Source organism: Vipera berus, assembly GCF_964194415.1.
Source record: "Vipera berus genome assembly, chromosome: 1".
Taxonomy (NCBI): domain Eukaryota; kingdom Metazoa; phylum Chordata; class Lepidosauria; order Squamata; family Viperidae; genus Vipera; species Vipera berus.
In genome coordinates, this window is record NC_138202.1 from 155179312 (window position 1) to 155323490 (window position 144179).

Consider the following 144179-nt stretch of genomic DNA (forward strand, 5'->3'; position numbering starts at 1 on the left):
CATGGAAGTGAAGTACTACCAACAGTTTCTCCTGGACAAACAAGTCAGGTGGGTCAATTCTGGTTGGAAAATAGGTTCCTAGAGACATCTGGGCTCCAAGGCCTGTAAGCCTTTACTAATCAGAACTTGCACTTTGATTGCATCTAGAAGCCAACACAGGGCCTGTAGCATAGGGACTAATGTGCATTTGGTGACATGTGCCAATCAGCTAGCTGACTACTGCTTTTGAAACTAATTGTAGTTTCGGCATGGTCTTCAAAAGAGACCTTTATAGAATGGATTGCAACAGTCCATATGGGTGGTAAGGAGAACATATTCCTTGGTTGAGTTCTCCTGAGGAGCACAACCATGAGTAGTTTTATTGTAAGATTACATTAACAACATCTTGCAACAGTGGAAGTATTTCCTTCCTCATTTCCTTTTCCTGCCCAGAAAAGTAGGGAGGGTCCCTTTTGAAACCCTTCCCATGCCACCCCTTCTGTGGGATGAGAAATCTTTTACAGGAGAGTTGTCCAGTCTGTGGCTCTTCCCCTTGTGTCCCAAGGTCATTCCCACATGCTATCTGCTCCTTTAAAGCTACAACTTCAATCAGAAGTGTGGAAAAAGACTCACCTCTTCCTGGCCATGGCTTCCACTTAACATTAGTCAACAAGGACCCCAAAGTTGTAGTCCTGCTCCTTCAGAGGAAATGCTTCCCCATCTAGGTGCAAGAGAGGTAGTCCTTGATTTATGGCCATAATTGAGCCCAAAATTTACGCTGCTGGCAGTTGTTAAGTTTTGCCCCATTTTACAACTTTTATTGTCACAGGTGTTAAGTGAATCACTGCAGTTGTTAAGTTAGTAACAGGGTTATTAAATGAATCTGACTTCCCTATTGACTTAGCTCATCAGAAATTTGCAAAATGTGATCACATGACCCTGGGATACTGCAACCGTCACGAGTCAGTTGCCAAGCATTTGAATTTTGATCATGTGATGGTGGCAGTTAGCTTTACTGGAACTTTCAAATCAGTGGTTTTGGTGTCATCCATGCAACACTGACAAGACTATTGTAATTTATCATCACTGCTATGGCAGTGTTATAAATTGCTAGCATATAAACTCTCTTAGTTTGAGCACAATTTTATCACACCGAGGCATCAATGTAGAATCTGTCATTCAACAAAGAAATGAACAAATGGTCATTAATTATTTTATTTTATTTTTTTAGTACTGTGGAGAGCTCAGTTGAAAGATACAATGAAAATAAAATAAAACATGGAAACCAAGAGCACAAATGTAGTTTTATGTACATCAATACTGCTTTTTTTTACATTATTTATATATGCTAATCGCACTGCCAACAGGTTAAACAGCTTGCATTATTCCATATATAGCCTTGGTCTACACCATTTAGTAGCCACTTCAAATTTCAAAAAGCTAAAAAGAAAAGTGATCAATAACTGCAAACTATAATTCAGTGATAGGAAGAACTGTTTTCATTCAGCACTTCCTGTAGAAAAGAAAGATGGTTGATAGAAGGATCACAGCACACTGGTAGCAATGGCAATATTCACAGGCTTCAGCATCTTCCAAATTATCTCTAATGGCACAGGACACAATGATCTGTCAATAGTTTGCAAGCGAGGCCTGCTAGGGCACGTTTGCAGAAATAACGTTGTGTCCAGAACAACTGTAGGCTCAAATATGTACAAACAGGTCTTTACAACTCATACCTGTAGCAGTATTATTTTTTTAAAAAAGAACGTAGGCATATACTATACTGAGAGCAGCTGATTATGCAGTACTTTAAGACAAAATAGAATTCTACTTTTTTTTTCCTCCACTCTTTCCACCATCAGGGCATTTTTGTTCGCTGTTTTTCTCCTCTGAACATTTGACTGCTACCTTGAATTAACGGATAACCTCCGACATTTGCATATTCCTTATTCCTATCTGCTGCAATGTGTTAGGAATTAACCTGTGACCTAACTGATTGTTCAGTGCAAAGATAATCCCATCTTAGGCAAGGGACTGGATTTCGACAAATCCCCAGGACTAAGATACTACTTGTATGTGTTTGTATATGTGCATGTGTGCTTGCACACACGGGCACAAACACAAGTGTGCGCATGTGCACTCATTCCGATTTGGTAACCAGCATAAAAAATAATGCATCTTGGAATTGGTATAAATAGTAGGGATAAGAGGTTGCCTCTTAACAGAAAGTATAAAATTGCTCCAAGCTGAAACAGCAAAACAGTGAAAGCCTGTGCTGGATGATGCCACAAGGGTTCCACGCACAATCCAAGGAGTGCAGCATCTCCTCATACAAATTGCTTCCCTGTCTGAATGTTACAGAGAATTAAGAGACTAGAACACCTGGTCCTGGTTTCCCCCCCTCCCTTCCCTCCCATCACAACAGAAACCCCATTTACAAAAATAGTCACATATAAACACCCTGCGGATTTGATTTTTTTTTAAAAAAGAACAACACGATAAATTCACCTATACTGTGTGTTGGTGTGCACACATGCGAGAATATGGCGAATGTGGCTGCTGAAGAACACACAGTGAGAACACTTCCTGAATTAAGTGTCTTGTAACTTTACTGAACGTGTAATGGCTTTGCCCAATTTACACTGAGCAGCAATGTCACCCCTCTCTCTCTTTTGCGGCAAGAGCAACAGGGGGCGGCCACTTTGTTTTCCAGAGTTAAGGTCTGGTGACGAGGGGGGTCACTGTCTTATTAAGAGGCACTAACCTTGAAAGAGAGCGTACATATCTATATAGTGACATGTCTGCGTGTGTCTATATCTATACCTAGATATACACGTAATATATTTATAAACACTGACAGTTTAGCATAACTCTCCAGTGGAGCTTTGCTGACAAATACATCCCCTTCAAAGGCTGTAAACAAGTTGAAGAACAAATAATGCAAATGATCGGTTTCACTTTTTGCTAATCCTTATATCTTTCCCTTTAAAGCCTCTGTCTGTTTTGCCCTTTTCATATTTCTCTTTGTTTGCCTTAGTAACACTATCGTAGGAAGGGGGGCAGGTGGTGGAGGAGCTCTTGTCTGTTCTCTCTGGACTGGAATTCCCATGAAACCTATCAGAGGTCACGTCTTTGATTGGTAGGACGTTGCCGTCTCTGCATTTTTCTTTATTATACCTAGAAGTTACTTTTTTAACTTTCTGCTTCCGGAGGAAACGCCTGAAAGTCCGCTGAATGACGGTGGCGGACACCTCCTCCTGCTTCCGCTTTAATGTGGTGGTGATTGGTTCGTATGAAACTTTGGATGGATTGGCTGCCATGAAGCGGTCTTCCATTTGCACTCGCAGTAAATCCATTTCTTCGCTTTCTCCCAAGACGCGCTTGGTAAAGGCAAACAAGATGTCGAGGCAGTGAATTCTGTCACCGCTCACCATGGGCAGGTCCATCGCAATAAGCTGAACTTTGTTTGGCTTTGCAATCAGAAGAGGAGGATCCAACGAAGCAGCAAAATCAGAGAGTTTACTATATTCTATGAATTGGGACGCATCCGGATCAAACTTTTCCCAGACCTCGTAGAACATCTCAAAATCATCCTCGCTCAAAGGCTCAGCACTTTCTTCGGTAGCCACACTGAAGTTCTCCAAAATGACAGCAATGTACATGTTCACTACAACTAAAAATGAGATGATAATGTAGCTGACGAAGAAGAAAATCCCAACCGAAGGGTTGCCACAGTCTCCCTTGACTGAGCTACCCGGGTGGTCTATCTCCGGGTCGCAGTCTGGAGGCCCGCTGTTCAGGATGGGCGCTAGCAGGCCATCCCAGCCAGCAGAGGTGGTGATCTGAAAGAGGCAGAGCATGCTGTTGCCAAAAGTTTCAAAGTTGAACAAGTCATCGATGCCAACTTCTCTCTTCACGTAGGCAAAGTTGGACATTCCAAATATGGCGTAGATGAACATGACCAGGAAAAGGAGGAGACCAATGTTGAACAAGGCAGGGAGAGACATCATCAAGGCAAAAAGCAGGGTGCGGATCCCTTTTGCCCCCTTGATTAGACGCAGGATTCGACCTATCCTGGCAAGCCGAATTACTCGGAACAAAGTGGGGGACACAAAGTATTTCTCAATGATCTCCGCGAGGAACATTCCTGCAAAATAAAAATAAAAAATTAAAAGTGACACTGTAACAGCACCCAGTATTTCTCATTACTTTATAAAGCAGAAGCTGGGCATACATGAAAATTAAAACAAAATATTTTTTAATGATTCTTAAATGTAAACTGCTATATTAGTCCAAAGGAAACATATTGATTAGATGCTGGTAGGTTGAAAAAAAATTAACAAGCAACAAACTTAACAGTAAAGAAAAATTAAGACTGTTAATCTTCATTATCTTAGGGAAATTCTAAAACAATCAATTTGCAAACACAAAAAAAATGTGTAAAAATTCTTTGGCTCTGTCAGGGAACTGCGCAGCCATGGAGTCAGACGCTGAAACGACCTTGTAGTTTTATATAACTAAATATATTTTACATTTATATTTACAGTAAACAAATAAATACTGTCCATTAACACACGAAGAGAGAGTCAGTTTGGTGGAATGGTTAAAATAGCGGTTCCCAATCAGCTGGGGGGCAGAGGGGAACCAGGCTATGCGAGTGGCAGGCTGTTATGCATGCACATGTGCAAAGCTCCACTCACGAGACTGGCGAGCCAGCCCGCCGCTTGCATGAGTGGAGCTGGGCATGTGTGCATGCTGGCCTGCCATTTGCACGAGTGGAGCTGCACACCTCTCATGCGGCCCGGTTCTGAATAGGCCATGTTGTGGGCCACAGCCCAGGGGTTGGGGACCCTTGAGTTAAGACATCAAGATACAACCTAGGAGACCATTAGTTCTAGTTCCACCTTAGGCACAAAGCCAAATGGGTGACTTGGGCCAGTTATTTGATTTCAGCCCCAGGAAGTCAGCAAGAGCAAATCACTTCTAACATCTTGCCAAAAAACCCACAGGGACTTGCCCAGGCAGTTGCCAAGAGTCCAAACAGACTCAAAGGCACCCAAAAAACTCAAACAACAATGAAGATCATCATCCCTTATTTTGTCTCTTGCATTCTCTTCATATGCCTTTTAACTCGTTATTATAAAATTTCAGTTGCATGAGCTGACTCAAATAAAATGCCAAACCAGATTTTCCTTTCATCTATCCTCTGATTTACTTACCGCTGTCTTAAGACATGCTGTTTAACTGGGTTACAAGATCAACCTATCAGGTGTACAAGCAGATTAATGTGAGAATTTCAGCCTATGAGAAGGGAAAGGAGAATTCTCAACCTTTATACTTGTTTATTAGACTATTTTAAAAGCTTTGTTGGATCAGGATGATGGCTTATGCAATATATAATATCATATTCCATGATATATAATGTCCAATAAGATGCATGAAGTAACTTCCCATTATTGTTTGCCAGAAGCTGCCAATTTAAGACAAGCTGCCTGTGATTCAGGTGATAGTATGCAGCTGCTAGCAACCCTGTCCTCCATGAATTTGTCTTGATTGCATTTAAATTCAACAAAAGTCTGTATTTGAAGTTGGCATTTTTGTATATGCTTCAATATATCATTTTGATTATGCTTATATTTAATTGTATTTGCCAATTACTATTACTGTAACTCTTGTTGGCATTAAACAATCCTACTACTAAACTGGGAATCTAAAAAAATAGTACATGACTTTCATGAATCAGTTTACAAATCTATTACTGAATTAGAACTCTCATGCAATTTAGTAAATTATTTTAGCCATCGTTTAATTTTGGAAACAAATGGTTCTTACCTACAATGGAGAGAATGACAACGACAAAATCAAAAATATTCCAGCCAATGGTAAAATAATAATGACGAAGTGAAATCAGTTTGAGTATACATTCTCCAGTGAAAAGAATTATGAATACCAGGTTAATCCTGGATAAGATAATTTCCATTTCTTTACTTTGGTCATCTGTTTCAACCATCATGGTGACCATATTAAGGCAAATAAGAATCATGATACTGATATCAAAGGCTTGTTTGGTTACAAAGTCAAAGACTAATCCTTGAAATTTATTCTGTAACAACAAAAAACAAAAAAATGTTAATAATGCAAAAATAATTTTATTATCGGATTATTATTTTTTCTTTATCATTTCTTTTCACTAATGTTCATGCCCTCTTCTTTGGGGAATGGATGACTGTACTAATCAGAAGAAAACAACAACAAAAATCAAATCTTGAACCCAAATCCTAAATTTGATAACACAAGCTACAATTTCAGATATTTCACTGTCCACATGTAATTACAATAAGTGCACTCCATGTTATTTTGAACAAGATGCTAAGAGTTAGAAAGCGTGGTCCAAGAGCAGAAAATATTCGAAACAGAAATCCTTACCCCTGGTCTCGGTATTGGCTTTTGTGGTTTTTTGGAGCCCAGCTTTTTCATTGCATTGTAATATTTTTTCTGTTCCTCTGTCATAAAAATGTCTTGTCCTCCAAACTAAAGAAATAAATCAAAACTAGTTACACAACATGTTGGCATATTGATTTGCGTAATGATGGATGAACACATTTTAATCCATTGATAATAACACCATATAATCACAATTTTGTATAATATCCACTGGCCCGAGTCTATTTCTAGGCCAAATAAAAAGAAATGGGTTTGAAATTTAAGGCCTGGAAGAGACTTAAGAATTTATTTCTATATAATACCATATACACTGAGTATTTCAATTTCAATTTATTATTACAGCCAAAGGCCGACACATAAATTAAAACATCCAAATACAGCAAAACTAAACAGAACCAACACAAGAGGACATAGCAATATATCACGGTTAATGATGTAATCAATGGCCGACCAAGGTCTGCCTAGTTTTACAGACAGTATAACAAAAACTAGCTAGCTTCAGAAAAACTGAATCATACTGACCTGACAATAAAAATACATTGAATATAGTCTAAAACTGGATAAAACAAGTAATAAAAGTAATTATAAAAGATTATTTAAAAAATCTAAAATGTTTAGTCATGTTTCTGGCGAATCCCCAATGCTGCTGCACAGAATCTAGCCACTTGCGCCGTGATCACTGCCTGCTCATCTTTAAGCAGCCACTGGAGATAAATACTTTCCAAACGACCAGGATACCTATCAACTATGGGGAGGATATGTTTTTCCCCGAATAGGTCTATAGAAGGAACATCAAAGGAGTATGTGTCCAATGGTCTCCACCTCTCCTGAGTCACAGGAGCAGAGTCTTTCAGCCAATGGTGTCTTTTTATACTTGTCGTACAGGACGGGCGATGGAAACGCATGGTACTGAGTAACTTTTTCTACCTAATCTTGCCCTTCAAAATATGGAAGGTAGTTACACAAGATAAGATTTCTTTTTCGGCTATGAGATCAAAAGAATATATAACCCTTCTCGCTGGTCTACATTTGGTAGTAGAAGAAGGAAGTACCATTAAAGGTATCTCTTTTCTCTAGTTTCACCACTGGATCATTTTAACAGAATGGCTGTAATGTTTTCATTGTTTTAGTTGCCGAACTGTAGTTTTGTTAGTTGTCCAGGGAATATTTATCAATATAGAATACTATAGAATAAGTAAAAAAGTTAAAGCAGGATTGGTTAAACTCTTCCTGAAAGAGCAGGTTTATAATCTAGGAAAGCCTTTCTCCACATCTGTCTTTGTATCCCCCAGTGCCAAGAAGCACATTTACAGAATTATGCCTGCCGTACCAAGCAACAACCTTTCTGTAAAGCTTAAGCACAGGCACAATTATTTATGTCTTGGTTGGGTTTGGAGTATTGCAATATGCTGTGTGTGAAACAATCTTTGAACAGTGTCCCAAAGCAATTACAGTAATGTAAAATGCAGCAAGTTATTGTTAAACGACTGTTAAAATTCCAGGAACATATTATATTTATGCTAAAAGAACTGCATTAGTTTCAGCTATCTTATAGGCAGAATTGAAGACATAAGAGTTTAATTTTTAATACGCTGGACGGTTTAGGGCAGGGGTAGGCAACCTTGGCTCTTTTATGACTCCTGGACTTCAACTCCCAGAATTCCTGACTCCCAGAATTCCTGAGACAGCTGACTCAGGAATTCTGGGAGTTGAAGTCCAGGAGTCATAAAAGAGCCAAGGTTGCCTACCCCTGGTTTAGGGCCTAATGGTCTGTTAGGAACCTTTCTTGTTATGAATTTGTTTGGATGTTAAGGGCTGCAGGAAATGTCTTATTTAAAAAGGACACACACACCCCTCCTGTTGTGTATATGGAACAGGGTCTTCCCATGCATCCCTTCCTAGTTATCAAATGCCTACTCTTAGGAGTTGCCTTCAGCCCCTCTTCTTCTGCCTTTGGAAAGGGAGTTAGAATTCACTTCCTGAACTGGGCCTTGTAGTGTTTTCTATGATTCAACCATTTATACGTCTAGTAGTTTAACTATGCTTTGACTTGTTGATCCCTTTTTAGTTTCGCTTTTATGCTGTTGCCCATCCTGATCATCTTTTGGAATAATAAATATGTTTTATTAAATAAATATGTCTACTCCTCATATGAAATTAATATTCCAAATACAAACAGGCAATTGTTGTAAAGGTCAAGACCAGATCACATGCTGCACTGAATTGTAAAGTCCTGACACCCCCCCACCAACCGCCCGCCCACTCCCGTCACTCATGAAACTACAACTCTGAACAAACCACACTTTCTCAACTTAGCTTGTTGTGTTGGGATCAGGCTCAGGGCCCGCCAGTGAAAAGATGTACTATAGTAGCCTTGGTGGAGCAGTGGGCTAATGCCTCCGTAAGTAACACCAGCTGCCTGCAATTAGTGCAGGTTCGTATCCCACCAGGCTCAAGGTTGACTCAGCCTTCCATCCTTCCGAGGTAGGTAAAATGAGGACCCAGATTGTTGGGGGCAATTAAGCTGACTTTGTAATAATGCCGTTTGGGGTGTGTGTGAAAGCCCTAATAAGCAGGCATATACATAGAATGAAGGCTACTGCTAAGCTTGTAAGCCACCCTGAGTCTTCGGAGAAGGGCGGGATATAAATGGAAAATAAAATTAAAAAAAATTAGAAGAAATGAGTTTTATATACTCTTACTTCCTTATTTCCCCCCCGCCCCCGTTTTACCAACCAGTACATAAAAACATTTGATTTCTTTACCTTCATATTGGTTCCTGCACTGAAAGTTAAGATGTGTTTGGGGAGGAGGATTACAGATAAAAAAGAAATAAACTAATAATGGTGACATTACTGTAGCTAGCAGAAAACCTACTGGAAACTCAGGATGACAAGATAGTAGTAGTCATATAAATATTTAAATATATATTGTTCTAACATTTTAAGGGGGTTTCTTGTGGTTTTTTTTTAAAATTGTAGATTTTACTTCCAGAGGATACAGCAAACACTTTAAATACTTATCTTCTTTTTTTGCTGATTGAAATTATCTATAATGACACCAATGAAGAGGTTTAAGGTAAAAAATGATCCAAAGATTATGAAGATAACAAAATAAAGATACATATATAAGTTGTCCTCATAATAGGGTTGTTCTTCTACCTACAAGACATAAAATAATACAATCACTTAAGGCAGGCAGTAATCAGATTCTTTTGTAATGCAGCAATTGCAAATTAGGAATCTATTCAGTGGTGGGATTCAGCTGGTTCTCACCACTTCAGGAGAAACAGTAGCTAATTTTTTTGTTGCCCAGGCCCAGAATGGACTTCTGGATCCAAGCTACTAAATGCAAATGTCTTTCAGTTTATCATTCCTGTGAAGCTTGTTATCAATTACAACAACTCAGAAACACTTTTAAGTATTTTTTATTAACAAAATACGACATATACAGTTATGAATCAGAGACATTTCTCTGGGTTTAATAGAATATGAAAGGATACTTACATCCCGTGAATCAACAGCTGCATACATAATATCCATCCAGCCTTTAAAAGTAGCCTAAACAGAATCAGAATGAGTGAAAGTTCAGTGAAAAAGTGAAAGAGATACAGACATGGGAAAAAAATCCTATTTTGAAAAGTCCTGTCGAAATCAGTGGAATGTAACTTAGTCATGACTTAGTATGACTCAAAACGTGAATGTGTCAGCTGTTTTATTCAGGGCTGTGTGAGGGTGTGGGGAACTAGGATAAAGTCAAGGAGACTGGCAGCTAAAGCTGACGAATAGACAACGTTGGTAGAATATGCGGCATGGGAGCACAGGAACAATGGCAGAAATAGCTGCTGGCAGGCACTTCTGTGGAATATATACACTGGGACATTGGCAGTGGCTGAAAGGAAGGTAAAAATACACTAGGAAGACCAGGGACTATCAAGCTAATGGGCACGTTGGAGGCAGCTGACAGGACGGAGTGCAGGAAAGCGCTAGAAAGATGGTGGAAGGGCCAACGAATATGTTGCATGGGGAACTGCTGATGGAAGGAGGGCAGAAATGGGTGAAGCCTTTGTCCTCTTCATTGACCCCAGATTTCATTTTGAAGCCTGGAACAACCAAAACATTCAGGTTTGTGGAACAATTCATCTGGGAGGATTCAACAGAATCTAAAAAACAGGACGATTTGTTTCAGAAATAAAACATTTTTTCTACTTCTGCGCACACCTCACAGTGTGCAAGGATGTCAAATGTAAGCTGCAACAATCCAGATTGGACTTGAGTGGCAGCAAAGAGTTAGGGGGTTTCTAAATTTCTATGCTGCTATCTACTGGTCATATGAATTTCTGCAGCCCACCTGGAATTCTGAAGTCTAAATCCAATAAACAAAGCATTAAATGTAGTGATTCTACTTTTGCCGCATAAATGCAGGGAATATTGATATAAACATTTAATGGAAGAGCTGAGTCAGTACTTTACAATCTAGTTTGCATTCTGGTATGTTACAGAAGAAGATAGAAGCTGATACAATAATATTGGACTAGAACTAATGCAAAGGAAAATTAGAAGATCCCTCAAAAGGTATATTTACTTCCTGAATTTGGCTAACAATAAGAATTGGTACACCTGCATTAGTGAACTTGCTATACTCTACTGATGTTTTTATTATATTTTACCGAATATATTTTTGATGTAGTGATGGGATTACTGGATCTGGACGTGGGAAATTAAGTCCCTCTCAGCCACAGAGCTCACCGTGAATAATTTTGAGTCAACTATTTTCTCTTTGCCCAACCTATCTAAAAAGGTATTGTACGCGTGAGAATAAAATTAATAACACTCTTCACTTCAATACAAAGAGGTATCAAGGCAGCCATAATAATATTCTGCACAACAGAATAGGCTTTGGAGATGAGAAGTGTGGATGGATCACCAAATAAATGGTAATACCAACGAACCAAGCTGTGCACCTGATCTCAGTCTCTTCTTAGAAATAAATTAATCTTGTGCAAGCAAGAACAATGAATGGACATTTCAAATCCTATTGTATTAACTCCACAAAAGGAATGTTGTCGCTACAGCAACATCAGCCCAGAATCACCCTATCAGTAGAGTTTGCTAATAATGGTAGACAAGGTATATGAATCCCACCATCACGATCCACTGGAATTTTCTCACTGTTGCATTTCCTGTGGGAGTCACTAAAGATACTTGCAATATTGATACAGAACTGTATCATTTCAAAAACGGCTTACCATATATCAGTTTACTCCTTTTGATTTGTCCGCCTCTAACTGCCTCTACAAACAAACCTCCCCAGGAAGAGAGTTTCACTAGATTGACAACACCTATAATACTTCTCCTTTCTTATAACAAGCCTTATATCTGATGGAGTGGCATCTAGAGAAGAGCATCATTGGTGTGATCATGCTTAAATCAGGATTTTTTTTTTACTTGTAGAAATTCCAATGTGAACAGTGCCTGCAACGGCTTCATTACTGCTTTTATTTATTTAATTAAATCTACTATATATAGTCACCTATCTTACCAAAGGCAACTCTTTTGATCCTGGATCTTGATCCAAGCAAGTATCACTGGAACTTATGTGGAACTTTAGAGTAAATTCAATGAATTTAGATGATTTCCATAGTGATTTTTATATGCAGTGGGGTAGAAAGAATATTACTTACAACTTGAAGCAGAGCAAGATAACCAGCCCCAACGTTATCAAAGTTAACTTTCACGTTTTTCCATCGGGCTTGCTGATTGTTGTGTATGAGCTCATCACATTCAGTTTTATTGTTGACATCGCTGACGTTGAACATTTCACCCGTTGTGGTATTAACGCAATGGTAGAACTTGCCAGCAAAGAGATTCACACCCATAATACTAAAGATCAGCCAAAATATGAGACAAACCAGAAGCACATTCATAATGGAGGGAATTGCTCCAATAAGGGCATTAACAACCACCTAGGTTACATATTGAAGAGGGGGAAAAAAGGGAGGGGGGAGGGGAAGAAGGCCTAGATTATTATTTTTTTTGCAACTGAAGCTGTTTATATTCACAGATTGTATGGAAAATAATACACTACGTCAAAAGAAGGAAAGGTAAAGTTTACTCTCCCACCCAAAAGACAAAACAGAAACTAAATGCTACAGAAAGTAAAAAAAAAAACGAAAACGAAAACCTGGTAAGATGGAATCATAACATTTGCGTGCACTGAGGAGACAAAAAAAAAAAAGAAAGAAAAAAGGTTACATACCAAGAACAAGTAAAAAGTACATATATGTCTGATAAATAATGGCTGGAACAAGAACATAAATATGCATAATATATATGCATAATATAAATAAAAAAATAATATATGAAGCCATAGATTTCAAGAAATGAATAGAGAGACAAGAAAAGGTAACAACCAATGTACGTAGCTCCAACTAACAATTTGGGGAGAGATGAATGACCTTTTGGTTCAATGCAGCCAATCTGGGGGTCTTTGTGGATTCATAGCTTCTGTTCAACAACGGACAGCAACTGTGATCAGGAAGGTCCTTGCACAGGTCCATCTGGTGCACAGTTGCATCATTTCCAGGATCAGGAGGCCCTCAAAACAGTCACTTATGCAATAGTCACTGTATAGCTTAAATAGTACAATGGGCTCTGGTCTCTTAAAAACCTCTTGGAAGTTTCAACTCCTCCGCTTTGCTTCTGGAGGCGATTGACCTACAAAGGCATACACGGCAGAGGGCCTGGTTATTTGAGGGACCACCTCCCTATTGTGTGTTTGCCTGGCTGATATCAGCTGACTTGCTTTGCATGCTCTGGGCTCCTTTGATCAAATGGTGTTATCTATGCAGACCCAAGAAGTGTACCTTCTGTTGCAGTACCTGCTCTCTGGAATCAGGTTTTCTGAGATCTGGATAGCGTCCACCCAATGGAGTTCCAGAAGGATTTAAAGATCTGGCTGATCCACTAGTGCCTAGGCTAGGGTGGAATCCCTCAATGGATATGTCTTTTACATTTCAATATTTCTTAACGTGGATAATCAAAACTTCAAAATTTTTACTTTTCTGTGTATACAACATAAATAACTTGGGAGTTTTAGAAAATACATCTTTGTGATTCAAAATGCATGTATCGTAGTTATCTATACTGATATTCACATACATGTACGTACATATATCCTTAACTCCTGAAGAATGTCCTAATACCTGAAACACAACATAATGTGTGGAAGCACTAAAGATGGCTTAAACAATTTATGGGGGATATCTCAAAGAAGGTAATAGAAAGGTGTTTACTTATGACCATAGCATGAAATAGTAGTGAAAAAAGCTCAACATTTCTACATTAATATGTCATTGCTTATACTGCTGAAACAGATTTAGTTCATGAAAATGTTAATTTCAGGTTTCTTTCTTAACATCTCACCCTCATTCCTTCAAATCGTGACAGAGCTCTTAAAGGCCTCAATGCTCTTAGTGTTCGAAGTGATTTAATGGCACCTAATTCAGAATAGCCTAGTGCATTGGCTACTAAACTGACCAATGAAACCTGGAAGAAAAAAAAAGTGCATCATTAGCATTTCATTAGGTATCATGGAGAAAGTTCAGATATTCATAGAACGTATTTTGAGTGAGATTCTACAGGCCCCAAAAGGATGGATGGGCCAAGGACACAAAACTGAAACAAAATTCCCATAGACTATGTTCCATCAAGCCAGATTCTTAAGTATTTCTTACTGCTGTATACGTATGTGCCTATAGCTTCTTCTTTTTGTAAACATAAGATGCTTGGCTTCAGAACAGATCTGATGGTACTTAAAGTGTACCTCCAAGCCAAGTTCCACTCTGACCACAGAGATTTGAGAACGATCATTTTGGTTCACATGGATTTCTCTTCAATACTGCCAAATAAAAATAACATGCTTGTTTGCGTGCTTTACTCCTGAACCTTGCCTTCCTCTACTGAAAAAGATAGTCCCATGTATAGTTCTAATCGGTACAGACAATCAGAGGTAGATTAGAATTATTTCCTGATACTTCTATTACAGTTGCTGAAAAACCGATTCCTTTATCTGCAGTAAGGTTATAAGAATCAGTGCAACCACTGCTGAATATTCTGTTCAAGTCATGTTCGGTGACAATTTTTGTTTCCTGGAAAAATTGCTTTAAGAGTCTGAGGATGAGTCTGAAGCACTTCTGTGAGAAAAAATAAAGTAATTAAGGTACTCATTACTTTACATATGCATCTGTTTTTTCTTCTTGTTTACATGGCATGGGTCCGGATTACCTACGGCAGCACCTGCTGCCGCCATCAACTTCCCTCCGTCCAGTGCGCTCCCACAGAGAGGGCCTCCTCAGGGTGCCTCCGATCAAAGAATGTCAATTGGTGGCCCCCAGGGGGAGGGCGTTCTCTGTGGGCGCGCCAGACCTGTGGAACCGCCTTCCGGTTGAGCTCCGGATGGCCCCCGACCTGCGCTCCTTCCGGCGTGATTTAAAAACTTATCTATTTGAACAATCTGGCCTGGTCTGATGGGTTTGGGGTTGGATTTAAATAAGTTCTTAACACATTTTTAGTATTGTATTCTTGGGCATAATTATTTAATTTTTTTAATCTCTTTTTTAACTTTTGTATTTACACTTTTGATATTTATTGCCCTGTACACTGCCCTGAGTCCTTCAGGAGAAGGGCGGTATAAAAATTTAATAAATAAAATAAATAAATAAATTAAAAAGAAATCACAAAAGTAAACATTTGGAGCAGGTTCCTAGCATGGGGTCAGGAAAGGTTTAAATATTTGTTCTTTCTTTTTAGTCTTGATCAGGATCACTTTTCTCCTACTTCTGCAAGCTACACTGCCATTTTTTTTAATTAATTGAAATTGGCTCAATAAAGAATGGTCAAGAGCCATTCCAATGAACTTAGTGCTTACCACCAAATGATTTCTACGTGTTATTGCAATGGCATACATTTCAATTATGTTTATATTGTTCCTTTTGATTTCTTTTCCACGCTGCTAAAGGAAGGTCTCTAACATTAGACGAAGAAAGCCTAACCCAGTCTTCCTTAACTTGTCCCTCCACCCCATCCCATCGTCTCATAACTGGTGTAATCGATGTGGAAGATAACCTTGAAGAAGAGGAAGACCTGCAGCCTAGACATTGTTCAGATAAGAAAAATCTGAGCCCAAACCAGAAATGTATTTTGAGAAAACTTGATTCTTCCAAGTTCTCTGGCGCATAAAGGCAAGGAAAAGGAAAGCTCCTACACAATTCTGTTATTGTAACCTTACAATAAAAGTACTATTAGTATTCATCTTTTTGGTTTCCTGCTCTGGACTACCTCGAAGAATTGACCTATCTAGTTATACCTACATGAACAAGATAGCACTAACACATGTGCTATTGGTATCTTCTTTTGCCTTAAAAAAAAATTTTTTTTTGCCCCCTCACATACTTCAAGGCTAGGATTCTATTATTGCCCTCACTCAGAAACACAGTTTTTGGAGAAGTTAAACTCTTTTCCTCCATTTTTAATTCTTAATGATTCTCTTCTAGTAAGGAAGAAAGATGAAATAGTTGCACAATGTTGTTTTGACCAAAAAATCTAGAACTCCTTGCTAGGGAATGTGGGAACATTTACGAAGAGATGTAAGTTACAAAAGTTGGAGGTCCTGGCATTATCTCCTTCACCCATCTACTTTCATGCATGAGGTACATTTCTCTAATTTACTTCATGCATGAAATTGAATGGGTAAAGGAGATAATGCCAGGAACTCCAACTTTTGTACCTTACATCTCTTCGCAAATGTTCCCACATTCCCTAGCAAGGAGTTCTTGTGCTAGGAGATAGGAAGGAAAACTAATACAGAAAACTAATAAAGTTGGAGGGAACCTTGGAAGTTTTCTAGTCCAACCTCCTGCTCAATCTATGTTGTTAGCTGCGAAGTCGTGTCCGACCCATCGTGACCCCATGGACAATGTTCCTCCAGGCCTTCCTGTCCTCTACCATCCTCTGGAGTCCATTTAAGTTCACGCCTACTGCTTCAGTGACTCCATCCAGCCACCTCATTCTCTGTCATCCCCTTCTTCTCTTGCCCTCAATCTTTCCCAGCATTAGGCTCTTCTCCAGTGAGTCCTTCCTTCTCATTAGGTGGCCAAAGTATTTGAGTTTCAGCTTCAGGATCTGGCCTTCTAAAGAGCAGTCAGGGTTGATCTCCTCTAGGACTGACCGGTTTGATCGCCTTGCAGTCCAAGGGACTCGCAGGAGTCTTCTCCAGCACCAGAGTTCAAAGGCCTCAATTCTTTGGCGCTCAGCCTTTCTTATGGTCCAACTTTCACAGCCATACATTGCAACTAGGAAGACCATAGCCTTGACTGTATGCACTTTTGTTGACAGGGTGATGTCTCTGCTACTCAATTTATACCATACCCCCTATACCATTCCGGGCAAAAGTTGTCTACTCTCTTCCTGACAACCTCCAGTGATGGACCACCCACAATTTGGATTGTGAGGCAAGGTATTCCACTGATTAATTGTTCTCTTGTGAGGAAATTTCTCCTTAATTCTAGACTGAATCTCTCTTTGATAATCTTGTTTAGTTTAGGTTACATTAGCCCTTTCAAACTAGGTAGACTATACTTCACTTTCAACATCAAATATAAAAATTTAATAAAAAGAAATTAGTGTATGTATGGTACATGTGCACACATGTGCATATGAGCATATGAAATTTAACATATGTATATATGTGTTTCTTTGCATGCATACACGTACACCTTTCACCAATTTTTAATCTGGTCAATTCATTCTTAAAATAAATTCCAAAAGGAGGCACAATTAATGTTCTATAGAGCAAGAACTTTAAAATAGAGAGGCAGGAATGACGGATTTCCTCATGTTTCTTTCAAAACTATGGATTTCTTTTTGGATAATATAAAGATTATTTATTACCTTGTGTTCACTTTTCTTTTGTCACAGAATGAGATAGAAAACAAGAAACTAGCATTTGGGGAAATGATACAAAACTGAGAGTAAATATTAAATTTAAATATTATTATTACTAATTTATTATTAGTTAACCAGCATGAGGAGAAGAACATTCCCATGCAAAATGAGAAGGAGGGAGGAAAATAGATGCTATTTATCTTCCAAAGTACTAAGACTACGTCAGGGTGACAACTAAGTTTATCTTTTAAAATTTAGACTCTTCTTTGAAGTCATGACTGTTTTTCAAATCAAGCACATACTTCGGGCAGGTTGAGAAAAGAAAAACTGGGACATCAGCAGAACTCTCAGGATGACACTTCTCAGAATGACAATGGCTTAACATTATGGCTGAATTCAACAGATCCAGTTAATTATTTCTTCAGTCAACCTTACAAACTAAAAGGGATTCCACAAACTGAGACACCTGCTATTTTTTTTTATTCTGAAAGCATTCATGTTATTCCTTACTCTTTTTTGTTAGTCTATTTGATGTTCCTGTGTTTTAAATTTTTCTATGGCTGTCACTGGTTGGAAGCAGTTTGGGTCGTTCTATGACTCTCAAAGAGTTAATATAATTAGCATTGCCTGTCAATTAATTCAGTTTTGTAAACATCCCATCTTGACAGCTTGTGTAAACAAGACTTCAGAGAATATTAACTCAAACAACATACCGTATCACTTTCGTGGTAAGGCAGAATCAAGCACATCTATTATTTCTCACATATTAGCTTTTATGGCATTCTGAAAGCACAGAAAGACCTAGCTATATTCTAGAACAGGATTGCCATCATTGACTCATGCAGGATGGCTTACTAGTTGCTCAACACCTCCATTTTTTTAACTGCACTCTGGCAGGAAATAAAAATAGGAGTTTTCTCAGGGCAACGCACTAAATATAACAGTAAATGGTTCAGCTTTGTGCTACATATTTTTATGTAGCACAAAGCTTGCTCCTCGGGAGGAAAGCCATGGCAAATCTAGACAGCACACTAAAAAGCAGAGACATCACCCTGTCAACAAAAGTGCGTATAGTCAAGGCTATGGTCTTCCCAGCTGCAATGTATGGCAGTGAAAGTTGGACCATAAGAAAGGCCGAGCGCAAAAGAATTGAGGCCTTTGAACTCTGGTGCTGGAGAAGACTCCTGCGAGTCCCTTGGACTGCAAGGCGATCAAACCGGTCAGTCCTAGAGGAGATCAACCCTGACTGCTCTTTAGAAGGCCAGATCCTGAAGCTGAAACACAAATACTTTGGCCACCTAATGAGAAGGAAGGACTCACTGGAGAAGAGCCTAATGCTGGGAAAGATTGAGGGCAATAGAAGAAGGGGACGACAGAGAATGAGGGGGCTGGATGGAGTCACTGAAGCAGTAGGCGTGAGCTTAAATGGACTCCAGAAGATGGTAGAGGACAGGAAAGCCTGGAGGAACGTTGTCCATAGGGTCACGATGGGTCGGACACGACTTCGCAACTAACAACAACAACAACAACAAAATTTTTAACCAGGTGTTTAATGGTTTATGGTGTATTTAATATTAGGGGGGTTTGATTATAAGAAAAAGGGATAATAGAAAAACGTGAGCCTTGGGGGGAATCATAGAGTAAGAGTTAATTCTGTTAATTGTATTCATATTTGCTGCAAAGGAATTCCTTTCCTTTCCTCTTTTTTCTTTATTAGTTATTGATACGTTTTTATGTGGTTCATACAATTTTTAATAAAAACAAATTCCAATCTTACTTTTATGGATATAATTGTGGCTCAGCCTTTAAAATCTTTTTAAATTGTTGCAGTGATTTTTATATACAGGTAGTTCTTGAAGGACTACAATAGAGCCCAAAATTTCTGTTGCTACATGAAACATTTTTTCAGTGAGTTTGCCTCATTTTATGACCTTTCTTGCCACAGTTGTTAAGCGAATCACTGCAGCTGTTAAATTAGTCAGCGATTCTGGCTGCTCCGTTGACTTTGCTTGTCAGAAGGTCACTAAAGGAGATCACGTGATCCCAGGACACAGAAACCATCAGAAATATGAGTTGGTTGCCAAGCATCTTAATTTTGGTAACATGACCATGGGGATGCCACAACGGTCCTAAGTGTCAAAACAGGCCATAAGTGTGCCATTGCAACTTTGAACAGTCACTAAATGAACTGTTGTAAGTCGAGGACTATCTGTATACAGTCAAATTTATATAAGTATAAGAAGGAATTGGCATGTCACAAGTTGCACAGATCTGTCATATGAAATTATACTATAAGCAACAAAAGAATAGAAAGCTGTCTAATGATTCACACTGAAAACCTCTGAGCGGTCAGAATCAAAAAGAAAACACAGAAAGAGTTGCAGTACAAAAGCCGAGGGTTGTAATTGTTCTCTAATAGAGTGTCGGATTCATGTACTAAACTTTTAGCCATAGTTTCTTAAATAAGCAATAGTAGTCTGATTCATACTTAAAGCAAGCCAGAAACATGACTATAAATCAAAGCAAAAAAATTAAACAACCACATTACAGTACGGTGTTCATGTGGATCCAGATAGCTATTTACTGTCCAGATCAGTCTTCCTCAGCATGGTGCTTTCCAACCGCTGAACTAAAGTCGAATATCATTTAGATTAGATTAGATTAGATTAGATTAGATTAGACAGATCTAGACAAGTTAGAATGCTATAAAATTTTGCAATGGACCAAATATAGATGTGCATATTTGAATTAAAAGAGAAAATTACAATCAACTTGTTGCTCCAAAAATCTGCTTTATGCTAATCAGAATGCTAGTAGTATTTCCAGAATAACATTTTATTAAAGGAACACCCATGTTCTATTTCAGTTCTTTCTAACTTATCGGGGTGTTCTAAGCAGAAAGATGCCAGATAATATATCTACAAAGCAAACTGTCATTTTTCAACACTTACATCAACAATTAAAAAATCCAGCCAACACCAGGCGTTTGTGAAATACATCTGGAAGCCATAGGCCACCCACTTCAAAAGCATCTCTAGAATGAAAATGTACGTGAAGACCTTGTCTGCATATTCCAGCACTGTCTTGATAGTCTTACGCTGTTCAATATATATGTCTTCAAAGGCCTGGAAAGAGATGTGTTGCTCTCATCATATTTTAAAATGGAAGAAAAAGGCAATCATTTTCCAGTATCACACAAGGAAAAAATAGCAAGCTGCAAAATGCTTATTTTTCTAATATTTTCTTTTACTTTCTTTTTTTAACATAAAAATCTCAATTATCTTTCCATGGCTTTATTGATTAACTAAAGCTTTCAGAACTGAAAACACAGCCTATGCAACTTCTTGCCAAGTTCTTTCTAAAAGTATTGACACCATTAACATTTTGAGAAGAATATTTAATTTTCTTTTTTTTTCTCACCAGAGCACCACTGCTGAGGAGAATCATAAATACAATGAATGTTTCAAACCAGTTATGTTCAACAATGCTGTAGCAGGTTTTTCTAAAATTCCACCAGATTTTTCCTTTGCCATCTTCTATACTCACTTGACAACATGGGAACTTTTGGATGCAGCCTGTTATAACAATAGTAAAAATGTTACTGACAGATACTTTATTTTTTTTAAAAAAAGGGTATAACTTTTATACATGGTATTTAATCTTGTAATATCCCTCTGAGGTTAGCATAACCTTAATAGGCATATCAACATTTCCTGAAGTATTAAGTAAATGACGGAATTCATTATTGCTTAGAAGGAAGAAAAGCCAGACTTAGCACAGTTCCGTTTAGCTAAGGAAAATAACTGGCACCTGGGCTTTTGTCCTATGGATAAAATGCATCCAACAGGATGTATAAAATTTCTGATCAAGTTATTTCTGTGGTTATATGTTAGCCAGGATTTAAAGAAACCATATCCTTTCAGAAGACTGGAATAACCACCTATGATGGCAGAGACTGAGAAGAGGACAAGGCTATAGGGGTAGTACAGAAGACAGTGGTTCTTCACACATGGAATAATCCGCATCCAAATTATGCTTCGGTACTTGAAATGACAGCATGTGGCAAAGTTTTTTCATTCCAGACTTTTAAAGCCAAAATCTCATCTTCTAAAAATCTGTTATGTAAGGGTTATTTTAATGTTTTGGGATACAGGTAGTCCTCAACTTATCACCACGACTGAGCCCAAAATTTATGTTGGTAAGCGAGGCTTTTATTGTGAGTTTTGCCCCATTTGGCAACCTTTCCTGCCACAGTTGTTAAATGAATTACTGAAGCTGGCGGTTGTTAAGTGAACCTGACTTCCCCATTGGCTTTGCTTGTCAGAAGGTTGCAAAAGGTAATCACGTGACCCTGCCACCATCAAAAATATGAGTTGCCAAACATCCAAATTTTGATCACATGACCATGGGGATGCTGTAACTGTCCTAAGTGGGAAAAATGATTGTAAGTCACTTTTTTCAATGCCACTGTAACTTTCCAACGGCCACTAAATGAACTGTTGTAAGTCAAGGACTACCTGTAGTATATAGCAGGGCTTTTCAACCTTTTCACCCATTGTACCACTTTTAGGATATGGCAACATCCAAGTACCACCAGTCGCCTAGCAAAAGTGATGAAGTACAGGTAATCCTCAACTTACAACAGTTCACTTAGTGACTGTTCGAAGTTACAATGGCATTGAAAAAAGTGCCCCCCAAGCCACAGCCGAGCAAGACACCTGCCTGCCCGCCCAGTGGCGCTCTTCCTGTTGTACGGGTTTTTCATTGTTGTGAGCATTTCTGTTGAGGATTGGCAGTGGGGGTGGGGTGGGGGGGTGTTTGGTTTTTATTCCCCCCCCCGCTGGGTGGTTGCAGCAGCTTTTGTTCACTTCACATGACCCTGGGACACTGTGGCGGTCATAAATATGAATCAGTTGCCAAGCATCTGAATGTAAATCACAAGACCCTGGAGATGCTGCAACATTCCAGCTGATCGATGCTTCTTCTGGGCTCAGAAGCGCCAGGATCAGCGCTGAGCTCCAACTGGAGCCTGGCACTGATCCTGGCGCTTCCACTGAGCCCTGACAGCCCTGCAGTTCCAGCCGTCTCTTGCTCAGGCTTGTGTGGTGCTGCTATTCCCCTCCCCCGCTACCACTTTTCTAGGATGGTCGTGTACAACCTGCCAGGTGCCAATGTACCACAGGTGGTACCCGTACCACTGGTTGAAAAGCCCTGGTATATAGTACTCACGCACTCCTGTCCAATGAACCACTAAATTTAAAAGTTTAAAAAGAGAAGAGATAAATTACTGACACAGGACACATTTGGGGAATGTTTCAAATTAATATTCCACCCTGGGCCTTTGAGGTTCTGGAAACAAAGAGGAAACCTTCCCAGAGCTGCTGCTTCTGATTCTCCAGTGGTTTATTTATGCTGGAGGGCAAACTCTGTGTGTTATGCATCCGTTCATGACCTCAAGTATGATGACGATTGTCAATACTGAAAAACAAAACAAAACTATTCTGTCCATCCAGTCAGCTTCTTGCCGTGGAAGATGGATGGGGTATCATTTTTTTTCTTTCCCTCAGTTAGCAAAGTATTAGACAGGCTCTGGCTTCTGGGTTTTAATTTTTCACAAAGTGATTCCAAAAAATGTTTTTAGAAGCAGACGATGGCATTCCAGGGAGAGGTTGCATTTGAGAAAATACACACAGAAACATTTTTTAAAAAAATACCGCATATGCCATAGTTTTTTTTTTGGGGGGGGGGAATATGACCCACTAATTTATTTTTGTTTTCTTCTTTCAGGAAAGTGTTTGTTCTCCTGAAAAGAGGGTTTGGAAGAATGGGGGAGGGTGGGAGGAAGCAATGTTCGGGGAGGTGCTTCACTTTTTTTTCATGCAATTTCTCCTCCTAAATTCCTCTCGTAAGTTACTTTCAGATTCATGGAAAATAGGTTTTTTTCCCCCTGTGGAGGAAGAAACATCTGAATGGATTTAAAGAAATGAGCAAACTGGCATGAAAAGAGTGAGGCGCCTGACTTTTTTGGTGCTTGATAACAGTTTCCAACGCCCTTTTAGGATGGCGCGCTGCCCACAACTTCAAGCAAGATATATAAAGATGAGCCTTAAATTGGCCTATCCCAGGGGTAGGCAACCTTGGCTCTTTTATGACTCGTGGACTTCAACTCCCAGAAGTCCTGAGCCAGCATAGCTCAGCATGGAAACCTCTTCCTTTTCCCTCAGCAGGGCTGGCTCAGGAATTCTGGGAGTTGAAGTCCACAAGTCATAAAAGAGCCAAGGTTGCCTACCCCTGGCTTATCCTTTCTGAGAACCCAAACCAAGGAACGTAATCTGCAAGTTATTGACAAAGGACCAATGCTGCGTAATGGTGAGAATGAAATCTGACTGTTAGTGCTTAGAAGCCAGCCTAGTTTGTGCAGGTACCTCATCCACAAAATGGCAGTTCCTGGGAAGCCAGGCTCAGAAATACCCTGTTACCTTCTGTGAAACAGGCTTCAGGCTCAAGAGCTTCTTCGGGTTCGATCTCTGCCTGCTCCCCCTCTCCTGGCAGGGCAACATCCACAGTACTGCCTTCAGATGAACTGGTGGCATTTAACTTCTGGAAATAAAACCCCACAGAAAAGTTTGCTTTTTTTTCCCCCTCCCCCTGTACGTTTATCACGCTCAAAGGAGGTCTCTACCCAATTTTACACCGATCGTTTCAAAGCAGTGAATAATTTAACATGAATATTAAATCTGCTCCTGCGTTTATGTTTACTCACCAGAAACAGTGCTGACAAACATCTCTATCTGGCAATTCATATTTCATAAATAATATCGTATCGCAATAAATGCAATATCAATTATTACCCTCCTAATGAAAGCAGACGCTACATAGCTACCTTCACGACCGCTGAATATTACAGAAGAAAATGACAGAATGATAGAAAATGGCCTGTTGTCCAACTGTTCCTTTCTAATTTCGCAAAAAAACAACAACAGCAAATTAGCAAATTAAGTTCCTGATATCATTAATATATTAATATCCACATATTATTAAATTACAGGCTGCTGAAAATCTAGCATAAATATAATCCTTAAACCTTGTTGCCAAAATAGAAGAATTCAGCTGGATGGGGTAGGGAATCTAACAACAGCATGTCTTTGTATGTCATTTTAGCACATGGATTTTGTTTGTGCAAGTGTGAAGTGCCCTGTGGAACGCAGCACTTTTTGAAATATCTGGGTCACAATCTTTTTCAACTTATGGAAATGCTGGAGTTCTGGAAAAAACTGGAGCAATAATAAGATACAGATTGCAAGACAAGACAAATTCTGAGCAGGAAGGCAGCAATTATTTTGCAATAAATTAAAATTTGAAATCTACAATTTTATGCCTGGATCTGTATATTACTTGAGAACCAGTAACCCACAAATTATAGAATTCAGTCCCCTCATGTTTTATTTGGAAGTTAATATTTGTTGTTTCGACCCCCCTTTTATTAAATAAAGACTACTTCTTATTTATATATCCCTATAACTTAGTCACTTTTTTCTCAACCCCCTCCCATCTGACAAACTGCAAAACCTGTGGATTTCACACACTGTTTGGACACAGTTAGTACAGTTGTTTTTACATTCACCCCAGTGCTGGGAGACCAAGGTGCAAAAGAAATGAGACTATATGAATATTTCCAAATAAAAGTCACACACTGTTTTCAGGTTTGAGGAGCTTCGGTGAAGGGATTAATACAGATTTGTTACCTGAGGGAGGTAAAACTTTTGTGGATTGTGTTTCGTCTTTGGGCGATGTTCCCTGGAGATGTTCCCAAAGAGTAATGAATGGGGTCGGCATAAAAATTAAGTTTGATTTTTTAAAATATTACTTAACATATTTTCCAGTCACGTATTCAAGAACTGTTCTCTCCTGCTGCATTAAGATTTTCATTTGGTCACAACTTTCAGATTGCATTTGGGGGCCAGGGAAAACCCTTTGAAGCTCAGCTTACTCACCTCTGCTTAACCAGACTTTTAATACAATGTTGCACCATTATATTCTAGCAAATCTATGTTCCTTCTAACTGTGGTAAGGTGCCATGCATGGTCACAGACCTTCTGGCCAAAGTATTTTATGGAGTCGTTGGTCCTCTTTGAGTGTGGTCATTTGCTTGGAGATATTTCATTACCCAACTAGGTACCATCATCAAGGTGAGTTTGGAATTTGGTTTCCATTTATATGCAGTAGCTTTTTTTGGGAAGGGTTGTAGTTTGCTTCCTAGGAGTTCCTAGATTAGGGCATTGTTTCTGTTTCATTGTTTGTCCATATTTATCTTGGTGCTGGCCGCTAAAGAGGATGTCGTCTTTGTTTCTTTAGTTTTTTTATTGTCACTTTTGAATCATGTGTAAATATGCTTTATTTCTATGTGTCTATTGATGGCCAAAGTCATCATCCAGATAAACAAGAACCTTTCTGATGTTTATATTTTATGCACTGTAGAAATAGATATACTGTATTTCTGGGAAACTTCAGGATTATTAATTTTTTTTATGTTATGGGAGCATTTGATTCACCAGCATGTGCCATCACAGCTATGTGGAAGATGTACTTGACATCTTTTTTTCATCCTCTTACCCAACTGCATTGCACTCATTGTTTTAATAGCAATATTGTAATATTTTCTAAACAATAAAATATATTCTGCCTATAAATATACTGGTCCTGGTTTACACAAGAAAAGAAACCTTGAGAATTCATTTCTTATTACCCTGTACATTTTTAGTGATTCATTTTTAAATGTTAATTCCTTTGTATCAATACGTTTTTAGGCTGCTACTTTTGAAGACTTTTTCAAAAGACCATGAAGAAGATAGTACGTATTTCCCAGAGTTGGACATTCCTCCAAATAATAAATGCACATACTATATGTGAGAAATATCAACAACCTAAGATATGCAGATGATACCACTCTAATGGCAGAAAGTGAAGAGGAACTAAAGAGCCTCTTGTTATGAGTGAAGAAGGAGAGTGCAAAAGTTGGGTTGAAACTAAACATTAAGAAAACCAAGATCATGGCATCCGGCCCTCTCAATTCCTGGCAAATAGATGGGGAAGAAATGGAGGTAGTGACAGATTTTATTTTCCTGGGCTCCAAGATCACCGCAGATGGGGACTGCAGCCAAGAAATTAAAAGACGCTTGCTCCTCGGGAGGAAAGCCATGGCAAATCTAGACAGCACACTAAAAAGCAGAGACATCACCCTGCCAACAAAAGTGCATACTGTCAAGGCTGTGGTCTTCCCAGTTGCAATGTATGGCTGTGAAAGTTGGACCATAAGAAAGGCTGAGCGCCAAAGAATTGAGGCCTTTGAACTCTGGTGCTGGAGAAGACTCCTGCGAGTCCCTTGGACTGCAAGGCGATCAAACCGGTCAGTCCTAGAGGAGATCAACCCTGACTACTCTTTAGAAAGCCAGATCCTGAAGCTGAAACTCAAATACTTTGGCCACCTAATGAGAAGGAAGGACTCACTGGAGAAGAGCCTAATGCTGGGAAAGGTTGAGGGCAAGAGAAGAAGGGGACGACAGAGAATGAGGGGGCTGGATGGAGTCACTGAAGCAGTAGGCGTGAGCCTAAATGGAGTCCAGAAGATGATAGAGGACAGGAAGGCCTGGAGGAATGTTGTCCGTGGGGTCGCGATGGGTCATACATGACTTCGCAACTAACAACAACATATGCCTGATAGTTCACCAATGTAGTTCAATAAAAACTTGTATATCAGACAAAATTTACAAACATCTCAATTCAGTTTTTGAGTTGAGATGTACCAGAAGAGAAGTACATGTAATCATTTAAATAAGTTGCAGTGAGACTCATACTTTACTCTCTTCATCTTTACTTCTGCAATCACCAATCAGGATATCTGTTTTCCTTTTTAAACAAAACACCACTTCCACTGACATCCATAGTGATGAAAAATTGCTTTTTAAACTTGTGGTTAGTGAAGACAAATCAAAATCAAAGTATGCTTTCTAATTATGCCTGATTATGAAACCCGAGATAAAATAAATCATAATTCCCTGAATTAGTGTTGAGAAATATAGTCAAGAATCACAGGAGAGGGCAGCTCTTTCCCAGAGGGCAAAAAGAGCAGAGAACTTGGAATGTCCAATAGGCAGGAAGAGAGCAAGGCTGGATTCTCCCTAGTAATTCAAAGAGTATCTCTATAGTTATTGCAGATAATTCCTTTAGTCTGGCAAGATTCTGTTTGTAGGTAAACAATGATAAAGGAACAACTCAGAAGTAACTCCATGTGTTATTTTTGGTTCTTTGGGCCTAAGAACTAGGATGGCACAAGGAACTGATCTTGGCTCAAAGTGGGGGCTTTTGCTTCTAGTTACTTTTTAAAGTTTAGGGAGTCAAGGAAGATAGCTGAAGATGCAGCAACCTATTTATGACATGGGGAATAATAATTCATAATACATGTGAACTGGACTTTTTCATGTTCATTTTCTCCAGTGGGATACAACATCAGCAACATCAGACCTGTTACAATATACCTCATTATTCTCACCTACAATGCAGTTCCTAGTATGTATTAGAAGTTAAGATCCTGAAAATAGTATTACTTTATAAAGCAAAAAGGAGACAATTATAGGTTCTAACTCACAGGAAATAACACATGCATAGAGTAACTGGAATTCAGGAAGGAAGGAAGGAAGGAAGGAAGGAAGGAAGGAAGGAAGGAAGGAAGGAAGGAAGGAAGGAAGGAAGGAAGGAAGGAGGGTTCAGGATGGGGTTGTCTGTTATTACTAGATACTCAAATCCTTTTGCATAAAATATTAAAAGTTTGAGAAAAGTTATCCAACTATTTTCTATGACAGACCACTCTGCATGTATAAAGAGGAAACATCTTAATTATCTATAAGAGTACACTGGAAGACATTTGTTGATGAGGCAGCATTCCCAAGGCCTGGATCAGCAAAACAACATGCTGGATTAAAGCAGAAGCCTGTGCAATATTAGTGAAACTGTGCCAAGACAGAGAGATATCCAACTTCTCTTTTTTTAAAAAACATTACATAACATTACATAACATGGGTGCAGTCTAAATTGGCATAGATAGCAATGGGACAATGGGATTTTAAAACTCTCTTTTGGATTTTAGAGAAACTCTTTTTTTGCCCATATCTGTTTGCCCATGTAAGACCAATTCATACAAGCTTTGCACCACAGCATGTTAAAATAGCCCATTTCTATTATTAAAGCATTCACTTCGGACCCAGTCTTGCTCTCATTTTATTTTTGCTTTATGTTACTTCAATGGGAGCAGGAGCAGGTTATTTTACAAATGTTAAAGCTTTACAAACCACTTCATGAGTCAAATGACATTCAAATAAACAAAGGGATTCAGCCATTATAAATTATTAGGAATAAGTCATCTTGTACAGTTTGAGTATTCGAAATTGCTTCATGACTTGACAAACCTGCAGGAAATAGTTACTCTTATTCTTCACATTTCAACCACATCTCTGACTATTTTTATGGATTTGAATTGACTCCTGAGCAATTCTCACTCTGTATTAAAAAAAAATTTTTTTCTTGTCTCCAAAGCAACTTGAGCACTTAATTTGCAGCCTGGATATAACTGTATATCTACAAAATGGAAAACCTAACCACTGAGCCTGTTGAAAATCCACCAGGCTGTAACTAGCGCTTTTAATGAAAACAAAGAGTTAATAATTTGCTTGAGTTTGCCTGATCTGTTCAAATGTAGAAGAATTTAAACTCACAGAAGCAACTCTCTCATTCTATTCTAGAGCATTTCTTAGAACTCATTGTATGAACTATAACCATTATGTTTTGTCTCTTCATCCCTTATGCAATTTGATGGTACACGGAGGGAAAGTTTCATAGGAAGGACGTAAACTGGGGAATATAGCCAGAGAATGAGAAAGTACCGTGGAAAATCTTGTATCTGAGGAGCAGAATGTATAATACAAGATATACAATACGAGTAGAACCTTGTTGTATTCCAGGGGTATTTGGATAGTATGAGCTGCTTATTACTGAATCACGTAAGAGTGCTTTAAAGCTTCTACATCAGACAGAATTAAATTCTGAATAATTAAAGTTCTCCTTTTAGAGTAACAACCTATTTGTCAATAGTTGTGAATGTTTGTAGTTATGCAGTAGCTTATAACTATTGCTTTCTTATAATAACTTTTATTTCTTTAAGGTTAAAAACATGATATTCAGAAAAACAAGTAGGACAGAAACATCTGTTTCCTAGCAATGGCCAATGCCGAACTGAACGGAACAATCTGAGTAATCTTTTTACTTTTTAAAAATCTCTTAGGCGAAGCAGTAAATGTCACTCAGGCTCTACCTGGGTTGCTTCTTTAGGAGAAGAAAAGGAATCTAATTGGATTTTTTAAATTATGAAATACATTTTGTATGTATTTAAATTACTGATTGCTATTTATTGCACTCTGCCAATATTAAAATCCAAATCGATGCTAGGGTTAATTCATGAATTCATTCTTTGTAGATCATATCTTTGTTCTAAGCGACTGTTTCATAAAACAGTGAAACATATTTTTTTTTATTTCCTGTGTGCACCAGTTGATATCGTACATGAAAATCCAAAATACTCAGACAAATACTGCAAGAAAAGATATTAGAAGTAGAAAAGCTTGCTGCGTGAAAATACCTTGAAATTAAAAAGCAATTAAGCAAACAGAATACAATAAAAATAATAATTTGAAATTGTTTCTCTAAAGTCCACCTGTGTTAATTGTATAAATAATTACACAGCACATTTATAAGGGCTGAATCAAAAAGGTTTTTTTTATTGCTTTAAAAACTATGCATGCTCTGTTTTTTTCCCCCTTGACCTTTGAAGGAGTTAACATTCTCGTCAATGTAATCTACTTTGCAACACCTCTAAGTCATGCAGTAGCTGTTCAAAAGAGTTGATAATAAAATGTAATCTAGAGAAATCATTAGCAGGATCGAAATGTATGTAAAGGTTGCCAATCTTGCCTGACCATGCTGTGATATGTGAGTCATAAGACTCAGCAGAGAGTAGCTGTATGTCTGCACCATCTTGCGATGAATAGGGAAGGAAACACAGCTCAATATAGCATGCAGGCCAGTCAATATCCAGAAATTGATTAAGTATAGCTTGTTTAGGTAACCTGCTAAGAGGTGTGATAGGTTGAATCTACCTGGTTAAAAAGCAACAGAGCTGCAGTCTTGATTGCTCCAGCTTGATTTTACCCCTGTGAGAAGTAAGAACGGCAGGCAATGAAGTTCATGACACAGTTACCTCACAACTTTTGCTCTGGTTTCGAAGCATTTTCAGAAAAGTTAAACAAAAAAGGAGGACGAGGAGGAGAACCTAAAGATGTAATCATAAAACTAAGAAAGACGAGAGATTGAATGCTCACAGCCCTAATTACACTTTAAATCAGCTTTCTCCAAGCTGGTGGCTTACAAACATTTTAGATTACAAGTTCCATCCTCTCCAAAAGACTTGCCGGATTTTGCTATAGTCCAACAGTTCTGTAGACAACTGTGTTGGCAAAGCCATCGATATTACTGGAATAAAGTAAAGCATGATGAACCACTGATACTTTATCACTGGGGCTATGTCACATAATTGCTTTTGTTTTTGGTTTGTTTGTTTGTCTGCTAATGATGCGATGCTCCCAATTCATTAGCAATCCTTAAGCAAGCAAGAAAGGATCCTCAACTGCATGCTCCCTCCCTCCTTGACTTGGCTTGACCTCATCCACTCTGAAGAAAAAGAACTTGGCTCACCACCAGAAACAGGAGCTGCTGTGGACCGACCATTCATTGGGAAGGACTCATTGTGGCCACAGTTGACAACTGACTTCTTATTGAATCTGGAGGATCTAAGAGCTTCCTTTGCTCCTTCTATGTTCTATAGTTCTGGTATATTATCAACAATGGTGGTGCCAGGAAAAGGTTGTGTAAGAGGGAAATTACTCAAATGTAATTTAAATATTTCTTCAAAGTAGAATCTAAACAGCAGGTGATTGATTATTCAGAACAAAACTGAACTATATCAATCTCTAAAATCGAATTATTCCATTATCACCAAAAACACGCATCTTCAGAAATATTTTTTTTTCTTTCCTCCCTTAACATCTCTCTTACCAGAGGACATTCTAATGGGCTGCCACTAAAATTAATTTAAATTTTATAAGAAATTGTTCAAAAATTAAATTCCCTCACTTCAGTTTCTGTAAGGAAGCTTTCTCTAGTCTTTTTTTAAAAACTACTGTTCACAGTTAGCAGAAGCACTAAATCAGTAGATACATCAAAGAAAAATAAAACAAGTTTATTTTCTTTGAGGAAGAAGTATAGGAACTTTTAGAAGGGAAACATATAAAATCCTTTAAAACTCTGCCATTCCCAGTTTGGAATTTTAATAGAAATATAAGAAAATGACTATTTTCCAAGATGAAAATATTTCTTTAACTATAAGTAAATAAAAAGAGGATTGAGCACTTTTCTCTTTCCTTGCAAATCCATATATTCTTTCTTTACCCATTTCAGTGAAAAAGCTGGCCTTGCACAGTGTTATTTACTTAACATTGCTAAAATAAGGCTACAATTCTAGTTTATTTACCTAGAAGTAAGGCTGAACAAATATTGCATTAATTACTTCTGAGTAAACCTGCTTGGAATTTGGCTTATTACCCCTCACTTTCAAAGAAATGGATAGTTAGTACTCAACTGTTTATTGTACTTTTATTTCTATTGTGTACAGTTTATTTCTTGTGTGTCCCTCACATTCATGCTACTGACTGCATTGATCTGCAGAGATGTTCACCTAATTGTGCCCTGCTCCTGTGGCTTCTACTTTACTCTCTAAATTAGTTTGTACGATTTAGGAAAAAATCACAATAATTCTAACTTAGCTTAATAGGTTAGAAAAATATACAAAATTAACTACCACCCCCCCCCAAAAAAACCCCAGAAGTATTCAAATACAAGTCTGACCCAAACATGTGTACTGTTCTTTCTGCATTGCGTTGGCTGGGAAATGAAACCTGAAAATGTTGAGGTGTTTAGATCTGAAGCATTTCTTCCAAATAATTTTTGAAACAGGCATATAGGCCTGGAAGATCCTATGGGACCTTTTAAGTAAACAATGAAACTAAGTCCAACAATTTACCTCAAATCCCAAATAGCTAACATTTATGTGCTTGAATTTTTCACAACCATTTTTGCAGGAGGGTGAAATATTCCCCACACAAGAAAATGGAGAGTAAATTGAACAAATACCAAAGAGTCTGATTTCTTGACTTCTTGAATCTTTGATAATAAAAGTTTTAACTGAAACTAAAAATACTAAGAATTAATGAAAATGACTCATGCGCTTTTACTTTCTTCTCCCCCCCACCCAATTCCTGCATACATATCTTCTTTTCTAGCATGGCTGAGGGTTCTCCAGAATAACATCCTAGGAACTTGCTACTTACTAAAATGTAAACCAGGGGTGTCAAACTCAATTTCATTGAGGGCCGCATCAGCATTGCGGTTGCCCTCAGGGGGCTGGGTGGGTGTGGCCTGGGTGGGCGTGGTCTACTGGGGGGGCATGGCTAGAGTGTGTATGGCCTACTGGGTGGGCGTGGCCAGCTCTACATCGTTCACATCAAGGGTGCCTATGGGGGCCTGGGCAGGAGTGGGGCAGATCTGAGGGTCTCTGGCAGAAGGAGGGTCTCTGGGCCAGGGCCAAGGCAGTGGGGGCCGTTCCCTCACTGTTTCCAGGATGGCTTCGCGGGCCGCATGAAACCACTTCACGGGCTGGATGCGGCCCCCAGGCCTTGTGTTTGACATGTCTGATGTAAACCTACATAAGAAGGCAAGCAGAAGTGTTTTGGAAAACCTAGGATGAAGGGGAATGCAGTCTTTAAAATGGATATACAAATCCTGGGTCATCGAAGAAAAGAAAGATCAGCTCGGGCTTCACTGCTAAACACCTAAAAATCAAAGCAGCCAAATGGCATGCCCTATAGAAAGATGGCCTATTAATTAACGCAAAGATAAAATGAAGACTAGTTCAAAAAGAATCTAGTTAATCTCTTAGGCCGTAGTAGGTTATCTCTACTGCTAAGTAAAATAACGGAGACCTTGTTGCGTGTCTATTGTAAAAAATGCAATAGGATTTTTTTTGGGGGGGGATCAACAAAGAAAATTCCAGACATGTGGTCAAGAATTATCTCCCTTAATAGTTGTCCTTCCATAACTGTGCTCAATCAGAGTAGCCAGGAATCTATCATGGTTGCTTTAATACAAGTTATAGGTTTGGCTTAATGGCCTAGATACACTCTACTGACTCTGTAGTTTCTTCTTATTCATCTATCATCTGTTTCTTTTTGTGCCTTCAAATCAGTTTTGACTCCTTATGACTGCCTAGATAAGTCCATGCAGCTTTCATGCCAACATTTTCAGAAATGGCTTGTCATTGCTGTCTTCCTAGGTCTGAGAGAGACTGACTGGCTCAGAGTCGCTCAGATGGCTTCGTACTCAAGATAGGACTAGAACACACTGTCTCCCAGTTCCTGGCCTTTAACCACTACACCAAACTGCTTCTCCATTCCAAATTACACAGAACAAAACAAACACCAGTTTATAACTACCAGTTTATAACAACAAATGAATTCATTGTTATTTTTAAAAAATGATTAGTTTTTATTTAAAAAAGACAACTATGTTAACCTTTTAAACTATGTTATAAATAAGAATAATTCAATGTAACACAATTGAAATATTTTTGTGTCACTATTTTTGTGCTTAATATTATATATATACATATATATATATATATATTATAAATATAAGAAGGCCTACCTCTTTGCTTCCTTCCAGCTCAGATTCACTGCTAAATTCTTCTATGTTTATATTTTCAAAATCTGACTCTCCAACTGCAATTGGTACAGTTACAGTGAGGCCTGGATTGTTTATAAATGACATGTAATCATTTTCATCAATAATGTATTTTTCCACACTGCTGCCCGTTCCTACACCACTGGTTGTTCCATTTCCATCTCTCAGATAATTAACTTCCTTAGTTATTTCAACCATGGTGTGGTTGGAAATGTAGACATCTTTCTTGTGGTTTAGTTCTTCAAGGATTTTGATATCATCTATAGCTTTCTGCTTTCTGCTTTTTTGGACAACTTCTCCCAATTTTTTCTTAATGTAATCTATTCCTTTCTGAATCCTCGCCACAGCAATCTGGAGATTGTTCGTCTCATTATCATCATCGGTAGCAGCAAGATTGTCTGAACTGAAGGAGCTCAGGAGCAAGGCTAGAAACAGGTTTAATACCTAAAAGACCAAGAAGGAAAGCACCAGATGCAGATGAGTTTTTTTTATATAAAATTAAGATTTATAGCAAGAAACAATGACAAGCATGGAAGAGGAAACTTGCTTGTGAAAGGAGTGCAAATATCCTTTCCCAGTCTCCTATACTGTATTCATCAGCAAGAATGAACAGAGGTCCCCAACCTTTGGGGCACCAGGTTACGTGGAGAGAGGTTTTTGTGCGGACTGGAGGGGGCGTGTTTTTGTGTGCTCCCTGCATCCCACGGATGGGGGTTTGCTTGTTTGTGCAGCCCGGTTGCTGGCATGCCGCAGCCCGGTACCAATCCACAGACTGGGGGTTGGGGACCCCTGGTCTGAGATGATGAGAGGTGTTGGCCCATCAATATATTATATCAGGAAAAACAGAACTACACTCTTGAAGTACCATGTACTGCTTCAGTTCCACACCTCCATTATCTGCTTTGTTTAATTTTATTCATCAGCACCATCCCAAAGAGACAGTCTCACCTTCATGGTTAGCAGAAATCAGAGATGGAGTGAATTGTCTCATTATATTTTAATTCTTAGCAACACTCCAAAACCTTATAAAGTAAATAAATGAAACATACACATCAATTTTCAGTATGTTAAAAAAACAGAACACCAGGACCAAAGGTTCCAGTCTCCTTGCTTTGTGCTATAATATTATTAATAAAAATGTATTAAAGTCATATACTGTCTAACTCCCAGTGACTCTGGGTGGGTTTATATATAGAACGGGGCTTTGCTGTGTTAGTTTTAACTTGGAAAACATTAAAAATATGATACCTCTTAATCAGTACATTCCATTCTGAGAACATCATTACCTCAATCTGCAGTACACCAGACTAGGCATTAGAATCAACACACTCCAAATATTTATTGATGTTCCTATTCTGCACTGATTTGTCTATTCTTTTCTTAATACAATTAGCACAGTACTGTAAGATGTCCAGTTGGTCCTTATGGAACAAAGTTTTACCCAATCCAACACAACAGTTTCATTCTTATCTATGTTTTATTTTCCCAATTTCTCTATATAGGTAAAATCTTATATAGGGCAGTAATATTTTTTTAAATTTTTTTTTAAAGCATCCAGAAAAAGGAACTGCTGTCATACAGCCAAGAGCTCCCTTTTGATCTTTTAGCTGTTTCTGGCTTCTAATGAGACAAGTTGTTTTCATACTGTGTGATGGTTTGCTTCTTTTGCGATCGGAATGATTTTCAGGAGAGCATTCAAACAAAACTCCTGTGGTCAGTTAGCCAGCGTATTTGAAAGCTAAATCTAGCAAATGTGAAAAAAACATTAGCTATAGGTGACTTACAACAGTTCATCTAGTGACCGAAGTTACAATGGCACTGAAAAAAGTGACTTATGACCATTTTTCACACTTACAACCATTGCAACATCCCCAGGTCATGTGATCAAAATTCAGATGCTTAGCAGCTGGTTCTTATTTATGGTGGTTGCAGTGTCCTGGGGTCACGTGATCACTTTTCGCAAACTTTTGACAAGCAAAGTCAATGGGGAAGTCCGATTTACTTAACAACCTTGTTATTAAATTAACAAATGCAGTGATTCACTTAACAACTGTGACAAGAAAGGCCATGAAATAGGGCAAAACTCACTTAACAAATGTCTCACTTAGCAACAGAAATTTTAGGCTCAGTTGTGGTTGCACCTGTACTTATATGAAGGCCTCACAAAGTTAAATATGCATGTAATTAAAGTCAACTGATTAAATTGAGGATAAAAGCATGCCTACGTTACTCACTTATACTCAGCCTCAATTTAAAAATAGTTAGCCAATTAGTAGACTCTTCACCTAGGCTACTGCTTGAGAAGCTTTCATAAGTAATGAATATTGCGCTATATTATAGGTAATATCAATAGTAGTCCCAACAAATACTGTAATATATGAATATATTACATCCTGTCAAAGAGGATTTCAGAAATTTGGGTTGGTGCATGCCCTTCCTTACCGAATCTTTTAACTCTTGCTGGTGTGTGTGTGTGTGTTTAGCATCACAAAATATTTCTTCCAAACTGCTCCCACATGTTTTGGTCTGATGCAGGACAGTGGTGGATTTAGTAAAGTCAGACTGCATTGGGTCAGTAGTTTCTTTAATTTTGGAAGAACAAGCTGAAGAGAGCACTGAAGTGTGAGCACCCAGTTCTGATTCACTTCCTTCCATGTTTTTGCATACCGCAGATAAAATTCCACTTTCTCCCCAAGGGCTAATTTATGCTTTCAATAATCAATAATGCTAAATGCATTCACATTGAGAGGTTTTGTGTAAAGCCTAAGAAGAAATGAAACCAATCTTTAGCCTAGTGACTTTTCTACTGATAACACAGTTACTGTATTGGATAATAAAAAGCAGAGCACTTACCACTAAATTTCCAATCACCATGACCAACATGAAAACAATAAGGCACATGGCTTGGCCTGCAACCTCCATACAGTCCCACATGGTTTCTATCCATTCTCCACAAAGAACACGGAACACGATCAAGAAAGAGTGGAAAAAATCATTCATGTGCCAGCGAGGGAGTTCGCAATCTTCTGCAATCTTGCACACACATTCCTTGTAGCTTTTACCAAAGAGCTGCATACCAACCACAGCAAAAATGAAGACAATGATGGCCAGGACCAAAGTCAGATTTCCCAAAGCACCAACAGAGTTGCCAATAATTTTGATCAGCATATTTAACGTCGGCCAGGATTTTGCTAATTTGAAAACACGAAGCTGAAAAAAAGCAGTAATAAAAAATATACAATTATTAATAGTCAAAACTATTTGGGGGGGTATCTTTTTACATTTATAAAAAGAAATATTAGAGGAAGAAAGAACTATGCTGCTTTGTAATGTCCTTGCTCCCAAAGTGAGTGGATTATTTAAGCCCAGTATTTTCGAAGTGTCACTCAAGATTCAAAACAGTTTTTAGTCTATTAAATAGTGTTTACTTTATTAAAACCCACAATAGAGAAAATACAGACAAATGTTTAGAGAAAAAGCAATAGGATTAAAGTATAAGTATCAACCAAGAAACAATAACTGGAGTAATTCTTAAATGGAGACTGAATATCAGGAAAAGGGCTTAGGTAAGGAGCTGAGCAAGGCAGGGGTGTCAAACTTCCGGCCCACGGGCCAGATGCATCATGCCAAAACCCTACCCACTCAGTTGCCGGCAATGGAAAAAAAGTCAAGTTATGTTGCGACACGTCACGTGACATTGAGAGTTTAACAGCCCTGGAGCAAGGCTTTGAACTCATTTAAAATAAAACAAAATGCACTATTTTCTCTCTGTTGTGGCACTTAGACATCATTATACATTCAATTCCTTCCTGCATCTTAGGAAATGGAACTCCATAATCCTGGAATTGGCTTAAATTCCTTCTTTATTCCCAAACAACCAAAACCTCCAGCAAAATCTTCCTTCACTACAGTACAGTACTCAATGGGAGATAATCACATTACTAGTGGTAGAGAAGATCAATCCATAGGCCAAACCTAGGCATGCTCCAGAGCTCCCACTACTAGAAGTGCCCGTTACCTACTTAAATCCGTGAGCTTCATTGGCTTCCGGTTGCCCTCCGGGTGAGATTCAAGGTGCTGGTAATGACCTATAAAGCTCTAAATGGCTTGGGACCAGATTATCTAAGGGAACACCTGCTGCCGGCATCAACGTCCCATCATCCTGTGCGCTCCCACAGGGAGGGCCTTCTCAGGGTACCGCCGGTTAAGGAATGCCGGCGGGTTATTCCCAGGGGAAAGGCGTTCTCTGTGGGCGCGCTGGCCCTATGGAACCAACTTCCCACGGAACTCAGGACTGCCCCCGACCTTCGCTCATTTCGCCGGGACTTGAAAACCTGGTTCTTCAAGCTGTTTGGCCCAGACTGAGGGGTTTTAATTAATTAATTTATTGGGTTTTAGCTTAACTTTAGGGACTGTAATTTAATCATAGTTTTAACTGATTTTAATTTTGTATGTTATGTATTTTAATTCTCCCTGTAAACCGCCCTGAGTCCTACGGGAATAGGGCGGTATATAAATTTAAATAATAAATAAATAAATAAATAAAAAATACATTTGATGAAATATAAGCTAAAGATCAGTAAGAGCTGCTTGAAATGTGAGAGCAATATTTAGAAACATATTTTAATTTATCCTTAAATAGTGAACAAAGTTCTCCTGTTATTTTTTATTTTTCAGACTTTGTGAGGGACATTTGCACAGTAATATAAACTGTACTTAAACAGGTTTATGGAGATACTGATCAATTAATCTAAAGTTCATAAATTGAGAATTTTGTTCTATTTCTTATTTCTTTTTCAAATATAGAAGTTAAAATTTACTTTTCAAAAATATTTGTGTTCTTCTGGCACTGTTTTGAGCTACTCTGAACATTATCTAAGTTCAAAAACTGTAATATTAATAATTATGAACTTTGAAAACACCCTTTGCTTGAATAATGGCTGTTTTAGATTTCCCTTTTTATTACTAAGGGTTATAAGACTGCTTTTTTGATGTTTTTAAGGGACATTATAAGTGTTTTCTTCAGTCCCTGGAATATGACTACAGTGCATGGTTTCTAGGAGCATATTGTACCTAGCCCAGATTAGAAACTGTTCCTTCAGAATCCTTAAATTCATTTGATCACTGAGAGTTCATTGTAAGCTTTACAAAATAATTTTTGAAACAGTAGTATAAAAAAACATTCAAGAATTTTTCAGTTCATAATGAATATTGTGATATTGTTTGTGAACATAAAGACATGGAATTTGGTAAAAAAATATTATATTTCTTGATATATTTACCAGTCTGAAGGATCTTAGGACTGACAATCCTTCCACATTTGCAAGACCCAACTCCATCAAACTCAAGCTGACTATAATGCCATCAAAAATATTCCAGCCTTCTTGGAAATAATAATAAGGATCCATGGCAATTATTTTGAGGATCATTTCTGCAGTGAAGATCCCAGTGAAAACCTATATACAAACATTAGTAAGTATGAGTTACGATGTTTTGAAATTAAAGCAAGTACTCAATTCAAATATTTCCTACACATGAGAATCACTTTTTATTCTGAAACTGACCATCATATTCAGGGTTGAGGCCTTGTATGGAAATATGTCAGTGGTGGGATTCAAATATGTGAACAACTGGTTCTCTGTGTGGATGCCGCTTCTGGAAATGCGTTCTGGGCCTGGGCAACAAAAAATTAGCTACCGAATCCCACCACTGAAATATGTTATATATCAAATCCAAAATCATTGGCACAGAAAGCCTCTGTTCTATCAATGAGTTATAATTTTTCCCCACAGAAAATGCAGATACAGCTTGCTAAAGAGGTATAGCATTGCAGAGATAGTAATACACAAGTTTAAATGCTTTCAAATTATATAGGTATGCTTTTAATACTTCATCGGGTAATGTATTGGGATTTACGTGAACTACTTTCAAGTGTTTTTTGAATGCTGCTTAAGGTTTCTCAATTGGTATGCCTGTGTAATGGTCTCTGACTTGCCAGACAAGCTGTCTCCCAGAAGATCATTGGAGGATTGGTGGAGCAGTGGGCTAATGCCTCCTTAAGTAACACCAGCTGCCTGCAATTAGTGCAGGTTCGCATCCCACCAGGCTCAAGGTTGACTCAGCCTTCCATCCTTCCGAGGTAGGTAAAATGAGGACCCAGATTGTTGGGGGCAATAAGCTGACTTTGTAATAATGCCGCTTGGGGGGGGGGGGCGAAAGCCCTAATAAGCAGGCATATACATAGAATGAAGGCTATTGCTAAGCACTTTGATTTGTGCTTTAGATTGTAAGCTGCCCTGAGTTTTCGGAGAAGGGCGGGATATAAATGGGATTAAAATAAATAAATAAAAAATAAAAAATTTGGGGCGGGAATTGGTTCCTTTAAACCTATTGGCTGCCGCCTAGTGGCCAACCATATAAGTAGCTGCGCAGAAGCCTCTGATTCAGTTCTGTTTCTGTTTGCCTCAATAAAGCAACGATCCTGTTTGCAATCGCTTGTCTCGCTTACTGCCTCCAAAGAACTCACTACACAACAATCTCAATAGAGGACTCTTTTCTTAAGCCTTGTATGTCTATGTATCTCCCATTCCAAGAGTGTTACTATTGTGTAGGGTAGAAAAACCCAGGTTGCACCCCTTGTTAGCAATAAAGCACAGAAAGATGACTGTGGCCCAATCTAACCTTTCTTAAAGGTTTGCAGTAATCTGCCTTGAACTCTGAAGATCTAAACAGGATGGATGGAAGGAAAGAGAGGGAGGGAGGGGGGAGAAATAAACAGATAAGCAGATATGAGTTCTAGGCCAGTTGGGTGAGCTTAGGCCAGTTGCACTCTCTCATCCCAACCTACCTCACAGGGTTGTTGTTGTAAGGAAAACAGGAGGAGGGAAGAGTATTAGCTATGTTCTCTGCATTGAGTTATAGATAGGTGGGTGGGTTGAAAATGTTAACTCCCTCCCACAACATATCTTCATCCTTTTTTAAAATTTTAATTTCTGTACAGATTTTAGAATAGATGATGATGAAATAATTTATTAGATTAAGTAAATTCATTATCTGATTTCTTATTAAAAAAAAAAGAACTTGGTTTAATGTGATTTGCTTTAAGTTTTATAGAAGTTAATCATCATACTTCACCGTAACGTTCTTTGAATAAAAGGAACTGTATTTATTATAGTCAATAGCTCATTCCAAACGGTGCATGCCGACCTCATTTATCAGCCGGAAGACTTAAATCCAGGAAACCCCCACTGGCACTGGCACAACATCTGCCCAACAACTTTAACATTGATTCCCAATGGAAAGCCAAGTGGGTCACTGAACACCCAAACATAGAAATATAAATGACCCCACAAAAAGGTGTTCAACAGGTTTTGTACTACCACACCAGTAATGGACAATCCTGAATAGGATTTGTACCTCACATGGCATTTGACGGGGCTCTCTGTATAAATGGGTCATAATATCCTCCCCTCAGTCTGACTGCAGGATCCCATGTCGAATTATAGATTAGAACGTGACTGGATGTAAGATGAGAGCTGATACCAGTCCAGTATCCAGTATTTTTATTTTAATATAAGCGATGCTGCGCTTCAATGGTTAGATGGCCTGGGCATTGGTATTTGAACACAGATCTTTTTAACATTTATCTTTTATTGTGTTTTTTTACTAAGCTAGGTGAAATGTTAATATATATTGCTAGTCCTCAATTCTTTGGCGCTCAGCCTTTCTTATGGTCCAACTTTCACTGCCATACATTGCAACTGGGAAGACCATAGCCTTGACTGTACGCACTTTTGTTGATAGGGTGATGTCTCTGCTTTTTAGTGTGCTGTCTAGATTTGCTATGGCTTTCCTCCCCAAGAGCAAGCGTCTTTTAATTTCTTGGCTACAGTCCCCATCTGCAGTGATCTTGGAGCCCAGGAAAATAAAATCTGAAATTTTCTTTTCTGCACTGAAAATAATCAAGAACAGGAATTGTTTGGCAGGGAATCCTATTTGACTCCTGAATTTCAAGGGCACAGTTTGAAAGAATAGGGTTTAGGCCTTGCCTACAGTCTATTCTATAGCAAAAAGCTATAGAATAACTCTCTGTGCTCTAGGGCATAATCCAGGAAAGAGCAACACCCTGTTCTCCAGATCATCAAAATGATTGTGGAAAAATCTATCCCTTTCATTAAAGGCACACTATATATTTGCAGTCTTCATAGATCACAAATATGGATACCTAAATGGCATCAAGCTCTATGTCTTCTACCTGGATTCAACTTCCACATATTGTCACATAGTTTTGGCATGAATACATGATTTCTGTCTATAGAAGTTAATACCTTGGTAGACATTTTCAAATCTCTGGCTTAAATTAAATATTTTTTTAAAAGAGTGACATTTGCTAATAAAAAACATATTGTGAGTTTCAAAAGTGAATGAAACAAATTAACATAATGCAATTGTTATTTCTGAGTACTGTTTTCTCTGCAATATTAAAGTAGAAATATCACACTGAACAATTTTTAAGACTACTTTCAGAAATATGAGTCTCTCAAATAAGTTTAAGAAGTTAAGTGGTTCTGACATTATAATATGGTTCAGAAAGTTTCTAGCATTAGAATTTTACAAGTGAACAAAGATGGTACCACTAAATCAGCTTATAGAATTGTATATAGGATAAACCTTAATATTTTTAAAAATGATCTCTATTAAGAAGCTTAGCTATATTTAAGATTGCATAATATTGTCAAACAACATTACTAAGCACGTTGAATGTAATAGTGGACTTCATGTAAAGGGAATCATCTACTTAAGAGCTTTGTGTAGTCATTTCCCACCGGTCTTCCTTACAAAGGGAAACTGTCAATGAAATTTCATTAGACAATTTCAGGACAATTTCAAGTAATAATCTTGCCCCTTGATGAGTATGACACGCTTTAGCTTAAGACTGTTCTACACTGCTTCTTCAGCTTCCACTGGCATACTGCTATTAATGCATTACAGAGAGTCCTCGAATTAAGACCATTAAGACCAAAACGTTTTTTCTTGCGCATGCGTGGATGCGCGCGGTTGCCATTTTTTTAATGTATGATGGAACCGTTTGTGTGACGGCGACGGCCCATTTGCAGAGCTGCCGCCTTCGGCAGCCTGCAAACGTGCCGCGGCAGCTTTCCCTAAAAGCGGCGCCGCTGCCCGTTCGCGCGGAGATGCACGCGCACCTCCGCTCGTTCGGAGAGGTGCGCGTGCACCTCTCGGAACGGGCAGCGGCGCCGCTTGTTGGGAAAGCTGCCGTGGCCCGTTTGCAGAGCTGCCGCCTTCGGCAGCCTGCAAACGTGCCGTGGCAGCTTTCCCAAAGAGCGGCGCCGCTGCCCGTTCGCGTGGAGGTGCGCGCGCACCTCTCCAAAGGTTTGGAGAGGTGCGCGTACACCTCCGCTCATTCGGAGAGGTGCGCGCGCACCTCTCGGAATGGGCAGCGGCGCCGCTTGTTGGGAAAGCTGCCGCGGCCCGTTTGCAGGCTGCCGCCTTCCTCTGAAAGCGGCAGCTGTGCAAACGGGCCGCAGCAGCTTTCCCAACGAGCGGCGCCACTGCCTGTTCGGGCGGAGGTGCGCGCGCACCTCTCCAAAGGTTTGGAGAGGTGCGCGTGCACTTCCGCCCATTCGGAGAGATGCGTGCGCACCTCTCCAAACAGGCGGTGCCACGCTCCATTTGGAGAGGTGCACGCGCACCACTGCCCGTTCGAAGAGGTGCACGCGCACCGGGCGGCTGGGAGCCGCAGGAGACGGCTCAAAGAGCCGCATGCGGCTCCGGAGCCGCAGGTGGCCGACCCGTGGTCTATACCTACAAAGATCAGAACAGTACATTGTCAGCCTTACCAGGCAGACCAGACAGAAAACATGACCAGATAAATTAATTATATTTAATTGTAGAGATAATAAAATCTTGCAAGCCTGAAAGTAAAATTCTCCTGTTCCCACCTTTACAGATCAAGAACTTCTGAGCCTCTTCCTCCAACTACTATGCAGTTGTGGGCTACACTGTCCCTTATCCATTGGTGGGATTCAGCCAGTTCACACCACTTTGGCAGAACCGATAGCTAACTTTTTGTTGCCCAGGCCCAGAACAGACTTCTGGAACCAGCATCCACACAGAGAAACAGTTGTTCACATATTTGAATCCCACCGCTGCCCTTGTTTGACCATTCACTAGGCAGCATCTCTTCACCTCATCTCCCAAGGTCTTTCCCACATATCATTATGTTTTGTTTACTGACCGCATTTATATAACTGCCTATCTCACTAAAGGTGACTCTTTTATATATATACAAGTATTCTCTGTGACACTCTATGGACCTGAAACTTGGAGTTTGAAGAAGGATAGGGAACATATTGATGCTTTTGAACTTTGGAGTTGGAGATGACCCCTGAGCATACCAAGGAAATAAAGAAATGGAGGGAACGAGTCAACTCAAAGTTTTCCCTCAGGGTATAAATGACCAGGCTGAAATTAGCTTATTTTGCACACATTATATGAGGAGCCCTGGTGGTGCTGTGGTTAAAGTGTAGTAGTGCAGGCAAACTCTGCCCACAGCCTGGAGTTGGATCTTGACAGGGCCTCAAATCAACTCAGCCTTCCATCCTTCCAAGGTTGGCGAAACGAGGACCCAGATTGTTGGGAACAATACGCAAATAATGCTTACATTGTAAACTGCCCAGAGAGTGCTGTAAAGCGTTCTGGGGCAGTATATAAGCCTAAATGCTAACGCTATTGCTCTGAGAGCTAGAGAGGGGTCGAATGCTGGGAAATGTGGAAGAAAAGAAAAGAAGAGAAGCAGCAGCAAATGGGTGGACTCAGTTATCGTGGGAATGAGTACACCGTAGAAATACCTGAAAGACCATGTTAGGGACAGGTCGTCATGGAGGAAAAAAATCTATCTATGTGGTTGCTAAGAGTGGAGAATGACATGATGGCACATACTCAATTAAATCAATCAAAATAAATAAATAAATGAAGAGCATGTTTTTCAGATCCAATTTAAGAGGCAGCCACTGCATTTTTCTTCCCATACAATAGCTTCTTTTCCCTGTGAGTTTCAGAAATACATCAAGAAACATTTCCCTTTTCACAAATGAAACCAGCAGTTCTGAAACAGGGCCAAAGCCATTGTGGAGCTATAATATAAATCAATACTTAATAGAAAAAGGAATAAGCCTAATATCCAATTATTTAACTTTGGAGGAAATTTTCCTGGCTCTTTGTTTATTATGAAATGGATACCTCAATACTTTACTGATGATGTTTTTTTTTGCATTGGGTTCAATACTTATTCTTAATAATTTAAAATCCTGTACTGCACACTTAACAATTCCTACAGAAAGATGCTGGACACACATATGAGATACAGAGGTTTTAAATCCTGTTTGTCAAATACATACCAGGTTTCCCACTGAAAGTACTTGGTAGAAATCAGAAGTCATTGGGTAATGTTCCATGGCCATAAACAGTGTATTCAAAACTATGCAAATAGTAATAGCAAGATCGACAAATGGATCCATCACTATCAAATTCACAATGTGCTTTACTTTTAACCAAGGGCTCCAGCAATCCCAAATCAAGAAAACATTTGCAAATCTATACCAGCATGGTGGACACTTCTGCCGGGATTCTTCAAGTTCTGGAGATTGATGAAAGATATGTATTAGCTTTTTCAATTTAATGTATTCCATATTCTGCAGTATTCTGATAAACTACATAAAATTAAGAATGCATGGGAAATTTCCTTATGTATATGTTTATTACTATTGCTTACTAATTTATTTACACAGCCGATAGAAACATCTAGCAAAAGAAGAGGATTCCACGGAAATATGTACCTTTATAACTAAACATGTTTTCATACAGTCTTCAGAATTAATTCTGACACAGGACATTTTAACTGAAACAAATGGACTCTTACTACTTATTGTCTTAGCCGCAATTAAGTCTTATTCAACATAAGAGTTTGCTGCAGTTAAACCAGTAAACATTAGGGGAAAATGAAGGAAGACTTCAATTTTTCAGTGAAGGTAGAAAAACTAGCACACCTGGATCGTGGACTGCCCTTCATTGCTTTATCTGGCCTGCTCTTTGAATTAATTTATTAAATTTACATGTATCTTGTTACATACAATTCTATGTGGCTAAGAACAGTAATAAAATACAGCAATAAAATTACTACAACGAAAGAGTTGCAAATATATTACTTTTGAAGTCAGAGTCATATTTTAAATTGTTTGAATATGCTATTTTTAAAATAATCACTTGATTCTATGTACAGTAGCTGATCTTTAACTATTCAGGCTGATCTTTTCATGAATTCTATCTTTCTCTGTTAATCTGAAACATTAGCATTTTGATCCAGTCCTCATTCACTACTGAACGAAGTTGTCCCACCATAGTGTGGCACAGAATGTTGGAAGCCAGCAACTCTTAACCATCCCTACATTCCACTTGCTCTGCTACCATCATTCCCACAAAAAGAAAAAAAAAGTACTGGAATCCTGGAACTATTAAATATATGCCTACTAGGATTTCAGTAAGTAAAACTGCTTCCATTTGAGAGAATGAAATCAGAGTGATATCACTTCACGTTAAAACAATGGCTTCACATCCCACCATACCTTCCATAGTATTTGTAAGGATGCTGGCTATGCTCATGGCTCTCTGCCTTGCTGCAGATTCTTCCATCAGTTCCATAGAAATCTGATAAGAGCTTAATCTTCTTTTTCTTATTTCTGTTTCAGTTGTTATACCCTAAAAATAAAAATATTTTCATTTTAATGTATTGCAGGAGTGAAAGACAGATTGAGTGTTGTTGGACCATCCTTGGTACTTATGTAACCTTAGGGCAGGGGTCTTCAAACTTGGCCCTTTTATGACTTGTGGACTTCAACTCCCAGAATTCCTCAGCCAGGCACGCTGGCTGAGGAATTCTGGGAGTTGAAGTCCACAAGTCAAAAAAGGGCCAAGTTTGAAGACCCCTGCCTTAGGGGGGAAAAAAACTTTCCAGATCTCATCTCTGTGTGCCAGTTAATGCTATTAGACCTATCATTTATTATGTGATAATGGAAGTGAGATGTTTCCTCACAGTTGATCTAAGAATCTTTTTCTGTCTTTCCCAAAATGGTTTCAGACTAAGTTCAGAGAAGAGCAACCAAGATGATCAAAGGCCTGGTGACTAATACATACGAAGAACGGCTGCAGGACTTGGGTTTGGCTAGTCTAAAGTAAAGAAGAAACAGGGGTGACATGATAACAGTATTCCAGTATTTGAGGGGCTGCCACAAAGAAGAGGGCGTCAAACTATTCTCCAAAGCACCAGAGGGCAGGACAAGAAACAATGGTTGGAAACTGATCAAAGAGAAAAGCAACCTGGAATTAAGAAGAAACTTTCTAACAGTGAGGACAATTAACCAGTGGAACAGCTTGCCTCCAGAAATCGTGGGCGCTCCATCACTGGAGGTTTTTAGGAAGAGACTGGACAGTCACTTGTCTGAAATGGTATAGGTTCTCCTGCTTGAGCAGGGGGCTAGAAGACCTCCAAGGTCCCTTCCAGCTCTATTCTGTTCTGTTCTGTTCTGTTCTGTTCTGTTCTATTCTATTATCAGTTTAAAGCTTTAAGTGTAAATCTCTTCACTATAATCTGAAAATGTCACAAAAGAATTAAACTTTTATGACAGTATGTTGCAGGTTTTAGTGAAAGAGCACACAAAAGTTACTCTGAGGCAGTCAAATATATATCATCACATCTATCTCTTCTGCAAGGATAGGAAACAGACAAATCAGAGGAAGTGACGGCACAAGCAGAGTTCCTGCTCGCCCAAGCTTAATTTCTTATTAATTCTCCATCCCTCTGTCCCTTTTTCTTGAGATTTCCCAACTCTCAAAGAGCATTTTCATTGCTTAGAGTTCTGAAGAAGGGATGAGTCAATCAGACACACCCTCAGGCAAGGTAGACGCAAGTATCTCAAGATGAAAGGATGGACAGTCCAGAAATATAGCAAGTAAGTATTTCAGGCAAGGTCAAATGCAACAAATGGGGCTTAATCACCTCTGGTAAAAATTGTCCAGTAGGTGAAGGGAGTGCAGGAGGTCCTCCCATTAAGGAAACAACACCATTGCAATCCACTGTGCTGTGCATCTTCCCATTTGCAGGAAGCACCGGCACCATCTTTGATGACAGGCTGATTTGACTGGCAGTGCTGTTGCGACGCTCACTTGTTTGTCTGTTTGGAACAAAGAGAGACTCTCTCCGGCTCTCGTTGTCTTCCAGAGTGCTGTGCTCGTCATCAGCAAAGTCATTCTCTGACCCAATATCCTTTGCTCTCCCTCGGAAGCTGAAAATGCTTGTTCTGCTACTGCGGCGTGGGGAAAACAGGGAGCCACGAAAGCTCAGCAAAGACTGTGAGAGAGGCAAAAAAAGAAAAAAAAAGAAAGAACAAAAGCAAACCAGTTATTGTTGGGAACTGTCTGTAGACGGGTGGCTTCCCTGACAGTGTCTCTCAGGAAAGCAAAGAACTTATAAATGAAAGAAATAAATGCCGTTATTCTACAATCTCATCTTTGACATGCATTCTTGCAAATTAAGATATCTAGCTCGGACCTGTTCTACGAGACCACCTGAGAACAATGGGTCATATATTCTTCCATTCATCCTCTGCTTCCTTGAGTGGAACACTTCAAATATAAGGAAATGTCTTCCAAAGACAAAAAAAGGACACATTGACCGGTCAGCTGTTACATACAGTTACTGGTGAAACTCAGTGGCTAGATCTATTTAACTAAGCCACTGCAATTAATGCACCATTTATTAATCACGCTGCTTCATCAATGAATGCTTTCAGCAGCCACAGGAGACTGAAGTGATGATTTTGAAATAGAGAGCACGAACAAAATCAATTTCTTTCTGCTTGCTTATCCTTTTATTTAATTGCACTACAAGAAATCCTTAATGGGAACTTTTGCTCCTTCCCTGCATATTTCATTAGTAGCAATAAATAAAGTCATCACCAATGTCAGAAGAAACCACATACACATAAACAATTGTTCCTATATTTGAATTTCTTTTCAGTAACTTAAGATTCACAATGACCACTGCAACTAACGATTTTGTTTAGACATTGCAGTAGTACTCATCAATATGAGTACTCATATTAAACTCTAAGTGCTCTTTTAAGGAAAAGATAGAGATAATTGCTGAAGTTACAAGAAAAAGTAACTTTTTCAGGCAAATATTTATCAGACAACCATCTCTTAGACTTTAGAGAATCCATTGCAATGCCCAAATACACTTAGTGTAATACGAAATATTTGTCAATATGATCTCTATTTATTGTCTTGATGTTTTATATTCTACTTTATTTAAAGTCCATAAGCTGCCTAGAGTTACCTTGGATGAGATGGGAGGAATACAAGTTTGATAATAAATAAATAAATAAATAAGTATGTAAGTAAGTAAGTAGGGAAGAAACAGTCTTTGGCCCTCTTTGCATGCAGTATTTACTTAAATTCTGTAAACCGGGTACTTGAAAACACAAATAATAATAATAATAATAATAATAATAATAATAATAATAATAATAATAATAATAATAATAATAATAATAATAATAATAATAATAATAATAATAATAATAATAATAATAAGAAGAAGAAGAAGAAGAAGAAGAAGAAGAAGAAGAAGAAGAAGAAGAAGAAGAAGAAGTTGGAAGGGACCTTGGAGGTCATCTAGTCCAACCCCCTGCTCAGGCAAATGGCTGTCCAGTCTCTTCTTAAAAACTTCTAGTGTTGGAGCATTCACAGCTTCTGGAGGCAGGTTGTTCCACTGGTTAATTGTTCTAACTGTCAGGAAGTTTCTCCTTAGTTCTAGGTTGCTTCTCTCCTTGACTAATTTCCATCCATTGCTTCTTGTCCTGCTTTCAGGTGCTTTGGAGAATAGCCTGACTCCCTCTTCTTTGTGGCAGCCCCTGAGATATTGGAACACTGCTATCATGTCACCCCTCACCCTTCTCTTCGTTAAACTACACATACCCAATTCCAGCAACCGTTCCCTATATGTTTTAGCCTCCAGTCCCCCAATCATCTTTGTTGCTCTTCTCTGTACCCTTTATAGTCTCGACATCTTTTTTACATCGTGGTGACCAAAACTGGATGCAGTATTCCAGGTGTGGCCTTACCAAAGCATTGTAAAGCGGTATTAGTACTTCACTTGATCTTATTCCTGCTTTACTTTAGGTAGGCAATACCATTCTTTCCTTTCCTTGGTGGTAGGATATGAAAGCGTCACAGCCCTTCACAATAAGGAAGACTTAACATAATAAGATAACACAAAAACTAAAGTTAAGGTTTTTTAAAGTTCTTTGGGGGGAAAAAGAGGATCAAACACAAATGGCAGATTGGAGGCCACACGGTAAAGCAAGTTAGACACTACAAGTATTTCATGACACACAAGGTCATGAGAAGCCCAAATCCCACAGAGGCCATGATCTGATACTCTTTTAAGATTTTTTTTCTAAATTCAAATGGGAGGCCAGTTTCTGGGAAGTTTCAAAGAGTAAATATTGCAAAATCTTTCATTTGGCGTGCAGGCCTATGCCTATAAAGATTTCTGTATTTGGGGAAAATACAACCTAACTTTCTGAGGGCAGGTTTTTGGATTCCAAAATAAAGCCTTATTTCTTATTTCCCTAGAAGCCCTGTTTGGCAAGATAAACTCATATATTTGGCTAAAGCTATAATACTGGCCAGAAAGTTATCCCATCCCAACTTTATATAATCAACATCATTCCAGGCAGGTAAACTGTCTCTTGAAATAAAGCGATCTTTCCTTCCCTTTCTAAGACTTCTCCTGAAGAGGCCGCTGTGTATTTTTATACAAGTGCCCCACGTTTTGAATGATTATGTACTTATCTGTCCTGGTCTGGTTGAATCAGTGACACATGCTCTATCATATTGTTCCTTTTATAAGGATTGCTAATAACATCTCTTTTACCAAACTATGTAGGCAGATCAGACACATTGTAATGGACTCTTTTATCTCATTCATATCTAGCCATCACTTATAAGGTAGCAAAATCTGTTTCTTGGAACTGAATTATTAAGAAACAAATAACAGAATTGGTGATATAAAGGTTGAGTCATAAGTTTAAATCCAATTCTGTTGTTGCACTTCAGATTTTAGAGCCAGTTTGGTGTTGTGGTTAAAGGCATCAAGCTAGAAACTGGGAGACCAGGCATTCTAGTTTCCCCTTAGACGCAAGGCCAACTGGGTAATCTTGGGCTAGACCAGGGGTAGGCAACCTTGGCTCTTTTATGACTCGTGGACTTCAACTCCCAGAATTCCTGAGCCAGCATGGCTCAGCATGGAAACCTCTCCCTTTCTCCTCAGCATGGCTGGCTCAGGAATTCTGGGAGTTGAAGTCCACGAGTCATAAAAGAGCCAAGGTTGCCTACCCCTGGGCTAGTCGCATCCTTTCAGCCCTAGATAAAACCACTTCTGAAAAACCTTGTCAAGAAAACTGCAGGAACTAGTCCAAGGAAGTCACCAGGAATCAAAAACTGACTTGAAAGCACTAAATAAATAAATAAATAAATAAATAATATTTTTACATTCATAATGCATTTTGTTCTTATGTCTGTAATTATTTTTCTTCTGCTAGTATGAGATCTACTTCAGTCCAATAAAGTAACTTTCTAACCAAGACTTTCTCTACTGAATTTTTACTTGTAATGTACTTCCCCACTCCCTTTTTTTAAACTATAAAGTGGAGCCGTGGTGGCACAGAAGTTAGAATGCCATATTGCGGGCTAACTCACTGCTCACTGCCAGCAGTTCGATTCTGACCAGCTCAAGACTGACTCTGCCTTCCATCCCTCCGAGGTCGGTAAAATGAGGATCCCAGATGGTTGGGGGCAATAAGCTGATTCTATAAACAGCTCAGAAATGGCTGTAAAGCACTGTGAGGCGATACATAAATCTAAGTGCTATTGCTATTGCTATAAGCAAACAACTTGTATATTGTTGCTAAGGTAATAGCACGGGAGGGTCCATATAGTTACTTGATTCAAGGGAGACTTCATTGGGTGTTAATTAAATTCATTGTTGTGCGGCTTTTAGTCTGGAGTCAGTTCTGTACCCTTAGCGTAAATAGTGATAATTTTAATTGTTTCTTCTTTTTACAGTATACTATGGAGGACAAGGAAGAAGCCTCCCTGACTAGTGTAGGAATCTCTAAACTCAGACGTCCCCTGGGCAGCGACACAGAGTTGGCTAATTCTTCCACGACAGCAGCCTGACAATCCTTGTGATCTCCTGGCTTAAAACACATCACTATGAGAAGGCCTTAGGAGTTTGCCACATGATAAATAAAGTAAATAAACAGTGTAACTCTCCATTTTGATTTTATTGCTTTTAATTATCGTAAGTAGCTTTAGGGTCCTTCTGAGCCAAAGAGAAAAAGATAAAGGTTTCCCTGTCAATTAAGTCTGATTATAGGGCACAGGTACTCATCTCTCGTTTCTTAGCCCAGGGAGCCAGCATTGTCTAAAGACAATTTCTGTGGTCATGTGGACAGAATGTCTATACTGCCAAAGGCACACGGAATGCTGTTATTTTCCTACCAAAGTACCTGTTTATCTACTCACATTTGCATGTTTTCAAACTATTTATCTACTCACATTTGCATGCTTTCAAGCTGCTAGGTGGGCAGAACCTGGGGCAAGTAACAGGAGTTCACCCCGTTGGGTGGAGCTCGGGTCTCAAACCCGGGCTGTCAACTGGCAAATTCAGCGTCTTTAACCACTAAGCCATCACACCCCTCTTTCTGAGCCAAAGAATGAGAGAGGTGAAAAGAAACCAGATGGCATCAAATGCATCAAAAGAAGAAGGGGAATTTCTAGGTGCACCAAGATCTCTGCCTCTATCTCAACATCAACTCTATCACCTCTATCTCTATTTCTTTACTGAACAAATACATTTTGAACATAAGCCTCCCTCCTTATGGTGGGATACAAGTATATTAACAAAGAACAAATAAACTATCGTGCTTCTATATTTTACCCACAAGCACAAATGCTTAAGTTGTAACTGAAGTTGCTTTTGCTTTTCAGGGTAGCTATTGGTGGCATATTATCCCATACTCGTAACCCTATGGTTGTCCTGGAATCTGGAAAGAAAAGAAACACTAACTACAGGTGAAACTCAAAAAATTAGAATATCGTGCAAAAGTTCATTTATTTCAGTAATGCAACTTAAAAGGGGAAACTAATATATGAGATAGACTCATTACATGCAAAGCAAGATAGTTCAAGCCGTGATTTGTCATAATTGTGAGGATTATGGTGTACAGCTCATGAAAACCCCAAATCCACAATCTCAGAAAATTAGAATATTACATGCAATCAATAAAACAAGGAGTGTACATAGAACAATATCGGACCTCTGAAAAGTATAAGCATGCATATGTACTCAGTACTTGGTTTGGGCCCCTTTTGCAGCAATTACTGCCTCAATGCGGCCTGACATGGAAGCTATCAGCCTGTGGCACTGCTGAGGTGTTATGGAAGACCAGGATGCTTCAATAGCGGCCTTCAGCTCTTCTGCATTGTTCGGTCTCATGTCTCTCATCTTTCTCTTAACAATGCCCCATAGATTCTCTATGGGATTCAGGTCAGGCGAGTTTTCTGGCCAATCAAGCACAGTAATCCCATGGTCACTGAACCAGGTTTTGGCAGTGTGGGCAGGTGCCAAGTCCTGCTGGAAAATGAAGTCAGCATCCCCATAAAGCTCGTCTGTGGAAGGAAGCATGAAGTGCTCCAAAATCTCCTGGTAGATGGCTGCGTTGACCCTGGACTTAATGAAGCACAGTGGACCAACACCAGCAGATGACATGGCTCCCCAAATCCACACAGACTGTGGAAACTTCACACTGGACTTCAAGCATCTTGCAGTGTGTGCCTCTCCATTCTTCCTCCAGACTCTGGGTCCTTGGTTTCCAAATGAGATGCAAAAGTTGCTCTCATCAGAAAAGAGGACTTTGGACCACTGAGCAACAGACCAGGTCTGTTTTTCTTTAGCCCAGGTAAGACGCTTCTGATGTTGTTTGTTGTTTAGGAGCGGCTTGACAAGAGGAATACGACATTTGAAGCCCATGTCCAGGATCCGTCTGTGTGTGGTGGCTCTTGATGCACTGACTCCAGCCTCAGTCCACTCCTTGTGAAAGTCCCCAACACTTTTGAATGGCCTTTTCCTGACAATCCTCTCCAGGCTGCGGTGCTGCTTGTGCACCTTTTTCTTCCACACTTTTCCCTTCCACATAACTTTCTATTAATGTGCTTTGATACAGCACTTTGGGAACATCCAACTTCTTTTGCAATTACCTTTTGAGGCTTTCCCTCCTTATGGAGGGTGTCAATGATGGTTTTCTGCACAACTGTCAGGTCAGCAGTCTTCCCCACGATTGTGATTCCTACTGAACCAGACTGAGAGACCATTTAAAGGCTCAGGAACCCTTGGCAGGTGTTATGGCTTAATTAGCTGATTAGAGTGGGACACTTTGAGCCTAGAATATTGCACCTTTTCACAATATTCTAATTTACTGAGATTGTGGATTTGGGGTTTTCATGAGCTGTAAGCCATAATCATCACAATTATGACAAATCAAGGCTTGAACTATCTTGCTTTGCATGTAATGAGCCTATCTCATATATTAGTTTCCCCTTTTAAGTTGCATTACTGAAATAAATGAACTTTTGCACGATATTCTAATTTTTCGAGTTTCACCTGTATAATGGACCCTTGCCACTAAACAGAAGAATTGTGACTTCATAATAAGGTTACCAAATTGGCAACACACACACACACACACACACACACATATACATATATCTATGTATGGAAAAATGTAAAAAATTTAAAAGATGATGCCCATTGTGATCCATAATCAGCAGCCGCTTTATCTTACCCTATAAAAAATCAAAGGGAACTATAACAAACAACTCCAGCATCTGTATGCATATCCTGCCCTGTTCACCAATCTTTACAAAAAAAAAACACACAAAAAAAAAACCACACGTTTTCCTAAAGATGGAATTTATCAGGGTCTTGTAAAAGGAAATTCCATCAATGTGGGACTGATACACCAGGTTCTGATTTTCGGAGCTGAAACACATATTAGAATCTACTGCATAATTTTAGATGAACCCTGTAGCATACCTGGTGAGTTGTGGTTCTCTTTTCATAGGACAAGGGACCTCCCCTTCTGATGCTGTCTTCCGATTCAGATTTAGGAAACCTCTCCACTTCTTCCTTATCTCCTGCTTCCAATAACTCCTTCTGCTTCTTTTTTTTCCTTTTGTTCCTTCTTTCTTTAGCGCTCTTTGAGCTTAATTTAGATGCCTCTGAAGAACTTTCCAAGAGCTCCCCCAGTCCACCCACGCCGCTGAAATCTCTTGATGCAACCGATGCTGCGGCCACAGCTGCCGTTGTCTGTGGTGTTACAGAAACAGGGAATTGGCATTACTTGGATTACAACATTCATCGTCCTTGTGGAGAATGCCATTATTATGCCAAGGATACACAGTCACAAAGCAATTAAATACTAACATCAGTAATGGATGGGTCTTCTTTGGAATGAAATAGAAAGGGAACACAGGCAAACGAAGGCAAATATACGTAATCCCGGGATAATGTTGCAGGATCCAATCTGGGTCGGTCACCGGGATCAGAGGTTTAGTCTTCCAAGTTTTCGGACGTGTGCTGGAGCCCGTCCCCAGGGACCCTCTCTTTACTAGAACGTATACATAGACAGTGCATATTCTTTCTGTGCTGGAGCCCCGGAGGGTTGGCTCCAGCTCAGGTTCGAAAGCTGGGAAGGCTAAACCTCTGGTCCTGGTGACCGACCCAGATCGGATCCTACAAAGGTAATACAGTTTTCTGCAAATACGGGAGTATAGCAGTAGCTAATGTTTTTAATCAGGCTGTATTAAGGAAGTGATTTGTTGTTGTTGTTGTTTTTTACTTTAGGACCTCTGCTCCAGGATCTAAATTCTGACTAAAAAGTCAAAACTTGGCTGGCGGAGCATCTGCTTTGTGTGACAAGTTTGATCCTTTGCCTTTCTAAACAGGCAGAAAAGTCTCCGTGCTTGAAACCCTGGAGAGCTTATTGTCAATAATGCTGAGCTAGATGGACTAATTGCTCTCTCTGCATAAATTAGCTTGCTCAGAGAGGCTGCTAACCCACAATCACCTCTTGAAACATCTGCATAGGGGTTGTTTTTTGTTTTTGTTTTTTATAATACAGCAGACCATTCCACCAGCTGTTCAAGAATCAGCTAATGTCAAAGTAACTACTGTTTCTAGTGTTTTTTAAAAGCTTCGCCTACTGCAGTATTTTTACATTTTCTTGAATGCCAACATGGTGTTTATATCAACTGCTTTCCACATATCTGGCAGCAGAAGGTGAGAGTAGCCAATGCATACATGAATGTGAACTTCAGTCATGTCGGGGATTCCAATCACGTATGAAAACTGTATCAACAAAAAGCCCACTGTTACCTTCCCTTAGCTATAGAGAGTACACAGAACACAATATTCCCTACAAGAGCCCTGTTCAACTGCGTCATTAAGGACTTCAGTGTTCTGTACCAGCCTACTATCGGCCCTGCAGAAAAGGCAGGGACAACCCCTTTACAAAATGGCAAGAGGCTGGAACTAAGCCTGCCAAATTTATTAACATAAAACAGAGCAAACAGAGCAAACAGAAACACGAACCATGAAACAGGAGCTATTCAAACGGTTGCCTTCAGCAAACCAGCCCTCCCACACATTCCCCTTTTAAACAGTTCAAGGCGTGGCTTCTCTCTGCCTCCTTCCGAGGTGCCCCATTGCCTTCCTCTGTTTACTCCTGATTGACTGCCTCCTGCGTCAGGCGTCCTTGAACAGGGCCAGCTGTGGGTCATCTTCATCCATGCTGTCAGGCTCACACAGCTGGGTCTGCGTCGTAACCAGATGGGAGGGGCCTGGCTGAGGGCTCTGCGGAGCCTCAGGGCTATCCTCTGGAGGCTCTCCAACACCCCCCTCCTCCTCCTCTGAATCATCCGACCCAACTGCCGAACCCACAGGCTGACCCTGAATCACAACATTCAGACAATGTAGATGATGAAACTGTATTTGTTGTATTAACCTCCTGCCCAGTCCAAGACAAGCTCTCTCCAACCTCCACACATTCAGTTGGGAAGTGAGAAGAAAAGTATTGCTTTCTCCATGAATGCAAGTAGACCTCCACTTATTACCTGGAAGCCTGGTGGCAGATTACTCAGAACTGAACTCATAATCAGGCATATATGAATTCAGTATTCTTTAATGAACTTAGTTGAGTGTGTGAAGCTGGAAAAATCAAGGATGGGGTGAGTAGGACATGGGAGTAGTGCGGGGAAATATTCCCATTTTTTACATTGTGCAAAATTATCATGCAAATGCCTAAACAGAACTACTGATGGAGCACAAAAATAGGGCTTATTTTTTTTAAAAAATAAATGCTTGTGCTGTAGTCTAACCAAACAATTTAATTGTTAGAATAGACTGCTTTGGGCATTTCTTGGATAATGTTACAAAATCAGTTCAGCAAAAATAGGAGGCACTGTTTTAGTCTCAAGTGGGAAGCCATAAAGAGGGATTCCAAATGGATGGGAGTATAGATTCAACAATCTACAAGATGACCAAGATGATCCTCCCCTTGTATTGCGACACTGTCATTATCAATTGATACAGGTCCAGCTTCAGGCAGTATTGTTTAGCATGTTCCTGATAGTGCATAATGGCAAAGGCATGAGAATGCAGAGATGAGGTATTATGTCACTGGGTTGGCCCTATACAGCCTTCCATCCTTCCGAGGTAGGTAAAATGAGGACCCAGATTGTTGGGGGCAATAAGCTGACTTTGTAATAATGCCGCTTGGGGGGGGACGAAAGCCCTAATAATAAGCAGGCATATACATAGAATGAAGGCTATTGCTAAGCACATTGATTTGTGCTTTAAATTGTAAGCCGCCCTGAGTCTTTGGAGAAGGGTGGGATATAAATGGGATTAAAAAAATACTCCTGAATGTATGGCAAAGACACTTCTTACGGCTCATAAAAGAATAGGTTTTTTTTTAATCTGCTCAGAAGATCTGGAAAGAAAAGGTCTAGTATAAACAACTCACATGACAAAAGAAGAGGGAGCATATGAAATCAGTGTGGCTCCATCTCTTCCAGGCTCTGGTAGCCAGCAACCTCCCATTCTGATATGCATCCTATATTTTGCCCATTATCAATTGGGATGCACTTGGATAAAAATTTGGGAAGATGCATTTAATGCATCCCCTGCAATTCAGCAGTTTCAAAATGACATCTTCTAAAAGCAAGCTACCTGAGCCTCTTCTTGCTGTTTTTTCAGCTGTTCCAGCATCTGCTGGAACTCTGCCTCTTTCTGCTCAGCTTCTTCCATGGTGGCTTGATTCTGCTCTTCATAGGCCATGGCAACAACAGCCAGGATCAAGTTGATCAGGTAGAAAGAACCCAAGAAAATCACCAGGACAAAAAAGATCATGTATGTTTTGCCAGCAGCACGTAGAGTCTGGGAAAGTGAGTTGAAGAAAGAAAAACAAACACACAAAAAAGAACTCATCTACGTGATTTAAAAAAAATCAGTTTTAGTTATTAAAAAATCATTATTACTTTATGATTGCAATCAGAAAACTACAGTGACGTACCAAATAGGCACAATAAGTAGCAATTCTTTGTTGAAAAGTTAGTTACATTAAAATAAATCAGCAGCAAGGCTGATGTTTTTGTTCCAATATCATACATATTAACCTTGCCTCATGACTGTTCTCACCAGTTGGTAAAGATTTTCCCAGAAGTCCTGAGTCATCAGCCGAAAGAGTGATAAGAAGGCCCAGCTGAAGGTGTCAAAGCTTGTGTAGCCGTAGTTGGGGTTTCTACCAGCTTTTATACACACATATCCTTCTGGGCATTGGCTATGAAAAAGAATTGCATCGAGTATTCTTGTTATTTGCACTTTAAAAATATTTTCAAAGTGACATTTTAATTCTAATCTGAACCATTTGTTTTCCATTATGTTCCTGATTGTGCACGAATGCACAAGACTGGGTTCAGCTGCACTTTAAATCTCACTGAGATCAATGAACATTTTAGTCCTAAATAACTAACACTCTGTTCATGCTGAGATACCAAGAGGCCTGTTTGCCAGAACATGCCATGATTCGTCTTCAAGAACACCGACCCCACAGACTGAGGATGGGCTCCAGCAAAAGTCTGAAAGCTCGGAAGACTAAATCTCTGGTCCCAGTGAGAGACCCAGATTGGATCCTGCAATGTTATTTTGGGACATGTATATTTGCCTTCATTTGACAGATTCTACCCTTTTCAGCAGTTCCAAGAAGGCACCACACCCATTTGCACTTCTCAGGTAACCCTGAGGACACAGATAAACCTCCAAGTGGCCTCAATGACTCTCTAAAAGAATGCAAATGACCAGCTATCTGCAAGGAATATAAATCCTTCCATTCCTCACCACCCAATGAGAGCTGAAAAAGCTTCTTTGATGTGAAGCTAAACGTCTTCAAAGAAAAACAAGAAAGTCCAGTTGCCTCATGAAAAAGCACCTTTGGGAGCTCATTAATTTCAAACACAGCTGTCTTAGTGTATGTATTACAAAAAGAGATTTTGCATTATATATGTTTTGTAAAGCATACACAGGCACCTGATGCAGTGGCCAAAATCTCTAATATTGGACCAGGGTATTTGCTTAATCTGAAAAATACATTAGTTCGTAATTTCAAAGCTATCTGAAATTAGTCTTTACCTGGTGATAAAAAGATTATGGTGAAAAGAATAATAATAAGTAGCCTTCACAGTACTAGAATTCCTGGTCAGCAACAGCTACATATTTAGAGTAAACTACGAGATATTCATGAAGAGTAACAAAGCTAAATACTCATATAATGATCATACTTGTTGGCAACCTCTGCCTACTTTAGCACTTTATCATGCTACTGTATTTTTACACTAATTGTTGACAAAATATGTCATTGTATAGCAAGGGCACTATACAATACTAAATAGTAGGTGGAAATAAATTCAATGAGTGATTGCTTTTGATGCTTTTCTTGCTTATTATTGATATCACTCCATATCATTTACTTTTGTCATTCTAAATGTATTAAGCATCACATGTATCTCTAAAATGACATTTGCAAACATAGTTTTTCTTTAATTGTATTTGGCAGGGACAAAGAACTTTTTTGAATAGGCAGAAGTTTCCCAGCCACAATCAAAAGTTTCAGTTAATTAATAAAAGTACAAAAACAAAGTTCAAATACATATATTTTAAAAATAATGTTCCACATGTGTTGGATTCAGAGAAACCAGATGTAAATGAATATTACAGAACAAGGAAGTCCCCAATTTCCCCAAATGTCTAGTTTCTTTTGCTGTAGTTTTCTGTGCAATGTCCCTCAACTTGTTTCGGAAAGGCAAAAGAAGAACATGGGAAAATGAACAAAGTTGCCAGGAACAATTTGATAAAATATAGGATAATAGATAATAATGCAAGATAAGGATGATTTTCTTATCCCAAACATAATGTTGCAAGAGATGATATCCCCCATCACCACAACTAACCATTGGCTTGAATTTCTCGGCATGCAAAAATTAGCTTGGCAATTATTTAAGAAAGATAGATACTGGCACATACATATTTTTGTCTTTCGACTGATTTTTTAAGAAGTTCTTGCCTTATTCGGTTTGATGTTTTTAACATAAGAATGGTGTAAAAGGGATCGTTGGGTTTTTTTCCTGCTTCTATTTTAAACAACTCTCGCAGACCGATGGCTTGATAAATAGCTTGGCAATCTTTTTAGAGAAATTTTGATATGCTCACAATTTTTTAAAAAATTTTAAAATACATTTCAAAAATTAATCCACTGATGATCAAAATACTTTAGAAACATTTTGTTTCAAATAATAGAAAAAAGTGTGCGCTTATATTTAGATAAATCCATTACCAGTGCATAACTAGGAGTGGGCTAATTTCTGCTAGCATTAGCTTAGGTAATTACGTGACATTAGAGTGATCATTCTTAATATGCACAATCATCTCTTATGCTCATAAGACTTCCTTCTTCTCACAAGTAGCTCCTGCAGATCCTGGATCATGTGAGGTTAAATGTTTTCTAACTTCATTGTAACAGTATGGAATACAGCGGATTATGAAATATTCTTACCCAGCATCTGAGCTATTACCACAAAGAAGTGCATCTCTATGTCCTTCCAAAACATAAAAATGACCTGATTGAGAAAAAGAAAAAAACAACTACAGTACTATTTTTGTTTGCAGATATCAAATATAGATCCATAAACATCAGAAGTATGAAAATACTATAATTAATTATAAACATGTGATGAGGAAAACCCTCTTTTATGGAAGTTATGGATTATTCCTTGAAATGCTATTACTTTTTTTCAATCATTTTTATTATTGTTTTACTGAATTATTTTGTAAACCTCTTGGAGCTTTGTTTGAATTAAGCAACAAATAAATTACACCAGTGCAAAACTTTCTCTTCCATATGTTTAGCTTTAGATGGTCATTGTTAGAAACATTCTACTAATTGATTCAAATATATAAATTTGTATTGTCATACGTCTAATAAAATCTTAAATTATAGTCCCACGCCCAATTTCTAGGAGTTTGCCCCACTGAATTCAGGCGAGATCTTGGGATCCTGAGTATGTGATAACGGTGAATCCCCAAGGAGCTTTTTTTTACAAAAGGCAAGTAAGCTTGATTTTTTCTTTGAAAACATTTTGCTTCTCATCTAAAAAGCTTCTTCAGTTCTCACTGACTGGAGGAAAATGGAAGGATTTATATTCTTTGAAGCTCATCGGGTTGTTAGTTCTCTGAGAGTCATTGTGGTCATTTGGGGATGGCTATGGAGCCTTCTTGGGACTGTTGAAAGGACTGCTATGTATCCCTCCCCGGTTGAGAGAGGGCTGTCCAATCTTAATGTAGATGGCCTCTTTGATCCCTCTTTCAAACCAGTGGTCTTCTCTCTCCAGAATGTGGACTTTGCTGTCTGTAAAAGAGTGACCTTTGTCTTTCTAATACAGATGGACCACTGAATCTTGTCCTGATGGGTTTGTTCTCCTATGTTGTGCCATGCATTTGTGAAGTGGTTGTTTCCCCAATGTGCAGGCCTGTACATGCCTCACTGCATTGCACTGCATATACTAGATTACTCAGTTTGTGTCTGAGTGTTTTGTCTTTGGAGTGGACAAGGATCTGCCTTAAAGTATTCCTGGGTTTAAAGTGGGCACATAGGTTGTGTTGGTTGAAAATCCTCCTGAGTTTTCAGATATTCCTGCAATGTATGAAATGACAACACTGCTCCGTTTGATGTTTTCTTCTCTGTTATGAAGGAGCTCCTGTTGGATCGTTTCAAGGAGGATTTTCAACAAGTTTCAGAGAGATAACAAATGACCCTCTGAATGCTAATGACCAGATGACTGCAAAGATAGAAATCCTTCCATTCCCCTTCAGACAGATAGAATTGCAGAAGCTTCTTGGGTGAAAAGTGAAGTGTTTTCATTGAAAAAAACCCAAGAAAGTCCAGTTGCCTTTTGGAAAAAGCACTTCTGGAATCTCCATAGACCAGAAGGATGAATACTTCTTTCAATGACAATTGATACCCATTAATTTTGTAAAGGACCGTGTGTGTATTAAAGCAAACACACACAAGATGAACATTTAGCCTTATTAATGGGAGGGAATTCAGTAAGAGTCACACCTGGATAAACAAACAGAGGTCTATACCAATTGCTGTAACAATTACCATTATATCCCTAATTTATTATTTTAGCTTGTTAGAGATTATTTTATTAAATCCATAAAAGTTAAGTGTTTATTTTTTTAAAAATCCATGTTAAACTCCAGAGAGACTCTACAGAGAGTCAAGGAGGGGGCAAATAACATGGGTCATGACATCATTTCACCATTATCACTTCATTGTGATTTGTATTCACAACAGAACATTAGGAGTTTTTAAAATACTAGGTTTTTTTTGGTTATTTGCATGACATTATGTCAAATGATGTCATTATGTTAAGGTCAATGGAAAAGAAAGGAGGTGAATTTTTTAAACAGTTTTGCTGTTTCCTGAGACTTTTTATAGTAGAAGAATCCCTGCTGGGCACATCTGATAATATACATGATTATATTTCCCCCCCCCTATCTACCAATTATATTAAAGCATTCTTACTTTCATCCTCAATGTACTCCTTCCAGTTAAAAGTGGTCACTGTGATATTTATATAGGTATCATTTTCTCCCTCTGTGCTATTGAAGTGGGAAGTGACATTTCCTTCAAAAGTAGAATTGTCCAACGGCCACAGCAAGCATTTGTGCCTCAGGTTCCCCATGAAAAGTTGGAGCCCTATTAGTGCAAATACACTCAGACAAAACACGGTCAGGATCATGACATCAGAGAGCTTCTTCACAGATTGAATGAGGGCCCCTACAATTGTCTTCAGGCCTGCAGGCAGAAAGGGACCAAAAACGCTGATCAGTGTCTGCCAAACGTCCTTCCATTCTATTTAAGATGCCATGCAGCAAAAGCCACGTCCCGTTTGTGAAACGGTAAAGCTTTATGGACAGCACTGGCACTTGTGAAAATGTATGAAGAAAAATCTTCTAGAGTACAAAATGAGATGTACTGCTTCCCTTTTTTTTTCTTTAAAAATGGCATATTCATTTTAGGTAATCCATTTTTAAAAAAATTATTTCCCCAAAAAGTGAAAGCAGAGAGATGAGATCCTAGGCCATGACTACCTTGGCATTTAATTAATAGCCTCTTCTTGGCCTTTTGGCTAAGATCAGGCATAATATATTTAATGTGTATACTTCTCTAATTATAATTTATTTTTATTTTTTTAAATTATCTCACACTTTTTTTGGGAAGTTTCTTCAGTTCACCGATACGTCTTGACATATTGGGATAGAAATTCCTAGAATTTCTGGGCCAGCATGCTGGCTAAAAATTCTGGGAACTGAATATCAGACATATGTCAAAATCTTATTTCAACCATTAATTTTGAAAAACTTCTGTAACACCTTAATTCAAATCTGAACATGAAGTGGGATCTTGTTCTTTTATGTTCTGTCAGGAATAAATCTCACCATGTTTTTGGACAGTCTTCTAAATGTGTTTAAGATGACACATTGAAACAATATAAAAAAATATGGCAATACAGGAGCCATAGTATTGGTTAAAGCTTTCCATTATACAAGAAAAAAAATGTCATCTATAATGCAGCAGCATCAACATAAAGCAAACCCAGAACCAAAATAAAACATGTAAGCTGTGCATTTTGTAGGTGTCACATGCAATTGTTTTTAAAACTCAAAGGCTGACTTTGCAAATCAAAATAAATGTTACATTTGAAAAGACAAAGATCTTCCGATTCCTGCCTTTTAGTAACATTAGCAGCAATCAGCAAGACTTATCTACGAAAAAGTGGGTGACTTCCATGAAATTAAGAAGTCAGCCTCTGGTTTTAACCTAGCTCTCACCTGGAATGACTGATATTGTTTTCAATGCCCGGAGAACTCTGAATGTTCTCAACGCTGAGACATTGCCCAGGTCCACAAACTCTGTCACATATCTGTAATAGGGGAGTTCACACACAAACACAATGACAACACACAAAAAACAGCTGAAAATACCAGGGGCCTGGCCCTTCGTCAAGCCACTCCTTACCTGGGATTACAGAAATAGTTTTCAAAGCTCTCAATACTCTGAAAGTTCGAAGAGCTGAAACATTGCCTAGGTTTACAAATTCTGTTACATACCTGTAGAATTAAACCACAGTTATTCAGAATTGAGGCAGAGCTTAGTCTAATTACTCGGTGTTTTTTCATGAAGGCCATTTAGATAATGTCCTTTTGAAGTCCTATGCCCAGCAGTAAAATCCCCCTATTTAATGCCCTTCAGTCTTTAGCCCTGCTGGCTGGAATCTTTGAGCGTTGAAGTCCTAACTCATCCAATTAAATATTTAAATAGGGCTTGGGATTAAAAATTTCTAAAATGTAAATAAACAATTACATTATGTAACCATCTGCATTTTTATTGAAATGCAAACTTCGCTATTGGCAGAATGTTGTTTATTCCGGTCAATATATGCCCCCTAATAAGATAAACCCTTGCACCAATTTCAAGTCCATTATAAAGTTTTTAAAATAAGTATAGTACTTACGCCATCAAAATGACACTGAAGTCAAGCCAGTTCCAGGGATCTCGAAGAAAAGTAAATCCTTCTAAACAAAAGCCCCTTGCAAGGATTTTTATAAGTGATTCAAAGGTATAAATTCCAGTGAATGTGTACCTGGAAGCATGCAGATGTAGGTTGAAGAATGCTGAATTCCATACACTCCTTAATTTGCCCACAGATCTAATACTTAACAACAAATAAAACTTTAGAAATATCAACTTTCCCTGAATGCTCAATGGTATAACTCCAGTGCAATCAGATGAAGGTAACACACGCTATTCATTTATTTTTGTATTTTATTTTGACCTAGCAACACTAATTTAAGAAACGTTGGATGACTGTGTCCATGATCCGGTGAGATCACAGCAAAAGTTGATAAATATATAAATCAGCCTCTCAGTATGTATTCTTGTAGAAAATTGGATGTGCAAATACATTACCAATTTCACTTCTTGTTTCTAACAAAAACATTTTAAAAATCCAGACTCCCTTTACTAGTGAACCTGCCTTACATAAGCAAGAAAATGTCTCATGTATCAGAAAATCAGCTTTCTTGCTATTCTTATATAAATAGCTCATTTTCCGAATGTCCATTTTTATGAGCAACACCCACGTCCAAGAACTGGTTTCTGGGAAGTGGGGGAACCTCAGGTTTGCATAAATAATTTACTTATGAAACATATGTGCATGCTACCCAAATAATTCTCAGCAACTCACATAAAAAGTACAATATAAAACAATCCTACGTAAAAATTAAAAATACATCAATACCACAAAAATAGAAAGTGGGTAAAATATCCAGCAAGAATCAAATTAGAGAAAGGTTCTCTGAAAAAAGTACTCTTTACAAACTTGTGGAAAATCAACCTAGAGAGGGCCAGCCTGATTTTCATACTGGCACTGTTGCAGAAAAGCAATGACTTCAGGCCCCGGAACCTTCCGGAAGCATGGGACTTGGTAGAGTTTTGCTTTTGTTTCTGTTTCAGGATTGGAAAGAAATAATAAACTTTAAAATAATGAATGTTTTTTCGTGGCACTTGCGGGAGACTCCAAAAAGGGGGCTGAAATGAAGAATCTTTTTTTAAAAAGGGTATACTGTAGCAAGTTGGGCAAAATTCTGAAGAAAGTATGGATCATTTTGCAGACCTTTGCTACAAAATTCATTGTTACTAATTTGGTTCCCCCCCCCACTCTGATTCTACAAACTCCTTTTCTCTTCTCTTCTTAAGCTGTTTTTGAATATGCGCAGCAATGCATACATTCTGCTGAATACGCAGGGATTATGAACACAAAAAGAGAAGCATGATTGTTATTGTTGTTAGCTGCGAAGTCGTGTCCGACCCATCGCGACCCTATGGACAATGTTCCTCCAGGCCTTCCTGTCTTCTACCATCTTCTGGAGTCCATTTAAGCTCACGCCTACTGCTTCAGTGACTCCATCCAGCCACCTCATTCTCTGTCGTCCCCTTCTTCTCTTGCCCTCAATCTTTCCCAGCATTAGGCTCTTCTCCAGTGAGTCCTTCCTTCTCATTAGGTGGCCAAAGTATTTGAGTTTTAGCTTCAGGATCTGGCCTTCTAAAGAGCAGTCAAGGTTGATCTCCTCTAGGACTGACCGGTTTGATCGCCTTGCAGTCCAAGGGACTCGCAGGAGTCTTCTCCAGCACCATAGCTCAAAGGCCTCAATTCTTTGGCGCTCGGCCTTTCTTATGGTCCAACTTTCACTGCCATACATTGCAACTGGGAAGACCATAGCCTTGACTATACGCACTTTTGTTGACAGGGTGATGTCTCTGCTTTTTAGTGTGCTGTCTAGATTTGTCATGGCTTTCCTCCCGAGGAGCAAGCGTCTTTTAATTTCTTGGCTACAGTCTCCATCTGCAGTGATCTTGGAGCCCAGGAAAATAAAATCTGTCACTACCTCCATTTCTTCCCCATCTATTTGCCAGGAATTGAGAGGGCCGGATGCCATGATCTTCGTTTTCTTAATGTTTAGTTTCAACCCAACTTTTGCACTCTCCTTCTTCACCCGCAACAAGAGGCTCTTTAGTTCTTCTTCACTTTCTGCCATTAGAGTGGTATCATCTGCATATCTTAGGTTGTTGATATTTCTTCCGGCAATCTTAATTCCAATTTTTGATTCATCTAGCCCTGCCTTTCTCATGATGTGCTCTGCATATAAGTTAAATGATTACTCAGCTTTCAAAAAAGATGGGCCGCAATGAGCATCAAGGCATCATTCAAACTGCCCGAAGAAGTAGTATAAATGATGTGACCCAAACAAAACAGAATGGTTAACTACTACAAGGAGGATGTCCAAAGGAAAGGGAGATCGAGAAAAAAGAAATGCAAATGCAAACAAGCTATAAGGGAAGGAGGAATCACTACCATGACATCAGCAAATAAAAGGTGCAAGTTTGTGGAAACTAATCTGGTCTGGGATCTAACTAGGACTGATGCCATTCGTGGAATTAACAAAACACTATATGGACACTTAAAAATAATCTGCAGCTCTAAGCACTTTGGAAACAGCTTTTTTTAAAAATTGTTTTGTTGAATAGGCACCTGGGACAGTAAATCTATTTGTTGTATTTTTTTACTCCAGTGTAAAAGCAAATGTGTATATGGGATGCACTGCAATTGCAGCTGGAATGAAAGTTATATCAAGTATCCATTCCCTGAGTCTTGTTCTGCTTTGTAAACCCTTAGTATGGCTTCTAATTGTCTGAAGGTCATCCTTGTCCTCAATCTAGACCAGGGGTCTTCACCCTTGGCCCTTTTATGACCTGTGGACTTCAACTCCCAGAATTCCTCAGCCAGCGTGCCTGGTTGAGGAATTCTAGGAGCTGAAGTCCACAAGTCATAAAAGAGCCAGGTTTGAAGACCCCTGATGTAGTCAGTACTGTACCTAGATGCACATTTTTTGAGGAAACCCAAGTCTGCCATTTGGATTTCCAAGGAAGGATATAAATCCAAAGTCACACATTTATAACTTCATTTATAATCTAATTAGATTATAATTAAATTTAAATTAAATATAAATATAAATATAAAATTAGACTAAAAAAGTCTAAGTGCTATTGCTATGACTTCATTTACAAACAAATTTAGAATAAAGGAGCAGAAGGAAACACAGTTCAGCTATTGAGGCTGCTCATTAAAATCTACAATTGAAAATGCATAAAAACAAAGATAACTTACATATGTTTAAAAAGAGTTTGACTTACTCTACATTCTTTGTCCATTCTGGAGGATTACTCATGGTCATAAATACACAGTTGGTCAAAATAGTGCACATAATAAGCATGCTGAATAATGTAAAACCAAGTTAAGGAATTTGGGGCCTTTTATTATTTGCCATATCACCAAACAAACTTAACGACAGAGCCATCCTTATTTTTCTGAAACAAGGTGAATCCCACAAAGAAACTGGGTAGTATGTGAAATCTAAGCTGAGCAAACACGTTAAACTGCTGCAGCAAAAACAGATGAAAACATGGCACATTTAAAACCATGGTTTGTATTAAGAGAACTATCATAGGCAGGTTGTCACAGATCATGTCGCTACATATCAGCCAATAATAGCAAGGAGTCTCTATACGGCAGCACAATCTGCTGCCTATAACTGAGTATTTTCTTTGTACTGGAGAGTTAGATTATAGCATACATGTGTTGCACTGAGATCTCAGTTGTATTTGTGATATTTTATTCACCAAGCATTAATGTCTCTACTACATTCTAAACGATGTCAATTTAGTATCAAATTGCCGAGGCCATTTTTTTCCAATTACAATTTCATCACTTTATTTAACTTTCTGAATAAAAGTTATTTCCATAACTAATTATTTTCAACACAGCTAAAAGGATAAGATGTCCATTAACAAGAAGAATCCGAATACTGATTTTTTTTCCTCATTCCCCTCAAAACATTCATCCTTCTTCATCCCCCACCCCACCCCACCCCACCTTCCCTTTTGTGACCATGTTATGCTCCTCGTGCCACTTGTTGCAGATGATACATTCCATGTCTCCTGAGATACATAATTAATTATTCCAACAGTATCCTTTCCTTTTAATGGCATGAACAAATTTAGAATGCAATTGATGGAAAAAAAATACTACTATTGAGCATTTAAGTTATGCCAAACATTTAGATTTGTAATCTAAATATCCTGAGAGAGAGAGAAAATATTTGACCAAGAGCTTTGACCCAGTTTAGTCTAATACTACTGTCCAAAACATGCCTTTATCATCAAGAGACATTTCTTTCTGACCGTAGCAGTAAAGATAGTAATTAAATTTCAAAATAATATTGGGAAAACAATTCAACTTTCATTTATGACACTGAAAAGGATATGAATGTACCAAAATTTTAATAGCGATTTTTCTGAGAGGATTGAAAGGGGTTAAAATGTACAAGGCAGATGTGGCACTGAATCGGAAAATTGCCTTCCCTCTATTCAACACAATGAAGGTCTGGGGGAAAAACAAAAAACAAATAATGACTCAATTAGAATGTTCTTATGAAGAATACATAAATGGTACGCTTCCTAAATCTTGATACTGTATTGACCTTTGAACAAAATGTAGCACTGTATATTTAGCACCCGGATTCAAATAAAGTAAATTAAAGGTGTTGGGTTTTGTTGTTGTTATCACAATACCTACAATTACTATCACTGCTGACTTTATTGTCCATTAGTGTGTAGCTTTTTGTAACATTGAAAAACAAATTAATTTTTTATAGGGCAACATATAAGTTTTTAACACCTAAATAAAAATGATCAGAATCAAATAAAGTCCATGCTTTTTTCATCAGCACAATAATACCACACTCTGATGAATTCAAAAGCACTTATTCTGACTAGTTCCCTCCTTCGAAATACCTTGGTGTCTCCCTCCCTTGCTATTGCAGCAACTTTTATCACAGAACCTTCTCTTTGCATTGTTCAACAACAACAACAACAACAACAACAACAATAATAATAATAATAATAATAATAAACCTTTATTGTCAAAGTACAACATGTGTACATTGAGATTAGCTGAGCCTCCCCCCCCTGTGCTCTCTCCCCCCAACACACAGTGACAACAAACCCTCCATCCCACCACACTATGTTAACCAACTACACCACACACCGGCCTCCCAAGTCAATTCTGCATAAGATTATGTCCCATACCAAACCACAATACCATACGAGAGGACGCTCCCACACTGCCACCAGTTAAGGTAGAGACATGAGTTTAGTTATTACAAAGAAAACAGATCTAGTTTAGGGCAAGCCACTTGTATGTAAACAGCAAACCCACTCCCTTCTAGCACTGATGATGTTACCTAGTTGGGTAATGAAACATCTGCAAGAGAACAACCAAGCTCAGAGACCACCAAGACCTCACAGATATGGTTTAGTCTCCTGTCTGAAATCTCTCTCTTTCTCTTTCAGTTTTCCTTCCCATTCTCTAGCTTTTCTCTTCATTTCTTTCTTGCAGATTCTGCCTCTCTCTAGGATCTGAATTCTGGCAATGAGAAATAGTGATATTCAGTTTTATCAGTGGTACCAGCGATCTTCTAGGACGGGTCTGTTCGTTCTATGGGTCCCATTTAAAGTCAATGAGCTTTATTATACTGTGTGTCGGTATTCTTAGCTGACTGTATAGCTATTGCCATCCCCTTTTGTTTGTTTTTTTAAAGAAAAGATTTTACTATTGCAAAAGGTACTGAGCAAAAGGAGATCAAGAACAGATATGCAAGATGATATAGTGTAATTAAATATATTTGTATTATATAAAAAAGAGTTCTATACTGTGCTACTTTCTTTCACACACACCCCAGCCACTAACTTCTACTTAGATAATTGTACTTTGCTTTAAATTTTTTATAGTTTTTGTTTACAGTTATTTTACTCATTTTCGTAGTGGTTTTTAATCAAGATCTCGCTTATCTTTTTTCCAGCCCTAGAGCCAGTTCTGCATAAATATAAAACAGGATGCCCATGAACCATACCCGTAAAGCCATGCTGCAAATGTTTTCCACATTTTTTTCTGAGTGTGAACTGAGAAAGATAAACTTAAGTTAATACACACTGAGAACATCAAGCATTCACAAAACCTTTGCAAATATGATTCAAAATCCAGCCAATCTTAATTAAAACTCACTTTTTTATTGCTATAGTAAGGGTCCAGGTCCTCCAATGGTTCAGACACCATTCCAGGAGGAATATCCCCATATATAAAAGGAAGTGTTTTTCCTGCTTCCAAGTCACTATTTGGTTTTGGCCCATTCTCATCATCATTATCCGTATGTTCTTGTTTGGGCCTTTTCGCTTTTTTTTCTGTGCACCGTTTTTCAATAGCTGCAAGAGATTCTCTAGTAAAAAAGCGGAAACTGTCAGGTCCTGGTGGTACCAGCAGTGTCTGTGCCATTTTTTCATCCTGCACATTGAAATTACTTTTAGCCTATTGCATAAGAATGACCTGCAAAAAAAACACAAGGTGAAATAAAAAAAATGGTTAGAAAAATAAACAGTGTTAATATATCAATCACACATACGTAATACAGTACATATAAATAATCAAACACAGATACCTGCACACATGTACACACAATCCCTTTTGGATTTCTCATCCCAGAACACCATTATTTAAACTTGGCTCTGCTTAGCTTCTGAGCCAAGACCAGATCAGTCATATGCTGTTACCTGCTGTGGCACATGGATGGATGGATGGATGACAGATGCATGTGTATCTTCACCCTATGGAATGAGCTTTATGACTTAAGGTAGTCTTTATCCCTAAAATAGTGTTGGAAGAGAAGAAATTGCCTAATAGTGACTCTGCTTTGGGGCAAGATCAAGTTTCTTCCTAGAGCTTCCAGAGCAGAGATAGGCAACCTTGGCTCTTTTATGACTCGTGGGCTTCCAACTCCCAGAATTCCTGAGCCAGCTGGGAAGTTGAAGTCCACGAGTCATAAAAGAGCCAAGGTTGCCTACCCCCGTTCTAGAGTATATATTCTCCAGAGCTACCTGTATCAATGAACATGTCCCTTAAGGTTGCAAAAGCCAAGCAGCATCTTAAATCTGTGTATGTCATGCTAGCTGCTATTTAGCTTTCTGAAAAGATTGCCATACATAAGAAGTCATGACTTCATGAAACAATCCTCCAGCCACGAAGATTTCCCCATTCTGAGTGGTGATGGCTTGAGTTTTACTGACTGATGACAGGGCAATATAGACATTATGACTAAGTACTACCCCTTGCTCTTCCTTCTTCCAGTCATCCGGACGGAGTATTTCAGAAAGATCATGGCCAGAAGAAATCAAAGAACCTGAAACTATGATGAGGATGGGGGGGGTGGGGGAAGGGCTTGGAACCATAACAATGGCAAGAACCAATTAGCCAAAAGGCGATCTGAGATTAAATCAGCTCAAAGTATCAACCATTCTAGTAGGAAAGGGGAGTAAGAAACCCAACAAGTACTAAATGGCTTATGTAAATATGAGAACGGGGAAGTTTGGAACAATTGCCGAGACAAAAATGAAACATTGAGAGAGAGAAAATATTTTTTTACCTTTTTGATTTCTGAAACTGTGCCACAGAATTTCATGTAAATTCTTAGGGTGGAATATGCATCAGCTCTGAACTACAAAATCTTTTTTTCTTCCAGAGGCAAAATGAATTCATGAAGTCCCATCCTTAACAGCGGCTGAAATAGAACCCTTTCCCAGTCAGTGGATTCTTTTTTTTAATTGCTTTTTAATTAACAAAAAAGGGGGGGAGGGAAACGAGCAAAACATAACGATAATAACGATGGAAGTATATATACTGTTAAAGAAAAAAGGAAAAAAAAGAACACATAAAAAGGTAGAGTTGTGGTTTGTTTTCCTTTTAGCTTGCTCTTTGATCCTTAGTTATGGGGCTGCTATTTTTGAGCAGTGTTTGATTCGGAGGAAAATCAACAATTAATCATTTTTCTAATCTTTTAAAGAAGAACTATCAGTTATATTTCACCTATTTTTTTTACTGAAGTTTTAAAAATTGAAAAATGTATTGCAGTAATTTGTTGAAAGTTGGCATAGGGAAGGGAAGGGATTCCTACCATATACAGAAAGATGGGGAAGAAAGAAATTCTCCGCAAATACCAGCTATTTAGACATTTTGATAAGAAAACTCAAACAGCAGTTTTGAAAAATCTGATATAAATAATGATTTGCAGTCAAATAATTATTTGAAATCAATATGTAAACTTTGAACCTTCCAAATTTTTATTGTTCCTGTTAATATTCACCTCTTTTTTTTTCTTTCCATTTTCCAAATTTTTTTTACAGCTCTTATAGTTTGGTTTTCTTTTATTCCTGCCTACTTATTTTACAGAATTTCCTGTCGGCTTGTTCTTCCCTAAATGCTGGGCAATTTAAATAATTTTCTCCCAGAATAAAAAAAAAATGTCAGCTAGAGGATCTTACCTCCTTCAGAGACTTTCAGATTTACCATCACCATTCTGTGAAGTGCCTCATGCTATAAATAGTGAGGTAATTTTATAGCAGATTAGAACGTGCAGGTACAATGCCTTAAAGAACATCCATTCTCAAAAATCAATATTCAGAGATGCCTTATATTTAATACAGAGAAAACTTTCAGATAAATAAAAGTCACATTTAACAATAGTCTGCTTATTCCATTTAAATAACAGTACTCATCTTTGCACTAAAACCCCCATTATTTAGTGTATCTATAGATGTGATTTCACTTCTTTTCAGCCTTGTTTTTATCTTGAATGAAAAGTATAAACACTTAGACTGTTCTATTTTGAGAAGAGAGAATTTTACTTAGTAGTGAAAAACATAGTTATTAATCTATTGGTGATTACTGTATAAACCTCTATTATAACAAGACAAAGCAAGTTCTCTCTAGATAGGGGCTGGGGAAAAATAATCCCCATAATTCAAGTTCTATTGTATAAATAAAATTTGTTATTTATTTATACCTTGCCTTTATTATTTTACAAATAACTCAAGACAGTGAACATATCCAACGCACCTTCCTCCTTCTATTTTCCCCAGAACAACAGCCCTGTGAGGCTGAGAGAGAGTGACTGACCAAGGTCACACAGCTGGCTTTCATAGCTAAGGTGGGTCTAGAACTCTGTTAACATTTTATGACACAAAGAAATCCAGGTGCAAAATAAAAGTTGGCTACTTTGCTTTCTGCATGTTCCTTTCCCTCAAGCTCCTTAAAAGTAGTTCAGGAAGAATTTCCCTTGAAACAATTTCTTCTGAAAGCATTCTCCAGCACTACTGTCTTGGAGTTACAGAAGTTGATACTGAACACAGGTTTAAGGTACTAAATTTAGAAAAGCTATATGAATGGTATTAACCTATGCTGCCTTCCTTCCAGTGACTGTGGTTGAGAATCATTCCACAGAACTGACTTAAAATGCAGCTGAATCTCAATTTGAACTCGCCGTTGTTTACACTGAGAAATGAACTGGCTTTCATCATTCTTGGATGAAGAAATATCACAGATTGCAGAATTTTTAATAAAAGCTTTTTCTTTTCTTTTCTCTTTCCTTTTACCGAAAAAGCAGGCGGAAAAATAGCTTGATGTTTGAATAAATCTCTGGTTGCGGTTTGATCTTAAGTTATATATTAAAATTGTCTGAGATTGGGAAAACAGAACCACTGGATTATTATTTTTTCCTGTTAGGATGCACATCTAGCTAAGATTTTGAAGCTCACATTTCTTCAGCTGCTAGCTTGCTTTCTAATGTAAGCTTTGTGCACTTACTTAAAAAGCAATATTGCCAATTAAAACAATGGCAATAATGACATCCATTTGAACTCCTTTGATCACCTTAAATAAGCAATGTGCAATTTCTTTTTTCCTGCCTGAACTTAAAAGAAGCTACAATAATTTGCGCCTGTGATCACAATCTGCACTGCAGAAGATGTAATCACTTTATTTATATTTAAAGTCATGTTGAGAGTGGCATGAGGAAAAGAATCAGGAACTCTGGTGTTAACCTGACCCAGAGAAAAATCTATAACAATACAAGCAATTAGAGAGCCAATTGGGTGTACTGGTTAAGATAGTGGGCTAGAAGCTGAAAAGCAATGAATTCTATCTGTAAGTTCTAGTCCTACTTTAGCCCCAAAACCATCTAAGTGACCTTGAGCACATCTGCATAACTCTTTCTTAACCATAGGAAGAAGGCAATTGCCAACTATTTGTGAAACTCTTGTCAAGAGAACTGCAGTGACTTGTCCGGGCAGTTGCCAATAGTCAACACCGACTTAAAAGGACTAAATAAATAAAACAAGCAATTACAAAAAATCCAAGTTGAGTATTTTTACTTTCCATAGGACTCCTAAGACATTCCATTCTACAGCCAAGATATCAATCAATGTCATATATCTATGGACCGGAAGTCTGAGTTGTCCGTAATTCTTCAAGCCCTTGTTCTTTTAAAGAAATTGAATACATTTGAGAAGTACAAGAGAAACATTTTATCATTCTCCTCTTATGATCCTTCCTTTCTAGATATACTTTACTGTTACCGTATTATCAACATTAACACTTTGTCTATTGTCAAACAGTATGGATATATTTTAACATTCAGTCAAAATAATAATCTGCACACCCAGGTAGTCAGTTTCTCATCTAATGTTTTGATTATTTATATAGGACTTCTATCTTACTCTTCAGGCAAATAAATGCTTTCAGTGGAGCTTTGAAAATTATAGCATTATCATGATGAGATAAATTAGCATGCATATATATTGATAAGATTAAAAATGCGAATCCCAGGCATGTTAAAATTAACAAACAAAGCGAACACTGGGATAGAATAAGAAAAACTAAAACAGTTTTTATTGCTAAAAGATCAAGCTTTTGTCGGCTAACTGCCAACGTCGTCAGGATGGAAACGCTGTATGTATGTGTGTGTGTGTGTGTGTGTGTGTGTGTGTGTGTGTATATATATATATATATATGTATACACACACACACAACTGTTTCAGCACCGTGACAATCTAATTCATACAAATTGGATGCTGCCAATAATAAAAAAATAAGAATAAAATGGAAATCTCTTATTAGATCTAAAGCTACAGGTGTAAAATTCGCCACGTCACATGACGAGTCGTGACATATCACGACTTATTTGCATTGCTGGAGCTGGGGTGGGCGTGGCCTCCACATGATGCGGGCCGGCAGTTTGACACCCCTGTAAAAGAAACCCACATAACAGCAACTCAGGATCACTGCTGATTGGAAGGAAGCTAACTAATAATGTCTTTAATGTGTTAACAGCCTTAATGCTGAAAGTTTGTTTTGTTGATACAAAAGCACTTCTGATGTATTTGGGTCCCCTGAATGCCACTCCTGCATACTTTTTGTATAATAGCTGTTCCTTAGCTGTGGGGATGTTATTTGTTATACTTTTATCTTCACATTGTTATGTCTACTTTTTAAAGACACACATACACACAATATGAATTACCAGTACATAAATAAAATATAAACATAGAACTCATGGTTTTGGAGAAAAGAGGGGACCTCAATTCATGATCTCTCAATGTGGAAATTTAGCTATTTCTATATCTCTTAGCATATATGTTAGCAACTGTAATAAAATCAATACCAATAATATTTCTAGTAATAGCTGCAAACAGAAAAAAGAAAGAAAGAAATGCGCAAAATCCAGCAATGTTAACCAGATCGCAGTGTCTGAAAGTGCTATTTCAAGCCACAATCACATTTGATTTGCAGTTGTGGATTGACCCTATGCTGAGATTGTGCTCAAGTTTAAACTACTGCAACTACCAGGGATTTTTATTTTTTATCAAGCAACTAATAGATTATACAGGAATATAACTGCAAAATCCAACTGTTTAACTGGGTAAGAATCTTAATATGTTTATTATTATGCTTTTATTTTTCTAACATATTTCCCAATATTTTTACTTAGTCCTCATGCTTGCAGTAAACAGAATGGTATTGTGGTAAGAGTTACCTTATATTGTTTGCTCCCATCTCTCTGTGGAAGTTCTATGCTTATATAAAATACAATATATCCTCAAAGAATATTGTATTCATTACATGTCAACTAGAAAAACAATCTCCCTTACTTCCTATCCCCACCCTATTTTTGTAAAATATACCCTACAATATCTTGTCCTGACCTTGCAATAATTTTGGTGTCAAGTCACCTTTTCCTTCCCACCCCTATCTTTAGTGTTAACAGTGTTCCATGCGCCTTTGGCGTCTAGTCATGCCGGCCACATGACCACGGAGACGTCCTTGGACAAACGCTGGCTCTTCGGCTTTGAAACGGATGAGCACCAGACCCTAGCGTCGGAAACGACTAGCACGCATGTGCGGGAGAACCTTTACCTTTACCTTTTATCTTTAGTGACTCCTTTATTATTGTATATATTGCTTTAATATAAAGTTTTGGTTCACACCAATTAAAGTAACATAATCACTGTTACTTAGTGGCACATTAACAACCAAGAAAATAGGGGGAAATAATGCATTCACAAAGCATTTATTTTTTCTTTGTTTGTTTGTTTGAAAACCTTCCAGTGATGGAGCCCTCACAACTTCTGAAGACGCGCAAAGTCAGTGGGAAAAGACAGATTGGTTTAACAACCGTAGCAAAAAAAGGTAGAAAACTAGGCATGACTCACTTAAGGACTGCATCACTTAGCAACAGAAATTCTGGTCCTAACTTTATTTATCCAATTCATTTCATGCTGTGAAATTTTTCCATTTCTCTATTGATAAATATATTCAAAGGTTTTATGGTAGCACCGGCCAGTTTCAGTCACTCAAGAAGGCTTCCATATGGAGCTTGGTATTACTCCCGCCTTGCCCCGGAGTTCCCAATGCCATTCTCCTGTTGCAGCAATCTATAAAACTTCCATTGGGCAATTTGAGATGTTCAAGTTCAACAACGCTTTGGGCAGGCTGGTTCTCTGCCGGCAGGAAAGTAGGCCAATGCCCATTTTGTGACTCAATGGACTCCCCACAAATGCAGTGCTTCTGGAGCATCATGGTATCCTTGCACTGGGAATCAAAGCTTTTCATGGGCAAACTGGCTTTTGTTAAGTGGAGAAGCAAGGATAAGGCGGGGGGAGGGAGCAAAGGCCATTGTACTAGCATACATAGTACAATGTATACATACTAGCGGACAAAGTCTCCCGGACAACCACCGCCACCCCACCACCTCTGTTCCTGGAGGAAACTGATTATCTGGACCCGTACCAATCGGGTTTCAGGCCCGGATACAGCACGGAGACGGCATTGGTCACGCTGGTGAATGATCTCTGGCGGGCTCGGGACAGGGGTTGTTCCTCTATCCTGGTCCTATTAGATCTCTCAGCGGCTTTTGATACCATCGACCATGGTATCCTACTGCGGCGTCTCAGGGGGTTGGGAGTGGGAGGCACCGTTTTACGGTGGTTCTCCTCCTATCTTCTGGGCCGTTCGCAGTCGGTGTTGACGGGAGGGCAGAGATCCGCCCCGAGGCCTCTCGTTTGTGGAGTTCCTCAGGGGTCGGTTCTCTCGCCCCTCCTGTTCAACATCTATACGAAGCCGCTGGGCGAGATCATTTGTGGTTTCGGGGTGGGGTATCATCAGTACGCTGATGATACCCAACTTTTTCTTTCCACCCCGAACCAACCCAGTGATGCCCTCGCCATGATGTCCCGTTGCCTGGAGGCGGTCCAGGTCTGGATGGGGAGAAACAGGCTTCGTCTCAATCCCGCCAAGACTGAGTGGCTGTGCATATCGGCATCTCGGGCTAACTAGACTATTCCATCTCTAACGATGGGGGGTGAGGTGTTACCCCCTGTTGATAGGGCTCGCAACTTGGGCGTCCTCCTGGATTCACGACTCAATTTTGAAGACCATATAGGAGCCGTGACCAGGGGGGATTTTGCCCAGGTTCGCCTGGTGCGCCAGTTGCGACCCTATCTGGACCGAGATGCCCTACGCACAGTCACTCATGCGCTCGTGACCTCCCGTTTAGACTACTGCAACGCTCTCTACATGGGGCTGCCCTTGAGGACCACTCGGAGGCTTCAGCTGGTGCAGAAAGCGGCTGCGCGAGTTGTGATGGGGGTCTCCCGATACTCCCATGTAACACCTCTACTCCGCGAGCTGCATTGGCTCCCGGTTGCCCTCCGGGTGAGATTCAAGGTGCTGGTGATGACCTATAAAGCCCTAAATGGCTTGGGTCCGGGATATCTGAGGGAACAACTGCTGCCGGCATCAAGCTCCCTTCGTCCAGTGCGCTCCCACAGGGAGTGTCTTCTCAGGGTGCCACCGGTAAGAGATTGCCGGCGGACAACACCCAGGGATAGGGCCTTCTCAGTGGGTGCGCCTGCCCTTTGGAACCAGCTGCCAGTGGAGCTTAGGACTGCCCCCGACCTCCGTTCATTCCACCGGGACCTGAAGACCTGGCTCTTCGAGCTCTCTGGCTCAGGCTGAGAATTTTAATTTTAATTTTAATTTTAATTTTAACTGGGGTTTTATTTATTCAGGGACGGATATAATTTTTTTTTAAATTTGTTTTTAACTTTTGTATTTTTGTTTTTAATTACCCTGTAAACCGCCCTGAGTCCTTCGGGAAAGGGCGGTATATAAATGTAATAAAATAAATAAATAAATACCATCAACTGCACAGCTTCCCTGTTGTCAACTGGAGGAAATGCCGATCAACACAAGAGGGGACCCATTCACACAATGCCGGGGTCATAAAGTCATTTAAAAACCCAACCCTATTACAATTGCTCACTTTTGCATCTATTAGTCAGCCAACTGAGTAAACCTGACCAGGAAATCAACTCCACAGGAAAGCCAGAACTACTTTTTTTTTATTTACGGCCATAAGAGCAGCATCTTGCAAATCTGATTGTTCGATCCTTCCTCTTCCTTCTTGTAGTTTAGTGAATTAGGGAAGTTTCTGCCTAAGCCATTTCCGAATGTTATCTCTTTCTGAACTTCAGAAAAAAATGTTTCAGTACGCTTTGCCTAGGTCAGCGGTGGCGAATCTTTTTGAGACCGAGTGCCCAAACTGCAACCCGAAACCCACTTATGCATCGTTGGGTGCTGGGGGCGTGGCCACCGAGGGGGCGATGCTCCAGCGACCCAATCTGGGTGTCGGAGGCCTGTAAAATCGGTTGCGGAGGGGAAGCGAAATCGCCCTGCAGCCCTAGATCTGGGCAGCAGAAGCATTTTGCAGGCCTCCGATGCCTGGGTCGGGCCGCTGGAGTATCATAAAATGATTGGCTGGGGGGGGGCACAAAATCGCTCTGGAGGCTTACCTGGACTTGTGCTGCAGCTGCCTCCACCATCTAGCCTGGATCCGCCCAGCTCTTGCAGCTGCTCCCTGACTCTCAGTGCAGAGAGAAAGAGAGCAAGAGCGCAGGAGCATGTGGAGAGAGGGCGGGGCAACCTGGCCCCACCTCCCTCTTGGGTGATGGCGCGCATGCCCACAGGGACGGCTCCGCATGCCGCCTGTGGCACGCATGCCATAGGTTCGCCACCCCTGGCCTAGGTGGGGTGTAGATCCTGCATATCTCTGTCCAGATAATCTTCCTTACTCTCTGTACCACGTGCCAGGAAAATCTATATGTAGGCAGTCTGACAGGGCAAGGAGAAGTCTTCATGATTTCTTCTGCAACTCCAAGGATTTTTGGACCCTTTGCTAAGATCAAGTGCAGATATTTGATTAACATAAGAAACACAGTTAAATACTAAAAGGTAAAGGTTCCCCCGCACATGCGTGCTAGTCGTTTCCGACTCTAGGGGCCAGTGCTCATCTCCGTTTCAAAGCCGAAGAGCCAGCGCTTGTCCGAGGACGTCTCCGTGGTCATGTGGCCGGCATGACTAGACGCCAAAGGCGCATGGAACGCTGTTACCTTCCCACCATAGTAGTCCCTATTTTCCTACTTGCATTTTTACGTGCTTTCGAACTGCTAGGTGCAGTAAACCCTTGGTTTATTACAGTTTGGATCATAAACTTGAGATATAATAACATTTTCATTTAGACTCTACAGACATTTAACTCAAGTCATTCAATTGCGAGTCTACACATTAAATTATGGTTTTACTGCAAATTATTAGAGTTAACCAGTTACTGTACATAATAACACGAACAGTGTAAACTGATCCAAATGATATAAAATTATATAAATAACACAAATTTTAATTTGAAAGTGTGTAAAAATGAATTATTTGTGATTCTTAGAGGATATTAAAAACAGAATGAATTAACATTAAGAAGGAATAAAGTGTCAGCAATAGCATATTGATACTATATATACTGCTCAAAAAATAAAGGGAACAGAAAATAAGACATCCTACTATTAAATACAGTACATTGTGTTGTTTAAGTGTTCCCTTTATTTTTTTAGCAGAATATTTACTTAGGTTCTGAGAGTTAAATTAAGAGTTCCAAAATATTAGTATATTAACTTAATCTCTCAGGGAATTGGAGATGTCAGTGAGCTTCCATTAAAGAAAGAAATTGGGGGACATTAAATATAAATAGATAAATGCCTCTCATACATGCAATTTCAAGCACTTCAGATTTTTCCTGAAATCTCTTTTCATATTTAAAGAAAAGATATACTCCAAATAAGAAATTACCTGTCTCACAGCTTTCTTCTTCCTAATTCCAAGTTAAAAACTTTAGCAAACACATAAAACTTTAGTATATTCTAAAATATTGGATCCCTTTTCTGCTTTCATTTCGTCAGAAAGAAAATAATTTGAGAAGATTACTGAAGCTCATGTATTAAGAGTTTCATTTACCACACGTAGTGGGGTTTATTCAAATATAACTTTCCATAGGGCTCCAAACTTCATCTACCTCCACACCATATTCTGCCATTTCTAGCAGCTAATGCTGGAGTAAATGACAAATTGTTTATTCATATAATAGCCGCAATGATTGAAAACTAGATTGACAGCTAAGGGAACAGGGCAGGGGTGACCCAGCAGCCAAATTAAAGGCAACTGCAATCATAACGCATAGAATCATCAGAGTTGGAAGGGACCTCGGGGGTCTTTTAGTCCAACCCCCTGCTCAAGCAGGAGATCTTATACTATTTCAGACAAATGGCTGTCCAGTCTCTTCATAAAAGCTTCCAAGCAATGGAGGATCCACAATTTTTGAAGGCAAACTGTTCCTCTGGTTGATTGTTCTCACTGTCAGGAAATTTCTCCTTAGTTCTAGATCGCTTCTCTCCTCCTTTTTGGCAGCCCCTCAGATATTGGAACATCAGTATCATATTACCCATAGTCCTTCTTTTTACTAGACTAGGCATACCCATTTCCTGTAACTGTTCTTCATATGTTTTAGCCTCCAACCCCCTAATCATCTTTGTTGCTCTTCTCTGCACTCTTGTCAGAGTCTCAACACCTTTTTTACATCACGGTGATCCCAGTGTGAACTTACCAAGGCTTTATAAAGGGGTATAATCCTAGGCAAGATTCATGCTCCAAAACTCAATTGAAGGAAATATTTCCACACATATTAAGCATGTCATGCTGTGTTTCACTTTCCATCCCATTTTATGAATCATTTTCCAAGAGTACCCAATCCTACTAGGCATCTACCATACTTGGGAATAGGTTCCATTAAACTCAAAAACAGCTATTCCTTGGAGAGAGGTAGGAAACGTTCAGTAGGTAAAACACAACTGAGGGATTCTTATCATTTTATAGTATTTTGTATGTCTGAAATTTTGCTTCTCCATTGACAGATCTAAGGTTACACCCAGAATACACATGTAGGGAAAAATATTGATTTCCTCTGAAACAAGTGATCCTTTGGGTGTTGGGATGTTGCATTTCACAATCTTCTGTGAGGTGTGTGGGTGGATGTGGCCTATTGCCTTTGAATCTGTCATTTATGAATGAGAAGGGATAGCTTGGAAATGAGTCACGCCATTTCCTCATTTCTTGGAAAGTGTCACCACTTATGTCAATTCAACACAAGGCATACCGTACATCATCTTTAATCCTCTTGCCAAAGTCTGCTTCCAATTTTGCTTCTTCCCTAATTAAATTTTGCTGATTGGTGTTTTATTTGGAGTTAAAATTTTAATATTTTCAATATTTTTTAAATTAATGTACTGCTAGACTTTCTAAAGGATTACATAGCCCGAATGGCAAATGTAGGAAGTAAAAATAAATAAGTGCTTCCTATTTTTCTCCAAAACAAATAGCCTATCCAGCTGAAACACAGTCTGAAGCTGTTGAACTATTATTAAGTAAATTCTATTACCTGGATTTCAGAATGGATAAGATATAAGTTAAATTATGTTTGGCACTTAGGTGAATATTAAACTAATCATATATGCAGGGTCACAATATAATGACAACTTGCTATTAGTAACTTGCCTTTCTCTTCTGCCATGGTTTTCACTTCTAAAGGAAATCTGAGGACCCAGATTGTTGGGGGCAATAAGCTGACTTTGTAATAATGCCGCTTGGGGGGGGGGCGAAAGCCCTAATAAGCAGGCATATACATAGAATGAAGGCTATTGCTAAGCAAATTGATTTGTGCTTAGAGTGTAAGCCGCCCTGAGTCTTCGGAGAAGGGCGGGATATAAATGGGATTAAAATTAAAAAAAAAATTAAAAAATAAAGGCATCTTCCTGGTCTAATCAACCTCCCTCTTGCTATCGGTAACTTATACCATACAATACCTCAGAGCCAGCAACCCTAAGATGCAAAAGCATTATTTAACAGTAGTACAACATGCCAAACAAACTTCTTTATTCTTCATCTTTTTTATGTTGACTTTAACTGATCCCCAGTCCATGTGAGGCAACATATGTCAGCTGCATTATGAAGCAGTTGTCCCCACGTTAAGGTAGTGTTTTTCTTCTGGTCTTGGTATATTCAGATACCTGTCTTGGGTAGTAAGAGAGCCTGGCTTTTTCAAACAGATTCTCCCTCCATACTCTCCCTCTATACTCACCACTAAGCCAATATGGTTTAGGGCAGACATGTCAAACACAAGGCTTACAGGCCGGATGCGGCCCAACATGTGGTTCCATCCAGCCCGGGGACCTGCTCTGAAAAGAGCGAAGGACTGGCCCGCTGCACCTCGGCCCGGCCCAGGCCGACCGGGCACTGATCTACAACCTGATTACATCCATCAAAGCCAGAACGCGCTCAGCGTTAAATCCATGGGGCAGCTCTGCCCCGCCCCCTGTGTGCGTGCGCAAGCAGAGTCCAGTGTCCCTGCTGGCTGTCTTGTCACGCATACTGACTTCACCCAGGATGCCGGCGCTGGCCATCTGCTGTGCGCACACTCGGGGGCGGGGCAGAGGTGGCAAGGCAGCTCCTTGCTGATTCTAGTGGATCTTAGGCGGAGTGCGTTCTGGCTTTGATGGATGCAACCAGGTTGTAGATCAGCGCCAACCCCCACCCCCACCCCCACCAGCACTTCCAGTCTTGCAGCCATGAGGCTTTCCTTTCACTGGGACAGACCCCCCCCATGCGGGATAACAAGACTGGCAGCAACATGGCAGTGCTGGCAGTCCCTCCCCCTCCCATCACCCCTTCCTGAGCGTAGAGGAAGGAAAGAGATGAGAAGGAAGGAAGTATAGCGGAGAGGGGAATTGGGGGGGGGGAATCGGCGCTGGCTGGGAGGCTTTGCCGGAGCTCTGATGTTTCGTCAGAGAGGTCGGGAGCTCCAGAGGCCTCCGCGGAGGCTGGGGGCGGGGCAGGGCGGGGCTCTTGGGGAGGGATTTTTAAAGGGGAAGAGGAGATTGACCGGGGGAAGATGATTTTAGTTTCTCTTTTCTGGAGAGACAAGCCAGAAGGAGGGAGAGCGAGGTAGGAAGGCAAAAAGGTTTTTTTATTCTCTCTCCAGAGAATAAACTTCCTACCTCGCTCTCCCTCCTTCTGGCTTGTCTCTCCAGAAAAGAGAAACTAAAATCTTCTTCCCCCGGTCAATCTCCTCTTCCCCTTTAAAAATCCCTCCCCAAGGGCCCCACCCTGCCCCCAGCCACTGCGGAGGCCTCTGGAGCTCCTGACCTCTCTGCCGAATCCCCAGAGCTCTGGCAAAGCCTCCCAGCCAGCACCGATCCCCCCAATTCCCCTCTCCACTACACTTTCTTCCTTCCTTCTCTCCTTCTCATCTTTCCTTCCTCAGTGCTCGGGAAGGGGTGATGGGAGGAGAAGAGATTGCCAGCGCTGCCATGTTGCTGCCAGTCTTGCTATCCTGTGTGGGGAGGGGGGTCTGTGCCAATGAAAGCGATGCCTCGTGGCTACAAGGGTGGAGGTGCTGGTGGGGGGGGTGGGGTTTGGCGCTGATCTACAACTTGATTGCATCCATCAAAGCCAGAATACACTCAGCCTTAAATCCACGGGGCAGCCCCACCCCACCCCCTGGGTGTGCACACAAGTAGAGTCCGGCATCCCTGCTGGCTGTCTTGCCCTGCAGGCTGACTTCAGCCAGGATGCCAGCACTGGCCGTCTCCTGTACGCACACCCCGGGGGGGGCAGGACAGAGGTGGCGGGGCAGCTCCTTGCTGGTTCCAGTGGATCTTAGGCTTTCAGGCTTTGAGGGACACAACCAGGTTGTAGATCAGCACACACCCCCACCCCACCCCCACCAGCCCCTCCATCCTTGCAGCCACGAGGCATCCCTTTCAACAGGACCGCCCCCACCCACCCACATAGTATAGGAATGGCCAGCAGCAGCATATTAGTGCTGGCAATCCCTCCCCCTCCCATCACCCCTTCCTGAGTGCGAGGGAAGGAAAGAGATGAGAAGGCAAAGAAAGGAAGGGTGGGAGGGAGGGAGGGAAAAAGGGAGGGAGGAATGGAGAGTGGAAAGGAAGAAGGAAGGAAGGGAAGAAGGAAGGAACAGAGGGAGGAAGGAATGGAGGGTGGGAGAGAGGAAGGGAAGAACAGAGGAAGGAAGGGAGGGAGGATGGGAGGGACCATGTCCCAACACTCGCCCTGGTCCCATCCTCCTCTGCCGGAGACCCTCAGACCTGCCCCAGTCCTACCCAGGAACCCCTGAAGCAAGTGATGTCGAGCTGGCTATGCCCACCCAGTAGGCCACGTCCATCCTAGCCACACCCACCCAGTAGGCCACACCCATCCTAGCCACACCCACCTGGCCCTCCGAGGGCAACCACAGTGCTGATGTGGCCCTGAATGAAATTGAGTTTGACACCCCTGGTTTAGGGGGTCTCACTTTGAAAGAGAGATAGGCTGACTAAGACAGACAGGGGTTATGCAGGGCATTGGAAGCAGAACTCAAGAGTTCAGTCCCATCAACTCATCTTCTGTTGGGGAAGATATTTTGAAACATGGGCTCCATCCTCTTTCAGAAAAATACTAAACTTATGTCTAAACTTACATTACATGGAATTCTCTCTCCTTTTACTCTATACAATTAATCTTGTCACAAAACTCTTGATGCCTGTCAGATAATGCAACAGTGGTCCAAACCAGTGGACGATTCCATTCTAGTGCACGACTTCCCTTTGCCCTATATCAGCTACCAAGCACACAGCAGGCAGATTGCATTAGCGTTTTGTGGTTAGCAAGGATAAAAAGAGTTAAAATCCAGAATTCCCATGTGGACTGAATATCACACAATGCTGTATTTGAACTGTGGCTTAGAGAAAAAGGTTAGGGCCATGCCTTGAATTGAGCATTTGGATATCTACTATATAACTTCTACTAATGCAAATAACTTCATTAATTATCCGAGAATAAGAATCCTCACTCAGATTAAAGTAGGATAGACAGCAGGCACAGTTTAATTAATCCCAATCACTGATCCATATTACTTTTGGCATTATCTTACCCTTGCCATCAGCAAAAAAAAGGAATATAAGAGATTTTTGCAACCGCAGACATTATAAAGATACATAGGCAACGATGTTCAACTCTGTACTTCAGAATAGAGACATCGAAATTGACTTCAGTTTGAAATAAGAAGAAATCAGATATTCATTTATTGGGCTTACTTCCCCACCAATGACTAATAACATCTCCATAGCATTACCCATAGCATTATTGTTGAAGCAATAAAAATCTTGTTTTCTTTTACAGCTTTTTTGGCACAGTTAAGTTTGGTCGACTTCAGAAAATACTAATATTGCTAATAGGAGAAATAAATTGAATATATATTCCAATGTCCCATTGATTCCAATAAACATTTAATCCTAGGGCAACCAGACACAGGAAACAAAACTTTGAATGACTCAGTGGCAGAAAAGTTCTGAGGTTGTCTCTATCTCTTTGCTGCCATCTAATGGTGATTTCAATTTTTGCTATGTAGGTCCAATAAACTTATTTATTTTTTTTGAATAGCTTTATGTATGTCTTTCAGAAGAGAAAGGTGAAGTACCATTGACCATGTACCGTAGTAATATAATTAGATCTGGGCTGCAAACATATATAAAATGACTGGAAGGCAGCAGAGAGCTAGAGTTTCTTATATCTTTTTCCTTTTATCTAGTGCTCATCCAGATTTTCAGACCAATCTAGTTGCCTTAATAAGCAAGCTATAAAAAAATTGAGAGAAAATTCAGACTGCTGTTTCTCATGATCTACGGACATCTCTACCAAATAAAATGAAATATTACCCAAAGACACACATTTGTTATATTTGCATGTGTCATAACAGAAATTAAGAATCACATTTTTGCATGATTGAACACAATTAAGAAAACATCTATGCTTGAAATCAAACCTAGTCTTAACGTATATTCATTCATCTTCATAGGTCTATCCTTTTTTGGGTAGAACCTACAAACTAAGTTATTTTTCCAAAAACTTCTATTGCCCACACAGGGAAAAAAATAACAATATAGAATTCATTCCAAAAAAACCCATTATTTCTGTATTGCAATCTTTTTGAGAGATCTGAACATGATCTAAGTAATGGGACAAACCATCGATGTAAATATATCCATAGGTTAACTTAATCTGAATTATTAACTGTACAGATCAATACAATAATTCTAGAATAAAAGCTGTGCTGCTTAATTAGCACGCACGCACACACACACACACACACACAGAGAGACACAGGAACCACTATTGTCAAAGAAAATACATTAGTGGGAATTAACATATAGCATAATACATATAGCATAATTAATTCTTTGTGATGGCTTCCATTCCTAACAGGCCTCACTCTTGCCTCAGAAACTTATTAAAGGTTGAAAGGAGGGTTCTTTTCATCATCAGTATTCCAGCTATCACGTTTCTTCCCGCACAAAATCTACTTCACGTTGAAAAATAATATTCATAGATTTGGTGCATACTACTGCAAAGATCAAAAATCCAAGGAAAAGGGAGTCTTCTCCTCAAAGCAGTGTTGTGAAAATAAGATAAGACTATAATATGCAATTCTTCCCTGGGGGGCACTTTGATTTGAGGGATTTATAACTATACTAAAGCATTAAAAAAAATGTCAAGCACATTTTCTTTCTTTCCTTTCAGAAGCAACATGACCTCCTTTGGAAATATAAAACACCCCTGTTCTCGCTTTAGAATAGATAAAAGTCATATTTTAACCAACTGATCGAGTCTATAAGGGGAGGCGGGAGGGGGGAAAAGCAATATTTACAGTGTTAGGCCATTACTGCAGCATAATCTTGTGCATATTTACTCAGAGGTAAGTCCCAAAGCTTTCACTGGGCTTCCTTGCTCAGGTCACTGTGTAAAAGATTATAGCCTTAAACAAGTAGGAGGGGTGGAGGGCCGGGGCCAGAAAGAAAATTATTATTATTATTATTATTATTATTATTATTATTATTATTATTATTATTATTAATAATAATAATAATAATAATAATAATAATAATAATAATAATAATAATAATAATAATAATAATAATAATAATAATAATAATAGCAGCAGCAGCACAAAACCACCCACCAGCACAGCATCACTTCAACTGGATAATCCAACATGGCTTTAAATTTTCTCTGTTCCTCTTTGGATTCATCTGTACATCCCAGCCGGCGATTAAAACTGGATGCCTCTCTTTTTTTTCTAGGAAGATCTCAGGTTGCTGGCAGCCCCCTTAGCCGCCGCCACCACCACCACCACCCCCGCCCCGAGGAAATGGCTTGCCAACTTACCTGCTGAAAAGGGAAGGACGAAGCACAGCCCTAACATCCATCTAAGGAGGAACATACCGCACGCTCGCTTCCTATTGTAATGATCCAGGTCTCTGACCACATTCTCTCTCTCTCTCTCTCTCTTTCTAGATGTGTGTCTATATATTCACTTAATTCCTGCCTTCTTGGAGGAAAAGAAAACACAGAGACCTTTCCAGAATCCTTGTGGCTCCTGCCTCCGCTTCCTGTTCTCGGGCTCACTCTATGGTACCCAACATATATCAGAAAACAGCTCATTAGGAGGGGGAGAGGGGGAAAGGGGGAGAGGAGAGAGAGAGAGAAAAGATGAAGGAGGGGGGGGGAACGCAGCACCTTACATGACAGCTCCATCTACTGGTCAAGGGAAGGCATAAATGAGAAGCCCGCTTTTTACAAGCTCTTCTTGGATCAACAGCTTGTTTAGCTGGGTTCCTCCAGGCTAGGAAAAGAGAGGCACACAGACATCTCACACACACACACACACACAAACACACACACAGACACACAGACATACAGACACACACACACACACACACGGCGCAAACTGACTGCATAGGCAAAGTAGCAAATGATACCGCCGCATATCTGCAGAATATTTCTGCCCTTCAGGCAAAATTCTGTAGCTTGCCCAAACTCTCAGCACAATGGTTCCTCCCCCCCCCTCTAAGTCCTAGGGCTGTCGCTGTGCTGGACTCAGAAGATGGCCACTTCTTTCAAAGCTGCCTCACAGGTGTGATAACACTACCATTTCCCAGGATTTGTTCCACTAGCTGTGGGGTTCTCTCTCTCTCTCTCTCTCTCTCTCTCTCTCTCTCTCTCTCTCTCTCTCATGCCATGTGGCTGCTTTCGTAGGACATTCATTTTGGGCCGCATGATGATAGCTACCATTTATAACTGCCCCATCTTCTCCTGTCACTTTTGTTTTTTCTTAAAAAGAAAATTCTGCCGATGGAAGAAAAGATTCAGCTTGGCACCAAAGGGGTCAGAGTTACCATCTATGAGCTCCAGAGGGCATGTAATCATATCAATTACCACAGCTAGCAACACTACTAAATAGGCCGTGAGTTCAAAATATAACATTCAGGCAGTGGTGGGATTCAAATATGTGAACAACTGGTTCTCTGTGTGGATGCCGCTTCCAGAAGTCCATTCTGGGCCTGGGCAACAAAAAATTAGCTACCAGTTCTGCCAAAGTGGTACGAACTGGCTGAATCCCACCCCTGGATGAACCAGGGTAACCAGCTTCAATTAATATCTGTCTACTACCTGAATAATGGAATCCATAAGATGAACTGAAAATGGCTCGCGATAGGAAGCTGTAGGATAGAGCAGGGCTTTTCAATCTTTTCACCCATTGTATCACTTTTAGGATATAACAACATCTGAGTACCACCAGTCGCCTAGAAAGGTGTCAAAAACTTGATGACCAAAAAAAAAAAAAGTGAAGTACAGGTAGTGCTCAACTTACAACAGTTCGCTTAGTGTCTGTTCAAAGTTACAATGGCACTGAAAAAAGTGCGCCCCAAGCCACAGCCGAGCAAGACACCTACCTGCCTGCCCAGCGGTGCTCTTCCTCCTGTCCAAGGTTTTCATTGTTGTGAGCATTTCTGTTGAGGATTGGCATTGGGGGTGGGGTGGGAGGTGTTTGGTTTTTATTCCCCCCCAATCTTCTGGGTGGTTGGAGCAAGTTTTGGTCACTTCACATGACCCTGGGACACTGTGACCGTCATAAATATGAATCAGTTGCCAAGCATCTGAATGTAAATCACAAGACCCTGGAGATGCTGCAACATTTCAGCTGATCGGCGCTTCTTCCAGCTGGAGCCTGGCGCTGATCCTGGTGCTTCCACTGAGCCCTGACAGCCCCCCAAAAGCACTGAGCCCTGAGCTTTTGCTGAGCCCTGACAGACTTGCAACTCCAGCCATCTCTCACTCAGGCTTGTGCGGTGCTGCCACCAGTTCAGCTCATTCACCACCACCCCGCTACCACCTGCCAGGTGCCAATGTACCACAGGTGGTACCCGTACCACCCGTACCACTGGTTGAAAAGCCCTGTGATAGAGCATTAAAAATGCAGTTTAAAAATTTCCAATCTTTGGTAAAATCAGTTACATAATAACGGAAGGCACGATCCAGTAGCATTAAGCTAAATCTAAAAAAAATATTTATTTATGTATTTATTCAATTTTTATAGCTGTCTATCTTAATCCAATTGACTTTGGGCAGCAAAATGATAAATGTCTGCTGAAGCATGGCCTAAAAGGTTAGAATGAATTAGAAAGCCTTGTGAGAATATTCCACATTGCTGATGGGGAAAATTTCTCTCCAATTCAGCCTACAACATAAGTAAGACTAAGTAGGAACAGGAGAGCAACATTGATGAAGTGATACTGGATGGAAATCAGAAAGCAGTTAACAGTAGTTAACTTACTTATTTATTTTTTATCCTGCCTGTATTATTTTTTATAAATAACTCAAGGTGACAAACATACTCCTTTTTCCTCCTATTTTCCCCACAACAACCCTGTCAGGTGGGTTGAGCTAAGAGAGAATGACTGACTCAAGGTGACCCAGCCGGCTTTCATGCCTGAGGTAGGATTAGAAATCACAATCTCCTGTTTCTAGCCTTAAGCATTTGACCAAACTGGCTCTCCAATCATAATGATAAAACATGCAAAGTAATTTTTTTAACACACTGCCGTATCCTGACATTTGATGCAAGGATATAAATTCTGGGGTTTGCATCAGGATAACACGATGCCCATTTTATCACCTTCCCCCATCCATTTGGATCTCTAAGAATCAGCACAGAGCTGTTTCTGCAACAAAATTAAGTGGGACCCTGAGACTTTCAGGTGAGATTGGTTGAGATTTAGGAGAATGGCAACTCTGTGGCAATCTGCTAATACAAAAGAGAACTCTTGATTTCTTCCTCTTGATTGTCACAAAGGAGCAGAAGAAATTAAGACACATATCAGCTAATATTTCACGCTTGCTTCTTTCTATTTGAGCTCATAACAGTATATTATTGTTCTAAATCAGAGGTGGGAAAGTATGGCCCTTTTATGACTTGTGGACTTCAACTGGCTCAGGAATTCTGGGAAGTCCACAAGTCAAAAAGGGCCATACTTTCCCACCCCTGCTCTAAATTATACTGGAAATTTGGGATAAGTAAAATAATCCTATGTATAGAATTAGATGAATAATATAAGACATTCTATAAATTCTTCATAATGTTAAAGCACTCCACAATCATTAGGGAGTAATGGATTTTTCTCTCAAAGGGTCAAAAGTTGTATTTGCATTTGACAATTACGCAAAGCTTGCTTAAAATTATTTTTTTCTGATTTAACTATTGTATAATACTATGGGTTCCTGGCATGGAAAGAGCTAATCTGCTGAGTTTCCCCTCCTATTTTAATTAATGGCAAGTTACTGTTTAGGATTCCAAAATAATACCAGGATATACCTGTCAATATTTTGTATATTTTGTTGTCACCCTGCAACCAAATTTTTAATAAAAGCTGTCTTATGTAGTGTGAAAAGATCAATTTACATAACATAACAAAGAATTAATACAATAGCATGTTTTAATTGGTTCAAATACACTTGGAAAAAGACGTTTTGCTTCTCACTCAAGAAGCTTAATCAGTTCTGACAGGATGGTGGAGGTGGGTGGGATGAAAGAAAAACCTTCATCAGGGTCCATTCCAAGCCGGGAATAAACAAACATGGAGACTGCTTTAGAAAGAAGATTGTAGTTTATTGAAGAGGAGAGCCAGACAGAAAGATGGCTCTGGAAAAACTGGCCACATGTAGTAGTGACTGAGTTTTTATTCCTTCTTGGGCTTTTGTTTGGACTTGTTCCTATGACATGAACTTTGACCTGAGTCTGAGTGTGCCTTTCTGGTATTCTGATGGTGGTGAATTAATTCTATTATGTCCCAAAGGTCATATCCTGCTATCCTGAATTTTTTGGCATTTTTCTTTCTAATCCAAGCTTCCTGGCTCCAATCTTTCTGACAAGATTACCACAACTGCATTTCTGTAGACCTGCTTTCTGTTTGGGGCAGAGAGACTTGGTGGGGGGGTGGGGTTGGTTTCTGCCTTTAAAATCCTTTGGGGAAATATATTCTGCCTTTTTAATATTTCCCAAAATATTTCTTTCTCTAGATTCTTCCCACAGAAGGATCATATTTCTTTGCAGTCATCTGGTCATTTGCACTCTCTCGGAGAGCCATTGAGGCCACTTGGGGGGTTATCTTTGCCTTCAGAGTCACCTGAATCAGAGGGCAAATAGCTGTGGAACCAAACTGCTGAAAAGGCTGCGTTGTGGACAAGAAATAAGTTGTGTTATATCCCTCCCCCTCTGTTTAGGGAGGGCTCTTCAATTCTAACATAGATGTCCTCTTTTACCCCTCTTTCAGACCAATGGTCCTCTCTACCCACATTCTGAAGAAGCAAAATGTCTTCTTCCTCAGGGAAAAAAACATAATCCAGTTGCCTTTCGGGGGGGGGGGGAAGCACTAAGAGAGTGAGACTAACACTAGGAAATTGACTTTTTTCTAACTCTAAATGTGAGGACAGATCGTTCTCAGAAATAATCTATGGACTACAAAATATCACTTCTGAAGATATTCTGAAGGCCATCTACACGAGGCAACATTGCAGTGAAAAAGTCTAGGCCACGAGAGCCCAATTTTTGGCTTGTCTGGGCTACAGTGAATGAAGAGAAATTATCTTGGGCCACATATAAAATTTATAATACAGTTAATGTATATAAACAACAAATTTCTTTTAATTTTTTATGATCTCGGGGTGCCATATATTTTTTTTAATCCCATTTATATCCCGCCTTTCTCCGAAGACTCAGGGCGGCTTACAATCTAAAGCACAAATCAATGTGCTTAGCAGTAGCCTTCATTCTATGTATATGCCTGCTTATTAGGGCTTTCGGGGGGCCCCCAAGCGGCATTATTACAAAGTCAGCTTATTGCCCCCAACAATCTGGGTCCTCATTTTACCTACCTCGGAAGGATGGAAAGCCGAGTCAACCTTGAGCCTGGTGGGACTCAAACCTGCACTAATTGCAGGCAGCTGGTGTTACTTAAGGAGGCATTAGCCCACTGCTCCACCAAGTCTCTTGCTAGTTGTCCAGGGCCACATGCAGCCCATAGGCCATGGGTTGGACCATGCCTGCTCTAGAATCAAACTTTACTGGCGTGTCAAACACCACCCTCTACAAACAAAAGAAAGACAATTCTCTGTCTTCCCTCCATCTAGGCCACCCAGAACAGCAGCACTTGGCAGCATGGTATGAGGTGGCCTTTTTGAGTGGCAGCATGGCACCAAGGTTGAAGTGGAAGCCTGGGTCTCTACTTCAGGCTCAGCCTTGGCACTGCCACCAAGTGCTGCTGTTTAAGATGTCCTAGAGGGGGGTTGGGAGGGAGCTAGAGAATTGTTTCTCTTTTGTTCAGAGGCGTGTGTTCAATACACCAGAGAATCAAGTTGAAATAAGTAGCAACTGTAATCAAAACATGAGTTTAGCTTGGGAAAACAGGAAATCACGAGGAAGAAAAGCAAAAAGACCTCGCTTTGGTCTTTTTGGTATAAGAGGGAGGGAAAGAGAAACTCTGTCAGGCTTTCAATATTCAGTTACAGGTAGTCCTTGACTTACAACAGTTCATTTAGTGACCATTTGAAGTTATGACAGCACTAAAAAAGTGACTTATGATCATTTTTCACACTTAAGACCATAGCAGTATCCCCATGGTAACGTGATGAAAATTCAGACGCTTGGCAATTGACTCATATTTATGACGGTTGCAGCATCTTACGGTCTGTCTCAAATTTCCAAACTGCTAGCAAAACCATAAACTAGTTGGAAGAAGAGAGTTTCTCCACGGGAGGAGAAAAACTGAGAGGTCAGAAGGAAAACAACTAGCAGCTGAAGAAAATTGCCAATTATCATTTTTCCCCCTATTTGAACTCAGAATGTTTTGGTTGGCTGGAAAGTTCGAACAGCATTGAAAAAAGTGACTTTCAAATAAACCTCACACTCCACAGCATCTCCACATGTGATCAACATTTAAGTTTTTGGTAACTGACATGTATTTATGGAAAATTGAAGCATCCTGGTGTTGGAAGAAAAGTCTTCATCATGGTTCCTCCAAGCGGGGAATAAACTACAACCTTCTTCCCAAAGCAGTTGCCATGCTTATTCCCCGCTTGGAGGAACCATGATGAAGACTGTTGGAAGAAAAGTCTTCATCACTGGGATGTGTGATTACTATTTGCCACCTTTCCAGTTGGCTTCTGACAAGCAAAGTCAATGGGGAAAGCCAGATTTGCTTAATAACTGGAGTGATTTGCTTGGCATCCATGGCAAAAAAAAAAGTTGTAAAATTGGTCATGAGTCACTTAACAACCACCTTTGTCTAGCCACAGAAATTCTGGTTCCAATTGTGACCACTGTATACTGTACAATATCCAAATTGGACAAGATTTTTCATACTGTGACCTTCAATAAGATGGCGCAAGTAGCAACCTTGCCACCTTTTTCTCATCTTCTGGAACTACTGCTTTCATCTATGCCAAGTGCCAAGGGGAAATAAGTGACATCTCTGGCTGAGGTTTTATGCCAGGGCCTACATTGGAATGGAGCCTAGAACAGAATAAAATACTGTACAATTTGTGCCTGCCTGTTTGCCTGCCTAGATTTTTATTTTCAGTCTGGGTTGATTCATCTTCAGGCTGGGATTGGGAGGTGTGCCAATTGATGGCAATGTTAAAGAGATTAAGTCTTTCTCCATTAATCTGCTGACTGAGTACCCTAGAGGATGCTTTCTTGATAACAAATTTCTAATCTAAACAAGTTTATTGTTTTGTAAGTCGAGTACCATTTTTTGAGAGCAGAACAGGCTCATTTTTTGAGAGCAGAACGGTGTTCCACCATTTCCTATGGGGATATGCATTGGGGAGTCCTTCAGACAGAAGCCAATAATTCATTAGTTTCTCTCCAGTTTCCTTACCCCTCTTGAGCCCGGCTTGAGTCCCTGTCATTTAAACTTTCATATGTTGCCGTAATTTTAATATTCATTTCAATACTGCTTATAAGATTCTCCATGAAGGTTTTAAAAATTTGTTTGCTAAATTTTATTTTCACCTTGATTTTTGAAAGAAACCTTACATAGCTTAAATATTGAATATTTCAGAATATGCAAAACTCTGTTAATAGCACTGCTGTTCAGCTACAAACCTGTTTTGTGATGAAATAAAGAGGATTGTGTGGCTCAGATAATTCAAAAATATAAAAATGTAGTTAAATCTACATGCTCATTTTCAGTTTCTTTTATTCAGAAAGTTCAGCTACGTATTTCTATTCATTGAAATTGAAAATTGGCCTCAGCTTTGTTGTAGGGAAAGCGTTTGCATATATGTATGTATGTATACACACGTACACATGCCATCCTGAGGATGGGACGCATGAAATAATGAAGCAGATTTTATAACTATAACTTTAACAGAAACGATATTTATTTGTGAAAATTCATGAGAAGGATATGCAAAGTTTATCTCCTAGCTGACCACATCCTACCAAGAAGAAAGTCAGAGAAGTATTTGTAGAGAATAGAGATGGTCTTGAAGAAAATATGTGGCAACTGCTGGGAAAACACAAACAGTCCAGGAAAACAGGAAAGCATAAGAAAAATACCTCAAGATTGCCCTGTCTTGATTCTGTTTTGTGTAAGAGAGAGAAAAGGGAAAACTCTTGGACTTTCAAGATTTCTTATTATAATCTATTTCAATAAAGTAGAGTTCCTTTATTTGTTGTGTTGTGTACTTTCTGACCTGCTTTGCCATGAAGGGATGGCAGTGTTCCATGTGTGTGTATGCATGGAAAGAAAAACAGAAAGCAAACATCTAAGATTCACATTCCCATAAAATGAAGAGCAGGTAGAGGACAGATAAAGAGGGTTCATGGAGTAAATCCCTAACTATGTATAGCCCAATATTCTGGAGTCAGTGCCACTGAAGTCCACAAGCTGGCTGTTGCTTTCTCTGGGCCTCATAGATATATTTATAAATTGGACAACTTATTTCCAATCTAGCAGAAGATAACATCCTGCCATTATTTCCATGTACAATGATGAATTCTCCTGGCCAAAAGTGATGCATTTTCTCCCATTATATGATATCTGAGATTATTAAGATTATTATGAATGTTTTTTATGTTTATAATCATGATTTATCACTTGTAGCTTCTGCACTGGAGACAAATTCCTTGTGTGTCCAATTCTGTTCTGTTCTGTTCTATTCTATTCTATTAACCAGGCTTAGCCTGTTTTAAAATACGTTGGTAAAAAGTGTGGTTTACCTACTTAATTTTACCTGTTCTGAGTTGTAAAAAAATATTTTGATTATTGTAAGCAAGTTCCTATGGGACTGGAGTAATTTTTGTCCATATAATAATGCCTTTTGAAAGAAGCTGCCAGAAAAGCCTAATAGGTTAGTCTTACAATTAGACGGCCTAACTCTTAGGCAATAATGAAATGGAAGTGTGTTTAAGAAATCTTTTTATTTAGGTCTCCTGGGAATTACCCTGTTTCAAAAGCTTTTAGCTACACAGCTGTAATTATTTGCAGGACCAGCCATACCAGAAGCCAGCAAATTTATCTATCATAAGAAGACAGCAAATAATTTGTTAGTTATTTCATTTTTTAATAAATGGGAGGTCCTTGTGAAATTTTCTTTCTCAACAAATTAATCCAGCCATATAGTCCTTAAAATTATAAACAAAAGGATTGTTTATTCAGCATTATTTTAGTGATATAGCTAATATTGATGAGTGAAAAATGTATTGAAAAAAATACAACAGCTATATAATGCTAAAATCACAAATTTCTTTAAAGAAACATAATGGTGTATATACAGAGTATAATTTTTATATCATTTTAAAAAATATTTTTCTAGTGACAGTCATGACCAATGTTGCTAAAATTGAAAGGTACAGCTTTTAATATAATTTTATATGTACCTTTGTATGTGTACATATATATTTAATTATAGGTTTATAGTACTGTAACACGTGTCATTTAAACAGCTATTACTTTTATATTTTAAGATAATAAAAAATGTCAAATAAAATACTTAATGCCGCTTAAGAGACCGATTTAAAATAAAACAAAAGTAAAATACATGGATGATAAAATAGCACAAAGATGGTTGGAATACATGAACAAGTGAACACCTGCAGTTTTATATAAACTAACTAGATTTTTTTCCCCTTCCTAGCATTTTTCCTGGAAATGCAGGGTCCACTTCTTTTAGATCAACTGAGTGATGGTCCATTGGTTGTGACAGGGATTGACTGACCAGCTTGTCGCCTGAGCCTGATGTCTGGGCTGAGAGAAAGTGACTGGCCCAAAGTCCAAAGAGCCTTGGTGGAGTAGTGGGCTAATGCCTCCTTAAGTAACACCAGCTGCCTGCAATTAGTGCAGGTTCGAGTCCCACCAGGCTCAAGGTTGACTCAGCCTTCCATCCTTCCGAGGTAGGTAAAATGAGGACCCAGATTGTTGGGGGCAATAAGCTGACTTTGTAATAGTCGCTGGGGGTGTGTGAAAGCCCTAATAAGCAGGCATATACATAGAATGAAGGCTATTGCTAAGCACATTGATTTGTGCTTCTTAGATTGTAAGCCGCCCTGAGTCTTCGGAGAAGGGCGGGATATAAATGGGATTTAAAAAAAAGTCACTCAGCTGACTTTCTTGCCTGAGGCAGAACTAAAACTAAAATTAAAACTAGTTTCCTGGTTTCTAGTCTAGTGCCTTAAATCACTAGGCCAAACTGGTCCCCATATATACCATGTAAAATGTTTACTGTTATCGTAAACTGAGCTTTTGCTTATAGTGTGGATTGCAAATCAATCCTTTATACTACTGTGAGGGTTTATTAAGAACTCTGAAATGTCTTTTGCTTCATTGCCATGACTGTATGTAGGCAGAAGATGCTTCTACAACTAAAGATTAGAAATTGTTGGAAGATGGAAATTGTTCTCTAAATTTTGAAAGTGGAACTGAGCAGGCAACCTTTGAGTTTCTAAAAAAGCATCAAGAAGAGTAAAAATACAGAGAAAGGCAGTCTTTTATGAATAAATAGTATCCATTTACTTTGTTTAGCTTAGCCAGCATTTCTCCTGCTTGAGCAGGGGGCTGGACTAGAAGACCTCCAAGGTCCCTTCCAGCTCCATTCTATTCATTAGATACTATCCATAAACTTGGCACAGATGGCTTTGTAGGTTTCTGTGAAGCCTGAGAGAAACACTCTGAAACTTCCATCAAGGCTTCAGCAAAAGTCTATTTTCAACAAGCTTTTGAAAAGTAAAGTAGCATGTTATCAACAAACACCAAATGGGTTGAAACAGCCAATTTTCTGCGAGATGATGCACAGGTAGAAAAGTGAAGCAGGAAGTGAAGTGAGCTGCCTCACCTGAATATCTTTAGTTAGAGGTGTCAACATGGAGTGTCTCACATTTCCACTAGTCGATTCTCAAAGTGTCACTTTGCATGGCTCTAGTTTTTAGCACTTAAATGGTTATAAACATTTTTGGTGGTGGATGCCAGAAACATATTTCCTGCTGCAGGATATATAAATCCTTGCAGTGGCTCTGAAATGACCTATAATTGGAAGGTGCCTAGCCCTACTCTGGATCAAAATAAAGTGTTATAGAAAGGATATAGAAACAGTGATAAAAGAAAGTGCAGCAGTAAAACTGAATGCTACATTATGAGAAAAATAATGTACCCAGACAAAAATAATGCATCAATTATTATATTGTTGTTTTCATACAACAGTAATATGTGTATTCAAGCTCAGAATGGATGAATTTTTAGGCTAGATTTCAGGTAAGAGATGTTGGGTAACAGCAAATGCACATATATGTTTACGTACCCATCACGGTATTTGCTTTTAGGGGAAAGAACATTATGCAAAGTGCAAAAAGGGGTAAATAATAATAAAGCAAATAAATATGAGATAATGGAAAGGAAACTAAAACTATGTAAATAGTTTGATATTGTGTGGGGGTCCTTGGTGCTCTCTGAGCTTGGTTGTTTTCTTGCAAATGTTTTATTACCAAACTAGGTAACGTCATCAGTGTGAGTAAGGAGTAGGGTTTGCTTTCATGTTATATATTAGTGGTTTTCCCTGTCAGTGTTGGTGGGAGTGGCCTTGGTGATTCCTTAATTGAGCTTTTGTTTCTGGTTAGCTTGTTTGTCTGAGCTGATAGTTACTTGACTGGAGTATCGTTTGCTTTTTTTATTGTTGGTTTACACAGTTAACATAAAACAATGTAGCTAATTTTACATAGTTCAAGCTATATAAATATGATAAATAAAATAAAACTAGTTTATACTTATGACATTCACTATACTCTTCCATCCTTTCAAACCATTTTTGCTTTGACCTCATCCACAGCTGCTTCATACAATCTTTTTTCTACTTTGAACTTTCCACACCTCTCTTTTTCCAGGATTTTTTTTTTTAATTTTAATCCCATTTATATCCCGCCCTTCTCCGAAGACTCAGGGCGGCTTACAATCTAAGCACAAATCAATGTACTTAGCAGTAGCCTTCATTCTCTGTATATGCCTGCTTGTTAGGGCTTTCGCCCCCCCCCCAAGCGGCATTATTACAAAGTCAGCTTACTGCCCCCAACAATCTGGGTCCTCATTTTACCTGCCTCGGAAGGATGGAAGGCTGAGTCAACCTTGAGCCTGGTGGGACTCGAACCTGCACTAACTGCAGGCAGCTGGTGTTACTTAAGGAGGCATTAGCCCACTGCTCCACCAAGGATCTCATCAACTCCATCCAAGCACGACTATTTTGGTCTTACTCTTCTTCTTGACTATACTCCTCCTTCCCCCCCCCCTTTTTTTTGCAGTTAGTTCCTTAGTACTTCTTTCATACTAGCCATTTACATTTGCACTCAAGAATATTTAGCTTCCATTCATTCTGGAATGGTTTTATCACACACATCTCTTAAGTACACCAACCCCTGCTCTCCACCAACTCCTGCCTTCAACTTTCTATAATATTTCCTCTGGCTTAGTCAGCTTTCACTTCCATCTAAGAAAAGGGACAAAAGCTTATTACCCAGGCATTTTTTTCCTTTTTTGAGCAAACATTCCTTCTTCACAACTACCCACTTATTTTCTGTTAGGTTCTACCTCTTGAGGTTTTTCCATCCATTTCCCATCTTTCTTCCAAGCTAAAGGATTCTATCAAACCGCTCTCTCCCTCTCTCTTGCGCTCTCTCGCTCTGCAATTGTTCCCTCTATTTTTCTTGCTAAATACAATTACCTTGGTGTATGATAGACTTATTTTCAGATCCTTATGCATTCTTGCATAATAGAATCTATCTAACATTCCCTGAGAATCATTCAGGTTTTCAACCAACGGCATGGCATTCTCTGCATACAAAAATGCATATACGTTTTAATGTGTAGGCCCATTTAATCTCATCGTAGGCCCCCTGCCCCTTATACACTTAAGCATAAATACATCAAATACACAAACTGACAGAACGCATTCCTTGCTGTATTCCTTCCTTAATACCGGAGCTTTGGCGGAGTAGGCAGAATGTTTTCACTTGTTCCCCTATTCAAATACTGCACTTGCTACATTTAGTAACCAACATTCGGCTCCAGGCTTGCATAACACTTCCTATAATTCAAAGTTATTCACTTTATTGCACATTTTCTCTGAAAGAAGAAACGTCTCGCTAAGTCTAATATTCATACCAGGAGAGGGAAGGAGGGAGGAAGAGAGTGGGGAAGGGGGGAATGGAGAGGAAGGAAGGAGGGGAGGGAAGAAAAAGGGAACAAAAAAGGGAGGGAGGGAGGGAGGAACTCCTAGCCATACTTCCCAGCCCTTGCCATCCCCTTACATACCCTCCCCAACCCATGTCAGGACCATATGGACTGGGGAGTGTGCCTGGGGATGCTTGGAAATGCATAAGAGGTGCCATGCGTGTCAGGGACAGTGCTCACGGGTCAGGAGGGGGTATGGGGCAGTGTGTCAGAGGTGCTGCATGGGTGAGGGAAAGTGTGCAGGGGACAGTATAGGTCAGGGAAAGTGCAGGTGATACACAAGAGGTGCCATGTGGGTCAGAAAAGATGCCCAGTGGTGTGACCTAGACCTTTCATTCTTCGCTCACTCCCACTCTGCAGCAGCCATTACCTGCCTGCTGGGCTTCAGCTTTCAACCTCCTGCTGGCTTCCCACTGACTTTTCCCCTCCAGCTTCCCACAAGCAAAGTAAATGAAGAAGCTGGCAAAAAGGTGAGGGATGGAGGGAAGGAAGGAAAGCAAGAAAGGGGAGGGAGGGAGGGAGGGAGGAAGGAAGAAGGAAAGAAAGAAAGAAAGAAAGAAAGAAAGAAAGAAAGAAAGAAAGAAAGAAAGAAAGAAAGAAAGAAAGAAAGAAAGAAAGAAAGAAAAAGGAAAGAAGGAAGGAAGGAAGGAAGGAAGGAAGGAAGGAAGGAAGGAAGGAAGGAAGGAAGGAAGGAAGGAAGGAAGGAAGGAAGATTTCTAATGCTCTCTGCCAGCTTCCCACAAGGAAACTCAATAAGAAAATTGATAGGAAGTAGGAAATTGCTCCGACTGCCACTGTTCTGTTGCCCACTTGTGGTCATTCCTTCTCTTTGTTTAAGTAAGGAAATATCTCTAAAAAGATGAGCCAACGGAATCACAAATTGTCTAGTTAAACAAATACAATTAACCTAATAGATACATACAGTTTAAAAGTGCAGAGGAAAACCAAAAAGGAAAAAAAAATCCAAGAAAGTTCCCCCTACATCCCTAGCAAGAATAGTCAACATTAACAACTTATCACTGTTTCTTAAAAAAATACTTTTTCATTTTGTACCTCACCCCATTTTCTATAAGCCCATCTCTAATTCTTTAGCTCTCGTGATTAATCAGCAGAAGGGTGCATCAGAAATAACATCTGAAATATTTATATCTCCATTTCCGTTTAAACAAATTTCCCCAATCCATCTCTTCAAATAATCAAAGTCCAATCCTAATTTTAAATATTTAACATTATGAAAAAACAAACATTATTGCCCATCATCCAGTCAAAAAAGTGATTAAACATAACTAGAAAGAGTAACTCATATATAAAATCTAACATAGCTATCAAAAATAATGTAAGTGTTATAAATTAATTCATTACACCCAATTAAGCATTACCAGTATCATCCAATCTCAGTCAAAAAAAGTCATAATTAAGTAAACCAATTTTGTATTATTTTCTTTATTACAGCAATGTTTAATTCACGTGAATAAAGCTCTAATATCTGCTTTCTCAAAATTCTTTTCATCTTCATTAACATCGTTTTATAATTCCATTGGAGTAAGTCTATATATAGTCTATATATAGTCTAATAAGGAAAATGATCCACATTATTCATTTGATTTATTATGTGTATATCTTTTAAAAATTTTAAATCATCATCTACTTGCATTTCCATCTCTTTCTTATTAGTTGTAATTTTAAATCCACCTTAAACTCCATTTCAGTTTTATTTCATGAAGCTTGTTTCTCTTTAATAACATCTTTTGGTTCTATTATTGAACTAGCTTGAAAGTCTCTTAGACCTGAACATCAAACATTTCCTTTAAATTAGCCATCTGATGTCCCTAATCTTCAAAGTCTGCTTATCAGTTCAAAGTATACAAAAAAACTTTCCCCATGAGAAAGTATCCTTTTAATTAAGTCTTTCTTTAATTCAAATTAATCTCAGTCCTTAATTCAGTTTAAAATTTCCTGAAATCAACACCATAAGTATCTTTTGCTGTATGTTGTAAAGAAAAAAATTTACAAAATTTAAACACATAACTTTTTTTTTTAAAAAAAAGGGATTGAAGATGAACTCACCCAGTGAATATTCAGAAGGTTTTTCAATCTTTAACAAACAATAAACAACTTTATTTAAAAACAAACAAAGACAAAGAAAAAACAAAAAACAACACATTTAAAAAGTGCATTAAAAATTAATAGATACATACATACATACATACACACACACACACAAACATATATATATATATATATATATATATATATATATATATATATATATATATATATATATATATATATATATATATATATATATATATATATATATATATATATATATATATATATATATATATATATATATATATATATATATATATATATATATATATATATATATATATATATATATATGTCAAATACTTGTTAACTATTTTTAGATTACCTTGCTAGGCCCCAAACATGGGACAAATCTTTATTTCCTGTGTCAGCCTAACCTGAAGGCCATCGACAGGCAGTAGTCACACCGGTGACAGCTTATATATGTGTAAATTTTAAATTGCTTAATTCTTTGTTAGCAATTTAAAAATTTACACACACACACACACACACACATATATATATATATGTGTGTGTGTGTGTGTGTGTGTGTGTGTGTGTGTGTACGTAGGTCTTGGTGTATTCGGGTCTTTTCCCGTGTAAGATTGAGGGTGTCTTGGCGACGTTTCGAAACATCGCCAAGACACCCTCAATCTTACACGGGAAAAGACCCGAATACGCCAAGACCTACATATCTGTACCTGTGAAAATCTACAAAAATTAATACCCCCAGCTGAATACTAATATTACAACAATATTAGTTTCCTACCCCTTGCACAAGTCCCCCCCAAATTTTTAAACTACTAAAGTTATTTTCAAGTTATTTGCCTATCATCTATACATTAAATTAATGACCAAATAGTTAAAAAGAAGAACAAAAATAATAAAAAGGCAAGATTAAATTTTCAAAACCCTCTGCTGATAAACTGTAATTGTAAACAACTCGTAGAAAATTTACCACAGCATCTTATGTATCCCAAATTGTCCCAAAACATAACAGTGATTTGTCCTGGGTAAAACAGTCCTCTTTATTTCTTAATACCATCTCTTATCAATTATTCTCTGATTAATTATGACATATCTAATCTCCAAAATCAATCTATCTTCCCAAAAAAGTCCAGATGAAATTGTTTTGCAGTTAAATGTTTTGCAGTTGTTTTGCAGTTAAATTGATTTGAAGTTAAATTGCAGTTAAATTGTTTTGCAGTTAAATTGCTCTCTTATCAATTATTCTCTGATTAAATATGATATATCTAATCTCCAAAATCAATCTATCTTCCCCAAAAAGTCCAGATGAAATTGTTTTGCAGTTAAACGTGGTAGGTCGATGGCTCAATTTCCTTCAATCTTCTTAGGGAGAACTAATCAGTTACTTTTCCACTCAGTCATCTTTCTTCTCTTGTAGAAGAATGCAGGTTTGAACTTCAGGGAGGGGTATGGAATTAACTCAGTTAGTTGTGACTCTAAATTCTAAGTCTATAGAGTTCACATTTCTTTCCAGCGAATCTACTACTTTCAGAACACATTCTTTTACGAGTCCAATTTATCTGCAGTTAAATGCACCTGAATATTTTTCACACTCATTATCATTTCATGAAACTTTTTAAATAAGTTATCAGATAGGAACTGCATATTACTAAACAATCTTTTTTCAGATGTTAGCCATGTGGGCCTGTCTGTATTCTGATACATTATTGCTCTATGTTTCTTGACAAGGATAGATAAAAGAATGCAGGAAATCCTCAGGATGAAAAAAAAACACCAGGGAAGATATTTTCTGGATATTTTGTTCCAAAATTAAAAGAATTTTTAAAAAATCCAAACATTTTGCAAATTAGTAAAATGCAAAAACTTTGTAGCAATTGTCCAATATAGATGTAAATCTAATGAAACCATTTTCACTATCCCAGATATCCCAGAACACACTGTTTTCTTTATGAAAAAGCAGAAGTTGTTCAAAACAACAGCATAAATCAAAGGAAAAAAATTAAAAAAAGAAAAAATTGAGTCCAGCAGGGGGCTAAGATAAATCCATATTCAATCAGCCAGTCAACTTTTAGAGATAAAAAGTGAAATTAAACAAAAGTTTGAAAAAGTGAAGTTAAAACCCTGGCATTCTTAAAAAAATGAAATGCGGAGTGGAAAGATTGATGACCATAAGTTTCTGACTGCTCCCAAAGGGAACTGGAATCTTCAAATTTTCTTCCCAGGTGGGTCTACGGTGTCCAAATGCCATCTTTGAGTATCCCTAGGTGCTTACATTTGAATTTAGGGAGCAGTACTGCCAAAGAACCAGCTTTGGCAGCAAAATCAGGAGATCATCAGTAAGACAAAAAAACAAAACCCTTACCATTCAGTAGCCATCTTAGGAAGCCACCAAATATAATTTCCAGACTTATAATGATGATAATAGTAGCAATAAAAATACAAAAACCTGCGAATAAAAGTAGAAGGGCTGTGCATAGTACCAATAGTTACAGGAGTTTTGGATGCAATTCCAAAATATCTGCAGCACCATTTGAACATCATCAGCATTGACAAAATCACCATCAGTCAATTGCAAAAGGCACCTTTACAAACCACTTATATCCTGTGGTGATACCTTTAATATTATTAAATTCAGGGCTTTTTTTCTCATAGAACGCTCAGAACAGCGTTCTGGCACCTTTTTTGCAAAAAAAAAAAGCTTTTGCACAAGCTGTGCTGCTATTGGCTTTTGAAAGCCTATTGCAGGGATAGGCAACCTTGGCTCTTATGACTCGTGGACTTCAACTCCCAGAATTCCTGAGTCAGCTATGCTATTGGCTTTCAAAAGCCAATAGGAATTGCTGCTGAGCGCGCCAAAAGACCTGGCCAGCAAATGTTGCACAGGCAAGTTGCAGCAAAGGTAGGAACTTTGCAATCCTCCCTGCTCCCTAACTACACCGTGTCAACTAGGTAAGTAAGATATTATTTGCAAATAGGATATCCAAATATGACTCAAGAAAAATTTCCCCACATGGAGGGAGTAGTGTTTTTTTTTCACTTTGTTTTACTTTTCAAATTGCTGTAGGGAAGAAATGATGATTAGAAAAAGCCAGGAAGTTATTTTTATTAGGAAGAATTCATTTATCCCATGCTAGATCTTTGGGAGCTTAGTACCACCAGCACAGAACATTTGCTTTTCTGAAACTTCATTCAAATTCAATTCCTGATAGGGGCATTTGAAAAAAAAATGTTATTTATTAAATTTATATGCTATCTCACCAGGATGACTCTGAAGTCAACTGTGAATTCATGCACAGTGGGGCCATTAAGCACATTTTTTTCCACTTTATCAAAAAGGAGAGTATGATTTACTTTATCAAATCCCTTTAAATTAACTTCAGCCCTTACAATTGCTAGCAACCCTGGCTCTCTGTTATTATAATGAGAAGCTATTGTATTGTGAAAAAAAGGAAAAATCCGTATTGAATTGCTTTAACACTCTGCATTTAAAAGTTGATATCTCGAAAAAGAAAAACAAAAAACAAAAACCTCACAAAGAAAAATAACAGAAGGAAAACTCCAAGAAACAGAAATGGTTCATCCAATGGAAAAGTGAATTATACATTAGCTCAGAAGAAATAAAGTTTTGGAAACAAAAACAGCAAAGAACAACAGATTTGTTCCAGGTTCAAATAAGCCCTAAATGTCAGCTGACATTATGTGTCAGGAAGTGTTCCCAAAACCACCTTAAGTCCTTGCATAGATCTTTGTACATTTCAGTTAAGAATCTCATCTCTTTCTCTCTCTCACTCACTCACTTTTCCCATAATATCTTCTATTTTGAAACTGCTGGAACCATTCATGGCCACACATACATGCACATACATGTAGTTGTGGGTGTGTATGCACTTCTGTGTATTAAGCCTGATAACAACTCTGGCAAGAAATGTTCAGCTTCTTTTCAATTATATAATCAATTTACACTGCTTTATCAACCCTGCTATATCATATTATATCAGGTCAATTACAATTCCAACTTTTTATAAAAAATAATCAACGTTTTCACTTTTTCTGAATAAGCATACCTCTACAAATGCCATTTGCTCATTCACACACTCACTCACTGCCCCGTCGCTTTTAAACGCTTCCAAATGCTTCCAAATACCATTTGCTCATCCACTCACTCACTGCCCCATCGCTTCTAAACGCTTCCAAATGCTACTTGCTCGCTCACTTACTGCGTTTGGAAGCGATGGGGCAGTAAGTGAACGAGTGCCAGGGCCGGAGGCCATCAGCTCTTTGGCGCTGGAGATGCCGGGCGGCCCGATGCAGCGCTCTGTGGCTGGGGCGTCTTCAGCTGGTGTCATGGACGGTGCCAGAGGCCGTCAGCTGTTCAGCGCCGGAGACCACTGCCACAAGAAACACAGCTCTGGGTCGGGGTTCAGAGCAGCTCTGGGTGGGGGCTCAGCATGGGCTGAGGCATGGCAACTGCAGGGAGGGGAATCACCACGACGGCTTTGGGGAGGGGAATCCCTGCGGCCTGAGGCTCCAAGCCACAGGGGAGGGGGTGCAAAGGACAGGCAGCAACGCCGTAGCAAGAGGGGGTTCTTACATACACCGGCATCGCTCCTAGTGATAGCACCTCTGACTTCCGGCACCTTTTTTTTTTAGAAAAAAAGCACTAATTAAATTGATAACATCTGCATATGCCAGGTCCCAGGGAAGGATTGAAAGTGGACAAAAAATGCCATATCTAGTCTATATCTGGCTGAGACCAACCAGATAATAGTTTATTAAACTTGTATGCTGCTGAACTCTCAATGACTCTAGTACTTTCACAACAATGAAACAAAACAGCACAATAAAATCAGTAAAACATGACTAATAAATAATGGCAATTTTGATGAAGCAACGGATCTCTCTTTTCCTCACTAAAGACCTGGGTGAAGAGCCAGGTCTTCACAGTTCTTCTAAACGACAGCAGAGTGGGTAGACACTTCAGTGACATTCTGTAATGAAATTATTTTCATTTTATTCTCTGTACTCCATCTGTTTTGTGTCAGCCACCAAAGTTCCGTGGATGACTTTGACAGAATTACCCTTGTTCAGCCCATCTCACTTCATCTTATTCTATCTCACTTCATTTCACTTCACTTCACACTTTACCTCTCCACCGTTGTGAAGCAAAATGTTTATGCCCCTTAATTCCTGAATAAGCGATTTCAATGAAACAAATAAAGATCTGACAACATACTTTATGGTTCTGAAACTGTTGGAACAATGCTTCTTTATTGTTCATTTAATAAATGGTTAATAGGAAATTAATTTCACCTCTTTCATTGGTTCATCCTGATCAATCAAATCCTGTAATGCTTCTTGCCCTTTGTTTTATAAGCAGACTCATATGGCTTACAAAAAGTAGCCAGATGTTGTATGCCAGGGCTTTTCAATCAGTGGTACGGGTACCACCTGTGGTACAATGGCATCTAGCAGGTGGTACGCGACTATCCTAGAAAAGTGGTAGCAGGGGAGAGGAATGAGCTGAAGTGGTGGCAGCACCACACAAGCCTGAGCGAGAGACGGCTGGAGCTGCAGGGCTGTCAGGGCTCAGCGGAAGCACCAGGGATCAGCACCAGGCTCCAGCTGGAGCTCGGCGCTGATGCTGGCGCTTCTGCTGAGCCCAGAAGAAGTGCTGATCAGCTGCAATGTTGCAGCATCTCCAGGGTCTTGTGATTTACATTCTGATGCTTGGCAATTAACTCATATTTATGATGGTAACAGTGTCCCAGGGTCATGTGAAGTGACCAAAACCTGCTGTAACCACCCCGTTGCCAATCCTCAACAGAAATGCTCACAATAATGAAAACCTTGGACAGGAGGAAGAGCACTGGTGGGCAGGCAGGCAGGTGTCTTGCTCGGCTGTGGCTTGGGGGGGCACTTTTTTCAGTGCCATTGTAACTTCGAACAGTCATCAAGCAAACTGTTGTAAGTCGAGGACTACCTGTACTTCATCACTTTTTTCCTTTTTTTTGGTTATCAAGTTTTTGACACCTTGCTAGGCTACTGGTGATACTCGGATGTTGCCATATCCTAAAAGTGGTACAATGGGTGAAAAAGTTGAAAAGCCCTGTTGTATGCTACTTTATAAAGCCCATGAAGAGATAACAGGTAGTCCTCAATTTGTGACCATAACTGAGTCCAAACTTTCCATTGCTAAGCAAGACAATTGTTAAATGAGTTTTGCTCCCTTTTACAACCTTTCTTGCCACAATTGTTAAGTGAATCACTGCAGCTGTTAAATTAATAACAATTAATAACACATGAATCTGGCTTCCCCATTGACATTGCAGATCAGAAGTCACAAAAGATGATCACATGACCCCGGGACACTGCAACCATCATAAATATGAATTAGTTGCCAAGCATCCAAACTTTGCCCATGTGACCATGGGGATGCTGCAATGGTCATAAGTGTGAAAATGGTCATAAGTCACTTTTTTCAGTTCCATTGTAACTTGTAAGTTGAGGACTACCATATTGAGGATTCACATTAGTAAATTGGCTATATATTTTATAGTATACTGCAAGTACTTCATTGTTCTGTTGCTAACCTTGGAGAATAATATACTGTGTGCTTTTGGGTAAAAATAGTGAACCATTTTGTAGTCATTTTTATTCTAACTCTCTTATGCCAGACGTACTTATAAATTTCACATGGTATTATACAGGAATGATATACATTATAAATAATTTCATTACTCTATAAATAATGTTACTAAATTTTCCAACCATTTTATTTCCAGTTTTAATGAAAATGTATTAATTTTCACACATAAGGTTATTTTTGTGAGACAAAATCATTGTTGAAAAAAGGGTTACACAGATTAGCTGCAGTTTGTCAAAATGATGCAGGTTGCATAAAATGGGAAAGCACATTGAAAGTATGTGGGTTGAAAATTATACATGCAGAAGATTCAGGCTGCACTGCTGTCCTTTGTGCTGATTTCCAGGCATAAGGAAATATGGCAGGTTTAGATCCTGAATGTACATTGTATTTATTGGGTTGAAATGCGAGGAGGAGGAGGAGGAGGAGGAGGAGGAGGAGGAGGAGGAGGAGGAGGAGAGGGGGAGGGGGAGGGGGAAGGAGGAGAAGAAGAAGAAGAAGAAGAAGAAGAAGAAGAAGAAGAAGAAGAAGAAGAGGAGGAGGAGGAGGAGGAGGAGGAGGAGGAGAGGGGGAGGGGGAGGGGGAGGGGGAAGGAGAAGAAGAAGAAGAAGAAGAAGAGGAGGAGGAGGAGGAAGAGGAGGAGGAGGAGAGGGGGAGGGGGAGGGGGAGGGGGAAGGAGAAGAAGAAGAAGAAGAAGAAGAGGAGGAGGAGGAGGAAGAGGAGGAGAAGGAGGAGGAGGAGGAGGAGGAGAAGAAGAAGAAGAAGAAGAAGAAGAAGAAGAAGAAGAAGAAGAAGAAGAAGAAGAAGAAGAAGAAGAAGAAGAAGAAGGAGAAGAAGTAGCACGGTTGTTAAGTGAATCTGGCTTCCCCATTGACTTTGCTTGTCAGAAGATCAGAAAAGATGATCACGTGACCCTGGGACACCGCAACTGTCATAAACATGAGTCAGTTGCCAAGCATCTGAATTTTGGTCACGTGACCATGGGGATGCTGCAATGGCCGTAAATATGGAAGTATGGTCATAAGTCAGTTTTTTCAATGCTGTTGTAACTTCAAATGGTCACTAAATGAACTGTTATAAGTTGAGGACCACCTGTACAATTTAGTAGCAACAAATGTAATTGATTATTACACCTTAGTGATAGTATATTTCTTAAAATTGGAAATGATACCTTAATAGTCTTGCTAGTAAGAGTTCTCCAGAAAAAATATCCATGAATACCTTCTCCATTCCCAATTAAGCAGAACTCAGATTTATTTATTTTTCTCTTATGGTTAATTCCAAGCTAAGTGAAATGCCCTTGAATCATAGAGTTTAGAGCAGGGGTGTCAAACTGGCAGCCCACGGGCCGGATGTGTCACACGCAAGCCTTGCCCATCCCAGCTCCGCAAAGGCAAAAAATGTCACAATACGTCACAATACATCACATCACATGATAGGATGCATAATATTACATAGTGTAACTTAAATTTTCCTTTTCTATTTGCTAGTCCCTCAAACGCTGAATACCTTTCTAAAGTGGCATAAAATATTTCAGCAGTTTATCCTTTAGTTCAAGGGGGACTTTTTTAGGGCAAATTGTGAAAAGTGCAAACTGTGGAAAATATTGATCCAAAGTCAGACTCATAGATAGTACAAATGTCAAAAGCCTTCTGAGGAAGTGGTGAAAGGGTATTACATATCTGTGCCATTTGAGAAATAGTACTATTTATTGCAGTGAGCCAATAGATTCAGTGATATGTAAATATGAATAGGCTTGCATTGAAGAATTGTCTTCATTGATCTGCAGTGCACAATTTATCTTCTCAGAGTCAATTAACAGTCATACCACTCCTCCTCCTCCTCCTCCCCCTCCTCCTCCCCCTCCTCCTCCTCCTCCTCCTCCTCCTCCTCCTCCTCTCCTCCTCCTCCTCCTCCTCCTCCTCCTCCTCCTCCTCCTCCTTCTTCTTCTTCTTCTTCTTCTTCTTCTAAAAAAGTGGCACACTCAGCAATATTGGTCTTCCCTGCTTTGTATACGTCGGTAATGAATGTCATCCCAAAGTTGTGCAAAATCTTCTCATTTAAAGTTGCACATTGCAACAGATATTGCAAGTGCCTTTTTTGGCAGATAGGCTGAGAAAACCCTTTCGTTCCTATCATTTCATGTGATCGCTCCACAGAAGGGTGGGGGGGGCAGCCTCAACATAAGTAATTGCATACGCGGCTGCATGCTTGGGGAAAGGTTTCCTAAAATGGGGTTGCATTGTTGTCCCCGCCCCTCCCCTCCTTTGAATGGTGCAGTCAGATACAACGTTTGTCGTTTCCTGGTTTAAAGTTGGTGTATTTTTAGCCCTTAAAATGAGAATATGTGACTAACGAGGTAGCTTCTGTCACAGGGGTGCGAAAACAAGACAACGGAAAAATAAACATCCATTCCTTTTGCCAGTAGATGGCGCTATCCCTTAATTTGCAGTCTTGGTTTTCATTTCATTATTTAAATACAGAGCAGTCTCTTTTCTTCCTTCTCTTTTTTTTAATTCCCCCACAAGCACCCCCTCCCTTACGGATGTTGGGGAACACAGAATGATTCTTAGAGGAAGACGCCAGGGCAGAAGATACCCGTAAAGGTTTCTTTTCAATTTTTGGGGTGGATCGTTTTTGCCCATGAGACGGTGTAAAATGGGAGACTTTGGAAGCTCCTATCTTGAAGAACCTGGACAGCTGCAGTAAGAGGGGAAAAAAACGGCATATGCAGATCTATGGATAATGGTTCTCCTGCTGATGCTATAATAATCTATCACTCTTCTTCTCAGGTAAGATAATGGGTTTAAAGGGAATATTGCATTGCTGGGTTTATGTAGCCCCTATCAGGCCCTGTCGTGATTGTCCCCGTCTCCTGCTGATGCAGCTGCTGGACCATTTATTTTGGATGCCACAAGGAGAAAGGAGATTATAGAGAGGTGCATTTGGGCTGAGTTTCACTCCACATATCCCTCTGTTATAGGAGGAAGAGTTTCATCTCTTACAGGTTGCTTATAATGTGCCGTCAATTCGGTGTTACATTTTCTAGAATGTACGGAAGAGATTCGCTTCCCTTCCATTGCTCAGGTCAAAATGTATTGTGGCTTGATCTGGTGCTCAGCCACAAGTGATACATTTTTCCAGGCTGCCTTATTTTGTGCATTAACAAAAATGTTCAAGGAATAATGAAGCAGACTGAGAAATGGGGTGGCGGGTTGAAGAGGACCTTCAAATCGCACTATCACAGAAATATACCATATCGTTAGAATTTGTAGGTGACAATACAGTCTTCTGTAATATTATCCACCCTGTTGTTTATCAAGGTATAGTTCATGTACAGTACTGCAATACAGTAGTTCCTCCCAGTAGAACAGCCTTTTAGGTGGAGGAGATTCATCCACTAGATTCTAGAAGGTGGCAAAAAGCACAGCAAGATTAGCCTCCTTTCTCTCCCCCCCCCTCTTTCCCCCCAAAAAAGATACCATTGCATGTTCGGTCAAGTATTCCAATATATTCCTTGCCTTTGCTTTTGACTCCCACATGTCCCCTGCATTATGTGTCTCATTCACATGATTCAGACTATGAGAAACAACAGGGTTTCCCAGCAGGCAGCAAACCAATGCAGCTCCTGATCTTAACTCGGCTCTACCCCCCACCCCAATTTTCTCTCTTGAAAAAATAAATGGGATTGCAATTATTGGGAGAGCTGATTTCCTAAATCAATGATTCATAAGCACTTTCTCTCTGGATGAGAAACCTTCTCTGGTCTCCTTGAGGGTAAGCAAGACGATCAATATTGCGGCTGTCAAGGCAACCTAAAGTAGATTGCCAGGTTGATTGCAGCAGAAGGTATGGCCTCAGCTTCCTAGTTCCTCTTGGCACAGAGCAGATAGCACTCCTGTTGGCTTCTGAGAAGCTGGCTTTGCTGGTTGAGGTGCTTGGATTCTTTTCACAGCTGAGCTCTGAATCACGGACAATGTGTCATGCCTAGAAGGGGGGGAAATGTTCATTAAAAAGGAGCCGCCCTTTTTTTAGGCAGGAAGTAGGGAGGAGACACCCTTGCTGTTCCTGGCTACTGGGCCATGGATGAGCTTTGCATGTGAGAAAGGTTGAATGTGGAGCTGTGGATGATGCACTTCCTCTCCCTCTCTCCAGCCCTGGCCTTTTGTGCTTTCTACAAGACATTCATTATTAAGCAGAAATATACATCTCTGCACAAAGGCTTCTATTTTCAGTCCACACAGCCATTTGTCTTACTAAAATCAACTTCTTGAAAGAGCACTTGGAATGGAGATTTTGAAATTAAATGGATAGTGAAGGTGTACTTTCTTTCTATAATTTAAGAGGGCAACAGAAGAAAACCTAAAAAGGCACATTTGAGGAGCAATATTTTGATGGGAGAAGAACCTCTGACGATCATTTTAGAGAAAAAGACGTGATTAGCTAACCGACAGGTAGCCATCTTATAGTCTGTTGCAATGAAACGTTGCATGCTCCCTTAGAAATAAACAGATGGACTGTAGCATCTGATTGAATTTTGTGGAGTAATGCTCACTTTTGGTTGTGGGGCAAACATTTGTGACTTGGTTTCAATGGTTGTTTGGACTGGAAAACTACCTTTATGTTTTTTTTTGTGTGTGTGTGGCAATGACAATATTTCTAAGCTTTCTGTTGTCATACTCATTTGCACAACTTCATTAACTGGGTTGAGGAAAGTGTCATGCAAACACCAGAATTAGGAGAACTAATGCAGAAGGGATTAGTTTCACTTGAACAGTCTTAGGCAGGTGTTTTCAAACTTGGCCCTTTTATGTCCTGTGGACTTCAACTCCCAGAATTCCTCAGCCAGGCACTCTGGCTGAGGAATTCTGGGAGTTGCAGTCCACAGGTCATAAAAGGGCAAAGTTTGAAGACCCCTGGTCTTAGGGCTTTCTGTTTTTCCCCCTTTCTGAACAGGTCTTAGAAAAGTCACCGTGAAAACAGGGGGGACTTTGTCCCCCTTTTAGTTTTCAGCGCAAACCCAACCCAAAAGAGGGGGTTCCTGTGGTAGAAAAAAATGGGGAATGATATCCTTCCAGCAGACATATTCAGTGAGGAAATGGCTGCTCCCCTCATCACTAGGTCACTGTTGGTCATAACCTACCTGCACATGAACATGGTCCATTAACCAAGAGAATGACTAATTGGATTATTCTGTCAAATGAACCTAACTTTTATGTACCATGCATGCATTTCAGACCTGTTGGTCCTTTCTGAGAAATATTTAATACTTTATGCCTAAGAGGCTTCAGCTTTGAAGAGTTGTTTCTTAGCAAGCATCCACACCACATTTTAATTACAGGCAATCCTTGACTTAACGACCATTTGTTTAACAATTTGAAGTTATGATGGCCTTGGAAAATGTGACTTCTGATCCATTCTCAAAGTCATGATCCTCATATTACTGTCCCAGCCTGTGATTGGAATTTGGCCACTTGGCAACCAGCTTACATTTATGATGGTTGCCGTATTGTCTTGTGGTCACATGTTTGTGACTTGCAGTCTTCCCATCTGGCTTCCAACAAGTAAAGTAGTTGGGGAAGCCAGATTTGCTTAACATTCATATGACACAATTTATATTTATATTTATATTTATATTTATTAAACTTATATACCGCCCTTCTCCCGTAGGACCCAGGGCGGTTCACAAGGCAATTAAAACAACATTACAATACAAAAATTAATAGCAATTAAAATAGATTAAATTTTCCTTGATTAAAATCTAAAACCCGTATATCTCTGATTAAAAACCCAATTACAATAAGTTAAAAAAATTAAAAAAATCCTCAGTCCTGGCCGGAAAGCTCAAAGAGCCAGGTCTTCAGGTCCCGGCGGAATGAACGAAAATCAGGGGCAGTCCTAAGCTCTACGGGTAACTGGTTCTAGAGGGCAGGCGTGCCCACAGAGAAGGGCCTCCCCCTGGGTGTTGCCCGCCGGCAATCCTTTGCTGGCGGCACCCTGAGAAGGCCCTCCCTGTGGGAGCGCACAGGACGAAGGGAACTTGATGCCGGCAGCAGGTGTTCCCTCACATATCAATGTATGTGGTGTTTCACTTTACAACCATAGTAAAAAGGGTTGTAAAACCAAGTCTGGTCATGTGACGATTTGCTTAACAATCAGTGACAGAATCTGCAGTCACAATGGTGGTCGTAAGCCAAAGTAAAGTAAAAGTAAAAAAAAAGTAAAAAGCTATGAAGTTCAAACAGTTCATATCACTTATAGTTTAACAAAGTCTTTATGTAGTTTTCCCAGAAATAATAAGGAAGCTGTTTGCTATTTTCTTCTCGATTCTTACCTGGTAATTTGTCTGCCCAATTTGGCCCAGTTTTCTAAATTGTCTTCCATCCAAATACTTGCTAGATTTGACCCTATTTAGCTTTTTGATGTCAGCCAAGATTAGCTGGTGCAACCACTTGTTGTGACATTGGTTTTGTACTTTTATCTTTTATTCATTCCTCACAATACTACAATGTTGGAGATATAGTTTCTTCCCCAGCCTTTCATTAATGATAGGGGGGAGAGGGAGAAACAAATATTTTACTTTGGATTTCATGAGGAATCATGGTAAAACAGAAATCATGAGGCATTAGTGCCTTTTTCTCTAGTATCTACCTAACATCTGAAACCAGTCAGATTTCTCACCATTTCTTTTCCCAGCTATCAGCCCTTGAGAGGTCTCTCATGGATTTGCTTAACAGTCAAACATGCAAAGCAGTAAACCAATCTGAAAGTCCCCACAGAGTCCATTGACATACACCAATCCTCTCAATCCCGTTTCTCATTCTCTGAAATGAGAAAACTTTACCAACAACTTTAATCATCAATACCTAGCATAGAATCCAATTCTTCTACTTTGTCAATCTGCCCAAACACTTGGATCTATTTCTAAGATTCATCTCCAATAAGTAGGGAGCAGCTAAAGAAAGAAGAGTCCCAGAAGAGTCGCCATCCTCCAATGGTCCTCTAGATCAGACATGTCAAACACAAGGCCCGGGGGCCAAATCCGGCCCACGAAGTGGTTTCATGCGGCCCACGAAGCCATCCTGGAAACAGTGAGGGAACGGCCCCCACTGCCTTGGCCCTGGCCCAGAGACCCTCCTTCTGCCAGAGACCCTCAGATCTGTCCCACTCCTGCCCAGGCCCCCATAGGCACCCTTGATGCGAACGATGTAGAGCTGGCCATGCCCACCCAGTAGGCCATACGCACTCTAGCCACGCCCACCCAGTAGGCCATGCCCACCCTGGCCATACCCACCCAGCCCCCTGAGGGCAACCGTAATGCTGATGCGGCCCTCAATGAAATTGAGTTTGACACCCCTGCTCTAGATCCTCTACAATAGCTTCTCTGCAGACTCCTTTCTATAATTTCTTCACTTTGTAATGTATAATTTCTTCTAGACTTTGTAATGTTTCCATTCTTTAAAAAAACCTTAGTTTTACAGTTTGTCTTTAAAGCAAGGTGTTCAATTATATGAGGGCCATGGCCATTTTAGAAATATTTCTCTTTCTGAACCTCCACGCAGCTCTTCTTTTTTTCTATATCTTATCCAGCATAACTTGGTTTTCAACATTAAAGCACTACCCTATAAATGTACAGTACAGCAGTCTCCTCCTAGATAAGCAGGAGTACAAAATCAGTTTAATTTTTATTTGAAAGTGACAATAAAGGAAGTCACAAGGAAATTAACTGATGTATAAATGAGTGTTATATATTTAACTAATTTTGTAAATAAGGGAGGATAAATCTCAAAAGTGAATGGAAGCGTAAGTAGTAACAAATAATAGTGCTAACATGACAGGTTGCAAGGTTTAATTGCATCTGATTATGGTTACCAGCTATGTACATAAATAGGGCTAGAGTAACAGTTAAGGCAGTGTTTCTCAATTTTGACAGCTTTAAGATGTGTGGACTTCAACTCCCAGAATTCCCTAGCCAACATGATTGGGTTGGGGTGTCAAACTGGCTCCAGAAAAACTCAGGTTTAAGATCACCATTAGCCACAGCAGTTCACTGGGTAACTTTGGACTGGCTCTCGGTTCAGTCTAGAGTTGGTTGTTGTAAGACAAAATAGCAATGCTGCAGTATTTAGTTTCTGAATGAAATTCAGGATCTAAACCCATTAAAACAAAACATTAATGTTCTCTGCCCTGCTGGAAAAATAAAGCAGCTACTATACTTTTTTTTTTAGCTACATGTACTGCTGAGCAACAAGATGTGGGCTACTAGTTCGATCCTAATTGTCGCAGCATTTCCTAAAAATTAAAGGAACAACTTTGGTAGTTTCCAAAGCTGGACATTTCTTTTTGAATTAGCTTAAAATAATCATTTTGTTTTAAGCGCTGAGTGTTTGCCATGGAAGAGATTTCTTGGCAACTGATCTTTATATTCCCATGGATGCTAGACATACTTCATGTCCTATATCCACACAAAGCAAGGATGGAAAGTTGGAAGATAATTTGGTAACAGGGAAAGCCTAATAAACAACTTACAGCACTAATAATGAAGACAAGCGAGACTTGATATTATAGTTCACGTAAATGGAGTTATAATTTATTTAGCCTGTAGCTCTAAGCAAAGGGATTCATGCCTTATGCACACATGAAGTTGATTTTGTTCTCCTGCCTGAACTCCTTCAGCAGTTTTCCTCAGCCTGTTGTCCTCCGGACACACTGGATTTCAACTCTCAAAATTCTTGGCCAATAGGGATATGGTGAGATGTTGGGAAGCTAAACAGAACAGGAAAGTCTCAAGTTAGGGAAGACCATCACACAGCATGAATATGTAATATCTAAAGGAAGCCTATTCACCTATCCATTATTTGAAGACTATAGTTTTTATAGAAGCCATTCATTTAGTGACTGTTCAAAGTTATAAAAGCACAGAAAAAAGGGGACTTAAGACTGCTTTTCACCCTTATCATTATTGTAGCATTCCCACGGTCATGTGATCAAAATTTGGAAGCTTCGCAAGTCGGTTGCAGTGTCCCAGGATCATGTGATTACCTTTTGCAATCTTCTGAGAAAGTCAATGGGGAAGCCAGATTCACTTAGCAACTTTGTTACTAATTGAACAACTGCAGTGATTCACTTAACAACTGTGGCAAGAAAGGGTGTAAAATGGGGCAAAACTCACTTAACTGTCTCACTTAACAACAACAAAAATTGGACTCAGTTGTGGTCATAAGTCAAGGAATACCTGTGTTCATTTGCAGGTTAATCAAATATGGAAAAATAAGTTTTTCATACATTGTTTTATTCAGGATTTCAAACATATCTCTCACCTACTTGAAATGCATTGTCCTGGAAAAATATGAAATTACATATGTTGATTATTTGCTTGTTTATATGTTAGGAATGAAGGGACGCGGTGGCTCAGTGGGTTAGGACGCTGAACTTGTCGATCGGAAGGTTGGCAGTTTGGCGGGTCGAATCCCGAGTGCCGCGTAGCAGAGTGAGCGCCTGTTACTTGTCCCAGCTTCTGCCAACCTAGCAGTTTGAAAGCACGTAAAAATGCAAGTAGAAAAATAGGGACCACTACGGTGGGAAGGTAACAGCGTTCCGTGTGCCTTTGGCATCTAGTCATGCCGGCCACATGACCACGGAGACGTCCTCGGACAAGCGCTGGCTCTTCGGCTTGGAAACGGAGATGAGATGAGATTCCCCCTAGAGTCGGAAACGACTAGCACGCATGTGCGGGGGAACCTTTACCTTTACCTTTTATGTTAGGAATGTACCAGCGATACAGTGAGGATAGCTTCCATTTCTCGAACTTACTCAGACTACAGTAATACAGCTGTCTAATCTGTAGCTAGCTCCCCATATGGTTAATGCAAGGCAGGACAAAATCAAACTTTGATCTGATAATGCTCCCAACATCACCCATGAAAAGTCTTGCTTGATTCAGTTAAAAAACAATTTTTGCTGCTTCTTGGCTACTTTCATATTGGAAAACACTGCAATTGATAAAATAAGTTAATTCTGAGCTTGATTGTGATGTGCTTACTAAAGACAAAGGTTGTTTTCATACATCCAAATTCAGCTTTAGATTAGCTCAACATGGTGCTGTTCCCAGGCCAGCTTCATGCTGTGTTGTTTTCAGAAAAAAACCATGTAACAAACTGAAGCATTTGACAGCATTGTGGCAAATGGATGACACTTACTGCTTCCAAGTTCTGTTTTCCTTGCTCATAACACTTTATTACTCTCTTTCTGAATGATTGCTTCATGTATACTTTGACAGTGCTGTTTGACAGAATTAAAATATCAATATTTGCTATAGTTGCTATAGGGACGCGGTGGCTCAGTGGGTTAGGACGCTGAGCTTGTCGATCAGAAGGTCGGCAGTTTGGCGGGTCAAATCCCGAGTGCCGCGTAACAGAGTGAGCGCCTGTTACTCGTCCCAGCTTCTGCCAACCTAGCAGTTCGAAAGCAGGTAAACATGCAAGTAGAAAAATAGGGACCACTACGGTGGGAAGGTAACAGCGTTCCGTGCGCCTTTGGCGTCTAGTCATGCCGGCCACATGACCACAGAGACATCCTCGGACAAACGCTGGCTCTTCGGCTTTGAAACGGAGATGAGCACCGGCCCCTAGAGTCGGAAATGACTAGCACGCATGTGCAGGGGAACCTTTACCTTTACCTTTATTATTAATTGCTATTACTTTAGACTGTCTCCCAAACTGTTCCATCACACAACATTAGGCATGTTTGACCCTAGATATTAAACCCACTTTTTTCAAGAGCTGAGTCCCCCAAATATCTCCATGGAGCCATAGTTTTAAGAATATGTGTTCAAAATACATCTTTTAATTCCAAAATAAATTAAACATTTATTTGGAACAGATCTGGGCAGGGCTAAGCCTTGTTCTGAACACTGGGACTTCAGCCATGGTGTCTAATAAATAGCTAAACAGGGTCAGTTATGTACAAAACACATAACCCTCTTTGGACTATTACCACAATTAGCCTCTGCACAATTGTGATTGGGGATGGTGCTTCCTATTCAGGACCCTGAACCACCTATACAAAATTAGGGCTGGCACTAAACATAATTCAGATAGGATATTCTCCAGTCCATCATTACCTGCTACTTCGTCTGTATTCACTTGGAAATAACAAGCAATTCATCCTTGTTTAGCCAGTTTAAAAAGTGTCATACATATGGTTGATAAAGTTCCTTACTGTAAGATGAACCATTACATTTTACACAGTTTTTAGATAAATAATAACAACAATAAGGTTTAGATTGTTCTCAGCCTACTTTCCTAATGGGACCTCAGCTCCCCCACCCATATCATTCTCCTCTTCCTATGTTATGTTATTATTCAAGCTGTCTCCCCCCACTCACTATGTTCCAATGCAAACTTCCTATTTTTTCTTACTCTTTAAGAGTTTGGGGATTCTGTAACGTAGAGCTGCAGCTGTGCATCTTTACATCTGCGCCTGTAAGAAAGGAATGGAAAAGATGAGGACTATCTATCTATCTATCTATCTATCTATCTATCTATCTATCTATCTATCTATCTATCTAGTTGGACTATGTGCTAATGAGGACAGGACATTTAATAGACAAGGATCAGTCAAGGAGCTTATTCAGCATTTATTATAAGGAAAGCTTGTTTACTGTCTCTTCAAAACATGTAAATGCTCCTGTGTTCCAGTAAAGGTTTCCACCCACAGAAATTGTGGGTGATCGTGCTCTCTTCCCCCTAAAGGCTCTTCCTTATATATTCCCATATTTTGGAGCAGATTTTCAGGGGCATGTAACCAGTGGTGGGATTCAAATAGGTGAACAACCTGTTCTCTGTGTGGATGCCACTTCCGGAAGTCCATTCTGGGCCTGGGCAACAAAAAATTACCGGTAGCTACCGGCTCTGCCGAACTGGTGCGAACTGGCTGAATCCCCACCACTGCATGTTACTTATCCCCTTGCCTTTTACTGCCAGCAGTTGGGTTCTGCTTGTAAAGGCTATGCCAATATATTATCATGCCTTTCAGGTAAAAATTGCTTCCCACAGGAATGCTCGGTTATCATAATTCACTATACCATTGGTAAATGCTATGTTTAAATAGAAACAAACAAAACAAGCAGAACCAATTCAGGCTTACAAACAGGCATGCCCTAGAGGGGAAAGAAAGCAGAAGGAAAAGGTAGATGAGGGAGATAAATTTAACACTGCTGGAACAGAGCAAAGTTTATATTTGGCTGGCTGGCTGGATTGAACTTTTCTTGCTGCTGGACTGCTGATTAGCATGATACTTCCCTGATTAGTCATACAAAGAGAAATGGATAACCTAAACCAGAGCTTTGTTTGTAAAAGAAAAAGGTGCTGGAACTCACACATGTCATACAACCCGCCTTGCCTACCCTGTAAGGTTCCATCCAAAAAAGGTGCCGGAACTCCGTTCTGAGCGTTCTATGAGAAAAAAAGCCCTGACCTAAACAGATAACCTAAATATTGTTTTCCTTTTCCAAAGCTTCATCTGCTCATCTCATCCGCTGTACTGGGACAGAAGGAAAGAATTAATTTAGTATAACAAAAGGAATCCAAAGGCAGAAGGATTATTCTCCTCTGACGCTAAGCCGAGTATTACAGTGCCATCCTGCCTAATAAGCAAGTCTTAACAACAGGTGGTCCTTGTCTTATGACCACAACTGAGTCCAAATGTTATGTGGCTAAGGGAGACGTTTGTTAAATGAGTTTGCCCCATTTTACCACCTTTCTTGCTGTGGTTGTTAAGTGAATCACTGTAGTTGTCAAGTTAGTAGTGTGGTTGTTAAGTGAATCTGGCCTACCCCGTTGACATGGTTTGTCAGAAAAGGTCACAAAAGGACAACTGCCGCCGTCATACATATGAGTCAGTTGCCCAGCATCTGAGTTTTGATCACGTGACCACAGGGATGCTGCAACGATCGTCGGTGGGAGAAACAGTCATGTGCCGTTGTAACTTTGAACGGTCACTAAAAGAACTGTTGTACGTCGAGGACTACCCGCACTTCTGTTTTCAAAGTTCCTGTTCACAGGGAAGAATGGATTTTCTTGGTTGTGGTTGGATGCAATGGAAGGATTCCAGCAAGCACAGCAGGGCTTTCTTTCAGCGTAGATAAATAAATGACTGCAAATAGTGCATTCTAGGATGGAGGCTGGCATTGAGGGAAAGGACAGTGCTTCTGTGACCCCTATACTTCAAGGAATATTTGACAGCATCAGCCTGTACAAGGCAAATTTAAATAAAAGGAAGGAGATATGCTGACTGTGCAATGCTCGGGCGGTAGCAATCCATTTATCTTTCGTGCAATCCCAATGTTTCTAAAGCATTGAAGGAACTTGTGCTAACTCATCGTGTTATCTCAATAAAGATATCTGCAAACGTGCCAGAGATGAAAGAATATATATTAACTAGAGTTATGCTTGTACATTATCTAATACAGGGTAAATCCATCCAGGCTCTTATGCTTTACAGTGTAAATGTAGGGGGAAACATTCTGATAGTTTCCAAGAAATTGTAAAATTCGTTGATTAAATAGCAATGCAGAGCAAAAAAAAAGAGAGTAAAGTTTTACAATTAAAAGGTAAATATTAAGCTAAAGAAACGATCGCATCCAAGCAGACCACTGAAAGTACTAAGAGTTCAGTGATTTATAATAAGTGAAGAAAAGAAAGAGGGGGGATACACAATGTTGTCTTACATTAAGGTAAAGGTAAAGGTTCCCCCGCACATGCGTGCTAGTCGTTTCCGACTCTAGGGGCCGGTGCTCATCTCCGTTTCAAAGCCGAAGAGCCAGCGCTTGTCCGAGGACGTCTCCGTGGTCATGTGGCCGGCATGACTAGACGCCAAAGGCGCACGGAACGCTGTTACCTTCCCACCGCAGTGGTCCCTATTTTTCTACTTGCATTTTTACGTGCTTTCGAACTGCTAGGTTGGCAGAAGCTGGGATGAGTAACAGGCGCTCACTCTGCTACGCGGCACTCGGGATTCGACCCGCCAAACTGCCGACCTTCTGATCGACAAGCTCAGCGTCCTAACCCATTGAGCCACCGCGTCCCTTGTCTTACATTAAAACTATATAAAAGGATTTAAGACCATACAATTAAAGGTGATGCTAAACACTACTGAAGAGCTCTGCAAACAAATCAAGAAGGTACTTAAATAAAATACCTCTTTTTTTGTACAACTTAATTTAGCATGCTAATATTGGCAGACTCCAAAATGTCCAGAGAAAATGTTATTATTTAATTTTATCATAACTGCTCAGAGTCCATTGGAATTGGACAGCTATAATAAACTTATTTTTTTTAATGGACTAGTTCTACAAGCTAAGAAAATCTTTCCTCATATCTGTTCCTGGTTCTGTTCAGCCCAGAACAAGCTATTATTGGTCCAATAGAGTTTATCCCAAAACTAACAGGTTTTACCAGAATGGACAAAAAAACCAGCAAGTATAACCTTAGAAATTTAAGATTTCTTTATCCTTTACAATTATTAATTTTTGTTTCCATAAGATGCAGGGTAATGCATCGAGATCAATCGAGAAATCTTTCTTTTAAGGAGAGTTTTTGAAGAAAGTAACCTAGAAGATAATTTGCAAAGTAAACTTATGAAGATTATTCCCAAGATGGAGACATATATAAAGAGAGAGAGAGAGAGAGAGATAAAGCATTTGGGAGAGGAGAAAGGGGAAGGACTGAAGAGATAAGACATCATAAATCTGGCAATGGAAGAAAGTAGCAAGTGGTAGAGAGAAAGCAAATACCGGTAATACTTTCCTTCCATATAAGGTATACAAAGATATGTTCAAAGAGGAAGATCACTTGTCCCCAGTGTCATGATGAATCCATCGTTATGGGAGCAAAAGCAAATGGTGTTAGTCCTGAAGATACTTTACCAAAGAACATCAAAAAAAAATTTAATTCCATTTATATCCCGCCCTTCTCCGAAGACTCAGGGCGGCTTACAAGCTTAGCAGTAGCCTTCATTCTATGTATATGCCTGCTTATTAGGGCTTCCCCCCCCCCAAGTGGCATTATTACAAAGTCAGCTTAATTGCCCCCAACAATCTGGGTCCTCATTTTACCTACCTCGGAAGGATGGAAGGCTGAGTCAACCTTGAGCCTGGTGGGACGGGAACCTGCACTAATTGCAGGCAGCTGGTGTTACTTAAGGAGGCGTTAGCCCACTGCTCCACCAAATCAGTGCACATGTGTGCAAAGATGACCACGGGAGTCATTCAGGTTGAATTTTTCCAGCAGAGGTCCACGATGTCTTATCAGTTAACATATCTAAAAATGGAGATTAAAAAATAATAGGAAGGGGAGTAAAGAAACAAATTTAATCTTCCTCCTAAGTTTGTTAAAGGGGCAAAAGCAATGCCAGGAACGACTTCCCATCGCCCTGTGCGCTCACACAGAGAGGGCCTCCTCAGGGTGCCGTCCGCCAGACAATGTTGGCTGGCGACCCCCAGGGGGAGGGACTTCTCTGTGGGGGCACCTGCCATGTGGAATGAGCTCCCCTGGGAGCTCCGGATGGCCCCAGATCTCCGGTCCTTTCGTCGTGACCTCAAGACATACCTTTTCCAACAGGCCGACCTGGACGGATGATAAGGGTTTTTAATTATGTTTTTAATGTTTTTATTGGTTTTAGTGGGGCTTTGTGATAGTTTATTTTTTTTTAATATTTGTATTCTGCATTTTATTGTTGTTAGCTGCCCTGAGTCCTTCGGGAGATAGGGCGGCATATAAGTTCCATAATAAATAAATAAATGCAGATAATTAAACAGCTTGTAAAATGTGGCAGTCAAATATCCTTTTGTATCCTCCATCATCAAATGTGCCATATAGCTTTTCTTCCTATCCTTCCTTCCTTCCTTCCTTCTTTGCATTACCATCTTGCATTTGGAGGTTGAATCAGATCAGCTCAATTACAAAGGGTAATTTACAAAGGGTTCTACAGTATAGCAGCGGTCCCCAGCCTTTCTGTCTCTGCAGACTGGTGGCAGCCGGGAGGGAGAGGGGAAGGTTTCGTGTGCTTGTGTACACCGCTTGCCCAGCCCAGTTCCCAACAGGCTGCAGCCTGGTACCAAGCCATGAATGAGGGTTTGGGACCCCTGTTATATAGGGTTCAACCCTATATAAACTTCTAACATACAGTGCTTACCTAGATTTTAAAACCCAGATTAGGTAGCTGTAGAGGCCTTAGACCAGGGGTAGGCAACCTTGGCTCTTTTATGACTCATGGACTTCAACTCCCAGAATTCCTGAGCCAGCATAGCTGAGTTTTTCTGAAGCATAGCTGGCTCAGGAATTCTGGGAGTTGAAGTCCATGAGTCATAAAAGAGCCAAGGTTACCTACCCCTGCCTTAGACTGTATCAAATTCTTTCCAAAGCTCTCTTTAGGAAGAAGAAACAAGAAATATGTTATTATTATTATTATCCCATTTATCAATCTAAATCCCATTGAAAATCAAAACTGTTTCCATTGTTTTTGTTTTTAAAGACTTTAAGATTCTTAATGAACTCTTCCTCCCCCAAGGGTATCTTCTAGTTTTAATACAAAAGGACTCCAAGGACATCACAACTTTGTGACTTGTAATATCTGCCAAGTGTGTCCCTTATGTGAATTAGCTGGTCCCTGATGATCTGTGGAAATGCCTTGGCTCTGTAAACAAGTCTAGGTCATGCCAATAACGTTAATCATGTACAAGAAAATATACATTTGCAGATGAGTCCATTCTAGAAGGGTAACCACAAATTTGCAGGTATGCTTAATGATATGTAAATTGTAAACTTTAATCTTATGGAAAGGAATTGGATAAGAAATACCTTTTCACTTCGTAGACCAAAATTTCTTAGCAATAGTTCTTTCTAAACTGCCATGTGTCTACTGTGAAGTAAATTACCACAAATTTGTGTCTGTTTGTAATGTTGGTCTTAATGGAAAAGCCCAATAAATAAATAAATAGTGATAACAGTAGACTTAGATACATTCAGATTTCTCCAGCTATATCTTCATTTTTTGTCCTAGTCATGTTCCATCAGTCCAGAATCAAAAATTACTCTAAAATGTCTGGGATTGGAGCCATAATGGATTTTATGAACCATTTGACATTTTACTGTGAATACATACATAATGTATAACATATATCTTAACCCCCTTCTTCAGACCCTATCCTTTTTTAAAAGCTGAAACATAATAATTGGTCCTTCAGGTATCAATATTATTTTTTTTAAAAAAAATCCTGGGATACAGAATCATTTGAAAATGCTGAAAAAATATTTATAGTCACATCCTACAGCAATTTACACTTTTGGAGTTACCACAGCTGCAGCTAAATTTAAATCTGGTTCATTTTGTTGATCACACACTCTTGTGTTTGTCTTCAGGCCTGGTAAAAGAATCCAGATAATAACACAATGTGAGAAACAGTTGTGTTGGTTTATAGCACTAAAATTATATTTAATAAGTACAAATTTAACTAATTTTTAGTCAGAGTGACTGGCATTCTAAAAAATTACTTTTTACTGTGTCTGAGTAACCTATGTAAGACCTGCTTTATGTCTGAATTATTCTCTTTGCCCAGTTTTATAGAAACCAAGGCAACCAGAAAGGTTTTTGAATTTGAGGCAGCTCATCCAGAGTGGAATGAGTGAGCTGAATTCAGGTTGATAAGTAAGAATATATGTTGTGTTTTAGTCTTCATAGCCAAGAAATCCAGTTTAAGAACAGCCAAGGACTGATTTAGTCCTTTTAACCCTTTAGCAATGTATCTACATCCACAGGAAGACATTACCTTGCTGAAAAACCCAGTCATGGAGTTAATTTTCAGGGGGGAAAAATCTGCTTTGGAATAGGTTTTAAAATATATTAATACGGGTTCTCTAATATGATTCCCATGAGGGAGTTGAGAGCAACTTACAGAGGGTCACTAAATGTTTTAACAAATACCAGGTTTGCACAGGTAAAAATGAGTGCCGCTAAACTCACTTCAAGCATCTCTAGCTGCTTTGCCCATTCAGGTTGGACACAGTCGCATTCAAGTTGCAATGCCAACATTTTGAAAACCCTTGTGATAGACTAAAATTTAATTATTAAAATTACATGTTAACAGTATATGTATTCTAACTCTAGGGAATCAATTTTATTCCAGGAGTTTCATTTTATCATTTTAGAGAATCACAGTACCACAAAGTTTGAAGATCCCATATTACAACTTTGGTCATGCCAATATATGCATATATATTTAAATCTAAGGATAGCTCAGATAAATTTATTTGGCTTATTTTGCTACTTCTTGGATTCTGAACATGTGTTTCCATCTTAAAAGGTTTAAGTGAGTAGGTGCATGACAGCATTTCATCCTACAAGTTATAATTCTGGTACAAAAAATTGGTCTTTTTCCCAGCTCATCTTAATTAAATAAACTGCCCTTTGTTCTGTTTTTCTCCCTCCCAAAGGGTATTTTATAAGAATTCACCTAGTAAATTCCTGATTAATCCATTTGTCTTACGAAATTCAAGTTATCCCAACCAACGGGTATGGCATGAAGAAAATAAAGCCTAGTCAATCGTTTCAAATGTTTTAAATGCAGTATTTTTTATTGAATTGCAAGCCAATTAGCCAGTCAATTTTCCTTCAGATAAAAAATGACAAACTCAATAAAGACCAGCTTAATGTTTCCTAATGCTGTTTTGTATTGTCTGAGCTTTCCATTAGCTAGGATAATAAATACATCAGAAAAGAGTTTAAAAACTGGAGTTAAAAAATGTCTCTGTGGAAAAGCAAAAGATTCTGATACATCCACAGGTTTTAGAAATTTGGACGTGATGCAACCATGAGAACAGGGATAAAACAGACAAGCCATCCAGCTATTTATTTGTTGTATGGGAAGAGCTTCAGTGATCCTTAACAGTAATTCTCAGAGATAATTTTGAGGCTGAGGGAGCAAAAGGCCCTGTCCTTGTTAAGATGGCTTTCAATAGCTTATCTTTTTTGGTTCCTAGATAAACTATTCCCATCTGTGGCTGAGTGAAAGGAAGAGTCAGACTTTTTGAATTCTTGGAGAAAATTCTCTTTCCATAGAATATCAAACTTCAAACGGAGTTAAGAAAGAGTAGCAACCTGTATTACATCACAGGAATCTACAACAAAATGAGATGTCAACAATCATGACATATGCAGATGTGATACCATGATTTAATTGCCCTTCAGTGCTTATGTCCTGACATCACTTGCCCAGCTGACTCCCTTTACATGCCTATAACACGCACAAAGCTCCAGCCATACTGCTGAATGGCTAGCAATTGGAGCAACCATTTGTTGCTTTTTTGAAATGAGGTGAAAACGGGAATGGAAGAGAATCCCGCATCTGACACATATGGGAGACAGGCTCGAACTCTTTGCTTCTGTGAACTGTCTATTTCAACTTCTTGGCTTGAATTCTGTAGCTCCCAATCATCAAAAGGTTGCCAAATTTTATTCATTTGGGTGGAAGCACGAAACTCTTTCCCTGTTTCTAACTGCCTCTTAGAGTATGCCTAAGAGATAAGGACAAAATTAGGGAACTTTATAGACATCTAAGTCTTTGTTATGGCAAGCAGTGTAGAACAGAACAATGACATGAAGATGTCTATCTATCTATCTATCTATCTATCTATCTATCTATCTATCTATCTATCTATCTATCTATCTATCTATCACTAGTTGGGGGTGGTCTCATCTCCATTTCAAGACCATTGAGCCAGTGCTGTCTGAAATCACTTCCATATGTCTCTATAGACATTGCAATTGAGTTGCATAGGGGCTTCAATTTTGGGGGGAATCACAAGGACAAGTACATTTGGGAAAGGGTGTTCTGAAATATCCCAAAAATTGTTGATGGAGGCACATTCTACTGAGCCTAAAATAAGTCCTTCAATTGGGAAAAGGTGAGAGATGCTAAGTATTTTGTTGGCATCCAAAGTCAGGGTTCTGCTGTTATACGGGATCCTATTTATCTCCAATAGGTACCCCATATCATCTGTTCTTTGAAGGAGCACATCTCTGGCCTTTTATTTATTAGATCTTTATCCTGCCTTTATTACTTTATAAGTAACTCAGGATGATGAACACACTTAATACTCCTTCCTACTCCTTTTTTTCCCCCTATGCGATGATTGTTGTGGGAGGGAAAATGGGTTTAGTCCTGCATATGCCACTTCAAGGTGGAATGTAAGGTAGGATATTTTATTATTATTATTATTTATTCAATTTCTATACCGCCCTTCTCCCGAAGGACTCAGGGCGGTTAACAGGGCATATATAAATAACAATACAAAAATTAAAAAGAAATTAAACAAATGCCCGATTAAAATACAATAACAATAAAAACAGTAAAAAAACACCTTAAAAAACCCTAATGTTCCCCATCAGGCCAGACCAGCTAGTTCAAATAAGTGGGTCTTCAGCCCATGCCGGAAGGAGCGAAGGTCCGATGCCATCCGGAGCTCAACCGGTAGTTGGTTCCATAACGCCGGAGCGCCCACAGAGAAAGCCCTCCCCCTGGGGGCCACCAGTCGACATTCCCTGATCGGAGGCACCCTGAGGAGGCCCTCTCTGTGGGCACGCACAGGGCGGAGGGGAGTTGACACCGGCAGCAGGTGGTCCTCGAGGTATCCCGGACCCATGCCATGTAAGGACTTAAAGATCATGACCAAAACCTTGAACCTCACCCGGAAGACAACTGGTAACCAATGTAGCTCGCGGAGCAAAGGTGTAACATGGGAGTACCGGGAAACTCCCAAGACAACTTATTTATTTATTATATCCCAAGGATATAATAAATAAATAAGGAATCAGACTGAAAGAAATATAAGAGTTATGTATTTTGGCTTGCTGATTGCTCAACAAAACCCCTGCTTTTGGGTGGCTGTTATAGGAAACCAGTCAGTTAATTGGATTTGATTCCATGATGTGCTGTATTATGAACTGTCTCTGATCCTTCACTCTGTAAACACATGCTCTGGCTGCATTGACCTGCCCTGGATTATCATATACTTCATCCTCATCTTCATGTCATCTATAGATCAGCACAAAGGCAATTGTAATTGTTTTTAATGTGACATAGTATCTCTAAGTGAACTTCTCACTTTTTCTGAACAAGCTGAAACTTTTGTTAAGTTCTCCTTTATATGAATTGATAATTCTCATTCTGAACCTACTGGAACATGGAGAGTTTTAGAAAAAATATTTGCAGAACAAATTTCACAGCTGTAGTTTTTCTTGTTGTTGTTGTTAAAATATTGATTAACCTAGCTGCACCAGAATGACTGCAAAGAGCTGGAAGAACGTGGATTAATGTTTGGGTAACAAGCAGCCATTTTAGTTATACCAAAGAAAGAATGCTATGCTGGCTTGCATATGGTGTCTCACCTGCCACATTGCAGGAAAAAAGGGAAAAATGGAGAGATGGCTTCAGTAAAATACCAACTTATTTTTATTAAGCTATTGCCCACCGGGCCTACAGGAATTCAAATACAATTTCTTGTGAGCAGAAGTCACTAATTCTTAAGGTGATATATTAATGAATCATTTCTGCAGAACTACTTCCCAGATGTTGCCAGATGCCAGTACCAGTGACACTTGTTCCTTTCTTGCTCCTTCACTTCTTGTTCTCCTCTTTTGTACCTTACTTTTACTACGTTCCTTGGTTTCTCCTTGGAACAATAGCCCTAAGTGCACCTCAAGAGTCAGGGCATAATTTTGCACAGGTTAACAGAATTAATCTGATGGATAGCTTTCTAGATGGAAATCAAGAATGGAGAAGAAAATGTTCTCCATCAGGGTGGGAGACAAGGTAGTGCTAATGGGGCTTGCAATGTTGAGTCATTGGGTATATGACGGAGAGATCCTGCTATTTCATAATTTGATAACGTAATCTGACAGCACTGCAATTTAATCTGATAGTTGGGCCACTGCATTCTGGACCAGTTGACGTTTCTGGGTGGTGTTCAAGGCAGCCTTATATGTGGAACACAGTAGTGTTCAATAGTACTCAAGCCATGTGGTAACCATGGTGTGACTATCTGAAAGTCATGGATTTCTGTACTGGGCAGTGGGCTAGATCAGATGATCTTAAAGATTCCTTCCAACCTCTTCTACAATAACATGATCTTTGTGGTGTAGCTTCAGGTGTTCAAGCTAGAAGAGATACATGATGTCCACTAAAATCTTCTGAGAAAGTGTTCTAGAAATTCTCAATATTGTTGCATATCTCTGAAATATATGAATTTCCCAGACGTGTTAATGTGATGATGATTCCCAGTTCAAATTCCAAGGGAGTTTTGCATTCCATAGTGAAAGAGATGAGATACGAGATATTGTAGCTGAATTCTGGCAAGATCAATGAACTTGTATCCTGGAAATAATACATTGGTATGTCCTCAAAATAGGGACGCGGTGGCTCAGTGGGTTAGGATGCTGAGCTTGTCGATCAGAATGTCGGCAGTCAAATCCCCAGTGCCGCATAACAGAGTGAGCGCCTGTTACTCGTCCCAGCTTCTGCCAACCTAGCAGTTCGAAAGCACGTAAAAATGCAAGTAGAAAAATAGGGACCACTACAGTGGGAAGGTAACAGTGTTCCGTACACCTCTGGTGTGTAGTCATGCCGGCCACATGACCATGGAGATGTCCTCGGACAAGCGCTGGCTTTTCGGCTTTGAAACGGAGATGAGCACCGGCCCCTAGAGTCGGAAATGACTAGCACGCATGTGCGGGGGAACCTTCACCTTCACATGTCCTCAAAATAGGTGTGCAGCCTATTTTGGAGCATTCCATCAATGAATGACTTTGGGGATACTCCAAGATCCAGCTCTGCCAGTAAAGGCCCTCAGTAAAGAACCTTTTTTATTGATTTCAGCTAATCTGCATGTATTATTTTTCTCAGTAGAAACTGTTTGAACCAGATGTCCCTGCTCAGGATAACCTGGTAACCTCATTAATGAATTAAGACAGGTAAAGGGATAGGTCTGCCTTTGAGGATGACCCAGAAAGTCCAGCTTAGAGAGACTTATAGAGACTGTGGTCACTACCATTAAATGAAGCAGCTTGATGGAATCACGTTGTAGTGGAGATAGGCAACATGATACCTTCCAGATATTTTGGAGTCCCAGCAACACAGCCAATAGCCTAGAGCACAGGTCTGCAACCCGCGGCTCCGGAGCCGCATGCGGCTCTTTCAGCTGTCTCCTGCGGCTCCCAGTCCTCTGCCATGTGCAGTCCAAAAAAAAAAAAGTGGGACTAAAAAAGTTCAACCAATCAATTCAAATATGCAGGGTAGGTGCATATCTCGCCTTGGCTCCACTCTTCAGTCCAACCCTGTTCTGCGCATGCACGCATGTGCACACATTTTTTGCGGCTCCCAGTTTTTCCTTTTGTGAGGGAACCGGTTCCGAGTGGCTCTTTCACTGTTTCAGGTTGCTGACCCCTGGCCTAGAGTTATGGGAGCTGTAGCCCAAAACATCTGGGAAGAACTGGGTATCATGCAGATTCTGGAGGAGTTGCACTTCCCACCAACTTACTCCTGAGCCTAATTCACAAAGTTGATACCAATTGCTTGAGATAAGTATTAGGATTGCTTCTCTATATGTGACTGTCCTCATATCTTGATGACATCGTATCTGTGGAAGAACTTTGCCATCAATATTTGACTGGCATCAATTTTGCAATCTATTGGTTCCAGGTCAAAACTTTAGCCATACAGACTTAAGTTACTTCATTTATTTTGTTGTTTTGTTTTAGACTCAGATGTGTGCCAAAAAACAAAAAGAAAACTTGGAACAGCATCTATAGTTTGTTGTATTTTACTCTGCAATAACCCTTGGAAATACACATATGACACAGTGGTTAGAATTCATTAACTCATTCACCAACAGTTCAAATCTCCATTCAGCAATAAACCACAGTAGCCTGGTGACTTCAGTCAAAATCGCTCTCCTCTTTTAAGCAGTATAAAATGTCATTTCAAAATCTTAAGAAAAGAACTGGAAAATCAAAATTATATTTTTAATAACTTTAGTCATAAATCTAAAGCAAATGCGATGCAAACCATTTTATGACTTACATAGGAATCCCAATTAGCCTAGGTACCCCAAAGCAGATGTCTAGTTTCATTAGAACATTAGCTTTTCTTCTTTTTTCATTTAGATTTATTAAGGTTTTTAGAATAAAAGACTACTCTAAAAAAAAGAAATAGGAAAGCGCAAAGAACGGAAATGACGGGGGGAAAAACCCTAAAGCTAAGAAATATATGAATGATTTCAGATCTTTTTTTCAACAGATAATTACAATCTCCCTTTTATTGTTGTACAAATCCCTTCAGCCTCTCAATATCTTCTATAAACTGCTCTTTCAACCACTAGAGCCAATTTCTCCAAATAAAAGGCAATTTACATCATCAGTAAAGTCGTACAGGAGTGACTACCAGTAGTTCATCTATCAGTCTGTAAATAACTTCAAGATGCATATTTGACCAAAAAGAAATCGACTCTATCCTATGAACAACAACAACCACAAAAACCCTCCTCAGTTATCAATACCTAGTCTCAGGCACAGAGACCACATAACCCTTAAAACACCTACTGAAAAGTTCCAAAAAGTTTTCCAAAAAGATATCCGGGTAAGTGCCAATCAAATCTCTGGGAGCAGGCTGTCTTGTAAGAAACATTTCTAAAGTATGTAGGGCAGGGGTGTCAAACTCAATTTCATTGAGGGCCGCATCAGCATTGCAGTTGCTCTCAAGGGGCCGGGTGGGTATGGCCAGGGTGGGCGTGGCCTACTGGGTGGGCATGGCTAGAGTGTGTATGGCCTACTGGCTGGGCGTGGCCAGCTCTACATCGTTTGCATCAAGGGTGCCTATGGGGGCCTGGGCAGGAGTGGGACAGATCTGAGGGTCTCTGGCAGAAGGAGGGTCTCTGGGCCAGGGCCAAGGCAGTGGGGGCCATTCCCTCACTGTTTCCAGGATGGCTTCACGGGCCGCATGAAACCACTTCACGGGCCGGATCCGGCCCCCGGGCCTTGTGTTTGACATGTCTGATGTAGGGAAACGTGAGGATTCCCACTTGGGATAGACCTGTTCCACATACCTACCAATTTCTAGTTGGCCAATATAACTGGTCTCTGTTAACTGAAATTAGAGTCAGCTGTCATGGTACTAATGGTTCAGGGTGGGTTTTGTTGTTTTTGTTGTTTCTGTTTACATTTTAGAATTTTATTGCTTGTTTTTAAAGTTTTTATGCTATATTGTAATCAGCCAGGACTCTGTTTTTATTTGCTGTTATATAGAAATATAATAAACAGATAAATATTAGCTCATGCCACTGATTATAATACCAACGGAAAAAAAAGCCACGGGTCTGAATTTTATTTCCCGTGGAATATTGTAAAGATGCTAAAAATGCCCTGCCCAATAATGATTAAGGATAGCATTTTAATAAAAACAATTGCCTAGCTTAGAAGAGAAATACTGTACAGTGTGGTGTTAACCATTGTTGTAAGCAATCAAGTTAGAATTAAGGCAGCGATGACAACATAGCAAGTTCCTAAATTTTAAAACTTAAATAGGATGGTCTGGGAATCTGATCCTAAAAATTGAGTTGCAGGTTTTGGTACTTATGTGCAACCTGCTGAAGCCACAAATGAGTGAAATCAACCCACAGCATGTCTACAGCAGGTGAAGAAAGCAAAGAAGCCGGCCTTTTCAGTCCCGCTGTTCTCTGTGAAGGAGTTCACCTGATTCTGCCCTAGGCAGAAGTCAGTCAACAACAGCTGGGACTGCACAGTTGCAGAGAACTGTCACAGGCAACTGGGCCCCAAGAGAGTGTTTTCATATAATAATGATTAAAATATTAGTGGCCCCTTAATAATAATATGCTCACCATGTTTACAGCAAAGACTCCTAGTGACACATAAAGCCTGTTTATTTTTCTCTCCTCCTATACAACCCCATATTTTCTAAAGCAGAGGTGGGGAACTATAACCCCTTTATGATTTGTGAACTTCAGCTCCCAGAATTCTCGAGCCAGCATGGCTGTCTCAGGAATTCTGGGAGTTGAAGTCCACTAGTCATAAAAGGGCCATGGTTTCCGACCCCTGCTCTAAGGCCTTGGCCTAGGAGTGCCTGGGCCTTATTTGCTGGATGTTGTATGATGTTACTGGAATGTTTTATCTGCTGGGTTCACCTTCTTGTTCCTTTTCTCTTTTTCCAGTTTTAGGGTTTTAAAACTGATATTGTTCTTATCTTGCTTAGTGCATTGTGAGCTACCCAGAGTTGCTCGGAGTTGAGTGGCATAAAATTGAATAAATAAGTAAATTTTTATTTAAATTGAAGCCCACTAAGGTATGTACTTAACTTTCATGCTCATTCCTATGTAAGAATCAAACTAAATTCAAGCAAAGGCATAAGTAAAGCACACTATGCAAGCTGCAGTAATTCATCTTTTGTTCTCTGCTTCCTTTCCAATGTAATTCTAGCCTTCACAAAGTATTTGAACAAGCAGCTAGTTGCAGATCTGGCATCTTTCTCTTTAAGTCATTCCATAGATACAGACGTACTATGAGATCTTTCCTCTCATGTAATTTACTGGCAGTGACATATGTCTCTCTTCAAAAAAGTTTGTTCTCCTTACGCTTCATTGAAATAACTTACTGGAATGTCATAAAAAAGCAGACACTTAATTTCCTACTATACATATGCACCTGCTATGCATATATACCTATCTGCAAGCCACTCTTTAAAGGGCCAAACAGAGCAAAATCAGCTAATGTGCTATCAGGGTTGATTTATACATTAAAAAGCAACAAGCTGAGCTTTGCCACTGAATATTTTTAACAAACAGCAGTCGCAAATTCATTTTTGCTGTATGTACTTGCACAGCACACATATTTTGAAATCCTGCTTGCAATATTTATATTTCATTTCTTACAGGGTATTATACTTAAATATATAACATTAGGACAGTCATAAATTACAGTAACATATATAGTCTGATTTAATTATTTTGTAGCACTTTGTGTGTGTGTGCACTTTGTTATTTATGTATGTATTTAAAATATTTATATGCTTCTGTTCAGGCAAATGTCTCGGGGGGGGGATTCTGTAACTGTACATTAGTTCATTCACTGTAATATATAAAAATGACTACTGTGTTTGTGTGGCCTTTTAAAGTCTGAAATACAGGGGAAATAATGGAGTAAATGATTTCATAAACAAATTTATTAAGTTACTTTGATGTGTCAAGTGCAAAAGAATTTGTCTGAGTTCTGTGATGCGATTCTTTAGAATGATACCAAATAAGCAACCTCCAGTCCTATCCTTCATAAATCCCACATTTTAGGTCTGTTTAAATTTTCTAAATCTATAGTATACAGTGTAGTTTCAGTATAAGAAATCTGCTCACGAAAACAGCTGGTAAAACACATGTAGATATGCTACTTGGTTCACATTTAGCAATACAAAGCAAACTGGTGGCTGCATGGAAATGGCCCCGTATAAGCCCCAGATTTTGTTGAAAATCTTGCTGCAAATCGATTACAAATTGCCCTTGACTTACAACCATTCATTTAGTTACAACAGTTACAACACCACTGAAAAAAGTGACTTATGACTGGTTCTCACACTTACAACTGTTGTGGCATCCCTACAGTCACATGATCAAAATTTGGATGCTCAGCCAACTGGTATATACAATGGTTGCAGCATCCTAGGCATGTGTGATCGCCATTTGCCACCTTCTCAGCCAGCTTATGACTAACAAAGTCAATGGGGAAAGCAGAATTCACTTTATGAGTATATGATTCACTTAACAACTGCAATGATTCACTTAACTATGGCAAAAATTCTGGTCCCAATTGTAGTAAAAAAATTGAGGATTACCAGTAGCAGTATGTCAATTTGTAGCTTCTCAGAAATATCTGGGAAGGACTAGCTCTGGAGCATTGTCCAGTTCAGCAGAGAGAATCACATGCTTTTAAAATACCCCAATGGTTTGCATTTTAATTTTTCAACAGCCCTTATGCTATGTTTTATACAACATGTTTCCCCACACTGCTACTCTTCAGATGTATTGGAACTACAAGCTCCAGGATTCAGTGTTGTGAATGGCTAGGGATTATGGTCCCAATATAACTAAGAAAGCATCAATTGTAAGACTATTCCTTACAATCCAAGATTCTAAATAGCCTAGTGCATTGTAAAAAACAAATAGATACTCTTTTTCCCCCCTCAAGTCCCTGTCCACATTCTCTCCCAAAAAAGGTCATCCTTTTAAAACTGCATACACTATTAAAGGCTGAGAATAGGCAGCCTGTGTTTATTTCGATCCATGCCCTCTGAGAGAATTTAGAATCTGAAGTGGGTTAAATGAAATATGAGTAAAGGTAGGTTTAGGGCAGAAAAAGGAAATGCTTTTTTACATAACCTTTAAGGAATAATACAATTTTCAAGATACAGTCCAAATCATCTTTTTAAGATATAAGCCAAATTGAACCCAGTACGAATAACTTCAGAAGTGGGGTGGTATCAGATTCATAAATAAAAGAGAAGACCACTGAAACAACGAGATAAGACCATTAAGCTTTGCAAGCTTTTCCATTCAGCACACCTGAATAGAGAATTTTCAGTGTTTCTCAATCTCAGCAACTTAAATGCATGGACTTGAATTTCCAGAATTTCCCAGGCTTCATGGGGGTTGGAGTCTACACATCTTAAAGTGGCTGAGGTTGGGAAATGCTGACATCTATATTTTCCTTTTCCTTGACTTTCTGCTTCCCAGAGCGCCTGACTGGTTACTTTTGGAAAGCAAATACTTTTTATAAAGGTTGGTCTGATCCAGCAAAGCAATTCTTAAGGACCACCTTTAATTTCAAATGTATTGGTTCATAAAAGGTAAAGGTAAAGGTTCCCCCGCACATACGTGCTAGTCGTTTTTGACTCTAGGGGCCGGTGCTCATCTCCGTTTCAAAGCCAAAGAGCCAGCGCTTGTCCGAGGTATTTAGTAAGATTATGCGTCGTGTTTTATTTCCTTCCTTCATGCACATCATGCATTCTCTGAAGCACAGTCCTTCGCCCTCTACTAAGGTGATTTATACCTTGACATCTCCGTGGTCATGTGGCCGGCATGACTAGATGCCAAAGGCGCACGGAATGCTGTTACCTTCCCACCGTAGTGGTCCCTATTTTTCTACTTGCATTTTTACGTGCTTTCGAACTGCTAGGTTGGCAGAAGCTGGGACGAGTAACAGGCGCTCACTCTGTTATGCGGCACTCGGGATTCGACCCGCCAAACTGCCAATCTTCTGATCGACAAGCTCAGCGTCCTAACCCACTGAGCCACCGTGTCCCAATTATTGGTTCATAGGATCCATCATATACACGCAGTGTCAGAGGAGGAAACCTGAAATAGATTTTCCCTCTGACATTTATCAGTATTCTCTCTTTTTTCCCCCTCCCCCTCCCTGCTTGGACATCACTGGTGTCTACCTGTATCCTGCTTCCAATAGCAACTGTCAAAAACTGGCAAATGGTGCCCTGGAGAATCAAGTCAACCTTTCCAGGTTCCCTTTGACCACCTGTAATATCTATTCTGCAGAATTGCTCAAAAGTCTAGCTGCCAGGGCCAATCATGCTAGCGAGGGGGCACTCCCCCTTCTCAAAATGCTCCAGTCCCATTGCTGGCACTTCCCTGTTCAGCAGGGATGTGGATTCTTTCTGCCTCTCCGTTTGATCACACCTCGTTTTGCATCCCTTCGTGTATATATAAATAGCATTGCTTCTCTTTCACCGGCAAAGGGAAAGCTTCCTACCCACAACACGACAGGGGTATCCCTCCTCCCTTTTCTCGCCTGCACACTGAATTTTCCCCCCTCCCTCATTGCGGTGGTGCAGATACTTTTTCCATCCCTTAGCTGCTGGGAGCTTCACTTACAGCACGCAGATACCTGAGGTAGGGGTAAACAACAATGCTTTGCATGATAAAGACTTTCTTAAAAACTGCTAATTTGCTTATTATGCTGTGGCAGCTATTGGGGAGGGGGGAAGCCCCCCTCCCTTGCATTCCTCCTTCTCCCCACACTGTTCATCTTAGCTGCCAGGTCACAATTCCCTGCTGCAGCTTCCAGGACCAGTTGCTAGGCAACCTTCCCCACTCCCTTTGCTGTGCAGCATGGCTGCTACTGGGCCCCTTTTCAGAGAGCAGGCAGAAAAACATGGTTTCCTACTTATATGAAAGAATAGGCTACCTTAGTCTTATCTCTCCAGCCTGATTTATTCCAGACAGCCTTTCTTTAATTTGCTCATCTGTTGCCTCCGTTTATCATGACTTTTTTTTTTTATTCTCCAGATGGAGACGAGTGCAGTGGAAGAAAATGTGATGAAAAGCATTTCTTCCTGCTCAGGTTATTGATGTGCAGCGTCTGCTCTATGATCTGTTCCACTGCCTTCTTGCAATATCTTGATAAGATAGTTTTCCCTTTAAGATCCATTTTGGTTTCATTTGTAAAAAAATGTTCTCCTTAACCTACATATATGCTGAATTTTGCCAAACAGACATTTCCAGGCAGATTTTACATCTATGCCCCACCCTTTCTCCAATTATGTTGGGGCAACAACTTTGTAGGGCAGGAGAAGCTGAGAGGGAGCATCTGTCTCAAAATCCTAGTGAGATTTATGGTGAAATGCAGTTTGAATTTCGTTTTGGCTTGAGTTTTATTCTAATACTCTTGCAATGTAAATAACAAATACCAGTAGCTCAGGGTCAGTTTGTGGTAGCACTGGAATCCTCCAAGTTTGATTTTTTGAGTCGCACACATTTTTATTATCCTTCCCAGTGATAACGGATCAATGGATCATTTCTGGGAGGCTTCCTTGGCAGGATTCTTCTGTGTTATTACTATTATTTTTTTTGCTCTGTTTTGCCATCCTATCCAAGTATGCACAAAGCAGGCAAGGCAGAAAGTACAATCCCTGCCAGCCAATGAACTTTACTTCTCCAAAGCTCCTGTGCTGAAGGTCTTGTGCTGCAGAATAATGAGATCTCTGCATCTCCAAACACCAAGCGTGGAAAATGTAACATGCTAGGGGCCTATTTTGTGAGGATTGTTTATGAATCAATTCTGCAGTGAAAAGGCACTCGACAGATATTTAAACTCTTTCAGAACCCAAGAGATCTTGACTCACGCAGTTACATAATGAAAAAGAGGTTAATAATAATATTTATAGCAGTTCTTGTTAATATTATTAACATATGCATCTTCTGCAGTTAATTTTCCTGTGACCACACTCTTCTGCCCTATCCCCACCCACCCTTTGTATGTATATATTGATAAATCGCAGCAACACTTCATACTGCTGATGAAGCAGGCAGAAGTCTGCATAAAAATAAGCCTGAATACATTTATGTCTTTTAAGTGCCATAAAACTCACTGATGCTTCTTTGGCAAGTAGATTAATAGAGGTTATCCCTCTGCAAGCAGTAGATTTATTTAAACCACCATAGCAAGCAAGATAAGGGATGCATGGAGCAATGGCGGCCTATGAATAGGAAAAGCTTGTAAAGTTAAGTCTTATTAGTATTTTGCTTAATTTATCTATTATGGCTGATATTTGTATTTAACTTATAGAACGCACTGTCATAAGTTGAGGCAATATTCCACAACAACCAAAACTTCTACTTTGTGTGGCAATATACTTAAGTCTCAGGTGCAAAAGACAGTCTGTAAAGATGAGATGATATTCTGATATTCTGGTAGTTTTTGTTTTACATAACTGTTCATGGTTATGATGGTATTGAAAAAGGTGACTTACAACCAGCCTCACACTTATGACTATTTCATTGTTCTCCATGGTTACATGATCAAAATTTGAGTGCTTGGCAACTGATACGTATTTACAACGGTTAAAGCATCCTGGGATCACATAATCATCATTTCCAATCTTTCCATGGGGATTCCAACAAACAAAGTCAATAGGGGAAGTTGGATTTACTTAACTGGGTGATTCTCTTAAAGACTGCAGTATTCACTTAACAACTATAGCAAAAAAAGTCTTAAAATTGGGTGCAATTCACTTAACAACTGCATCGCTTAGTTATGGAAGTTCTAATCCCAATTATAGTTGTAAATTGAGGAGTACCTCTATTGAGACAGGATTCTGGTCATTATATGTTCATACTGGTATACCGTGCTAACTGATAATGCTAGGAATTAAAACATGGCATCCGGTTTTTCATTGACTTATATCCATCTTCCTATATCCAACCCAAGGATACTTTGCTTTTTCTGGGCTACAATCAAAAAAGAGGTGAGTAGATCCTTGGAAAAAACTGTACAGTAATTCATTGATTGATCACATTTCTACGCTGCCCATATCACCTAAAAAGTGGTATAAAAGCAAAAATAGGGGGAAAGGTTAAAAGAGAGTTAAGAAGAAAGTTAAAATTAAGATAACACATTTTTAAAAAAAGTTGAAGGGAACACCCTCATGTCACCAGCCGCCCACAGGGTTGCATATCACTCTTCGACACACACACACACACACACACACACACACACACACACACACACATATGGCAGTTGGCAGCCAGGTCTTAATTTTCTTTCAGAAGGCCAGAAGAGTGGGGGCTGTGTCTCACTTCTGGGGATAAGATGTTTCAAAGGGCGGAAGTGACAGCAAAGAAGATTCTCTTCCTGGGTCACCCCAACTGAAATTCTTTAACCAATGAGTTTTGCAACATATCCTCCCTGCTTGACCAAGTA

General features: G+C 39.6%; 1 protein-coding gene across 1 annotated transcript; it reads right to left on the reverse strand.

The window, feature by feature from the left end:
* Positions 1-2933: 2933 nt before the first annotated feature.
* Positions 2934-72400, reverse strand: LOC308664440 (sodium channel protein type 3 subunit alpha-like; the record flags this gene model as incomplete). Its single annotated transcript, XM_081321677.1, is given in 27 exon segments — positions 2934-4126; positions 5812-6082; positions 6406-6510; positions 9447-9584; positions 9930-9983; positions 12107-12388; positions 13848-13970; positions 20318-20491; positions 20787-20941; positions 23846-23966; positions 34230-34709; positions 37119-37475; positions 39548-39721; positions 45686-45924; positions 46910-47042; positions 48340-48690; positions 55501-55773; positions 58696-58902; positions 59164-59305; positions 61574-61637; positions 63608-63880; positions 64918-65093; positions 65095-65196; positions 65601-65729; positions 68840-68920; positions 69958-70088; positions 71769-72400. Coding segments are annotated over 27 exon segments (6195 nt in total). The 5' UTR covers positions 72036-72400.
* Between the last annotated feature and the right edge of the window lie 71779 nt (positions 72401-144179).